Source organism: Amblyraja radiata, chromosome 26 (genome assembly GCF_010909765.2).
Source record: "Amblyraja radiata isolate CabotCenter1 chromosome 26, sAmbRad1.1.pri, whole genome shotgun sequence".
Classification (NCBI taxonomy): domain Eukaryota; kingdom Metazoa; phylum Chordata; class Chondrichthyes; order Rajiformes; family Rajidae; genus Amblyraja; species Amblyraja radiata.
The window spans coordinates 37,298,743-37,436,020 of NC_045981.1; the positions used below are offsets into that span (position 1 = coordinate 37,298,743).

General features: G+C 46.2%; 1 protein-coding gene across 1 annotated transcript; it reads left to right on the forward strand.

Annotated features, from left to right (window-relative positions):
* Positions 1–18,852: 18,852 nt before the first annotated feature.
* On the forward strand, positions 18,853–118,263 carry ube2o (ubiquitin conjugating enzyme E2 O). Its single transcript, XM_033044744.1, has 18 exons — positions 18,853–19,428; positions 35,402–35,464; positions 44,143–44,253; positions 46,149–46,246; positions 50,805–50,868; positions 53,066–53,209; positions 53,960–54,069; positions 63,945–64,095; positions 65,553–66,139; positions 89,474–89,628; positions 94,628–94,740; positions 101,859–101,990; positions 104,321–104,413; positions 110,083–110,749; positions 112,764–112,900; positions 113,192–113,395; positions 113,643–113,700; positions 116,936–118,263. The coding sequence occupies exons 1-18, from the start codon at positions 18,874–18,876 to the stop codon at positions 117,673–117,675; spliced, it is 4,182 nt and encodes a 1,393-aa protein (XP_032900635.1). The 5' UTR covers positions 18,853–18,873; the 3' UTR covers positions 117,676–118,263.
* The last annotated feature ends 19,015 nt before the right edge of the window (positions 118,264–137,278 follow it).

A 137,278-nucleotide genomic window follows, 5' to 3' on the forward strand; every position in this document is an offset into this window, starting at 1 on the left:
AGTGCGTTACTCCGGCACTGTGTGAGTGCGTTACTCCGGCACTGTGTGAGTGCGTTACTCCGGCACTGTGTGCGTTACTCCGGCACTGTGTGAGTGCGTTACTCCGGCACTGTGTGCGATACTCCGGCATTGTGTGAGTGCGTTACTCCGGCACTGTGTGTATGGGTTACTCCGGCACTGTGTGAGTTACTCCGGCACTGTGTGAGTGCGTTAATCTGGCACTGTGTGAATGCGTTACTCCGGCATTGTGTGAGTTACTCTGGCACTGTGTGAGTGCGTTACTCCGGCACTGTGTGAATGCGTTACTCCGGCACTGTGTGCATTACTCCGGCTCTGTGTGAATGCGTTACTCCGGGCACTGCGTGAGTTACTCCGGCACTGTGTGAATGCGTTACTCCATCACTGTGTGAGTGCGTTACTCCGGTACTGTGTGAATGCGTTACTCCGGCACTGTGTGTGTTACTCCGGCACTGTGTGAGTGCGTTACTCTGGCACTGTGTGAGTGCATTACCCCGGCACTGTGTGTGTGAGTTACTCCGGCACTGAATGAGTTACTCCGGCACTGTGTGTGTGAGTTACTCCGGCACTGTGTGAGTGAGTTACTCCGGCACTGTGTGAGTGCGTTACTCCGGCACTGTGTGAGTGCATTACACCGGCACTGTGTGTGTGAGTTACTCCGGCACTGAATGAGTTACTCCGGCACTGTGTGTGTGAGTTACTCTGGCACTGTGTGTGTGAGTTACTCTGGCACTGTGTGTGTGAGTTACTCCGGCACTGTGTGAGTGAGTTACTCCGGCACTGTGTGAGTGCGTTACTCCGGCACTGTGTGTGTGAGTTACACTGGCACTGTGTGTGTGAGTTACTCCGGCACTGTGTGAGTCCATTACACCGGCACTGTGTGTGTGAGTTACTCCGGCACTGAATGAGTTACTCCGGCACTGTGTGTGTGAGTTACTCCGGCACTGTGTGAGTGCGTTACATCGGCACTGTGAGTGTGAGTTACTCCGGCACTGTGTGTGTGAGTTACCCCGGCACTGTGTGTGTGAGTTACTCCGGCACTGTGTGAGTTACTCCGGCACTGTGTGTGTGAGTTATTCCGGCACTGTGTGTGTGAGTTATTCCGGCACTGTGTGTGTGAGTTACTCCGGCACTGTGTGAGTTACTCTGGCACTGTGTGTGTGAGTTACTCCGGCACTGTGTGAGTGAGTTACTCCAGCACTGGATGAGTTACTCCTGCACTGTGTGAGTGAGTTACTCTCCGGCACTGTGTGTGTGTGTGTTACTCTGGCACTGCGTGTGTGAGTTACTCCGGCACTGTGTGTGTGAGTTACTCCGGCACTGTGTGTGTGAGTTTCTCCAGCACTGTGTGAATGCGTTACTCTGGCACTGTGTCTGTGCGTTACTCTGGCACTGTGTGAGTGAGCTACTCCGGCACTGTGTGAGTGAGTTACTCTCCGGCACTGTGTGAGTGCGTTACTCCGGCACTGTGTGAATGCGTAACTCCGGCACTGTGTGAGTGAGTTACTCCGGCACTGTGTGTGTGAATTACTCCGGCACTGTGTGAGTTACTCCGGTTCTATGTGAGTTACCCTGGCACTGTGTGTGTGAGTTACTCCGGCACTGTGTGAGTTACTCCGGCACTGTGTGAGTTACTCTGGCACTGTGTGTGTGAGTTACTCCGGCACTGTGTGAGTGAGTTACTCCAGCACTGGATGAGTTACTCCTGCACTGTGTGAGTGAGTTACTCTCCGGCACTGTGTGAGTGCGTTACTCCGGCACTGTGTGAGTGCGTTACTCCGGCACTGTGTGAATGCGTTACTCCGGCACTGTGTGTGTGAGTTACTCTGGCACTGTGTGTGTGAGTTACTCTGGCACTGTGTGAGTGAGTTACTCCGGCACTGTGTGTGTGAGTTACTCCGGCATTGTGTGAGTGCGTTACACCGGCACTGTGTGAGTGAGTTACTCCGGCACTATGTGTGTCAGTTACTCCGGCACTGTGTGTGTGAATTACTCCGGCACTGTGTGAGTTACTCCGGCTCTATGTGAGTTACCCTGGCACTGTGTGCGTGAGTTACCCTGGCACTGTGTGCATGAGTTATTCCGGCACTGTGTGAGTTACTCCGGCACTGTGTGAGTTACTCCGGCACTGTATGAGTGTGTTACTCCGGCACTGCGTGAGTGAGTTACTCCGGCACTTTGTGAGTTACTCCGGCACTGTGTGAGTTACTTCGGCACTGTGTGTGTGAGTTACTCCGGCACTGTGTGAGTGTGTTACTCCGGCACTGTGTGAATGCGTTACTCCGGCACTGTGTGTGTGAGTTACTCTGGCACTGTGTGTGTGAGTTACTCCGGCACTGTGTGTGTGAGTTACTCCGGCATTGTGTGTGTGCGTCACTCCGGCAATGTGTGAGTCAGTTACTCCGGCACTGTGTGTGTGAGTTACTACGGCACTGTGTGAGTTACTCCTGCATTGTGTGTGTGAGTTACTCCGGCACTGTGTGTGTGTGTGTTACTCCGGCACTGTGTGTGTGAGTTACTCCGGCACTGTGTGTGTGAGTTACACCGGCACTGTGTGTGTGTGTTACTCCGGCACTGTGTGTGTGTGTGTGTGTGTTACTCCGGCACTGTGTGTGTGTGTTACTCCAGCACTGTGTGTGTGAGTTACTCCGGCACTGTGTGTGTGAGTTAATCCGGCACTGTGTGTGTGTGTGTTACTCCGGCACTGTGTGTGTGTTACTCCGGCGTTGTGTGTGTGTGTTACTCCGGCACTGTGTGTGTGAGTCACTCCGGCACTGTGTGTGTGAGTCACTCCGGCACTGTGTGTGTGAGTTACTCCAGCACTGTGTGAGTGCATTACACCGGCACTGTGTGTGTGAGTTACTCCGGCACTGAATGAGTTACTCTGGCACTGTGTGAGTGAGCTACTCCGGCACTGTGTGAGTGAGTTACTCTCCGGCACTGTGTGAGTGCGTTACTCCGGCACTGTGTGAATGCGTTACTCCGGCACTGTGTGAGTGAGTTACTCCGGCACTGTGTGTGTGAATTACTCCGGCACTGTGTGAGTTACTCCGGTTCTATGTGAGTTACCCTGGCACTGTGTGTGTGAGTTACTCCGGCACTGTGTGAGTTACTCCGGCACTGTGTGAGTTACTCTGGCACTGTGTGTGTGAGTTACTCCGGACTGTGTGAGTGAGTTACTCCAGCACTGGATGAGTTACTCCTGCACTGTGTGAGTGAGTTACTCTCCGGCACTGTGTGAGTGCGTTACTCCGGCACTGTGTGAATGCGTTACTCCGGCACTGTGTGTGTGAGTTACTCTGGCACTGTGTGTGTGAGTTACTCCGGCACTGTGTGAGTGAGTTACTCCGGCACTGTGTGTGTGAGTTACTCCGGCATTGTGTGAGTGCGTTACACCGGCACTGTGTGAGTGAGTTACTCCGGCACTATGTGTGTCAGTTACTCCGGCACTGTGTGTGTGAATTACTCCGGCACTTTGTGAGTTACTCCGGCTCTATGTGAGTTACCCTGGCACTGTGTGCGTGAGTTACCCTGGCACTGTGTGCGTGAGTTATTCCGGCACTGTGTGAGTTACTCCGGCACTGTGTGAGTTACTCCGGCACTGTGTGAGTGTGTTATTCCGGCACTGCGTGAGTGAGTTACTCCGGCACTTTGTGAGTTACTCCGGCACTGTGTGAGTTACTTCGGCACTGTGTGTGTGAGTTACTCCGGCACTGTGTGAGTGTGTTACTCCGGCACTGTGTGAATGCGTTACTCCGGCACTGTGTGTGTGAGTTACTCTGGCACTGTGTGTGTGAGTTACTCCGGCACTGTGTGTGTGTGTGTTACTCCGGCACTGTGTGTGTGAGTTACTCCGGCACTGTGTGTGTAAGTTACACCGGCACTGTGTGTGTGTGTTACTCCGGCACTGTGTGTGTGTGTGTGTGTGTTACTCCGGCACTGTGTGTGTGTGTTACTCCAGCACTGTGTGTGTGAGTTACTCCGGCACTGTGTGTGTGAGTTAATCCGGCACTGTGTGTGTGTGTGTTACTCCGGCACTGTGTGTGTGTTACTCCGGCATTGTGTGTGTGTGTTACTCCGGCACTGTGTGTGTGAGTCACTCCGGCACTGTGTGTGTGAGTCACTCCGGCACTGTGTGTGTGAGTTACTCCAGCACTGTGTGAGTGCATTACACCGGCACTGTGTGTGTGAGTTACTCCGGCACTGAATGAGTTACTCTGGCACTGTGTGTGTGAGTTACTCCGGCACTGTGTGATTGCTTTACACCGGCACTGTGTGATTGCGTTACACCGGCACTGTGAGTGTGAGTTACTCTGGCACTGTGTGTGTGAGTTACTCCGGCACTGTGTGTGTGAGTTACTCTGGCACTGTGTGTGTGAGTTACTCCGGCACTGTGTGAGTGAGTTACTCCGGCACTGTGTGAGTGCGTTACTCCGGCACTGTGTGTGTGAGTTACACTGGCACTGTGTGTGTGATTTACTCTGGCACTGTGTGAGTCCAATACACCGGCACTGTGTGTGTCAGTTACTCCGGCACTGAATGAGTAACTCCAGCACTGTGTGTGTGAGTTACTCCGGCACTGTGTGAGTGCGTTACATCGGCACTGTGAGTGTGAGTTACTCCGGCACTGTGTGTGTGAGTTACCCCGGCACTGTGTGTGTGAGTTACTCCGGCACTGTGTGAGTTACTCCGGCACTGTGTGTGTGAGTTATTCCGGCACTGTGTGTGTGTGTTACTCCGGCACTGTGTGAGTTACTCTGGCACTGTGTGTGTGAGTTACTCCGGCACTGTGTGAGTGAGTTACTCCAGCACTGGATGAGTTACTCCTGCACTGTGTGAGTGAGTTACTCTCCGGCACTGTGTGTGTGTGTTACTCTGGCACTGCATGTGTGAGTTACTCCGGCACTGTGTGTGTGAGTTACTCCGGCACTGTGTGTGTGAGTTTCTCCAGCACTGTGTGAATGCGTTACTCTGGCACTGTGTCTGTGCGTTACTCTGGCACTGTGTGAGTGAGCTACTCCGGCACTGTGTGAGTGAGTTACTCTCCGGCACTGTGTGAGTGCGTTACTCCGGCACTGTGTGAATGCGTTACTCCGGCACTGTGTGAGTGAGTTACTCCGGCACTGTGTGTGTGAATTACTCCGGCACTGTGTGAGTTACTCCGGTTCTATGTGAGTTACCCTGGCACTGTGTGTGTGAGTTACTCCGGCACTGTGTGAGTTACTCCGGCACTGTGTGAGTTACTCTGGCACTGTGTGTGTGAGTTACTCCGGCACTGTGTGAGTGAGTTACTCCAGCACTGGATGAGTTACTCCTGCACTGTGTGAGTGAGTTACTCTCCGGCACTGTGTGAGTGCGTTACTCCGGCACTGTGTGAATGCGTTACTCCGGCACTGTGTGTGTGAGTTACTCTGGCACTGTGTGTGTGAGTTACTCCGGCACTGTGTGAGTGAGTTACTCCGGCACTGTGTGTGTGAGTTACTCCGGCATTGTGTGAGTGCGTTACACCGGCACTGTGTGAGTGAGTTACTCCGGCACTATGTGTGTCAGTTACTCCGGCACTGTGTGTGTGAATTACTCCGGCACTTTGTGAGTTACTCCGGCTCTATGTGAGTTACCCTGGCACTGTGTGCGTGAGTTACCCTGGCACTGTGTGCGTGAGTTATTCCGGCACTGTGTGAGTTACTCCGGCACTGTGTGAGTTACTCCGGCACTGTGTGAGTGTGTTATTCCGGCACTGCGTGAGTGAGTTACTCCGGCACTTTGTGAGTTACTCCGGCACTGTGTGAGTTACTTCGGCACTGTGTGTGTGAGTTACTCCGGCACTGTGTGAGTGTGTTACTCCGGCACTGTGTGAATGCGTTACTCCGGCACTGTGTGTGTGAGTTACTCTGGCACTGTGTGTGTGAGTTACTCCGGCACTGTGTGTGTGAGTTACTCCGGCATTGTGTGTGTGCGTCACTCCGGCAATGTGTGAGTCAGTTACTCCGGCACTGTGTGTGTGAGTTACTCCGGCACTGTGTGAGTTACTCCTGCATTGTGTGTGTGAGTTACTCCGGCACTGTGTGTGTGTGTGTTACTCCGGCACTGTGTGTGTGAGTTACTCCGGCACTGTGTGTGTGAGTTACTCCGGCACTGTGTGTGTGAATTACTCCAGCACTGTGTGAGTGCATTACACCGGCACTGTGTGTGTGAGTTACTCCGGCACTGAATGAGTTACTCTGGCACTGTGTGTGTGAGTTACACCGGCACTGTGAGTGCGTTACTCCGGCACTGTGTGAATGCGTTACTCCGGCACTGTGTGTGTGAGTTACTCTGGCACTGTGTGTGTGAGTTACTCCGGCACTGTGTGTGTGAGTTACTCCGGCACTGTGTGTGTGAGTTACTCCGGCACTGTGTGAGTGCGTTACACCGGCACTGTGTGAGTGAGTTACTCCGGCACTATGTGTGTGAGTTACTCCGGCACTGTGTGTGTGAATTACTCCGGCACTGTGTGAGTTACTCCGGCTCTATGTGAGTTATCCTGGCACTGTGTGCGTGAGTTACCCTGGCACTGTGTGCGTGAGTTACTCCGGCACTGCGTGAGTTACTCCGGCACTGTGTGAGTTACTCCGGCACTGTGTGAGTTACTCCGGCACTGTGTGAGTGTGTTACTCCGGCACTGCGTGAATGAGTTACTCCGGCACTTTGTGAGTTACTCCGGCACTTTGTGAGTTACTCCGGCACTGTGTGAGTTACTTCGGCACTGTGTGTGTGAGTTACTCCGGCACTGTGTGAGTGTGTTACTCCGGCACTGTGTGAATGCGTTACTCCGGCACTGTGTGTGTGAGTTACTCTGGCACTGTGTGTGTGAGTTACTCCGGCACTGTGTGTGTGAGTTACTCCTGCATTGTGTGTGTGCGTCACTCCGGCAATGTGTGAGTCAGTTACTCCGGCACTGTGTGTGTGTGTGTTACTCCGGCACTGTGTGTGTGAGTTACTCCGGCACTGTGTGTGTGAGTTACACCGGCACTGTGTGTGTGTGTTACTCCGGCACTGTGTGTGTGTGTGTGTGTGTGTGTGTTACTCCGGCACTGTGTGTGTGTGTTACTCCAGCACTGTGTGTGTGAGTTACTCCGGCACTGTGTGTGTGAGTTAATCCGGCACTGTGTGTGTGTGTGTTACTCCGGCACTGTGTGTGTGTTACTCCGGCATTGTGTGTGTGTGTTACTCCGGCACTGTGTGTGTGAGTCACTCCGGCACTGTGTGTGTGAGTTACTCCAGCACTGTGTGAGTGCGTTACTCCGGCACTGTGTGTGTGAGTTACTCCGGCACTGAATGAGTTACTCTGGCACTGTGTGTGTGAGTTACTCTGGCATTGTGTGATTGCTTTACACCGGCACTGTGTGATTGCGTTACACCGGCACTGTGAGTGTGAGTTACTCTGGCACTGTGTGTGTGAGTTACCCCGGCACTGTGTGTGTGAGTTACTCTGGCACTGTGTGTGTGAGTTACTCCGGCACTGTGTGTGTGAGTTACTCTGGCACTGTGTGTGTGAGTTACTCCGGCACTGTGTGAGTGAGTTACTCCGGCACTGTGTGAGTGCGTTACTCCGGCACTGTGTGTGTGAGTTACACTGGCACTGTGTGTGTGAGTTACTCCGGCACTGTGTGAGTCCATTACACCGGCACTGTGTGTGTGAGTTACTCCGGCACTGAATGAGTAACTCCGGAACTGTGTGTGTGAGTTACTCCGGCACTGTGTGAGTGCGTTACATCGGCACTGTGAGTGTGAGTTACTCCGGCACTGTGTGTGTGAGTTACCCCGGCACTGTGTGTGTGAGTTACTCCGGCACTGTGTGAGTTACTCCGGCACTGTGTGTGTGAGTTATTCCGGCACTGTGTGTGTGAGTTACTCTGGCACTGTGTGTGTGTGTTACTCTGGCACTGCGTGTGTGAGTTACTCCGGCACTGTGTGTGTGAGTTACTCCGGCACTGTGTGTGTGAGTTACTCCGGCACTGTGTGTGTGAGTTTCTCCAGCACTGTGTGAATGCGTTACTCTGGCACTGTGTTTGTGCATTACTCTGGCATTGTGTGAGTGAGCTACTCCGGCACTGTGTGAATGCGTTACTCCGGCACTGTGTGAGTGAGTTACTCCGGCACTGTGTGTGTGAATTACTCCGGCACTGTGTGAGTTACTCCGGTTCTATGTGAGTTACCCTGGTTCTATGTGAGTTACCCTGGCACTGTGTGTGTGAGTTACTCCGGCACTGTGTGAGTTACTCTGGCACTGTGTGTGTGAGTTACTCCGGCACTGTGTGAGTGAGTTACTCCAGCACTGGATGAGTTACTCCTGCACTGTGTGAGTGAGTTACTCTCCGGCACTGTGTGAGTGCGTTACTCCGGCACTATGTGAGTGCGTTACTCCGGCACTGTGTGAATGCGTTACTCCGGCACTGTGTGAGTTACTCCGGCTCTATGTGAGTTACCCTGGCACTGTGTGCGTGAGTTACCCTGGCACTGTGTGCGTGAGTTACTCCGGCACTGTGTGAGTTACTCCGGCACTGTGTGAGTTACTCCGGCACTGTGTGAGTTACTCCGGCACTGTGTGAGTGTGTTACTCCGGCACTGCGTGAGTGAGTTACTCCGGCACTGTGTGTGTGAGTTACTCTGGCACTTTGTGAGTGCGTTACACCGGCACTGTGTGAGTGAGTTACTCCGGCACTATGTGTGTGAGTTACTCCGGCACTGTGTGTGTGAATTACTCCAGCACTGTGTGAGTTACTCCGGCTCTATGTGAATTACCCTGGCACTATGTGCGTGAGTTACCCTGGCACTGTGTGCGTGAGTTACTCCGGCACTGTGTGAGTTACTCCGGCACTGTGTGTGTGAGTTACTCCGGCACTGTGTGTGTGAGTTACTCCGGCACTGTGTGTGTGAGTTTCTCCAGCACTGTGTGAATGCGTTACTCTGGCACTGTGTTTGTGCATTACTCTGGCATTGTGTGAGTGAGCTACTCCGGCACTGTGTGAATGCGTTACTCCGGCACTGTGTGAGTGAGTTACTCCGGCACTGTGTGTGTGAATTACTCCGGCACTGTGTGAGTTACTCCGGTTCTATGTGAGTTACCCTGGTTCTATGTGAGTTACCCTGGCACTGTGTGTGTGAGTTACTCCGGCACTGTGTGAGTTACTCTGGCACTGTGTGTGTGAGTTACTCCGGCACTGTGTGAGTGAGTTACTCCAGCACTGGATGAGTTACTCCTGCACTGTGTGAGTGAGTTACTCTCCGGCACTGTGTGAGTGCGTTACTCCGGCACTATGTGAGTGCGTTACTCCGGCACTGTGTGAATGCGTTACTCCGGCACTGTGTGAGTTACTCCGGCTCTATGTGAGTTACCCTGGCACTGTGTGCGTGAGTTACCCTGGCACTGTGTGCGTGAGTTACTCCGGCACTGTGTGAGTTACTCCGGCACTGTGTGAGTTACTCCGGCACTGTGTGAGTTACTCCGGCACTGTGTGAGTGTGTTACTCCGGCACTGCGTGAGTGAGTTACTCCGGCACTGTGTGTGTGAGTTACTCTGGCACTTTGTGAGTGCGTTACACCGGCACTGTGTGAGTGAGTTACTCCGGCACTATGTGTGTGAGTTACTCCGGCACTGTGTGTGTGAATTACTCCAGCACTGTGTGAGTTACTCCGGCTCTATGTGAATTACCCTGGCACTATGTGCGTGAGTTACCCTGGCACTGTGTGCGTGAGTTACTCCGGCACTGTGTGAGTTACTCCGGCACTGTGTGAGTTACTCCGGCACTGTGTGAGTGTGTTACTCCGGCACTGCGTGAGTGAGTTACTCCGGCACTTTGTGAGTTACTCCGGCACTGTGTGAGTTACTTCGGCACTGTGTGTGTGAGTTACTCCGGCACTGTGTGAGTGTGTTACTCCGGCACTGTGTGAATGCGTTACTCCGGCACTGTGTGTGTGAGTTACTCTGGCACTGTGTGTGTGAGTTACTCCGGCACTGTGTGTGTGAGTTACTCCGGCATTGTGTATGTGCGTCACTCCGGCAATGTGTGAGTCAGTTACTCCGGCACTGTGTGTGTGAGTTACTCCGGCACTGTGTGAGTTACTCCTGCATTGTGTGTGTGAGTTACTCCGGCACTGTGTGTGTGTGTGTTACTCCGGCACTGTGTGTGTGAGTTACTCTGGCACTGTGTGTGTGAGTTACACCGGCACTGTGTGTGTGTGTTACTCCGGCACTGTGTGTGTGTGTGTGTGTTACTCCGGCACTGTGTGTGTGTGTTACTCCAGCACTGTGTGTGTGAGTTACTCCGGCACTGTGTGTATGAGTTAATCCGGCACTGTGTGTGTGTGTGTTACTCCGGCACTGTGTGTGTGTTACTCCGGCATTGTGTGTGTGTGTTACTCCGGCACTGTGTGTGTGTGTGTCACTCCGGCACTGTGTGTGTGAGTTACTCCAGCACTGTGTGAGTGCATTACACCGGCACTGTGTGTGTGAGTTACTCCGGCACTGAATGAGTTACTCTGGCACTGTGTGTGTGAGTTACACCGGCACTGTGAGTGCGTTACTCCGGCACTGTGTGAATGCGTTACTCCGGCACTGTGTGTGTGAGTTACTCTGGCACTGTGTGTGTGAGTTACTCCGGCACTGTGTGTGTGAGTTACTCCGGCACTGTGTGTGTGAGTTACTCCGGCACTGTGTGAGTGCGTTACACCGGCACTGTGTGAGTGAGTTACTCCGGCACTATGTGTGTGAGTTACTCCGGCACTGTGTGTGTGAATTACACCGGCACTGTGTGAGTTACTCCGGCTCTATGTGAGTTACCCTGGCACTGTGTGCTTGAGTTACCCTGGCACTGTGTGCGTGAGTTACTCCGGCACTGTGTGAGTTACTCCGGCACTGTGTGAGTTACTCCGGCACTGTGTGAGTGTGTTACTCCGGCACTGCGTGAGTGAGTTACTCCGGCACTTTGTGAGTTACTCCGGCACTGTGTCAGTTACTTCGGCACTGTGTGTGTGAGTTACTCCAGCACTGTGTGAGTGTGTTACTCGGCACTGTGTGAATGCGTTACTCCGGCACTGTGTGTGTGAGTTACTCTGGCACTGTGTGTGTGAGTTACTCCGGCACTGTGTGTGTGCGTTACTCCGGCATTGTGTGTGTGCGTCACTCCGGCAATGTGTGAGTCAGTTACTCCGGCACTGTGTGTGTGAGTTACTCCGGCATTGTGTGTGTGCGTCACTCCGGCAATGTGTGAGTCAGTTACTCCGGCACTGTGTGAGTTACTCCGGCACTGTGTGTGTGTGTGTGTTACTCCGGCACTGTGTGTGTGAGTTACTCCGGCACTGTGTGTGTGAGTTACACCGGCACTGTGTGTGTGTGTTACTCCGGCACTGTGTGTGTGTGTGTGTGTGTTACTCCGGCACTGTGTGTGTGTGTTACTCCAGCACTGTGTGTGTGAGTTACTCCGGCACTGTGTGTGTGAGTTAATCCGGCACTGTGTGTGTGTGTGTTACTCCGGCACTGTGTGTGTGTTACTCCGGCATTGTGTGTGTGTGTTACTCCGGCACTGTGTGTGTGAGTCACTCCGGCACTGTGTGTGTGAGTTACTCCAGCACTGTGTGAGTGCATTACACCGGCACTGTGTGTGTGAGTTACTCCGGCACGGAATGAGTTACTCTGGCACTGTGTGTGTGAGTTACTCCGGCACTGTGTGATTGCTTTACACCGGCACTGTGTGATTGCGTTACACCGGCACTGTGAGTGTGAGTTACTCTGGCACTGTGTGTGTGAGTTACTCCGGCACTGTGTGTGTGAGTTACTCTGGCACTGTGTGTGTGAGTTACTCCGGCACTGTGCGAGTGAGTTACTCCGGCACTGTGTGAGTGCGTTACTCCGGCACTGTGTGTGTGAGTTACACTGGCACTGTGTGTGTGAGTTACTCCGGCACTGTGTGAGTCCATTACACCGGCACTGTGTGTGTGAGTTACTCCGGCACTGAATGAGTTACTCCGGCACTGTGTGTGTGAGTTACTCCGGCACTGTGTGAGTGCGTTACATCGGCACTGTGAGTGTGAGTTACTCCGGCACTGTGTGTGTGAGTTACCCCGGCACTGTGTGTGTGAGTTACTCCGGCACTGTGTGAGTTACTCCGGCACTGTGTGTGTGAGTTATTCCGGCACTGTGTGTGTGAGTTACTCCGGCACTGTGTGAGTTACTCTGGCACTGTGTGTGTGAGTTACTCCGGCACTGTGTGAGTGAGTTACTCCAGCACTGGATGAGTTACTCCTGCACTGTGTGAGTGAGTTACTCTCCGGTACTGTGTGTGTGTGTTACTCTGGCACTGCGTGTGTGAGTTACTCCGGCACTGTGTGTGTGAGTTACTCCGGCACTGTGTGTGTGAGTTTCTCCAGCACTGTGTGAATGCGTTACTCTGGCACTGTGTCTGTGCGTTACTCTGGCACTGTGTGATTGAGCTACTCCGGCACTGTGTGAGTGAGTTACTCTCCGGCACTGTGTGAGTGCGTTACTCCGGCACTGTGTGAATGCGTTACTCCGGCACTGTGTGAGTGAGTTACTCCGGCACTGTGTGTGTGAATTACTCCGGCACTGTGTGAGTTACTCCGGTTCTATGTGAGTTACCCTGGCACTGTGTGTGTGAGTTACTCCGGCACTGTGTGAGTTACTCCGGCACTGTGTGCGTCACTCCGGCAATGTGTGAGTCAGTTACTCCGGCACTGTGTGTGTGAGTTACTCCTGCATTGTGTGTGTGAGTTACTCCGGCACTGTGTGTGTGTGTGTTACTCCGGCACTGTGTGTGTGAGTTACTCTGGCACTGTGTGTGTGAGTTACACCGGCACTGTGTGTGTGTGTTACTCCGGCACTGTGTGTGTGTGTGTGTGTTACTCCGGCACTGTGTGAGTTACTCCGGCTCTATGTGAGTTACCCTGGCACTGTGTGCCTGAGTTACCCTGGCACTGTGTGCGTGAGTTACTCCGGCACTGTGTGAGTTACTCCGGCACTGTGTGAGTTACTCCGGCACTGTGTAGGTGTGATACTCCGGCACTGCGTGAGTGAGTTACTCCGGCACTTTGTGAGTTACTCCGGCACTGTGTGAGTTACTTCGGCACTGTGTGTGTGAGTTACTCCGGCACTGTGTGAGTGTGTTACTCCGGCACTGTGTGAATGCGTTACTCCGGCACTATGTGTGTGAGTTACTCTGGCACTGTGTGTGTGAGTTACTCCGGCACTGTGTGTGTGAGTTACTCCGGCACTGTGTGTGTGAGTTACTCCGGCATTGTGTGTGTGCGTCACTCCGGCAATGTGTGAGTCAGTTACTCCGGCACTGTGTGTGTGAGTTACTCCGGCACTGTGTGAGTTACTCCTGCATTGTGTGTGTGAGTTACTCCGGCACTGTGTGTGTGTGTGTTACTCCGGCACTGTGTGTGTGAGTTACTCCGGCACTGTGTGTGTGAGTTACACCGGCACTGTGTGTGTGTGTTACTCCGGCACTGTGTGTGTGTGTGTGTGTTACTCCGGCACTGTGTGTGTGTGTTACTCCAGCACTGTGTGTGTGAGTTACTCCGGCACTGTGTGTGTGAGTTAATCCGGCACTGTGTGTGTGTGTGTTACTCCGGCACTGTGTGTGTGTTACTCCGGCACTGAATGAGTTACTCTGGCACTGTGTGTGTGAGTTACTCCGGCACTGTGTGATTGCTTTACACCGGCACTGTGTGATTGCGTTACACCGGCACTGTGAGTGTGAGTTACTCCGGCACTGTGTGTGTGAGTTACCCCGGCACTGTGTGTGTGAGTTACTCTGGCACTGAATGAGTTACTCCGGCACTGTGTGCATGAGTTACTCCGGCACTGAATGAGTTACTCGGCACTGTGTGTGTGAGTTACTCCGGCACTGTGTGTGTGCGTTACACCGGCACTGTATGTGTGAGTTACTCCGACACTGTGTGTGTGAGTTACTCCGGCACTCTGTGAATGCGTTACTCTGACACTGTGTGTGTGTGTTACTCTGGCACTGTGTGAGTGAGTTACTCCGGCACTGTGTGCGTCACTCCGGCAATGTGTGAGTGAGTTACTGTGGCACTGTGTGTGTTACTCCGGCAATGTATGTGTGTGTTACTTCGGCACTGTGTGTGTGAGTTACTCCGGCACTGTGTGTGTGTGTTACTCCGGCACTGTGTGTGTGTGTGTGTGTGTGTGTGTGTTACTCCGGCACTGTGTGTTTGTGTTACTCCGGCACTGTGTGTGTGTGTGTGTGTGTGATTCTCCGGCACTCTGTGTGTGTGTTACTCCGGCACTATGTGTGTGAGATACTCCGGCACTGTGTGTGTGTGTTACTCCGGCACAGTGTGTGTGTGTTACTCCTGCACTGTGTGTGTGTATTACTCTGGCACTGTGTGTGTGTGTGTGTTACTCCAGCACTGTGTGTGTTACTCCATCAATGTGTGTGTGTGTTATTCCGGCACTGTGTGTGTGTGTTACTCAGGCACTGTGTGAGTTACTCCGGCACTGTGTGAGTTACTCCGGCACTGTGTGAGTTACTCCGGCACTGTGTGAGTTACTCCGGCACTGTGTGAGTTACTCCGGCACTGTGTGAGTTACTCCGGCACTGTGTGGGTTACTCCGGCACTGTGTGAGTTACTCCGGCACTGTGTGAGTTACTCCGGCACTGTGTGAGTTACTCCGGCACTGTGTGTGTGAGTTACTCCGGCATGAGTTACCCGGTCGGGGCGGCCTGGCCCGAGGGAGGAGCGGCGGCCTGGCGCGAGGCTGAGACGGTGGCAGTACTCACGTGAGGGCGATCCGGCTCGGGGCTGGAACGATGCTCCGGGGGCTGGGACGGCAGTTCTGGTGGCGGTGGCCTGAGACCGGGGGTTCGGCCGCGGGCCAGCGGCTGCGTCAGCAGGTCTGGTGAGCGGCAGCTTCGACTACCCCGGGCCGCGGTGTTTGAGCCGCGAGGACAGGTTTTAACATCGCCCGGGGGGTATCGCCTCAGCGCAGAAGGAGAAGAGGAGGGAAGAGACTGCAGCCCTAAGACTTTTGCCTCCATCACAGTGAGGAGATGTTGGGTGGACTCACTGTGGTGGATGTTAATATGTGTTTATTGTTGTTTTTTATTGTATTGTATTATATGTATGACTGCTTAAATTTCATTCAGACTTCGGTCTGGATGACAATAAAAGGCTATTCTATTCTATTCTATTCTATTCTATTCTATTCTATTCTATTCTATTCTATTCTATTCTATTCTATTGTGTGTGTGTGTGTGTGTTCCTCAGGCACTGTGTGTGTGTGTTCCTCAGGCACTGTGTGTGTGAGTTACTCCAGCACATTGTGTGTGTGTTACTCCGGCACTGTGTGTGTGAGTTACTCCGGCACAGTGTGTGTGTGTTACTCCGGCACTGTGTGTGTGAGTTACTCCGGCACAGTGTGTGTGTGTTACTCCGGCACAGTGTGTGTGTGTGTGTGTGTGTGTTACTCCGGCATTGTGTGAGTTACTCCGGCACAGTGTGTGTGAGTTACTCCGGCACAGTGTGTGTGAGTTACTCCGGCACAGTGTGTGTGAGCTACTCCGGCACTGTGTGTGTGTGAGTTACTCCGGCACTGTGTGTGTGTGAGTTACTCCGGCACTGTGTGTGTGTGAGTTACTCCGGCATTGTGTGAGTTACTCCGGCACTGTGTGTGTGAGTTACTCCGGCACTGTGTGTGGGTGTGTTACTCCGGCACTGAGTGAGTTACTCCGGCACAGTGTGTGTGAGTTACTCCGGCACAGTGTGTGTGAGTTACTCCGGCACTGAGTGAGTTACTCCGGCACAGTGTGTGTGAGTTACTCCGGCACAGTGTGTGTGAGTTACTCCGGCACTGTGTGTGTGAGTTACTCCAGCACTGTGTGTGTGAGTTACACCGGCACTGTGTGTGTGTGTTACTCCGGCACTGTGTGTGTGTGTGTGCGTTACTCCGGCTCTGTGTGTGTGTGTTACTCCAACATTGTGTGTGTGAGTTACTCCGGCACTGTGTGTGTGAGTTACTCCAGCACATTGTGTGTGTGTTACTCCGGCACTGTGTGTGTGAGTTACTCTGGTACAGTGTGTGTGTGTTACTCCGGCACTGTGTGTGTGAGTTACTCCGGCACAGTGTGTGTGTGTTACTCCGGCACAGTGTGTGTGTGTGTGTGTGTGTGTGTTACTCCGGCATTGTGTGAGTTACTCCGGCACAGTGTGTGTGAGTTACTCCGGCACAGTGTGTGTGAGTTACTCCGGCACAGTGTGTGTGAGCTACTCCGGCACTGTGTGTGTGTGAGTTACTCCGGCACTGTGTGTGTGTGAGTTACTCCGGCACTGTGTGTGTGTGAGTTACTCCGGCATTGTGTGAGTTACTCCGGCACTGTGTGTGTGAGTTACTCCGGCACTGTGTGTGGGTGTGTTACTCCGGCACTGAGTGAGTTACTCCGGTACAGTGTGTGTGAGTTACTCCGGCACAGTGTGTGTGAGTTACTCCGGCACTGAGTGAGTTACTCCGGCACAGTGTGTGTGAGTTACTCCGGCACAGTGTGTGTGAGTTACTCCGGCACTGTGTGTGTGAGTTACTCCAGCACTGTGTGTGTGAGTTACACCGGCACTGTGTGTGTGTGTTACTCCGGCACTGTGTGTGTGTGTGTGCGTTACTCCGGCTCTGTGTGTGTGTGTTACTCCAACATTGTGTGTGTGAGTTACTCCGGCACTGTGTGTGTGAGTTAATCCAGCACTGTGTGTGTGCGTGTTACTCCGGCATTGTGTGTGTGTGTTACTCCAGCACTGTGTGTGTGAGTCACTCCGGCACTGTGTGTGTGAGTTACTCCAGCACTGTGTGAGTGCATTACACCGGCACTGTGTGTGTGAGTTACTCCGGCACTGAATGAGTTACTCTGGCACTGTGTGTGTGAGTTACTCCGGCACTGTGTGATTGCGTTACACCGGCACTGTGTGATTGCGTTACACCGGCACTGTGAGTGTGAGTTACTCCGGCACTGTGTGTGTGAGTTACCCCGGCACTGTGTGTGTGAGTTACTCTGGCACTGACTGAGTTACACCGGCATTGTGTGCGTGAGTTACTCCGGCACTGAATGAGTTACTCGGCACTGTGTGTGTGAGTTACTCTGGCACTGTGTGTGTGAGTTACTCCGGCACTGTGTGTGTGCGTTACACCGGGACTGTATGTGTGAGTTACTCCGACACTGTGTGTGTGAGTTACTCCGGCACTCTGTGAATGCGTTACTCTGACACTGTGTGTTACTCTGGCACTGTGTGAGTGAGTTACTCCAGCACTATGTGCGTCACTCCAGCAATGTGTGAGTGAGTTACTCTGGCACTGTGTGTGTTACTCCGGCAATGTGTGTGTGTGTTACTCCGGCACTGTGTGTATGAGTTACCCCGGCACTGTGTGTGTGAGTTACTCCGGCACTGTGTGTGTGTGTTACTCCGGCACTGTGTGTGTGTGTGTGTGTGTGTGTGTTACTCCGGCACTGTGTGTTTGTGTTACTCCGGCACTGTGTGTGTGTGTGTGTGTGAGTGTGTTTCTCTGGCACTCTGTGTGTGTGTTACTCCGGCACTATGTGTGTGAGATACTCCGGCACTGCGTGTGTGTGTTACTCCGGCACAGTGTGTGTGTGTTACTCCGGCACTGTGTGTGTGTATTACTCTGGCACTGTGTGTGTGTGTGTGTTACTCCGGCACTGTGTGTGTTACTCCATCAATGTGTGTGTGTGTTACTCCGGCACTGTGTGTGTGTGTGTTACTCCGGCACAGTGTGTGTGTGTTACTCCGGCACAGTGTGTGTGTGTGTTACTCCGGCACTGTGTGTGTGTGTTACTCCGGCACTGTGTGTGTGTGTTACTCCGGCACTGTGTGTGTGTGTTACTCCGGCACTGTGTGTGTGAGTTACTCCGGCACTGTGTGTGTGAGTTACTCCGGCACTGTGTGAGTTACTCCGGCACTGTGTGTGTGCGTTACTCCGGCACTGTGTGTGTGTGTTACTCCGGCACTGTGTGTGTGTGTTACTCCGGCATTGTGTGTGTGAGTTACTCCGGCACTGTGTGAGTTACTCCGGCACAGTGTGTGTGAGTTACTCCGGCACTGTGTGTGTGAGTTACTCCGGCACTGTGTGTGTGTGTTACTCCGGCACTGTGTGAGTTACTCCGGCACAGTGTGTGTGAGTTACTCCGGCACAGTGTGTGTGAGTTACTCCGGCACTGTGTGTGTGTGAGTTACTCCGGCACTGTGTGTGTGTGAGTTACTCCGGCACTGTGTGTGTGTGAGTTACTCCGGCACTGTGTGAGTTACTCCGGCAATGTGTGTGTGTGTGTGTGTTACTCCGGCACTGTGTGAGTTACTCCGGCACTGTGTGAGTTACTCCGGCACTGTGTGAGTTACTCCGGCACTGTGTGAGTTACTCCGGCACAGTGTGTGTGAGTTACTCCGGCACTGTGTGTGTGTGAGTTACTCCGGCACTGTGTGTGTGTGAGTTACTCCGGCACTGTGTGTGTGTGTGAGTTGCTCCGGCACTGTGTGTGTGTGTGAGTTACTCCGGCATTGTGTGTGTGTGAGTTACTCCGGCACCTGCAGGGAGAGGGAGGTATTTTGGTGTGAAGCGCGCACGCGCGACCGCGGCCGGGGGCGGGCCTATAATCAGGCCGAGCTCTCAGACATGACGTCACCACGTCAGCAATGACGACAAAACGTCGGCCATGACGTCCCCTCGGCAGTAAAGTGACCGGTTGTGAAGGACAGTGATTGGTCAACAATGACGCCGCCTGACGTCACTATACGTCTACGTAAGAGCGTAGCTCAGTGATCGGCGCCGTGGCGATGGAGGCGGACACAGAGCCGGGTGCTCCCGCTCACCTGGGCCCGGCACCAGCACCGGTCTCCGCTCTGCCTCCCGCTCAGCCTACCGCTCACCTGGGCCCGCCACCGGTCCCTTCTCTCCTGGCCCCGGCACCTTCTTCCCTGGCCCCGGCACCTTCTTCCCTGGCCCCGGCACCTTCTCCCCTGGCCCCTGCGGCGATGGAGGTGGACGCAAAGCCGGGCGCTCTCGCTTCCCTGGGCCCGTCCACAGCGCCCTCTCTCCCGGGCGCTCCCGCTCCCCCAGAGGCCCCGGTGCCACCATCATCGGCCGCGTCCCCCACGCAGTCCCCGGCCCTGGGCAGCCAGCGCCTCCTGTTTGTGGATGACCTGGTGTCGGGCACCTACAAGGGGGCTCTGCGGCACGGCATCGTGGGCCTGATTCATGGCGAGGTGAGCAGCGGCGAGAGCTCGGACACGGACGAGGAGGGAGGCGGCCGTGAGCGGCCTCTCAAGAAGGGCTACGTGCGGGTGCAGTGGTACCCGGAGGGCGGCAAGCAGGACGTGAAGGAATTGAAGGTGCGTGGTCGCGGGCAGGCAGGCCCGGGGTGAGCTGGCGTCAGATGCTCACCTCGGCGCGGGATGGCCGGGGGAGCGGTCGCAGGTGGGGCCCGGTCGGGCCTGGGCTTTGCGGCGGCCCAGCCCGGGACGTGTTGATGCAGAGGCTGAGGTGCGGACACCTGTCCCCGCAGCGAGCCGTCGTCATCTAACACTGTTCTGAAGCAGGCCGATTAGCTCGTCCAGTTAATGCAGCGGGGAGTTTGCACCGCGACAGACGTCTGCGATGTGAACCGAGTGGGAACAACGTTGCTGAATATGGGTGACAGATACCTCGACGTCTTATGCCTTGAAAGGGTCAGGTGCTTATCAATGGAGCTGTGTTACAGGCGCGGTGCCTTGAGAAGCACCATGTAGGATGTAGGTAATTGGGGGCAAACAAATGCTGGTATTGACAGCGAAAGTCCCCATCTTACTTGTTTAATTGTTTGATTATTGGGTATATCATGAAAAGGATATCTATACATACTAGAATCTACATTGGCCCTTTAGAATATTTTGTTAAATCTTTATATTTCTGAAGGCTTTGGGATGGTGTCATCTTGTCATGTGTGCTAATGCACTGTAGTGTTGGTACAAAAAGGTACGGTTACCTTTGACAACTGCGCTGTAGTGGGGTTTGGCTGTGGTAGAGCTTGCAGTATACCCTCATATGACAAACAAACTGTTTACTGGCATTAAGGTTGTTGCCACTGGCCATCAACATTTGGTGCTGTACGAATGGCATCTTCGACCCTCATTTACATGGAGGTGAATGGAACTTAATGCTAATCATTAATTTGCATCAAGCACTTCGCTGACACTGGCAGCCTCATTTCTGTGTAGTCATTAATAACGTACCTGGCTAACTTTTTAGTTTTGTAAGAATTTGATTGTTTAAGAACAAGAAATTACATGACCAAGCAAGTCCATTTAGCTCATCCTTGTTCTCCATGTTATTTTTCCATTGACAAGTCTCGGCATACACTCCCTTCTGGACATTAGACGAACCGTTGGGTTTTTGTGACCACTGAGAGGCAATGCTGTTTTATTGATTCCAGTTCATTGTCAGATTTCGAAAAAAAAACCTTCCCAATTCTCATTTGTAACACACATTTCACTGTATCTTGTGTTCCAGAAGGAACTGCAGATGCTGGAAGATCGAAGGTACACAAAATTTCTGGAGAAACTCAGCGGGTGCAGCAGCATCTGTGGAGCGAAGGAAATAGGCGACGTTTCGAGCCGAAACCCTTCTTCAGACTGTTTGGGTGTAACAATAGCTGATCTTTCTGGTATTTGTGCATTTTCTCTGCTCCTAATTTGACATCAGCAATTTGACATCAGTCTGAAGAAGGGTTTCGGCCCGAAACGTCGCCTATTTCCTTCGCTCCATAGATGCTGCTGCACCCACTGAGTTTCTCCAGCAATTTTGTGTACTTTCACTGTACCTTAACTGGTACATGTGACAATAAACTGACCTTGAAACCTTGAGTGCTCATCCTGAGATTTAGTCCATGACCTATCTATTTGCCTCTAGGCTTGTATATTGCTGATTAGATTGTTACTTTTGTTTAATTTTTACAAATAGTATTGCACCTTTCACTGAATTAAACTGCAATGCCAGCTGTTTGGGTGTAACAATAGCTGATCTTTCTGGTATTTGTGCATTTTCTCTGCTCCTAATTTGACATCAGCAAAATATTCTGGTGTATAAATGCTTTGGACAAAAATATCAGGGATTCCATATTTGGAGGTATGACATTAATCAAAATATTATGATTAATACGATTTCAATTATCATGGCAATTCTGATTAATGTCATTAACTCCATGAACAAAATTTGGAGAATATGAGGTATAAGAGAATATATATTTGATAGTTCATTTAAAATTGCTGGAGCAGATTGGGAAAGTAGTTAAACCAAGCGTGTAAGATCCTCGGCTACATAATTGGAGGCAGATAATGAAAGGAGAGAGCATCACGGTAAAACATTAAGCCACTAGATCAATGAAAATGTGAGTAACATGCAGATACAAGGAACTGCAGATGCTGGAATCTTGTTTAGAACACAGTGCTGGAATAACTCTGGGTTGGGCAGCATCCCTGGTCACAAATTGCTGGAGCAACTTCAGGTCCTCCAAAGATGTTGCCTGACCCACTGAGTTACACCAGCACTCTGTTCTACACGAGTAACATGTAATGTTCCAAATTTAGGAAAGGTGTAACGGATAGGACGAAGATGCAGATGAGGTTTGGTGAAATGGCTTGGGGGTGATGAACTTAGATAGCGCGTAGACTGGTGAAGCTGACGAGGCTGAGAAACTATCTGCAAAAGTATTTAAAATGAGGAAGCATACAGATTAGATATAAACTGTTATTGATGGATGAATTTAAAAACTAGGTGATGTAAAATGAATGATTCACAAAATAAGAAAATTGAGGATATTTTTTCTCAAAGTTGGGAATATATTTGTCATGTAGTAGGGAGGCAATTCAATTTTGTTCAGAATTGTACAAGCTAAGTCTCGAGGACTGTTTGCAGGTTTTTGTCCTGAGGCTCGATGAATAGTTTGGTTTTGTATAGAATAGTTTGGGGATAGTTTGGTTTTGTATAGAATCAGTTTGAGGTCTAGGCCGAATAGACACTCCATGCTGAAACCATGGTTCTGATTCCTGCATCATTGTCACTCTTCTATTGGTGTTGCTTATTGTTATAGTGAGCACTTGCATTTAACTGTCATTTTGGAAAGTGTTTCTGAAACCCACAACCTCCACTTTTCTTGAACATGTCATCTCAAGCCAATTACATGTCCAGTGTGATTTGCCATCTTGCATTCAGCTGGTCTTTCTCATGCCTCCCGTGCATCTTGGAATTGCTCAAAATATAGCAGTTTTTTTGCTATTCATAAGGTTTTCTGTTATATTCGTTTAGCAAATTTCTCATATCTGATTCGGAACCTTTCTACTTAAACATGGAAGCATACAAAGCATTATCTTCCTCTGATGCCAAGATAAATCATTGTACATATTTTTGCTCAGATATTTATAGAAACATAGAAAATAGGTGCAGGAGTAGGCCATTCGGCCCTTCGAGCCTGCACCGCCATTCAATATGATCATGGCTGATCATCCAACTCAGTATCCTGTACCTGCCTTCTCTCCATACCCCCTGATCCATTTAGCCACAAGGGCCACATCTAACTCCCTCTTAAATATAGCCAATGAACTGGCCTCAACTACCTTCTGTGGCAGAGAATTCCAGAGATTCACCACTCTGTGTGAGAAATGTTTTTCTCATCTCGGTCTTAAAAGACTTCCCCCTTATCCTTAAACTGTGACCCCTTGTTCTGGACTTCCCCAACATCGGGAACAATCTTCCTGCATCTAGCCTGGCCAACCCCTTAATAAATCTGTAAGTTTCTATAAGATCCCCCCTCAATCTTCTAAATTCTAGCGAGTACAAGCCGAGTCTATCCAGTCTTTCTTCATATGAAAGTCCTGCCATCCCAGGAATCAGTCTGGTGAACCTTCTCTGTACTCCCTCTATGGCAAGAATGTCTTTCCTCAGATTAGGAGACCAAAACTGTACACAATACTCCAGGTGTGGTCTCACCACGGCCCTGTACAACTGCAGTAGAACCTCCCTGCTCCTATACTCAAATCCTTTTGCTATGAATGCTAACATACCATTCGCTTTCTTCACTGCCTGCTGCACCTGCATGCCTTCTTTCAATGACTGGTGTACCATGACACCCAGGTCTCGTTGCATCTTCCCTTTTCCTAAACGCCACCATTCAGATAATAGTCTACTTTCCTGTTCTTGCCACCAAAGTGGATAACCTCATATTTATCCACATTATACTGCATCTGCCATGCATTTGTCCACTCACCCAACCTATCCAAGTCAACTTGCAGCCCCCTCGCATCCTCCTCACAGCTAACACTGCCCCCCAGCTTCGTGTCATTCGCAAACTTGGAGATGTTGCATTCAATTCCCTCGTCCAAATCATTAATATATATTGTAAATAGCTGGGGTCCCAGCATTGAGCCTTGCGGTACCCCATTAGTCACTGCCTGCCATTCTGAAAAGGACCCGTTTATAAAATGTATTTAGTTCATTTTTAATGCCAGGTGTTGCATCAGTTCTAGTTTAAATTTGTGTTTATTAATTTTATAATTTTGACTTGCTACTTGCCTGTACCCAGTGCTTTAGTTGTGCTGGTGCTTGGTGTGGAATACAGTAGCAGGGGTTAATACTCTAGTATTGTAAATTATTTGAATTTGGCAAGGGACAGAGCAATAACATTATTCTTTGTTTTGCTGCCCCTTTATCTTAAGTCTGCATTGCAGCATTCTAAATTAAAACTTGGATAAAGTTGATGCCATGACAGTGTGTATGTGATGTGGTGTTTACCCCCCCTCAGATTATAGTTTCTTGAGTAATGTAATTTTTTATTGTAATGTTGACAGCCTTATCTAAAGATTGTGAAATTGACCTCTGTTTTTGCTAGTTCTTGTTTAACCTGGTCCTGATTGCGGTTTAATTACACTCTGAAACACCTTGGTCATTCTGCTATTTGAAAGGCACTAAGTGATGCTAATCTGCCGAAACTGCAAATGTGCAAACAAAATGTTGTGATATACATTCTCTGTTCAATGCCATTTGAAAAGACAGATGTATACAGCAATTCGTTCTTCCCCCGCACAATTAAAGCATGGAATAATCTCCACCCAACTATAGTTACCCAACCAGATGCAACTAAATTTAAAGTAGCTCTTTCTTCCCAATAACCCTTTCTGGCTTAAGCCCTCCCTTCACCACCTCCAGTTTAAATTCCATTTGGAATATTTTAGAGGGCCAAATTTGATCAGCCATACACCATTTTGGAAAATATTCAAGTTCATAAAGTTTTTCAGTTCAACCAACAGTTCGGGCAATAGATGAAACTTCACCCTGGTGATGGTACGATGTTAACATTTTAATTACAATGCTAATCTCATTGGAAGCCTTCGATTGATAGAAGTGATTGTCTTTGCACCTGTTAAGGTTCCAAATGAAAAAATAACAGCTGAAGTTGAGTAGAATTGCAAATAGTGTATGGGGAAATGTCGATAAACTAATGCTTGTTGCATTAATCTCTGAAAGAACTATTGTCTTTAAATGTGACTAACAACATATTTTTAAAAATTCCACTATTTGCTCTTTCAATTATTTGGCCATGAAATAACCTTGTCAGTGTATTGACATTGTGAATGACATTCTGCTGAATTACTGACTGGTTTGAAGAATGTGTACCACCCTTTCACAATGAGTACTTGAAGACCCCCAGTCTATCAAACATTTGCCTTTCCAAACATTTGCCAATAAAAATGCTTTTAAAAATAATATCTTTCACAATTGTTTGGTAAACACATTAAACACTTATTCTCAATGTTATGAATAAGAAATTCTTAATGCCATTTTTAATAATAGATATAAAATATAAAATGAGGGGAATCGGCAGTGTGCTGGTGTTTCTTCTAATGCCGGATATTGTGTTGGAGTATGTTTTAATGTTGTGAGCATGAACCATGGATGCTTAATGTTGATGCAATCTCTTTAGATTCTATCTTCATTCCAGAGAATAGGAACTACGAGGAGAAAACGTCTTAGTTACCCCTCCCCATTGAATTATCTCTGCATTTTCTTATTTGCTAACTTCACATTCTATTTTTATGTCCTAGTTCCTAAATGCAAAACCTTTCAGTGAAATAGTTTTGTGGGTGGGTATAGTGCATGCATGCTGTATTTTGCCCTGCGCCGGTGACCCAGCCCTGCTGCATTGTGAAGTGCTGCTAAGCAGATGTGCTGCTATTGTGCAATGCAGGGCAGGGGGAGGAGCCGCGCTCACGCCAGCTGTCTAGATGCTGCGCTTACAGCTAGCACAAGCAAAGGGCTCTGACCTTTGTGACATTTTGACAAATCATTTGAACATTGAATTGCCAATTATTCCTGGTCTTCTGCTGCAGCAATGCTACATACAAGCATTCTGATGGATTGTGTAATAAGATCATTGATGGAATGTGACTCTCCATTACTAGATGACTAGGTGTAGTGCAAATGACGAATATTAAATACCGAAACGTGTTCCCATGTCTCCTGTGTGATCTTAGTGTTTCAGTGAAAGGGAAGACTATGTATTGGGATAACTGGGTTGTAGGGTTTGCATTAAGGGAGGAGAAAAAAGGAAGTACAGCTTTTTCATCAGTCAAATAACACAAGCAGGCCCTTCAGCCCAACATCCATGCTGAACAATGTAAACTAGTCAGATTTGGCTCATTTCCCTCTAAACCGTTACTAGTACTGATCCAAGTGTTTTAAATATTATTGCACCCTACCTGCCCTGGCAATTCATTCCATGTATAGTGTTGAATCTCCGCCCAGCTCGGCCCGTGGACTTCGGGAGCCGCAGACTCCGGTGGGAGGTGGCTGATTCAGAGGTCCAGGCCACTGAGGATGTTCTTCCGCCCGACGTCGGGGCTCCATCGTTCCCGGCGAGAGGACCTGAACATTGGGCTGCCTGTAGCGGCGACTGCAGGGGCTCGGGAGACCATGACCACGGGTGAACATCGGGGAACATCAGCGAGGAGGTTGACTGGACTTTGGTTCCTTCCCTCACAGTGGGGAACTTTGGTGCCGCTATGGGGATGTTTGTGTTGTGGACTATTGTGTTCAGTGTTTTTGTTTTTTTAATTCGTATGACTGTATGGGGAAATAGCATTTCGTTGTCGCTTACTTGAAGACAATGACAATAAAATGGAATCAAATCAAATCAAAATCAACACCTGCTGAGCGAAAAAGTTGCTGCTTGAGTTACTATTAAATCTTTCCCTTCTCACCTCAAACCTATATCCTTTGATACTTGATTGCCCTATCCTGGGTAAATGCCGGCATTTGCTCTAGCTATTCCCATCATGATTTCATACACCTCATTAAGATCACCCTTAATCCCCTGCACTCAAAGGAATAAAGTTTTAGCTATCCCAATCTCTGCCTGTAGCTCAGGCCTTCCAGTTCTGGTGCATGCTCTCAAATATTTTCTATACTCCTACATATTGTATAACTAACATAATGTCCCCTTCTTATACAGCTGATCAAGATCCTGCTGTAATTTTTGATTACCATCTTGAGTCTATGATACAACCTACTTTAGTATTATCTGCGAACTTGCTAATCACGCCTTGTCCATTCTCGTCTAAATCTCGATATAAACTACAAATGCCAATGGCCCAGCCACATCCATGAGGCATACCACTCGTCACAGGCCTCCAGTCTGAAAAAGCAATCTTCCGCCCACACCCTCTATTTCCTTTCATGAAGCCAATTCTGTATCCTCAATCCCCTCTAGTAACTTGCTTCCCGCAGATGTTAGGGTCACTGGTCTGTAGTTCCCAGGCCAATGTTTGTCTGTTAGTTGCCTTTTTTTCTTTGTTCTTGGTTATTTTGTTGGCAGATAGTTAGACAAATGGCTGAGGTGGAGATGGGTTTGTGTCTGACAAAATAGTTGTGAATTAAGCATTGAGTTTCTGGCTCGCATCTGTCTCCATCTCTGGCATTTGTCCAACAATCTGCCTATCAAAGACCCCCCTTGCCAGTGAATCTAATCTACATATCCAGATAATTTGTATATAATAAATATAAAGGTATCTACTCTGACCCAGGTGTTCATTGACAAGTTTCCAACCACAAACAACTCCTGGCACACTGGCACCTTCTCCCAAGCCAGTTGTGGATTTGGTGTGCTAATCCACCTGCTATCCCATGGCTCTAATCCTTGGGACCAGTCCCCCCCCCCCCCCCCCCCCACCATGCTGGGGGTGTTTAAAATAAGGTGGCAACGGTCTAATGCGAAAGATAGAACATTTAGAAATGTTCTGAAGTGTAATTTTTAACATTGTGAAGGAATCTGGAATGTGCTGTCTGGAGGTGTTGGAATTTGGTACTTGTCACATTGAAGCTTTAGATAAGTACTTGAATTGCCAAGGCACCAAAGGTGTCTTGCCGATTGGTGCTGGGTCCATTGCCATTTTTCATCTCCCAACAATTTGAACTAGAATGTACAACGCATGATTAGTAAGTCTGCAGATAATACAATAGGTGGTACAATGGGGATCTTGATCAGCTGAGCAAGTTGAATAAAGAATGACTAATGGAGTTTAATTTGGGAGGTGTTGCATCTTGACGTCAAACCACGGGAGATCCTTCACAGTGAACAACAGGCACTGGGTCATGCTGGCCTTGACTGATATGTTGCATCCCATTAATGTTGAAGAGATTTGGCTACTCTGGGTAGGATGAGATTCAAAGAGTGTAATGTAATGGTTGGTGTGAATAAATAATGATGAGATATGGGGAAACTGGACGAAATGTTGAATGTACAATAAAAATGCAATGTTGACAAATGTTTGGTTAACTGATTATGGTCAAAAAGTGCTTCTCTGTAGAACAGTAAAATCTAGAAATTTTCTATATAACGGCCATTTCAGTACATGGGGAAAATACCCCTCAGCAGATTAGAACATATGGCTGAACATAGTGTTGTGTAGACTGAAGTATTTAGTGATTTTACAGATTTCCTGAGCTAAATTATGGTTAGTTAATTGGTTAGGTGTTTCTTCTGTGGATTGAAGATTAATGGGAGAAAGTGCAGGTAGGATAAATAAATCCTGCTCCATTTCACTTGTTAGAGTCGTCTGTAACTCAAGTTCAATTTCAAAATAACAGGTAGAAGGGTTGAACTACAGCTGGAAGTGTATTTTGATAAGCCATCTCGTTTGCAGACCAGAACCTAGGAGGTAATCCAGGTGACACAATTTGGCGCCAATAAGGTTTAAATGAGCTGTCACCATTACTGCCATGAGACTCAGTTTAAAGGTAGAGGATGAAGACAAGTCCTTTGGCCTACTGCGCCCATGCTGTCAATCGACCAACTGTTCACATTTGTTCAATTTTATCCCACGGACTTATGCACTCCCAGCATATTGTGTCTACCTTATACTAGGTGTGTAGGAAGGAACTGCAGATCCTGGTTTAAACCAAAGATGGGCACAAAATGCTGGAGTAATTCAGCAGGTCAGACAGCATCTCTGGAAAAAGGAAAAGGTGATGTTTCGGGTTGAGACCCTTATTCAGACTGAGAAATACATACAAAGGGCAATTAACCCGTAAGTCTTTGGGATGTGGGCAGAAGCCGAAGCACCTAAAGGTAACGCGTGGTCGCAAGCAGAACGTGCAAGCTCCACACAGACAGCACCCGAGGTCAGGATTGTATCTGGGTCCCCGGCGCTGAGGTACCGTGCTGCCCATTAAAATATCTGAGTAGAAACACCATTGTTTACTTCCAGGGGGTGACTTCATTAAACTTGTGTAAATGATCTTTAAAATAGGACCAGGGTATCTGACCACTTGTTTAGTACAAGCAACAAAGATCAGATTTCTTCCCTGAAATGTATTGGATATGCTTGGTAGCTGTTTGCATATGAGAACTGGCAGCACTGTTCCTCTCTGCTGCTCTTTCTATTCTTCCTTATCTACTGAGAACTCTAGGTGTTAAGGGGCTGTCCCACTGCGGCGACCTAATTGGCGAGTTTAGAAGAGTTTGCCCTCGACTCATAGAAACATAGTAAATAGGTGCAGGAGTAGGCCATTCGGCCCTTCGAGCCTGCACCGCCATTCGATGTGATCATGGCTGATCATCCAACTCAGTATCCCATCCCTGCCTTCTCTCCATACCCCCTGATCCCTTTAGCCACAAGGGCCACATCTAACTCCCTTTTAAATATAGCCAATGAACTGGCCTCAACTACCTTCTGTGGCAGAGAATTCCACAGATTCACCACTCTCTGTGTAAAAAATGATTTTCTCATCTCGGTCCGAAAAGACTTCCATCTTGTCCTTAAACTGTGACCCCTAGATCTGGATTTCCCCAACATCGGGAATAATCTTCCTGCATCTAGCCTGTCCAACCCCTTAAGAATTTTGTAAGTTTCTATAAGATCCCCCCTCAATCTTCTGAATTCCAGCGTGTACAAGCCGAGTCTATCCAGTCTTTCTTCATATGGAAGTCCTGCCATCCCAGGAATCAGTCTGGTGAACCTTCTCTGTACTCCCTCTATGGCAAGAATGTCTTTCCTCAGATTAGGAGACCAAAACTGTACGCAATACTCCAGGTGTGGTCTCACCAAGACCCTGTACAACTGCAGTAGAACCTCCCTGCTCTTGTACTCAAATCCTTTTGCTATGAATGCTAACATACCATTTGCTTTCTTCACTGCCTGCTGCACCTGCATTCCTACTTTCAATGATTGGTGTACCATGACACCCAGGTCTCGTTGCATCTTCCCTTTTCCTAATCGGCCATCATTCAGACCATACTCGCAGCATGGTCGACACGAGGTCCTAGGAGGTCTTTGTAACTCTCCTTCGTGCTTGAGAGTAGTCTCTGCGTACTCGGGGCCTTAAGTAGGTCGCGGCGTATTTTTCAACATGCTGAAAAATGCCCGCGAGTTTAAAAAAAGGTCGCCATGCAAAAAATCAATATTTTTTTTTACTCGTAGGTTTAGTTGAAGTAGGTCGGCATGTTATTCGTAGGTAATCGAGGGTAGTCGAAGGTAGTCTTCAACATAGTCGAAGGAGGTCGTCTTCACTCTCCACTATTCGGTGTCCAATTTTCCCTAAGCTAGTCGAAGCTAGTCTTCAACATAGTCGAAGGAGGTCTTCAACATGACACTTTTTTAAACTCTCCTAAACTCTTCTAAACTCGCCAATTAGGTCGCCGCAGTGGGACAGCCCCTTTAGAGAGCCGATCTTGCTGGACCAGGATACTGTTTGAATGGAGAAGAGTGAAGGATCTGATCCTTCACACCTAAATGATGATAACCATTGCCCAATCATCAATGAACAATTTGCTTACAATATGATGGTGGAGGTGTCATTTATGTAGCAGTTGAATAGGAATGGGCCTAGAACACTGCTGAGAAGTTTCTGCACTCATGTCTTGGGCCTGAAATAATTGAGTCCAACTAGTGTAACTTTCTTCTTGCTAGGTGGGACTTTGTGGGAAATTCGGATTCAGTTTATTTAATTTCTACCAGAGTTCCATATGTAGTAAAATGCTGGCCTGCAATTTCCTGCATGTTCTTGCATATCTTGATTATATGACTGAGAAGAATTTCCTATCCCTTATGACCGTGTCTGTGTGCACAAGATCTGCTCGCTGACCTTCTACACTCTGCAGTTTAGCAATAGGACCCCTGGCAGTACAGTGTGGAGACCCACCCCTAAACATTTGTTATGCCTATTCCAGCTGCAAAGCCAGAAGGTTGGGTATTCCAGCTGTAAGGTTGTGGTTGATTCAGTTTAGAGGCTCCGTACATTAGAATCGAAGGCTCATAGAAACAATCCAATCAGCCAATGTCCAGGCCAGCCAATGTGCACCCACCTGCATTAAGCCCATTGCCATATACTTGGTCCATAGCCTGTGCTTCAGGGATTCAAATGCTCATCTAGACACTCAAACCGGGGAAAAAGATTCCCCTTGGATCCCCTCTAAATCTCTCCCCGCCCCCCCCCCCAAGCTTAAATCGATTACCTCTAATTTTATCTAGCTCTGATATGAGGAAAGGCTCTCTGCAGTCTACCCTAAATATATCCTTCATAATAACACATCCCAATCACCTAACTCTAACCCTAATGCCCCAGTGAAAACAGATCCAGCACCAACAGTTTCTCTTGACTGAAACACACTATCCCAAGCAACATTCTGAGTCTCCTCCACATCACCTTCAGCACTATCACATCTTTCTTTTTTTTTTTTTTTTTTTTTTTTTTTTTTAGAAGTACGGTAAATTACAATAACATACAACACATATATCTTAATACATTTTTTGTACCGCTTCATTTTTTTTTTTTTTTTAAAGCTTTAAGAAAAAGATAGAAGTAAGGAAAGTAAAGAAGGTGCGCAAGAGTTGTGAAGTGCAGAAGAGTGTTGGGAAAAGAAAGCCCCTTAGAAAAGAAGTTAGAGAAGGAAGTAAAGTAAGAAAGTAGACCCTAGAAAAGAAAGAAAAAGAAAGTAAGAGAAAGTAAGGACAATCGCTCTATTATAACATTAAACTCCGCAGAAAGACTACCAACCAAGTCTGTTTTTGTTGTTTTATCTCCCAATGCCAGGTCCTGATACCATTTATTTATTTATTTATTTTTAAAAAATTACTATTGCACCTCATGCTTGTAATAGGTCCATAAACGTAGACCACGTCTTTTGGAATTGGTTTGCTTTATCTGCTAAGAGGAATCTCATCTCTTCCAGATGTAATGTTTCAAACATATTTGATATCCACATTTTTATTGTTGGTGTGGGCGCATTTTTCCAGAATTTAAGTATGAGCTTTTTTCCCATTATTAGCCCGTAATTGAGTAAATTCTTCTGATACACATTTAATTCAGGGATATCTTCCGATATCCCAGAAATGATCCATTCTGGTTTTGGTACCAGTTTTATTTTAATTAATTTTGAAAAAATATCAAATATTCCATGCCAGAATTTTTGGATTTTTGTACAAAAAATAAAAGAATGCGCTATGGTAGCTTCTTGACACAGACATTTATCACAGATTGGTGAAACATTGGGAAAGATTTTATTTAATTTAGTTTTTGAATAGTATAGTCTATGTAATGTTTTGAATTGGATAAGCGTATGTCGTACATTGATCGAGCATTTATGCACCTGTAGTAAATGTTTATCCCAGCTCTCTTTTGAAATTTTTATAGCTAATTCTTGTTCCCAGTCTCTTCTAATTCCATCTGTTGTGGGTATTTCTATGTTTAAAATGATATTATATAAGTACGATATTAAGTTAGCTGATTCCGCCTTTGTCTTCATTGCTTCATCCAGTAAGTCGGAAGGCATATTATGATAGTCTTTTGTGTATTTTTTCAAATAATCACAAATTTGAAGATATTTAAAATATTGGTTATTTTTCAAATTATATTTCAGTTGTAGTTGTTGAAATGATAGTAATTTTCCCACTTCATACAGATCTTCGAGCGTTTTGATTCCCATTCTTTCCCAATGTATAAATGATTTGTCTATGATTGATGGTTTAAACGATGGGTTATTGGCTATTGGTATTGAGAGAGATAGGTTTCTTAATTTTAGATTCTGTTTTATTTGTTTCCATGTTCTAATTGTGCTATGTATATCAGGAGACACATCTAAGGTGCAGGTAGAGAGTAGATGACTGGCCACCAGGAAGGGGAATGGGTTCAGAAAGTGCAGGAATTACCTGCAGCCATTCCCCTGTAAAAGAAGTCTATCAGTTAGAAAACATCTGAGTGTAGGATGTGGTGAAGTAGAAAGCAACAACAGCCAGACCTGTGACAGGTTGGGCTCTAAGGCATTGCAGGAACAAGTGAAATCAGATAGGTTGCAGTGAAAGGGGACAGGCAGAGAGATTCTGTAGTCCCAAGTACCAGGATGTCTCAGCTCAGCTGCAGAACATTCTCATGGGAGCGTGCGCAACCAGAGGTTGTTGTGCACCTTGGTAGCAATGACAAATAGATCCTGTAGAGTAAACACATGAAGTTAGGAAAAAGGTTAATAAGCAGAACCTCACTAGTAGTATCTCTGGATTGCTTCAGGTACCACCTGCTAGCAAGGTCAGGAATAGACAGAAAGCCAGTTAAAGACATGGATGGGAAGCTGCTGCAGGGGGTAAGGATTCAGGTTCTTGGATCATTGGGGCCGGGGCGACCCATACAAGAGAAACAGGGTGTACCTGCACCAATAAACTGGGAGTATAATTTGAGAGGTCTACAGAGAATGGTTTAACATTGGTTGGCAGGGGATAGGGCCTCAAAGCAGACAGGATGCAGAGAAGAGGTTCAGACCAAATACTGTAGTCAAAGAGTACCCTAAATATATCCTTCATAATAACACATCCCAATCACCTAACTCTAACCCTAATGCCCCAGTGAAAACAGATCCAGCACCAACAGTTTCTCTTGACTGAAACACACTATCCCAAGCAACATTCTGAGTCTCCTCCACATCACCTTCAGCACTATCACATCTTTCCTATTGTGTGGTGACCCTAATGCAGTCCTCTAACTGAGGTATGTTTTACCATTTTAACTACTTCCCCATAAGTCTTGATTGAGGAAGGGTCTTGACATGAGACATCGACTGTCCATTTCTTTCCACAGACGCTGCCTGATGTGCCAAGTTCCTCAAGCACTTTGTAATTTCCTCCAGGATTGGACATGCAGAGTAAATGGTAGGGCCCTGGGGAGTGCTATAGAATAGAGACCGAGGGGTGTGGGTATATATTTCATGGAGGTAGCCACACAGGTGGACAGGGTGGTGAAGATGATGTTTACCACATTTGCCTTTATTAGTCAGAGTATTAAGTATGGGGTTTGGGACGTAATGCACAAGGTGTTGGTAAAGCCACATTTGGAGTACTATACAGTTCTGGTCGCTGTGCTGTAGAAAGGATGCCCTTAAAAGGATGCAAAAAGGATTTACAAGGATGTTATTGGGTCTAGAGGATTTGAGTTGCAGGCGAGGATGGTTTTCCATGGAATGCAAGAGGCTGAGGGGTGATCTTAGAGGCTTATCAAATGCTGAGGAGGCTAGTCTTTTCCCCAGGAAGGAGAATTCAAAACTAGAGCCCCTCGGGGAAAGAGCGAAGGGTAACTTTACCTACAGAGAGAGTGACTGGTATATGGATGACATGGAACAAGCTGTCAGAGGAGGTAGAGGCAGGTACAATGATGATATAGTTTATCCTGTCTGTAGACAGTCTGTGCGTACAGACAGATTCTGCGTTTTGAGTTGTCATTTTGAGTTATCTCGCTGCCAGTATTGAGTAATGTAATAAATACTTCTGTTGTACCTTGAAGATACTCAAGTTTTTGTGCAGACCTAGAAAACGAACACGAAAACCTCATATCCATGTGCTCAACTAAACACCTCTTAAACGCCACAGTTGTATCTGCTTGCACCACCCCTGGGTAGCACATTCCAAGCAAAAACAAACTTTCCATGCATATTTCCTTCTAACTTTTCCCCTGACCTTAAAGTTGTACCCTCTAGACTCTCCAGTCTTTGACATTTCCACCCTGGGGGGGAAATGGTTCTGGCTGAATGTTCTCTGTAGTCTTTCTAGCTGAGTGACATCCTTGTCAAAGGATGATCAAAACTGAACACAGTTCCATCTTCTGTACTCAATACTCTGATGGCCAATGTACCAAAAGTCACCTTTACCACACTTTGCTTGTGACACCACTTTCAGGAAACTGCGTTCCTAGATCCGTCTGCTTGTTCCCTTTCAATAAACTCTCTTGGCTCTGACTAATTTTTGATTGAATGTTTTGTTAACACTTCAATAAAATCCCTGGGAAGCCTTGATCCAAAGGTCACCTATCCATTTCCTCCAGAGATACTGCCTAACTTAACCATATAACAATTACAGCACGGAAACAGGCGATCTCGGCCCTTCTAGTCCATGCCGAACACTTACTTGCATTTTGCATTTTGTATCTATCTTTGGTATAAGCTAACACCTGCAATTCCTTTTTTATTATATTCCCTAATAACAATGTTAGACACGCAACTCTGTAGCACCCTGTTTACCCTCTTATTCCTAGAATGCTGGAGACCTTTTAAAACATTTGGAATATTACATTAAGGTATGCATAATGTATTTTGTTACATTTGCAGTACCTGTAGTCACTTTATCCATATGCTTTATTTTACTGCATTGCTGCAATATTGATTACTGTTGTCGTTGTATTTCATAGATGCTCCATAGTTTTGGCAAGTTTAAATACTTTTGGTCTCTGATTCCTGCAATGCCGTATGGATTGATCTTTACTGGTTTAGTGCAGCAAGTAATTTATAACTTTTCTTTCCAGCTGAAACTAGAAGACCGCTCACTAATGCCTCGTGACTTGGTGCGTCGTATGGGCCCAAATACTGTAAGTTTCTTCATGCAATTCACAATTTTTCTAATCACTTCCGCCTCCCATGTATTTTTCTTGTTTGGATCATTCGGTTTCCCCAATCATTCTTCCCTTCTCTGGTCATCAAGAATTTATGCAAATAGATGGGGATTTTGGTTAGTTACTGCAAAATATGCAGTTCTTTGCATCTGTATTTCAAGGGAGAGTTAGATTTAATTCTTGGGGCTAAAGGAATCAAGGGATATAGGGAAAAAGCAGGAACAGGGTACTGATTTTAGATGATCAGCCATGATCCTATTGAATGGCAGTGCTGGTTCGAAGGCCTGAATGGCCTACCCCATGTACTTATCTTTCTATATTTCTATATTAAGATTGGTTTTCTGCTTTTGAATGTATAGCAGAAATAATATCTGTAGTCAGCTAGCAAACCATATTTTCATATGTTCATATACTGCAGTCGCAAATTGTTCAATTGGAAATCCAAAATAACTTGAATTTGCCATGATCTGTGAATAGTAATTGTATATTTGGCCAATTGAGGGAGAATTCTGGTAATTGGCAGAAGGAAAGTCACCAGCATGTAGTAATAAAACAAAGTGCACAAATCAGTGGGATAGTTGTAGTACTAGGAAAACCAGGAAGGTAGAGAGTGACTTCCCGGACTCCATGATCATTGTTTTGTGGGACTTTAACAAAGCTAACCTCAGCCGTGACCGTCCAAAATACAGACTTCATGTTACCTGCCCCACCACAGGGGAGAGAACACTCGATCACTGTTATACGGCAATCAAGAACGCATATCGCTCTATTCCCCGGGCGGGTCTGGGTCTCTCTAATCATTGTCTAGTTCACCTTATTCCGACCAACAGGCAGAAACTAAAAGCTGCTAAGCCTGTGGTCAGAACAACGAAAAGGTGGACAAGCGAGCATTGAGAACCTACAATCCTGCTTTGACTGCACGGATTGGAATGTGTTCAGGGAAGCAACCACAAGCCTCAATGAATATACGGACACTGTATATGTCAGCTTTTGCGAGGACAGTTGCGTTTCGGACATCGTTCAACAACAACAAGCCCTTGTTCACTGCAGAACTCAGACAGCTCCGACGGTCTAAAGAGGAGGCTTACAGGAGCGGGGATGCAGACCTCTACAGGCAGGCCAAGTACAAGCTGAGAAGAGGAATCCGAGCTGCCAAGGAAAGGTATTCTGAGACGTTGAGGAGCAAGTTCTCAGCTAGTGACTCTTCTTCAGTTTGGAAGGGCTTGCAAGAAATTACCAGCTACAAGAGGAAATCCCCCCGCTCTTTGGACAATCGACAGCTGACCAACGACCCGAATGAGCTTTACTGCAGGTTTGGAAATCAGAAGCGTAACCCTGGTACCCCCCCCCCCCCCCCCCCCCGACCAACACAGCCAGACCCCAGTCTACAAAGAATGAACCCTGCACCCTCTCCTTCCCATTCACCACTTCACACCTACTTAAGGCAAGACTCCAGTATGAAAAGACTGGACCATTTCCCACCCCAACCAACACTTCACACCCACTCACAGCCTGACCTCAGTCTGCAAAGACTGGGCGATTCTACACCTACCCCCCTCCAATCACCACTTCATACCCAATCACCCACACCCTCTGTGCTGCACAACATCACTTATCCAATATCAACAATAAAAATAAAGGAGGTAGAGAGGCTTTTCAGAAGACAAAAAAGCCGGAAATCTCCAGGACCTGACAATGTTTCCCCCTCTTAAGCTCTGTGCCAAACTGCTGGCACCGGTCTTTACAGACATTTTCAACCAGTCCATGCAAACATGTACTGTCCCTGCCTGCTTCAAAGTCTCCAGATAGAGCTCTAGGGGCTAGTTGAGTCAAGGGATATGGGGAGAAGGCAGGCACGGGTTATTGATAGGGGACGATCAGCCATGATCACAATGAATGGTGGTGCTGGCTCGAAGGGTTGAATGGCCTCCTCCTGCATCTATTTTCTATGTTTCCACTATTGTCCCTGTACCCAAAAAGGCAAGGATTACTTGTCTTAATGACTACAGGCCTGTCGCACTGACCTCTGTAGTCATGAAGACACTCGAAAGGCTTGTGCTGGCCAAGCTGAAAAATATCACTGGATCCTATGCAGTTTGCATATCGGGCCAATAGATCTGTGGATGATGCAATCAACCTGGGCCTGCACTTCATCCTACAGCACCTAGACCGCCAGGGAACATGTGTGAGGATTCTGTTTGTTGATTTTAGCTCTGCATTCAACACCATTGTGCCAGAGCTACTACACTCCAAACTTTCCGAGTTGACTGTGCCTGAACCCCTCTGTCGGTGGATCACCAGCTTCCTGACAGACAGGAAGCAGCATGTGAGGCTGGGAAAGCACATCTCGGACCCGCAAACACTCAGCATAGGAGCACCGCAAGGCTGTGTACTCTCTCCTCTCCTACTCTCTCTACACCAACGACTGCACCTCCACAGACACCTCTGTCAAGCTTCTCAAGTTTGCGGACCGCACAACCCTGATTGGATGCACTATTGTAGGATGGGGAGGAATCGGCCTACAGACAGGAAGTGTCACAGCTGGTGTCCTGGTGCCATCGCAACAACCTGGAGCTCAATGCTCTTAAGACAGTGGAATTGATTGTAGACCTTAGGAGAACTGAACCTCCCCTCTCCCCACTCACCATCAACAACACCACAGTCACATCTGTGGAATCTTTTACGTTCCTGGGAACCATCATCTCCAAGGACCTTAAGTGGGGGACTACCATTGACTCCACAGTCAAAAAGGCACAACAGAGGATGTACTTCCTACTGCAGCTGAGCAAGTGCAATCTGCCACAGGCAATGATGGTCCAATTCTACACGGCCATCGTAGAGTCAGTTCTCACCTTCCCCATCATGGTCTGGTTTGGCTCAGCCACCAAGCACGACACCTGGAGGCTGCAGCGAATCATCCGATCAACAGAGAAGGTTATTGGCTGCAACCTTCCCTCCATTGATGAACTGTACACTGCAAGGGCCAGGAAGCGAGCGGATAAGATCATCTCTGACTCACCCTGGCCACAAACTCTTTGAATCGCTTCCCTCTGGAAGGCGACTCCGGACTGTCAAAGCTACCACAGCCAGACATAAAAACAGTTTTTATCCACGAGTAGTTGCTCTACTGAACAGCCAAAAATCTAGCCTCCATTTGGTATTTGGTATTTTGTTGGTTCACATACTTGATCAATTTTATCATTAATGTTTTATTATTATTAATGTTTAGTGTTTTCTGAGTCATTCGTAACTGTCACTGTATGTCATGCTTTTAGATGTGGGCGGAGCAGCAAGGCAAATTCCTTGTATGTGAATACTTGGCCAATAAACCTACTTCCTTACTTAGGATTGTCTTGGAGTAGAAACAAGGAACTGCAACTGCTGGTTTACAAAAAAAACAGTGCTGGAGTAACTTAGTGGGTCATGTAACACCTCTGGAGAACATGGATAGGCGTTTCAGGTCAGAATCATTCTTTAGCCCCTAGTGTGAAAGGCTCAGTGGAATTTTTAAAATTTAAAGGTATTTTACAGTACATCCAGGAAAGCTTTTACATTGTCTTATTCAAAATGCAGTACTGGACCCAATTGTGGGGAATGACCCTGGACAAGCAGTTGATGTCTGTGGCTGAGCATTGGGGTATAATGACCACAACTCTACCCTTGAAATGGAAATGGATTTGAGTGATCCAGCCATTGAAGTGACAAATTGGGAAACTGGTAGTAATATAAGGCAGGATTTGGCAAAAGTAGACTGGGGCAGTTACCTGTGAGTAAAAGGCTTAGTGCTAGAGTAACTCAGTGGGCAGGTGGCCTTTCTGGTCAGCACCGATCCACGTTCTCCAGCGATGCTGTCTGACTTGATTTACTCCAGCATTTTGTCTATTTTTGTAAACAGCATCTGCAATTCCTTGTTTCTCTAAAAAGAGCATAGTGCTGGAGTAATTCAGCAGGTCAGGCAGTATTTCTGGAGAACATGGGTAGGCAATGTTTTGCGTCAGGATCCTTCAGACTTGTTTCTCTACTTGTGCGTAAACCTACATTCAAGTGGGAATCTTTTATATTTAAAAAAAAAAAAAAAAAAAAAAAATTAATTAAAAAAAAACAAGTTTAGGGCCAACATATTCCATGAGGTCATAAGGAATAGGAGTAGAATTAGGCCATTCGGCCCATCAAGTCTACGCCGCCATTCAATCATGGCTGATCTATCTCCCCTCTAACCACATTCTCCTGCCTTCTCCCCATAATCTCTGACACCTGATGGACTCAAAGCTGGAGTAACTCAGTGAGACAGGCAGCATCTCTGGAGAGAAGGAATGGGTGATTGTACAGTTCGAGACCCTTCTTTGGACGACCTCTGACACCTGTACTAATCACAAATCTATCTCTGCCTTAAAAATATCCACTGATTTGGCCTCCATAGCCTTCTATGGCAAAGAATTCCACAGATTCACCACCCTCTGACTAAAGACATTTCTTCTTATCTCCTTCCTAAAAGAATGTTGTTTAATTATGAGGCTGACCTCTAGTCCTAGACTCTCCCACTAGTGGAATCATCCTCTCCATATCCATTCCTTCCAAACCTTTCACTATTCTGTATGTTTCAATGAGGTCCCCTCTCATTCTACTAATCTCCAGTGAGTACAGGCCCAGTGCTAACAAATGCTCATCATAGGTTAACCCACTCATTCCTGGGATCATTCTTGTAAACCTCCTCTGGACCCTCTCCAGAGCCAGCACACCCTTCCTCAGATAAGGTGCCCAGAATTACTCACAATATTCCAAATGTGGCCTGACCAGCGCCTTATAGAGCCTCAACATTACATCCATAAGTTTAACAACCCGTGAAATAAATGCTAGCATTGAGTTTGCTTTCTTTACTACTGATTCGACTAAAACCCCTGTCTCACAGTGCGAGTTGACACACGAGGTACCCAGAGTTAAAACTCGTGGTAATAACGTACGATTAACGTAGCTGTAATGTCGGAACTCGTGGACGCAACTTAGAGACTTGTGGCGCCAACGGCAGGTACTCGTGAAACTTGTCAACTCTTGAGGGGGAGACAGATGGCGGTGTCTTCATTCACTTGCGGCAGGTGCCTGTCACTGAAACAGGCAGGTGAGATTTCACATCCACCGTGTGTGTGTGTGTCTCTCTCCCTCTCTCCCTCTCTCCCTCTCACACATGCTGAGAGACACTGCCTCTGTGAGTGTACGTCTCTTTCTCCCCCTCTCCCACACAGTAAGACCGAGGTACTGTGCTCAGTCCATCTGTGTCTCCCACATACACAGTAAAACTGCTTTGTGTGCGTATATACACGTTTCCCCCCATTTCTCTCTTCTCCCCACCCCCCACCTCTCTCTTTCTCCCCCCACACACAATAAGTCCGATGTATTATGCTTAGTCTCTCTTCCCTCCCACACACACAGTTAGACCTAGGTCCTGTGCACTCTTTCTCTTCCCCCAGTCACCCCGAAGTACATCACACTGCCTCTGTGCCTCTCTCTCTCTGTCTCTCTCCCCCCTCTCTCCTTCCTACACAGTCAGAGGTCCACAGTGTCTCTGTGTCTCTCTCTCCCCCCCCCCCCCCCCACCACACACACACACACACACACACACACACACACACACTGCCCGTTGTGTGTGTGTATCTGCCTCTGTCTCTCTCTCTCCCACACACACAGTTAAAGGTACTCCACGCTGTGTGCGCGTGTGTCTGTCACAGACAGACACAGACAGACACAGACAGACAGACACAGACAGTCAGTCAGTTAGGGGAACTCCACACTGTGTGTGTGTGTGTGTGTGCGCGCCTCTGTCTTTCCCTATCACAGTCAGAGTGACGTACTCCCCTTGCAGTCTCTCTGCAGGCACTCCACAGCCAGGGTGCATCTGCCACCCTCAGGCTGCCCAGGCAGTCATACACTACTCCGGTGGCGGGTTCCATGCACAGCTGTTTAACCTGAACCCCCCCCCCCCCCCCCAGTTGATTGTCGCTCCCTTCAGTTTCCCAGAGGGTTGGGACGGGACTGGAGTTGGGAGGGAAAGGTGGCGTGGGTGCGGATGTGGACGGGTGGCTTGGTTGGCGGCGGCCGACGGTGTGCCAGAGCCGGCGTGCCCGCTGACTCCCACCCCCCCCCCCCCCCCCCCCCCCCCGGTCCAGGGGCTCCCTCCCAGAGCACTGGCACTGACCTGCTGGCATCGCCGACGTGAAGACAGTGCAAAGCCCCCGCGCCCGGTGCAATGGGCGGGGAGCTGGAGAGGGGAGAGAAGGGGTCACACACATGGCCGGGAAGCAGAGGGGTGTGGGTGGGGGTGGCGACAGACAGGGCCAACAATGAGATGGAGAAAGACAGAAACACTGACGTGCAAAGGAGACCTACAATAGTGCATGATCTCTCTCGCGTTATGGCAGGTGATTGTCGCCTGCCCGCTGTTTCTGACGCTAAAGCCTTGGGATCGTTGTCCTTCGTGTTGGCGTGGAGGGGGAGGGGGGTATTGTGCTGTTTGATCGCCCCCTGCTATCCCAGGGACAGGGAGACACAGCGGCTTTTGAGACTGGTGGGCAATCACTGCCAAAGTGTCTGCCCACACAGTCAGTACACCTTTCCTACACTTGTCTCCCGCACTAAGATCATCCCGCAGAGAATGATCCCAGCCTAGCCCAAGAACCATGTCACCCCAGACAGATTAATTACGCCCGCGCATCCCCTCCCCCCCCCCCCCCCCAACCTCTCTCCACCTCAACTCGCGCCTGGGCACCAAAGCAGCTCCTGCAACAATCTGATGTGCACATCCGTCCATATTCAAAGATTTCATCTCCCGTCTCCCCGCAGTGTGTAGACATGGCAGTAAATACAATTAAAATATATCAAACCTGTGTGTTTCAAACAAATCTTAAGTATAACTGCTCTGGCACTGGACGGTGTGCTTTTTCCCTTTGTAGGTCACATCAATAGATGCAGCCGCGCTGAATTCTATCTTTAAATCAAAGCCGCAGGATGGTGATGTCTTCTTAACACTGTTGCTTATTAAAACATAACACTGTTGCTTATTAAAACAGACCTTCATTCAGGATTGGCTCAAGAGTAACTCGGGAGACGAACTTGGAATATCGCAGAAATGACAAGTAAACGACAAACTTGTCATACCCGTGGGAACTCGGTTAAACTCTTGATCATACACTTGGGATCTCGTACACAACCACGAGTCTTTCACTCGGGGTACCTCGTGGTTCAGCTTGCACCGTGAGACAGGGCTTTTACAGATTAACTTTTTGGGAATTCTGCACCAGCACTCCCAAGTCTCTTTGCACCTCCAATTTCTGAATTCTCACCCCATTTAGAAAATAGTCTATGCCTTTATTCCTACTACCAAAATGCATGACTCAACACTTTGCTACATTATATTCCATCTGCCACCTTTCTGCCCACTCTCCCAACCTGTCCAAGTCCTTCTTCAGAGTCCCTGCTTTCTTTACACTACCTGCCATTCCACCTATTTTCATATCTTCTGCAAACTTTGCCACAAAGCCTTCAATCCCCTCGTCCAAATCATTAAAATACAACTTGATGATTAGCGGCCCCAGCACCGACCCTTGCGGAACTCCGCTAGTCTGGCAGCCAACCAGAAAAAGCCCCCATTATTGCCACTATGTCTTCTGTCATCCAGCCAACCAGCTATCTGCCCTTCGATACCGTGGGCTCTCATCTTCTTAAGCAGCCTAACGTGTGGCACCTTATCCAAGGGTTTCTGAAAATTTAAGTAAACAACATCTGCTGACTCTCCTTTGTCCTGTTATTTACTTCAACGAATTCCAGCAAATTTATCATGCAAGACATCCCTTCCCAAAGCTATGCTGACTTCAGCCTATTTTATCTTGAACTTCTAAGTACTCCGTAACCTCATCCTTTATAATGAACTCTAAGGACATGTACAGTAAATGGTAGACACAAAATGCTGGAGTAACTCAGCGGGTCAGGCAGCATCTGCAGTTCTTTCCTACAGTAAATGGTAGGTTGATAAAAAATGTTGACCTAGGAATACATGTACATAGTTCTCTGAAAGTAGCAACAGGGATAGATAAGGTGAAGAAAACATACAGTATCTTTATAAGCCAGCGCTCTAAATAGAAAATTTGGGATGTTATATTCCAAGTTTACAGAACACTTGCATGCAATTCAGGGTGGTTGTGATTGTGCTGGGGACAGCAGAGAAGATTTGGCAAAATGCTGCCCTGATTGAAGTACTTTATGTACAGGGTCAGATTGGATAGGTTGGCCCTGACAGGCTGTTTCCCATGAATAATTCCTAAACCTGAACCAGCTTTTTATGGCCCTTTCATTTGATGAGCTTTAGTTTTTGTAATAGCTTATTTAGGGGCGTTTTAACAAACCTCTTGGATTTTCAGAAGTATCACCAGTTACATGATCCTAAAAGAGCCTCGGATAATTTGTTTAAAGTATTCTGATTAGGTAAGTGCAATTTGCCTTTAACAAATCTGTACAGACTGTTTATTCATCTATAACAGTTAAATGACCATTAATCTTGTCCTTGTTTGTTGTTCCTGGAAGGTGTTTCACCATCGAGCTAAATCTGTCTAGTTATTCTTTGAGCAAATATGATTTTTTATGATTTCATTCGTGCTTTATTGTAGGATAATCAGTGTGGAACAGTGATTGATGTGAATATGGAATGTACATTGAAGATTCTGGGAACAAATTACATTCTCCACCCTGTCAACAGCAGAGATTTGCAGCATATTTGGGTATGTTTGTGAAGCTATGAAATTACTCTTGCCACAATAATGCTAACCTATTTATTATATTTTTAGAAATGAAGTTATTTCCTCCCATGGTAGACAAAAATGCTGGAGAAACTCAGCGGGTGAGGCAGCATCTATGGAGCGAAGGAATAGGTGAAGTTTCAGGTCGAATAAGGGTCTCGACCCGAAACGTCACCTATTCCTTCGACCATAGATGCTGCCTCGCCCACTGAGTTTCTCCAGCATTTTTGTCTACCTTCGATTTTTCCAGCATCTGCAGTTCTTTCTTAATCATTTCCTCCCATGTGCTTTTGAAGCTTTCTTGGATTATTGATGTTTCTGATGTGTCATAACAGCCTTTCATTATATCTGATAAGTCCTTGTGAGGCGGAATGTTAAATTGGTCTATTGCTGTTTTACGGGCAATTAGAATTTATATATGCAAAAGCAGGCCACTTGGTCAGATTATTGGAATCAATTCTGAGAGATGATATGTATTTTTATTGAAAAAGCGTAGATTAATTGGGGGTGGTTAATATAGATTTGTTAATGGAATTTTGTTTCTAAATAACTTGATTGAAGTATCAGTCACTTTTTTGAAATGTTTTTATTTGATTAAAATTGCTTAACTCTTTGTAGTCTATTTCCAAATTAAGGTAAATGTCACTTTTCTCTGGAATCTGGCAGTTTTTGGCTTCAGAACTGGTTTAGGTGGACCACTGGAGGTTACAACCAGCTGGAGGCAGGCACTTTTGTATAAAGTTATCAGAGTACAAAAAATATTTGCTGACGTTTAGCTGTTGCATTTATTTGTACAGGTGCACAACCTTTTATCCGAAAGCCTTGGGACCAGACACATTTCGGATATCGGACATTTTCGGGTTTCGGAATGGAAGATTTTTAGCGTAGATTAGGTAGGTAGCGCTGGCCGCTTGGAAAGTCTGGAGCGGCTGCCTCCTCCCGGGAGACCGCGGAATCATTGTAAATCATTGCTTAAATGTTAGTCAGTTAGTTTGGAGGGATTTTATGTGGTGGGGGTGAAGGGGGGAACTTTAATTCTTAGTCCCCTGCCTGGTCAGAGAGGCGGGGAGCGGGCAATGCCTTTCCGGGTCGCCGTGCAGTACTGTGCCGCGGCTCCCACATCACAGAGCTGGAGCTGCGGGTGTCCGGCCGCGCTGGATTTGGATTTGTAGTGCCGCGCAGCCAGGGGTAGAGTTCGCCGTGGTCGGAGCTACAACCGGCGCCGCCCGTGGCTGGACCACCGCAGCCCGGACAGCTGTGGGCCGCCGACTCCCAACATCGTGGAGCTGCGGTGGTCCGGCCACGGGCGGCGCCGGTTGTAGCTCCGACCACGGCGAACTCTACCCCTGGCTGCGCGGCGCTACAAATCCAAATCCAGCGCAGCCGGCCACAGCCCCAGCTCCACGATGTTGGGAGCCGCGGCACAGCGGTCCGGAGCTTACTGCACGGCGACCCGGTAAGGCATTGCCCGCTCCCCGCTTCTCCGACCAGGTAGGGGACGAAGAATTAAAGTTCCCCCCAAAAGCCCACCAAACTAACTGACTAACCTTTAAGCAATGATTTACAATGATTCCTACCCTCCCGCGCAATATACACTCACCCAATATACTCTCACCTTCTCTTTTATGAATGGGGATTTAGTTCCCCTTTGTTGGAGGACCGACCGGAGGTTCCACTGTCACCTCTGCGGGCCGCCCTCGGTGAACGTTTTCAAGGACCTTTCTTCAAGGACCGAAAAAATGTCCGCTATTCGGAGGTTTTCGTTATTTGGATCTTCGGATAAAAGGTTGTGCACCTGTACTTAAAATGTGGGTTTTAATGTCAAAGCAGATTACTCATTCAAAAATAACAAATTCATATCAAATGTTCTTTTCTAGCCATTTGTCTATGGCGACTATATAGCCTTTGATTGCTGGCTTGGGAAGGTTGACAACATCGTTGCCCAGTTGATCCTAAAACTATCAAATGGAGCCAGGTATTAATCTACAGCATTTGTTTGAAATGTAAGGTTTGTCTGGGTGTGTTAAATTGAACTATGCATAGGATATGCATAGGAAATTTCATGCCTGCAGTCATACATACAATAATAAACAACACTAAACACAAATTAACATCCACCACAGTGTATCCTCCAAGCACCTCCTCACTGTGGTAGAGGCAAAAATCTTAGGGCTGCAGTCTCTTCCCTCCTCTTCTCCCTCTGCGCTGAGGCGATTCCCCACCGGGCGATGGTACAAACAGTCCCGCGGGTCACCGAACCCCGCAAATGGGCCGGCTCAAACACCGCGGCCCGGGGTGGTCGAATCTGCCGCCCTCCAGTCCAGCGGACGCAGCCGCTGGCCCGCGGCTGAACCCAAGACTCTGGTCATAGCCGCCAGAACGCCGTCCCAGTCACCCGAGCACCGTTCCAGCCCCGAGCTGGATCGCCCTCACGTGAGTGCCGTTCCTCCCTCGAGCTGGGCCGCTCCGACGGGAGTGCCGTTCCTCCCTCGAGCTGGGCTGCTCCGACGGGAGTGCCGTTCCTCCCTCGAGCTGGGCCGCTCCGACGGGAGCGCCATTCCACCTCGGGCTGGGCCGCTCCGACGGGAGAGTCTCAGCCCCTCGCCAGCCCGCCCTCACGGGAGCGTCACAGCCCCTCACGGGAGCGCCGTTTCAGCCCCGAGCCGGGCCGCCCTCACGGGAGCGAGCCGAAGGTGAGTTCTGACTGGCTGCCTCTGGAGTCTCGAGGTCGCCAGCTCCGCCATTAGGCCTCAGCGCAGACGGAGGCAGTGAAGGGGGGGGATACGACAAAAAAGTCGCATTCCCCCCGAAGGGAGAGACAGCAAGTCCCGTTTCAACCCCCCACCCCACATAAACACAACCTAAAAACCAAAAACTTAACTAGACAAAACGAAAAAAAACAACACAACAAAGTAAAGACAAACGGTCTGCAGGCGAGCCGCAGCCGTTCACCAGCGCCGCCACTTCCGGACTGAAGGTCTGAATGACAATAAAGGAATTCAATTCAATGGCTTGCCCTGGATTAGATTTTATGATGGCCATAACAGTTGTGGTCAATTGTGCTTTTATGTGCAAACAACATCCGATTCAATCTTGGGTCTTTGAATTTTCAGCTCCACACGAGACAGGAGTAGAAGTATAGCAATTGGCCCTATCCCTTGGTCAGCAAATATTGCAATTGGCCCTATCCCTTTGGTAAGCACAAAGCCTGATGTGGTTCATGCTACTAATCTGTATTCAAGAACGTTCAATAGTAATATACTCGTATAGTCATCTGCTCTGACGGATTTCAATTTCACATTTGTTTTAATCTTGAGCCAGTTTTTAAAGATGAATTCTCAGATTATAAACACCAGTGACACAGCTGGCATTTACTCCTTGCCTAGATATAGAGATGGACTCTTGTCATCTTCCAAAATTGCAGTAATTCTAGAACTATTTCCACATTAGGGTTAGGTGGTTGCTGAACACCTCTGCTCAGTGCACCTAGACCTACATGATCTCTCAGTTACTAAACACTTTAACTCCCCTTCCCATACTGACCTTTCTGTCCTGTGCTGCCACCACTGTTAGAGTGAGGTCCAATGCAAATTGGAGAAACAGGATCTCGTATTTTGCTTGGGCAGCTTACAACCCAGTGGTCTGAGTGCAGGTAGATGAGACTAGGTGAGAGTAAGTGTTCGGCACGGGCTAGAAGGGCCGAGATGGCCTGTTTCCGTGCTGTAATTGTTATATGGTTATATGGTATGAATAGTGACGTTTCTAACTTCAAGTAACCCTTGCTCTCCCTCTCCATCCCTTTCCCATCCTAGATCTCCAACCCGCCAGACTGTCCTCCTGTTTAAACTACGTTGTGTGCTTCATCGTCACCTTCCCCTAACTAACAATGATCTATTCTACATTTTCCTTGATTTTTGTCCTCTTTGATCTCTTGTTTATCACACCTTGCCCGTCCATATTTCTTGTTTCCCTCTCCCCTGACTCTTAGACTGAAGAAGAGTCTTGACCCGAAACATCACACAATCCTTCTATCCAGAGATGCTTCCTGTCCCGCTGAGTTACTCCAGCATTGTGTGTCTTAACCAGCATCTGCAGTTCCTTCCTACACCGTAAATGCAATTCACACTGTTTTGCAAGTTAGAGAATAGGGGAACTGTAGGTCACATAACCTGATGTGGAAGATGCTGGAATATATGAAGAAAATAAGACCAGGCAGGGTCAACGTGGATTTACGACAGGGAAATCATTTTTTACACATCTTTATTTTGAGGATATATTGAGCAGATTAGGTGCGAGGGAACCAGTTCTACGCATTTGATTTTAAGGTGCCAAGTGTGATTATAAAACAAAATGTTGGTCGTAATATCGAGTGGTCTACAAGCATCATTTGAGGATTGATTAATGGTCTGAAAGCAGAAGGGATAAACAGATCTTGGTCAGATCAGTGTGTTGCTTTAGCTGTTTGTATGCTTGAGGGAAAATAAATGTAATGAAGTTGAATCTAAACATAGTGGGTTGATGATGTAGTGCCTTCAAGTGGAATATGTAACATAAAAGGGTCTGGCCGATGGGATATAGTCTGAGAATAATGTAAGCTCATCAACTGTTGGCGGCGAAATTGGAAAGTTGTTTTTTCCCCAATGGTGGAGATTGAAAGCTGGTGTTTTAAGGATCTGTGTGCTGTGTGCATAATCACTGAAGGCCAGCATATTAAAACATGTTGTTAAAACTCAGCAGGTTAGAAAGCATCTGGAGAAAAGAATGGTTAGCTTTTATTACTTTTCACCTTGATGCTGTTTAGTTTAGACTGGAAAGCAAATTGGATAGATTGGTTATCTGGAATGATTAAATGCAATGTTTGTTTGAAGGCTATGGCATTCGTGGTTTCAAGGCTTGGCTTTCCCAAGCTTGTATTTGGCTGCAAGACAGGAAGCAAAGAGTAGGAGTAAACGGGTCCTTTTCACAATGGCAGGCAGTGACTAGTGGGGTACCGCAAGGCTCAGTGCTGGGACCCCAGCTATTTACGATATATATTAATGATTTGGACGAGGGAATTGAATGCAACATCTCCAAGTTTGCGGATGACACGAAGCTGGGGGGCAGTGTTAGCTGTGTGGAGGATGCTAGGAGGCTGCAAAGTGACTTGGATAGGCTGGGTGAGTGGGCAAATGCATGGCAGATGCAGTATAATGTGGATAAATATGAGGTTATCCACTTTGGTGGCAAAAACAGGAAAGTAGACTATTATCTGAATGGTGGCCGATTTGGAAAGGGGGAGATGCAACGAGACCTGGGTGTCATGGTACACCAGTCATTAAAAATAGGCATGCAGGTGCAGCAGGCAGTGAAGAAGGCGAATGGTATGTTAGCATTCATAGCAAAAGGATTTGAGTATAGGAGCAGGGAAGTTCTACTGCAGTTGTACAGGGTCTTGGTGAGACCACACCTGGAGTATTGCGTACAGTTTTGGTCTCCTAATCTGAGGAAGGACATTCTTGCCAAAGAGGGAGTACAAAGAAGGTTCACCAGACTGATTCCTGGGATGTCAGGACTTTCATATGAAGAAAGACTGGATAGACTCGGTTTGTATTCGCTAGAATTTAGAAGATTGAGGGGGGATCTTATAGAAACTTACAAAATTCTTAAGGGGTTGGACAGGCTAGATGCAGGAAGATTGTTCCCGATGTTGGGGAAGACCAGAACAAGGGGTCACAGTTTAAGGATAAGGGGGAAATCTTTTAGGACCGAGATGAGGAAAACATTTTTCACACAGAGAGTGGTGAATCTCTGGAATTCTCTGCCACAGAAGGTAGTTGAGGCCAGTTCATTGGCTATATTTAAGAGGGAGTTGGATGTGGCCCTTGTGGCTAAAGGGATCAGGGGGTATGGAGAGAAGGCAGGTACGGGATACTGAGTTGGATGATCAGCCATGATCATATCGAATGGCGGTGCAGGCTCGAAGGGCCGAATGGCCTACTCCTGCACCTATTTTCTATATTTCTATGTTTCTTTGGTAGTGTGAATTAAGCTCAAAAACAAGAGTTAGAATGGGACTTAGACAAAAAGTTTTGGGTACAGGCAACTGGGCTCAGTTATCTGAAGTATTCCCCCGTGCCAGCATATACACTATGTATAACTTCATTCAGCTGGAAGTGGTTGCTTGTGTCCCTGGATTGTGGAAAATGTAAAACGATGGGTTGCATCTCACTGAATTGTATGTGGTGCAATGGGTCAACTGATCTTCATCTATCTGTTTCTAAGCTACCACTATGATATCAAAGTACACGCCATTTATTAAATCTGTAATTTCTGCTGGACTGCATCCCAGAAAGTGCAATTAGAACAAGAAACCAGGTCAATTGTTAAGGTTGAGAGAAATGAATATTGATGTGGGCACTGGATAAATCACCCTATTCTGATACTGTTGAGATCTTTGCATGCACTTGAAAAGGTAGACAACGTCTTTCATTAAAATGCATGGACAAATGCCAAATCTGTATGCTTGAATAAATGATGGTGTGTTCCTCCTGCAGGTGCTCAATGACTACGAGTGATGGCAGTAAGTTGGTTGATCTTTGTCCCCATGTCAGTGACTCGGTAAGTTTGTGGATACTGCTGAAATGAACAGTGAAAGTAATATCATTGCATTTCTTATCAACCACTAGTCAATTTGGTCCTGCAGCAAGTGAATATTGACCATGTGCTTATGTTAAAGTGAGAAACCCTACCCAGTCAAGGGTAGAAAAAGATGAGAAGGGATGGAGGAATCGCTGGCATGTAATAAGTGGATCCAGGCAAGGAGTCGATGATTGGCAAAGAGTCAGGTGGAGGAGAGATGGGTGGAATTGTTACCAAGGTCAGAGATGGAAAAGTCAATAGGGTACAATGGTAATTTCTGATCAAGCATTGGAGTGTAATAGCAGGGATAGGGATGTTGGATAGAATGAAGCAGTGGGGAAAAAAAGCAGAGTACCTAGAAAAAGGAGTGGTGGGAAATGAAGGGTAAACATTGGTTCAATGGTGCTTTCTTTGTCCCATGTACCCAGGTACAATCAAATTCATTTTTGTATACAGTTCAGTTCAAGTATCACCATGTATAAGCACTTGGATAAGCATCCTCGATACTGTAGTACACTATAGTTGCCAGTTTTCACTCCATTTTCATGTCCCAGTTTGTAAGTGCAGGGTACTTGACGTGACCATGTAGGCCTGTTGTTTTGGTGGTGTTGTGTAGTCAGGCCTGGCCAAGTGTAGCTGTGGTGTTCCCTGCTGCTAGCTCCACTGCTGCAGACGTGTCTGGTCCACGAGCTTGGCCTCTTGGCTGGTCTAGCTGAGTGCCAGGCTGTTGCAGGGCCTCCAGTGGCCCACTCCTACTGCCTCCAGTCTGCTTACTGGCCCTCAATCTGACTCCTTCCACTCTGGGCAGGTGAACTGGGCCTTCCGGGCAGGTCTCCGGTCCCTGTGTTTCCGTACCGCGGCCTGCGTCTCCGGTGCCTGCGTCTCCGGTCTGCGGCGTGTGTGCGTCTCCGGTCCGCGGCATGCGTCTCTGGTCTGCGGCGGGCGGGCTGGGCCTTCGGGCTGGTCGGTGGGCCGGGCCTGCCTGTGGGACTGGCCACGGCTTGCTGGGATACGTCTCGTTTTAGTGCAAGATTAAGTCAGTTCAAAGTTCTCAAGGGAGGTCAGGACCACACTCAAGCTGGTGAGAGGACATTTTAATTGTCTGGTAACAGCTGGGGAGAACTGAATCTGGAGGAATTATTTTTGAAACTTCTGTACTACTTGCCTGAAGGGAGAGGGGAAAAGGGGGAGTGACTGGGGTGAGACAGGTCCTTGATTATGCTGCTAGCCTTGCCGAGCAGCAGAAGTGTAGACGGAAGGGCGGGTGGCTGGGGAATTCAATGTTCATGTTGTTGGGTTGTACACTACCCAAGCATAGTGAGGTGCTGTTGTTCCAGTTTGCAGTCTAGTAGCCACACACTAGACAGGTGGTTATAGGAAGGGGAATGAAAATGGTGAACAAGAGTTTGTTCAAGTTTCCAGCATCTGCAGTCTCTTATCTGCGATTTATTAACTAGAGCTCTGCCATCAACACCATAATTCCCGCCAAACTCCTGAGTTTAGGACAGCAGCAACTTTTAATGCCCATGCCACCACACACGCAAAAAGCTGGATCCTTGACTTCCTGATCCACACTCTGCAATCAGGATGGGTAGGCAGAAGAAGATAATTGTCCACAGTGGTGCCTCACAGGGCTGTCTTCACAAGAACTTACTCCCTTTGCTTTCTCATTTGTGTGGCCAAATTCTGCTCTAACTATTTACAAATTTGCACAGTAATGGACTGGACTTCAAGTAACTGAGATATAATTTGGAAAGGAGATTGATTTGGTAACATGGTGTCACGACAATCTCTCCCTCAATGCCAGCAAAATGAGGAGCTGGCCAACTTCAGGAAGTGTGATGGAGTACACACCCTAGTCTGCATCAATGGTGCTTAAACAGAGATACCACATCCAATCAACCTATCTAGTATACCACTCACATCCGAGTGTGCGCAATCTTATAGTTTTGACTGCCAACTTAAATATACCTTTTCTGGATTAGAAAAGTTCTGAAAACCTACTTGCAATTTGAGTCTTATTCTTGAAGGCATTTTTGTTCATTTGTTCCTCACAATCTGCATTGAACAGGCTCCCATTTGCTTTCTCCTTCTATAGTGGTTTGGCGTAGTAATGCTAACAATTTCGACCAAAGGGACCAATCTAAATTATAGCCATCCATATCTTTGTTTGTAGGGCCAGTTCTTTGATGAATCCTATGGGTTTTATCCAGGACAGATGTTGTTTGGAGCAGCTAAAGTTTTCTCCAATGTGCAATGGTTGTCTGGTGTCCGACCAGTACTGAGCAAAAAGAGCAAGTTTAAAGCAGTTGTTGAAGAGGTAAGTTTTCTGTTGGAGGTACAGCGGGTGGGTTTCAGCAGAGGACCACAGCTGTTTATTTTCTCTTATGTATCGGGTAATGTTGGGAATACAGTGTGTTTTTGCCTGTGGGCCAGTTGTGCCCAACTTTAAGATTCCAGGCCAGGGGAGCAATTTCTCAAATGGTCATATAAAATAACACAAACTGTCAGAACAGTAATCGGTTTATCCGTGACATGCTGGTATTTTAACAGTTAAACTCTGTGATCCTGAGTAGCATAAACATGAGCTTTACATTGACTACTTCAGGGAAAGATTCAAATTGTAATGTTTATCCCATTCTGCATCAAAGCAAGAATTAAACATTTCTCCTGCTGACAAGGAATCATGTAAATGGCTTGCCCCCAAACAAACCTGCTTTGCATCTATGAGATGGAGCTGATGTTGGGGCAGTGCTGAATCTGCAGCAAAACTTTGGCAAACTATTATGGGCAGAGTAGCTGAAATTAATTGCACGAACAAGAAGCGGAATATTTTAGACCAGGTGAAACTACATGTGCAGGGAAGTTTAGGAGAGGATCGCTGCAGGTAAACAGCAACATGTGTATTAGACTTCTCTTAATTATACATTTGCTAGTGAGCTGCATATTCTAATGACTTTCTGGGTAAAATAATTCTCTAAGATTAGTTATCAGCGCTCGATTTGATTTTAAAAGCAGTTCAAAGTGACCAGAGGTGGCACCGTGACTTGAAGTATTATATCTGTTGCAGGTACAGGTGGTGGAACTTCGAGTTTCTTGGATCACAAAGAGCTTTTGTCTTGGGGGGAGTGAAAGCGTTTATCCACCATCTCCAGTTATTACACAGGATAATTTGCCCAGGTAGTGTGATCATTTAATTCTTTACATCTTTTCAATCTAACGTGCATGAGCGGTGTGTAGGAATTATTTTTTGTTACTTTTCCATGATTCAGCCAGACAAAGCAAACCCACGAGCAAAATATGATCCGAGAAAACTCGCAAGCAGGAATATTTTCTTGTATATACTCTGAAAACCTTAATACTATAAAATCCCCATGTTTAGTCACCCTCGGCTTTCTTCCTGAAGATAAGTGACCCAGTCTTGTTCTTTCCTGAAACATCCTCATATTTGTGATATCATCCTTGTAAATCTTCTCTGTCTCTGCTCCAATGCAGAAATATCATTTATGGTTGCCAAAACTGTATTTTGGTGTGGTCTAACAAAGCTTTTATACTGTTTAGCATAACCACCTCCTTTCCCTAGAGCTTTCAATGTTGTTGCTAACTATACTGATTTCTCCATGATCAATGTATTCTCCAAGACCACCTTGTTACCTTCAACCCATATGGAGTTGCACTTTCCAAGTAATGTGACCTCTTTATACTGCCTGTAAATTTGTGGTACCTCTTCTACTATGTTATATGTTCATTTGTGTCCCCCTGTGATTGGTGTCCCCAACACTCACCATCCAGGCTCCCCAGTTTGGGGTGTCTAGGCTCCCCAGTGTGGGGTGTCTAGGCTCCCCAGTTTGGGGTGTCTAGGCTCCCCAGTTTGGGGATGTCTAGGCTCCCCAGTTTGGCGTGTCTAGGCTCCCCAGTTTGATATCATACGCTGACATAGAAGTCTTGTATATGATTCCTGAGCTTCAATCATTACCATAATTGAACACTGAGGTTCCAGCACATATCTTTGGATTGTACATCACAACCCATAGCAAGTACAAAGAAGTTTTCATTTACCATCTCACTTTCTGCATTCCTGTCAGGATCCCCCTTTTCAGTTCTCCATACCTGCCATTTGCTTCACTTCTAACCCATTCAACCCTTCATTTATGGCTCTTAGTACTTGTCCTTGACTGCAAAACAACCCTGAGACATTGAACTAAAGCTATAACATGACTTTAATTAGTCAGACCAAAGAAACAATATAGCAAGATGCAGAGGTGCAAGACATGCCCACACTAACTGAAAGGAAAAGCTGATCATTAAATGAATAACTTTGCTTTCTGCCTGCATCAAAAAGCTATCTACCTGAACGTGCCTGATCATTTTATCACTTGTTGAACCACATGCTTTGACCCACATGCTTTGAAGGTAATGTCATCTCATCACTTTATTGTCAATTTAACTGCATAATAAGATATTAAGGAGAATAGAAGAAATTCTGTAATTTACAACCTTGTTTAAACTTTCCCATTGAATATTTATGTATTTTAAGTCCTAGACTGTCCAAAATCTTCTGATAGCTCAGGCCATTGGGTTCTGGCGACATCCTTGTAAATCGTTTCTGTGCTCTTTCCAACTTAATTGCCACCTTGCCAACCAAGGTGCTTTCTTGAGATTGGGTCATCAAACCAGCCGACAAGGGAGGTGCCGTGGTAGTCTGGCGCGCCGATCTCTACAAAGCTGAGGCCACGCGCCAACTCTCGGACACCTCCTCCTACTTACCCTTGGACCATGACCCCACTGACGAGCACCAGGCCACCATTTCTAGCACCATCACCGACTTCATCAATTCCCACGCCCTGCCCGACCAAGCTTCCAACCTCATCGTTCCCCAGCCCCGCACGGCCCGTTTTTACCTTCTCCCCAAAATCCACAAACCCGGTTCTCCCGGCAGACCCATTGTCTCCGCGTGTTCGTGCCCCACCGAACTCATCTCCACATACCTTGACTCCATCCTATCCCCCTTGGTCAAATCCCTCCCCACCTATGTTCTAGACACCTCAGACACTCTCCGCCGCCTCCACGCATTCCACTCTCTGGGCCCTCACCCCCTCATCTTCACCATGGATGTCCAGGTCACTCTACACCTCCATCCCCCACCAGGATGGCCTCGGAGCCCTCCGGTTCTTCCTCGACCAGAGGAGCAACCTATACCCAGCCACTGACACTCTCCTCCGCTTAGCGGAGTTGGTCCTCACCCTCAACAACTTTACATTTGACTCCTCCCATTTCCTCCAAACACAAGGCGTAGCTATGGGCACACGCATGGGCCCCAGCTACGCCTGCCTCTTTGTCGGGTACGTTGAACAATCCTTGTTCAATACGTACCCGGGCCCCATCCCCGACCTCTACCTCCGTTACATTGACGACTGCTTTGGGGCCACCTCCTGCACCTACACACAACTGACTGACTTCATCCACTTCACCACCAACTTCCATCCGGCACTCCAATACACCTGGACGATTTCCGACACTTCCCTACCATTCCTTGACCTCACCATCTCCATCGCAGGGGACAGACTCCTGACCGACATACATTACAAACCCACTGACTCACATGGCTATCTGGACTACACGTCTTCCCACCCTGCCCCCTGTAAAGACTCCATCCCCTACTCCCAATTCCTCCGCCTATGCCGCATCTGTTCCCAGGATGAGACATTCCACACCAGGGCATCGGAAATGTCCTCGTTCTTCAGGGAACGGGGATTCCCCTCCGCCACCATAGATGAGGCTCACACCAGGGTCTCATCCATACCCCGTAACACTGCTTTCTCTCCCCATCCCCGCACTCGCAACAAGGGCAGAGTCCCTCTGGTCCTCACCTTTCACCCTACTAGCCGCCAAATACAACACATAATCCTCCGCCATTTCCGCCACCTCCAACGTGACCCCACCACTCGCCACATCTTCCCATCTCCCCCCATGTCTGCCTTCCGCAAAGACCGCTCCCTCCGCAACTCCCTCGTCAATTCTTCCCTTCCCTCCCGCACCACCCCCTCCCCGGGCACTTTCCGTTGCAACCGCAAGAAATGCAACACCTGTCCCTTCACCTCCCCCCTCCACTCCATTCAAGGACCCAAGCAGTCGTTCCAGGTGCGACAAAGGTTCACCTGTATCTCCTCCAACCTCATCTACTGCATCCGCTGCTCTAGATGTCAGCTGATTTACATCGGGGAGACCAAGCGTAGGTTGGGCGATCGTTTCGCCGAACACCTAGGCTCAGTCCGCAATAACCTACCTGAACTCCCGGTGGCTCAGCACTTCAACTCCCCCTCCCATTCCCAATCCGACCTCTCTGTCCTGGGTCTCCTCCATTGCCAGAGTGAGCAACAGCGGAAATTGGAGGAACAGCACCTCATATTCCGGCTGGGGACCTTGCGTCCATATGGCATTAACATTGAATTCTCCCAATTTTGCTAGCCCTTGCTGTCTCGTCCCCTTCCTTAACCCTCTAGCTGTCTCCTCCCACCCTCCCATCCGCCCGCCCTCGGGCTCCTCCCCCTTTTCCTTCTTTCTCCCACCCCCCATCAGTCTGAAGAAGGGTTTCGGCCCGAAACGTCGCCTATTTCCTTCGCTCCATAGATGCTGCTGCACCCGCTGAGTTTCCCCAGCAATTTTGTGTACCTCCGCTTTCTTGAGATAATCTGGTTTACCTGTGTCCATTTGCCTCCAAACCTTTCCTACCAATTAATATGTTGAAATGTCTATTAAAAGATGTAATTGTTCCCTCTGCTACCACCCTCTGGAAAAGCTTGCTGCTTCAATCCCCATTTAAATCTTTCCCCTCACCTTAAGCCCTCTAATTTTAGACTCCTGTACCCTATGGAAAAAGACAATAACTATCCACCTTATCTATGCCCCCTTTCATAGATCATCCCTTGGCTTCCTTGGTGTCAGGGAAAACAGTTGTAGGCCTATCCAGCCTCCCAAAGTTTAAATCTTCTATTTGTGCCAACATCCTTGTGAATCTTTTCTGCAACATCTTTAGCTTAATCACATCCTACTAGTAGTGCAGCAATCAGAACTTGCCGCAATTTTCCAGTTGCCATCTCGCCATCTTGTATGGCTGTAACATGATGAGCCAACTCTTGAACTCAATGCGTGCAGGGAGTAAATTAATACACAGACGTTTGCCCCCAAAAATTTTTTTTTAATATAAAAAAAGGTGCCAATTAGGAAAAGCTTTTAACTCTTCCAGACCTAAGCATACTTTCCCTTGTATTTTTATTGTGACCATTGCTTTTGGAGAGAGGTTAATGTATTTTGCATGACCATTCCTTGAACATTGGTCATTTTGGTGAACTATTTCCTGTGGACAGTACCTCCAGGTACGTTGGGGCAGATGGTGACCTCCACACCATGTGGATGTTTTCTGTAAATACCTATTTGCTCTGAGTCAATGCCAGCCTTTCAACGTTAACATTGTCCACTTTGGAGCACAAGTACTTTTAATAACCAAAACATGACTGCAGGGAGAGGCTGGTTGTGTCGTTATTTGTTACAGGGTGGTCCTACTCGGTCAGACATAGATTTGCAAGGTATCTTAAAGGAAGCTATTAATAGCTAAAGGTATAACTTGGGTTTGGGGATAATTAAGATATTCACACAAAGGGTTTAAGGTTCAGTAACCTAATGGTAGAGAGGTGATATAAGCTTTGAAACCGAGATTTAAATTGTAATGCCAAGCAGATATTTAAAGATGGGCCAATGTTCAGTGCATTCAGAAAGTATTCAGACCCCTTCACTGTTTCCACATTTTGTTACGTTACAGCCTTATTCTAAGGGATTAAAATCATTTTTTTTTAAATCGTCAATCTACACACCATAATAAAAATGCAAAGCCATGTGTTTAGAAATTTTTGCAAAGTAATTAAAAAGAAATAGCTGAAATATCACATTTACATAAGCATTCAGACTGCAGTATAATGTGGATAAATGTGAGGTTATCCACTTTGGTGGCAAAAAACAGGAAAGTAGACTATTATCTGAATGGTGGCCGATTAGGAAAAGGGGAGATGCAACGAGACCTGGGTGTCATGGTACACCAGTCATTGAAAGTAGGCATGCAGGTGCAGCAGGCAGTGAAGAAAGCGAATGGTATGCTAGCATTCATAGCAAACGGATTTGCGTGTAGGAGCAGGGAGGTTCTACTGCAGTTGTACAGGGTCTTGGTGAGACCACACCTGAAGTATTGTGTACAGTTTCCTAATCTGAGGAAGGACATTCTTGCCCTAGAGGGAGTACAGAGATTGTTCACCTGACAGATTGTTCCTGATGTTGGGGAAGTCCAGAACAAGGGGTCACAGTTTAAGGATAAGGGGGAAATCTTTTAGGTCCGAGATGAGAAAAACATTTTTCACACAGAGTGGTGAATCTCTGGAATTCTCTGCCACAGAATGTAGTTGAGGCCAGTTCATTGGCTATATTTAAGAGGTGGTTAGATGTGGCCCATGTGGCTAAAGGGATCAGGGGGTATGGAGAGAAGGCAGGTACAGGATACTGAGTTGGATGATCACCCATGATCATATTGAATGGCGGTGCAGGCTCAAAGGGCCGATGGCCTACTCCTGCACATATTTTCTATGTTTCTATGTTCTATCATAAAGGCCTGATTGGTGGAGTGCTGCAGATATAGTTGTCCTTCTGGAAGGTTCTCCCATCTCCACAGAGGAACTCTGGAGCTCTGTCAGAGTGACCATCGGGTTCTTGGTCACCTCCCTGACCAAGGCCCTTCTCCCCCGATTGCTCAGTTTGGCCTGGCGGCCAGCTCTATGAAGAGTCCTGGTAGTTCCAAAGTTCTTCCATTTAAGAATGACGGAGGCCTCTGTGCTCTTCGGGACCTGCAATGCTGCAGAAATTGTTTTATACCCTTCCCCAGATATGTGACTCGACGCAATCCTGTCTCAGAGGTCTACGGACAATTCCTTCGTCTTCATGGCTTGGTTTTTGCTCTGACATGCACTGTCAACTGTGGGACCCTATATAGACAGGTGTGTGCCTTTCCAAATCATGTCCAAGCAATGTAATTTACCACTGGTGGACTCCAATCAAGTTGTAGAAACATCTCAAGGATAATCAATGGAAACGGGATCAATTTTGAGGGTCTGAATACTTATGTACATGTGATATTTCAGTTATTTCTTTATAATTACTTTGCATAAATTTATAAACACCTGTTTTTGCTTCTTCATTCTGGGGTATTGTGTGTAGAGTGATGATTTAAAAAAAATGAATTGAGACTATTTTAAAATAAGGCTGTAAGGTTACAAAATGTAGAAAAAGTGATGGTGTGAATGCACTAGGCCGGTGAGCTTTGATTGCAAATTTGTTCACGGCTGGTGGTATTTGGATGACTGCAAATATAAAGATATTGCTCTTAATTAATTCCTGAATTATCAGTAGGATCATTAACTAGTCACCTGGGATGTTTGGCAATATTGGGCAAGGCACAGCAGAGGGCTGAATAATAGAAACAAGGAACTGCAAATGTTGGTTTACAAAAAAAGTGTTGGAGTGACTCAGCGGGTCAGGCAGCATTTCTGGAGAACATGGATAGGTGACGTTTCAGAGTGCTGGAGTAACTCAGCGAGTCAGGCAGCATCTCTGGAGAACATGGATAAGTGACATTTCACAGAGTGCTGGAGTAACTCAGTGGGTCAGGCAGCATCTCTGGAGAACATGGATAAGTGACGTTTCGGATTAGGATGCTTCTGAAGAAAGCTGAAAGAGGGACAGGACTATGCTGATAGATAATAGGAGGAATGTGTAAGAAGGAACTGCAGACACTGGTTTAAACTGAAGATAGACACAAAGCTGGAGTAACTCAGCGGGACAGGCAGCATCTCTGGAGAGAAGTATGAATATTGATTTCTCTCACTTCAGGTAGCCCAGGCATTCCCTCTCTCTCCCTCTCTCTCTCTCTCTCTCTCCCTCTCTCCTCTCTCCCTCTCTCCCTCTCTCCCTCTCCCTCTCTCCCCCTCTCCCCCTCTCCCACTCTACCCCTCTCCCCCTCGCCCCCTCTCCCCCTCTCCCCCTCTCCCCCTCTCCCCCCTCCCATGTGTCCCCTCTCCCCCTCTCCCCCTCTCCCCCCCCCCCCCTCTCCCCCTCTCCCCCTCTCCCTCTCTCCCCCTTCCTCTCCCGCCCCCTCTCTCCCCCTCTCCCCCTCTCCCCCCCCCTCTCTCTCCCCCCCCTCCCCCCCCCCCCCCTACCTCTCCCCCCCCTACCCCCTCCCCTCTCCCCTCTCCCCCTCCCTCTCCCCCCTCTCCCCCCTCTCCCCCTCTCTCCCTCCCTCCTCCCTCTCTCCCTCCTCCCTCTCCTCCCTCCCTCCCTCCCTCCCTCCCTCCCTCCCTCCCGCCCTCCCTCCTCCTCCCTCCTCTCCCTCTCCCCTCTCTCCCTCCCTCCGCCCCCTCTCTCCCTCCCTCCGCCCCTCTCTCCCTCCCTCCGCCCCCTCTCTCCCTCCCTCCGCCCCCTCTCTCCTCCCTCCGCCCCCTCTCTCCCTCCCTCCGCCCCTCTCTCCCTCCTCCTCCCCTCTCTCCCTCCCTCCTCCCCCTCTCTCCCTCCCTCCTCCCCCCTCTCTCCTCCCTCCTCCCCCTCTCATCCCTCCCTCCTCCCCCTCTCTCCCTCCCTCCTCCCCCTCTCTCCTCCCTCCTCCCCCTCTCTCCCTCCCTCCTCCTCCCCTCTCTCCCTCCCTCCTCCCCCTCTCTCCCTCCCTCCTCCCCCCTCTCTCCTCCCTCCTCCCCCTCTCTCCCTCCCCTCCCCCTCTCTCCCTCCTCCTCCCCCTCTCTCCCTCCCTCCTCCCCCTCTCTCCCTCCCTCCTCCCCCTCTCTCCCTCCCTCCTCCCCCTCTCTCCCTCCCTCCTCCCCCTCTCTCCCTCCCTCCTCCCCCTCTCTCCCTCCCTCCTCCCCCTCTCTCCCTCTCCCCCTCCTCCCCACCTCTCTCCCTCCCTCCTCCCCCTCTCTCCCTCCCTCCTCCCCCTCTCTCCTCTCCTCCCTCCTCCCGCCTCTCCGGCTCCCTCCCTCCTCACCCTCTCTCCCTCCCTCCTCCCCTCTCTCCCTCCCTCCTCCCCCTCTCTCCCTCCCTCCTCCCGCCTCATCTCCCTCCCTCCTCCCCCCTCTCTCCCTCCCTCCTCCCCCTCTCTCCCTCCCTCCTCCCCCTCTCTCCCTCCCTCCTCTCATTTTCGGCCGATAAATCCCCAGGGCCAGATAGGCTGCATCCTAGAGTACTTAAGGAAGTAGCTCCAGAAATAGTGGATGCATTAGTGATAATTTTTCAAAACTCTTTAGATTCTGGAGTAGTTCCTGAGGATTGGAGGGTAGCTAATGTAACACCACTTTTTAAAAAGAGAGGGAGAGAGAAAACGGGGAATTACAGACCAGTTAGTCTAACGTCGGTAGCACATTTGGAAAGTGGTGAAATCATAGGGCAAAGTCAGCATGAATTTATGAAAGGTAAATCATACCTGACGAATCTTATAGAATTTTTCGAGGATGTAACTAGTAGTGGATAAGGGAGAACCAATGGATGTGTTATATCTGGACTTTCAGAGGGCTTTCAACAAGGTCCCACATAAGAGATTAGTATGCAAACTTAAAGCACACGGTATTGGGGGTTCAGTATTGATGTGGATAGAGAACTGGCTGGCAGACAGGAAGTAAAGAGTAGGAGTAAACGGGTCCTTTTCACAATGGCAGGCAGTGACTAGTGGGGTACCGCAAGGCTCAGTGCTGGGACCCCAGCTATTTACAATATATATTAATGATTTGGACGAGGGAATTGAATGCAACATCTCCAAGTTTGCGGATGACACGAAGCTGGGGGGCAGTGTTAGCTGTGAGGAGGATGCTAGGAGGCTGCAAGGTGACTTGGATAGGTTGGGTGAGTGGGCAAAGGCATGGCAGATGCACTATAATGTGGATAAATGTGAGGTTATCCACTTTGGTGGCAAGAACAGGAAAGTAGGCTATTATCTGAATGGTGGCCGATTAGGAAAAGGAGATGCAACGAGACCTGGGTGTCATGGTACACCAGTCATTGAAAGTAGGCATGCAGGTGCAGCAGGCAGTGAAGAAAGCGAATGGTATGTTAGCATTCATAGCAAAAATATTTGAGTATAGGAGCAGGGAGGTTCTACTGCAGTTGTACAGGGCCTTGGTGAGACCACACCTGGAGTATTGTGTGCAGTTTTGGTCTCCTAATCTGAGGAAAGACATTATTGCCATAGAGGGAGTATAGAGAAGGTTCACCAGACTGATTCCTGGGATGGCAGGACTTTCATATGAAGAAAGACTGGATAGACTTGGCTTGTACTCTCTAGAATTTAGAAGATTGAGGGGGGATCTTATAGAAACTTTCAAAATTCTTAAGGGGTTGGACAGGCTAGATGCAGGAAGATTGTTCCCGATGTTGGGGAAGCCCAGAACAAGGGGTCACAGTTTAAGGATAAGGGGGAAGTCTTTTAGGGCCGAGATGAGAAAAACATTTTTCACACGGAGAGTGGTGAATCTGTGGAACTCCCTGCCACAGAGGGTAGTCAAGGCCAGTTCATTGGCTATATTTAAGAGGGAGTTAGATGTGGCCCTTGTGGCTAAGGGGATCAGAGGGTATGGAGAGAAGGCAGGTACGGGATACTGAGTTGGATGATCAGCCATGATCATATTGAATGGCGGTGCAGGCTCGAAGGGCCGAATGGCCTACTCCTGCACCTAATTTCTATGTTTCTATGTTTCTATAAGCAGTGCCACCAGAGGGCAGTGCTGATCAACTGCTGAAGCCTGTGTGACCTGAGCATCAGAATGTGTTGTGTAGTTTGGCTCGGGCGGTCATGTCTTAAGTAACATTGATTCATTATATATGTATTTTGTTTTCAGTGTGACGGGTGTTTCCATTTGATATTGTCACTGATCCTATGGATATTCTGAATGCACTGTGACTGTCCTACCATTTCTTTACATCTAAAAATTTTACAATTTCTAAGCAAATGGACCCATTGATACCTTTTCTTTCTCTAGGGTGAAACGCTTGAACTGTTATGACCATGCTCGCATGGTCCTAGCAGAACGGGCAGTGTATGTGCTCCCAGGAGATCCTGAATGTACTACTATCTCTTCAGAAGGTCCAGAAGGAAATTCCATCATTGCTGTGAATTCTGTTGTCAGAAAGGTAACTTCAGTATGGCGATACTGTTCCTAAGGCAGGTAACTAATCAAGCATGGCTCCTTCTAAGGAGGGCATGGTAACCTTTGGCAAATGGACTTCATGGTTAAGTCTGAAGTACCGGTAGTACATTTTGATGGGAAGGGTAAGAATGCTGCTCAGTTCTACAATATAAATTTCTAAATGGCGCAGAAGAGGATCCAAGGGTTCAGATGCACAAATCACCAAAAGTAATGATGTGGCTATTTTAATCGGAGGTTATGCATATTAGAAAGTCAAACGTAAAAGGGAAGCAGGACTCCTTGGAGCACCAATGTACCGAGGTGAAAGTCCATAGCACCTTGAAAGGGGCAACACTAGTGGATAGGATGGTGAAGAAACGATAGGGCATGCTTAGCTTAATCAGTCGTATCATTGAGTCACGATTTGCCTCAAGGCTGTATAAAGCTTTGCTTAGACCATATTTCGAGTTTTCCATGCAGTTGGAGGGGAAACGCGAGAAAAATGAATACAAATCTAAGGGGCATAAACAGGGCAGATGGTCAGTGTTTTTCCTAAGGTGGAAATATCAAATAGTAGAAGGCATATGTTCAAGGTGAGAAGGGCAAATTTGAGACTTGCAAGGCAAATTTTTTTTTGTACAAAATGGTGGGTGTCTGGATCATGCTGCCTGGTAAGGTGACAATAGTAGCATTTGGACCACTTAGAATGACAAGTGAATGTGTAGGGGTTAGTGTAATATAAACTGTAGGCAGATGAGATAAGTTTAAATTGGCATCAGAGTTGGCATGGTTATTGTGGGCTTAAGAGCCTGTTCCTATGCTGTATTCTAAGTTCTAAACTTGTATTCACATTTTAATTAGATCACAGCGAGAATAAAGCTGTCTGCCTACATGTTAAAATGAGTGGAGAAATATTGGAGAAGGGACGATTTCTGTTTTGGTCCTTTCTTTAGAAGGAAGTTTAAGGAATTGGAAAACTTCTAATTTATGAAAGTCATAGAGTAGATATACAGACGATATGTCCACTTGCATGTGAAAATGGAATTATGTCCACTAACATATGAATCCAGTGTAGAATTTTAGAGAAACTTCTGAGAATGTGGTTGATTATTTCAGGGAGGTTAATTGCAGTGATTTGTTTAGGGTGAGAAAGTAATCAAAGGTTTTGATTGTGTAGAATGAAAAGGGGAGAGGTTCATGTAGAACATAATTACCATAAGACTAGTTCATTATTCTGTCCTGAAATCTCACTTTAATTTTTAGATATCATAGTTCATGAAATGGAAACCTAGCATTTTGTAGAAATCTTCCTTAATACGCAAGTGGACTGAGAAAGGAAACTTAATTTGTATTAGTGATGAGGGAATATCAGGAAGTATTTTAGGAATACCTGACACTGCTCTGTTTTTACATTGCAGCTGTAATAATGAACCTGCTTCAGCATACTCTTGTATCTTTTAGGTTAAAAGGCTCTTTGACAAAGAGATGGTGAAGAAAGTTCTGAATAATGTGGACTTCCAGGAAGTGGATCGTGTAGACAAGTTCACCGTTGCTTTGGGAGACGGCTCCGTCATGGTTACCTCATCTATTTCGGGACTCAGTGGTTCCAAACCAAGATTGGGTTGGGAGGGACCCACCCAGATAGCCATTGGAGTGAAAACACAGTCATTTAATGGGGTTGTACAGAAGGAATCACTTCTAAGCAATGGTCCTGTCCCCACTAATGGTAACTTGCAAAACCAGTTGGAAGAAAGAGTGAGAAGTGGGAACTGGAAAGATATTGGGCAGCCGGCAGTGATTCTGGAAGATGATTCATTGGGATGGAATCAGGCTACAAAGCTGCAGTTTACAGAACAGGATGCAGATGACGAAGGTGCTGATGACACTGATGAAACCAGCTCAATTTCTTCTTCTGCAAGTTCAACTGCATCATCGCAAAGTGGTGGACAAGGTCGCAAAAAAAGTATCCCACTTTCTATAAAAAACCTGAAAAAGAAGCACAAGAAGAAAAAAAACAAACCTTCCAGAGAGTTCAAACCAGGTGACAGGTAAGATGTTGACCCTGAATGTATTGCAATCAAATACTGATGTTTGCATGATGGAAAGCCACCTTGTTTGATTTTATAGCAATACATAATATTTCTCTTGATTGTGCTGTTACCTTTAGAAAGGAATGCAGAAGGGATTTACCAAAATGCCTCTGCATGAGGGACTGTTGTGGACGTACTAGAAAAGTTGCTTTGTATTCCTCAGTCCAGAGGTGGCTATGATAAAATTATTTTAAATCAAAGATATAAACAGTTGAAGAGCTGGGGAATGCTGAAGAACCAGGAGACGTGATTGGCAAAGAAAGCAATAGAAAATATATTTTGTTACACAGTTATGAGGGTCTGGTGAGAGCTGTAAGACTGGAGGTATATTCATAGAATCGTAGAAATGTACTATATGTAAACTGGCCTCTGGCCAACTTGGCTGTGCTGAATCTGACTTGACCTGATTCTGTGCTGTATAACTCCAACCTACGAACCCAAGTTATATATTCATTGGGAACATGGATTGATTAGGGATAGTCAGCATGGTTTTGTGCGTGGGAGATTGTGTTTCAAAAATGTGGTTTTTTTTGAGTAAGTAACCAAGGGGTTGAGAGCAGGGCCACAAACTTGGTCTTTATAGACTTCAATGAGGTCCTTAAGGTTTTGAAAGACAAACTTGGAAGGTCAAATTATATGGGATCTAGGGAGTTTCTGCTGACAGCCATATGCTAATTTAGGACCTTAACAGGGTATAGAATTGGCTTAATGGTTGGAAGAAAAAGGTGGTGGTAGAATATTTTTTCTTTGAGATTGGAGGCTTGTGATGAGTAGTGTGCCTCAGGGATTGGCGATGGCACTATGTGTCAACTATATCAATTATTTGGTTGCGAATGTACAAGACATGATTAGTAAGTTAGCTAAAGATAATGCAAATATTTCTGCAGGGACGTATGCAATTTCCTCCCAAGCTTCCCTGTGTGAGGATGCACTTGGTCCGGCCCTGGCGATGTATCCACCCCTAAAACTGCAAATACCGTCTCTTTGATAATTCGTATATTATTTAATACATATCACAATTCTTATGCCACAATTAAATATTCATTTGAGTTCTTTAGGTTTAGGTTTATTATCACTTGTCAGGGCTCTCGCTTAACTTTTTTCCCTGTTGCCAGCCGGGCAACCTCGGCAGCTTTTAAGGTTGCCAAATGACAGTTTAGGTGGTCATTTAAGACGGCTTGCATGACGTGTACGATAATGTGCTTGGACGAAGTGCGTAGTTACCAGTCGGAATTATGGTCAATGAAGCATTCACATATTATTTCTGCTTCAAATAAAGTCGCAAACTAAACATATTCATCAATCAAGACACTGTGGCGGCTCCCATGGATCGGGCCAACCCAATTATCAAACCTCTCGGCATGGGAATGGTTCAGTCCAGAGGCGGCCCTTAACCAGAGGGATTAAAGTTTGGGTGCCATCTTTCTCTCGTGGACTTCCCTGGTACCTGAAAGGACATATTAAACGGTACCTCCCGAAATTCCTGGCTCCTCGCTTTCATTTCGGGACCTACGCTCCACAACATGATATATACCACAACGACATGCAGCAAAATTACAATACAGTATCTCATCTCTTTTTACACGTTGCAATGAATGCAATTTCTATTATCTCTTTCCACTTCCAAACAAAAATATAGTTATTCAGCGTGTGATCAACCTCGGTGAGACCAAGCGCAGGCTTGGCGATTGCTCCGCACAACACCTCCACTCAGTTTGCAATAACCAACCTGATCTCCCGGTGGCTCAGCACTTCAACTCGCCCTCCCATTCCGAATCCGACCTTTCTGTCCTGGGCCTCCTCCATGGCCAGAGTGAGGCCCACCACAAATTGGAGGAACAGCACCTCATATTTTGCTTGGTATCTTCATTGGCCGTGGTTGTGCGCATGTGTCGACCTGCACATGCGCACTGCAACTGGTCGGCGTCGGTCGCTTTCTCCCTCCCTTTGCATAGTGGGAGATCTGGCTGCCATTGCTATTCAATCGCCGCGACCGCTGAAAACCCACGCAGAATCACTCGCTCGAACTGGAGTAACTCCCTGGAGTAACTCTTGCTTCTTGGTTACCTGGTCCTCCAAAAATATTCGAAATAGAATTTAAACAGAATTATCTGGGACACATGACAATAAAACTCTCTTGACTCTTGACTTGGACTTAAACAAAAAAGGGTTCTTGGGGGAAAAAAAGAGCTACCTTAAATTTAATTGCTTCTGGTTGGGTATCTATAGTAGGGTGAAGACTATTCCATGCTTTAATTGTGTGCCGGAACTCCATGGAGCAGCCAGCATCTCTGGATAGAAGGAATTGGGTGATGTTTCGGGTAGAGACCCTTCTTTAGATTTCCTCTGGTTTTAGTGTTTTAGTTTAATTTAAAGATACAGCGTGGAAACAGGCCCTTCGGCCCACAGAGTCCACACCGATCACCCGTACACTAGTTCTATCCCACACATTAGCGACGGAAGTCAAGAGTGTTTTATTCTCTCATGTCCCAATGAAATCCTTACTTGCAGCAGCACAACAGAATATGTAAACATAGTACTCTGTAAACAATGTTATAAACGAGAAAACAAAACAGTGTATATTTATATATGAATATATAACTATACACACACACACACACACACACACACACACACACACACACACACACACACACACACACACACACACACACAATTTCCCTCCTGGACTTAATAAAGTTCTATCGTATAGTATCGTGTGTGGAGGAAAGAACTGCAGATGCTGGTTTATACTGAAGATAGACACAAGAAGCTGGAGTAACTCAACAGGTCAGACAGAATCTCTGGACAAAAGGAAAATATTACGTTTTGGGTTGGGTCTGAAAAAGGTTCCTGCACACCTTTGGAATGTGGAAGGAAACAAGAGCACCTGGAGAAAACCCATGCGATCAAAGGGAAAAGGAGCAAACTCCATACAGACAGCACCCATATTCAGGATCAATTCCGCATCTCTGGCAATTTTAGGCAGCAACTTTATGGCCAATGTACTGCCCCTTAGTCTTGAACTGATTTAAAACAGACAGTAGCTGTAAAGGGGGACATAGCATCACTTAGAGATTTAAGACTGAAAATGGATAGTTTCTTTTTTTTAGTAACCAAAGTTATCAACGTATAATTTTTTGTGTGTTGGAAAATAAAATATAGTGGCACAGCTGGTGGACTTGCTGCCTCACACGCCAGGGATCTGTGTTCGATCCTGTCCTCGGGCACGGTCTGTGTTGAATTTGCACATTCTCCCTGCAAGCATGTAGGTTTCCTCACACATCCCAAAGATGCATTGGCTCTGTAGCTTAACTTGTCTCTGTAAAATTGCCCCTAATGTGTAGGGAGTGGGTGAGGAAAGTGGGATAACTGAACGTGTGAATGGGGATACAAAAATGCTAGAGAAACTCAGTGGGTGAGGCAGCATCTATGGAGCGAAGGAAATAGGCGACGTTTTGGGTCGAGACCCTTCAAACTGATGTGAGGGTGCAGGGGGTGAGAAGAAGAAAGGAAGAGGCGGAGACTGGGCTGAGGGAGAGCTGGGAAGCGGAGCAGAAAGCAGGGACTACCTGAAATTGGAGGTCAATTTTCATACCGCTGGGGTGTAAACTGCCCAAGCAAAATATGAGGTGCTGCTCCTCCAATTTACGGTGGGCCTCACTCTGGCCATGGAGGAGGCCCAGGACAGAAAAGTCTGATTCGGAATGGGAGGAGGAGTTGAAGTGCTGAGCCACCGGGAGATCAGGTTGGTTATTGCGAACCGAGCTGAGGTATTGGGCGAAGTGATCACCAGGCCTATGCCTGATCTCACCGATGTAGAGCAGCTGACACCTGGAGCAGCGGATGCAATAGATGAGGTTGGAGGAGGTGCAGGTGAACCTCTGCCGCACCTGGAAAAACGGCTAGGGTCCTTGAATGGGGTCAAGGGGGGGGAGGTAAAGTGACAAGTGTAGCATTTCCTGCGGTTGCAAGGGAAAGTGCCAGGAGAGGGGGTGGTTTGGGTGGGAAGGGACAAAATGACCAGGGAGTTACGGAAGGAGCGGTCTCTGCGGAAAGCCAACAGCGGAGGAGATGGGAAGATGTGGCCAGTGGTGGGATCCCGTTGGTAGACAAAGCTGGAGAAAACCAGTGGGTGAGGCAGCATCTCTGGAGCGAAGGAATAGGCGACGTTTCGGGTCGAGACCCTTCTTCAGACTGATGTTGGGGGGGGGGGGGAAAGAAAAAAAGAGGCGGAGACAGTAGACTTGGAATGGGAGGGGAAGGAGGGAGAAAGCAAGGACTACCTGAAATTGGAGAAGCCAATGTGCATACTGCTGGGGTGTATACTACCAAGCAAAATATGAGGTGCTGTTCCTCCAATTTGTGGTGGGCCTCACTCTGGCCATGGAGGAGGCCCAGGACAGAAAGGTCGGAATGGGAGGGGGAGTTGAGGTGCTGAGCCACAGGAGATCAGGTTGGTTATTGCGAACTGAGTGTAGGTGTTGTGCGAAGCGATTGCCAAGCCTGCACTTGGTCTCACTGAAGTTGATCATACGCTGAATAATCCAACCAGAATTTTGTTTGGATGTGGAAAGAAATAATAGAAATTGCATTAATTGCAATGTGTAAAAGGAGATGAGATACTGTATTGTAATTTTGCTGCATGTCATTGTGGTATATATCACGTCTTGATTGGTGAATATGTTTAGTTTGTGACTTTATTTGAAGCAGAAATAATACGTGAATGCTTCATTGACCATAATTCTGACTGGTAACTACGAACTTCGTCCAAGCACATTATCGCACGTGTCATACAAGCCGTCTTAAATGACCACCTAAACTGTCATTTGACAACTTAAAAAGCTGCCTAGGTTAACCGGCTGGCAACAGGGAAAAAAAGTTAAGCGAGAGCCCTGATATACTCAATAAATGAACAGATACATTGGAATAGGCTGTTATTTTTCAGAGTTTGGAGTTTGGTGGTGGTGGGTCCACCAGTTTAAATTCCATTTCGAATATTTTTGGAGGAACAGGAAACCAAGAAGCAAGAGTTACTCCAGGGAGTTACTCCAGCTCCAGGGAGTGATTCTGCATTTTTCAGCGGTCGCAGTGAGGCAGCGACCAGACAACAATGGCGGCCAGAACTCCCACAATGCAAAGGGAGGGAGAAAGTGGCCGACGCCGACCAGTTGCCGTGGCAGTGTGCATGTGCAGGGCCGCACATGCGCACAACCACGGCCGATGATGTGCTGGCCTTGGTAGTGCGCATGTATAAGGCGGCCGTGGAGAGAGAGAGAGAGAGAGAGAGGAAGAAAAAGAAGGCCCACTCAGAATTAAATGCTAGGCGTCCCGGCTGCTTGCCAAGCCGTCAAAATGGCATGGCTTTTAGGTTGCTCGGCGGGACTGTAAGTTGCCATTGGCACCCGGGCAACTGCTAATTTCGAGCCCTGCTTTTATTGTGGTACATTAAAAAGCTTTATTAGGCATGTTATCTAATCAAATACTATACACAAGTGTAATTAGATTAGATTAGATTAGATTCGTTTATTATTCGTAATAAAACTAAACTTAAATACAATAGGTAGAGAAGAGGGGAAGATAGAGTCTACAATGTAGCATGGCTCTCACTTAACTTTTTTTCTCTGTTTCCAGCTGGGCAACCTAGGCAGCTTTTTGGGTTGCCAAATGACAGTTTAGGTGGTAATTTAAGACGGCTTGCATGACATGTGTGATAATGTGCTCGGACGACGTGCGTAGTTACCAGTCGGAATTATGCTCAATAGACATTCACATATTTCTGCTTCAAAGTTACAAATTAAACATTCACCAATCAAACCATGATATATACCACAATGACATGCAGCAAAATTATAATACAGTATCTCAAATCTTTTTACACATTGCAATGAATGCAATTTCTATTATTTCTTTCCACTTCCAAACAAAAATGTGGTCGGATTATTCAGCGTAATGATCAACCTCGGTGAAACCAAGTGCAGGCTTGGCGATCGCTTTGCACAGCACCTCCACTCAGTTCGCAATGACCAACCTGATCTCCCGGTGGCTCAGCACTTCAACTCCCCCTCCCATTCCGAATCTGACTTTTCTGTCCTGGGCCTCCTCCATGGCCAGAGTGAGGCCCACCGCAAATTGGAGGAACAGCACCTCATATTTCGCTTGGGCAGTTTACACCCCAGCGGTATGAACATTGATCTCCAATTTCAGTTAGTCCTTGCTTTCTCCTCCCCTTCCCAGCTCTTCCTCAGCCCACTGTCTCCGCCTCTTCCTTTCTTCTTCCCGCCCCACCCCACCCTCACATCAGTTGTAAAAGTTCACTTAAAAAAAGTACAAATTCTTAAGACCATACAAAGCTTTAATTTACCGTCTGACGGGTGTGGACCTAGAGACCCAGAGGCAACAGTTTTACGTCTGAATCTCCAGCAGCACACACAAAGAAATACCAGAAAACTGGGGTTAATATTCGTTCAGCCACCTCCAAATATGGAGTTGTTTTTCACTCTTTGCCAAAGGCCAGTCATCCCAATGGCATCTGGCCCCTTCTTATCTGATTAACCTCTTCAACTTACATTAAAAAACTTGTAAGAGAGCTGTGAACTATTAAACTTGGGTAAGAAACAAAACCTTATGATTTTTTTTCAAATCCCATCATGCATTACAATTGGCTTTTTACAACAGGAAAGCTTAAATATTATAACAATCAATTAATAACTAACTCTTTCGTTCCTTTTTTTAAATCAGAATCTGATAACAATTATAGTCCAATTATATACTACTAAACATAGTAGAGGCTTCAGACATTTCAGTACATAGATTAATATGATGATCAGCAGTACAATAGATCCATAATGTATTATCACTCCCCATATTTTTCCAAAATGATAAATGACCACCATTCTCCACCTTTATTAAAGTTATGCATTTCCTCCCCTACCTCTGTAATCTTCTTTATTTCTGCAGTAATATGTGCTGCTAAATCTGTAATGTTAGAATATTCATCAGGGATGTAAGTGCAGCATTCGTGTCTGTAAGCTCTTTCATGCCTTGTGATTCATTTTGGCCAAAAATGTCACACAAAACAATTACATTCTCACGACACAAAATTTGCACATCAAAATAAATTCCACAATAAAATAAATTCCACAATAGACCTGCACATAACTCAGTATTTAGAACCACAAAAGTTAGCAATGCAAGAAAAGTATTTTACTTCAATACTCCAATCTGAAGAATCTGAGTGTGCCCCTCGGAATCCTCAGTAGAATCCTTATCAGTGAAAACATGCTGTAAAAACAGTCAAACTGCTGCTTCGAGGTGATCGATGTTAAAAAACCCCAAACAATTGCCATTTCTTAAAAGGACATACACAACTATTGTTTCAAACACAAAGCTCCTTAACCATTTATAACAAATAACACATTTGCACATTTGTCTCTTAAGTCACGATCCAAAAACACACATTCCACATAACTTCAAAGTGTAACACAGGTATCAGACTTCAAACCTGATTCGTTTTTATCGTAGCAACAAGAATTTAGAAAAAAGTCTATTTGCAGCAAGGGACCACATGCATTTCAGTTTCTTAAAGGGACACATACACATACACAAAATAATGTACAAAAGCAATTTACAAAAGCAGTTCATACTATTTTTACTTCAAAGACGTTTCTGTAATCTACTTTCCCTATTTCTGACAAAACCTTTTTTGCTCACCAGAAACGTGGTTACAAAAAAAATGTACAAAAAAGATTTTACAAGCCACTGTGTTTTATTAGCTCAGGCATTGCTCTGGGAGGACTGAGGTCTCAATTGTGGTTATAAAGTCTTTAAATTGTGAAAGCCTTCTTGTTGAAACGAGAAAATTACGTTGGAAATAAAACTCATTACAGCATTTTTTTCTGCTACCATAAATCTTCACAATGATAGGCAGCAGGGTGGGATGGTCCAATTCCCTGTCAGTCAGAATCCTGGACGCTGTGATTGGACATGATCCAGATCGTGATTAGTCAGATTTCCCATCACTCAGAGTCTGGCCACACCCACTGAGGTGGCGACCAATCAGACTCCCCTTTTTCAAAGTCTGGCTACACCCACTAAGGTCTTCAAATTCCACAGACAAAGACCCACATTCTTATTCTGGGCTCAGCAAAGCAAGGTTGCCTGCCGTTCTGCTGCTGTGCCAAAAGTTATTCAAATCTTGAAGGCAGGTTTGTTTTAGCTCTCAATGTTGAATTTAATACTGCTTCTCTTCTTTTGCTTCAGTCCTTGCTCCCTTCCTCTTCTTCATCTGCCTTTAGTCAGGAAATGCTTAATTCTGTCCGAATTTCCCGCCAATTTCCCTTATTTTGCTTTGTCAGGAAAAGGGATCCCTCCACCTTTTCTCATTACCTAACCGTTTGATCACCTCGGAACTTAATATTCTAAATTTCTTATTGTACTTGGAATTCAAATAACACATATGTTGGACGGGGGTTCCTCCTTCACCGTTATCCAGAGTATTCCCGATAGATAGAGAGAGAGAGAGAGAGAGAGAGAGAGAAAGCAGATTTCTCAATTCTTTAAAAAAAAAACACCGCCCCAAGTGTCTCAGCCAGGCTGACTCGAGACCCCAGTTTCTCAACTTTGCAGACATCTTAATCATTGAGAGAGAGAGAGAGAGAGAGAGAGAGAGACCTTGATATCTCAACCCGACAGATCCCCGAGTGTCTCAACCAAGCAACACCGCCCCTGTTTCTCAACCCGACAAACCACGGGTGTCTCAACAAGGCCGACGAGCCCTTTGTAGAGGGAGAGAGAGAGAGATAGAGAGAGAGAAAGCACAATTCCTTCTTAAAAATACATACACAAAATACATACGTAAAAATACATACACAATTCACAATTGGTCTTACCTTTTGTAGATGGTTTATGCATGCAACCAATAATATAGCTACCTCAATACCACTAACCACGCCTTAGTTACCAATTATAATAACGCCTTCTTCTCCTTCTGCGCAGTACAGTAGCAGACTGGAGACAGTGACTGCTGATGTGTGTTTAACCCTGTGTTCTCATTAAAGACTAGTGTAAAGTACATAGAAACATAGAAATTAGGTGCAGGAGTAGGCCATTCGGCCCTTCGAGCCTGCACCGCCATTCAATATGATCATGGCTGATCATCCTACTCAGTATCCCGTACCTGCCTTCTCTCCATACCCTCTGATCCCCTTAGCCACAAGGGCCACATCTAACTCCCTCTTAAATATAGCCAATGAACTGGCCTCGACTACCCTCTGTGGCAGGGAGTTCCAGAGATTCACCACTCTCTGTGTGAAAAAAGTTCTTCTCATCTCGGTTTTAAAGGATTTCCCCCTTATCCTTAAGCTGTGACCCCTTGTCCTGGACTTCCCCAACATCGGGAGCAATCTTCCTGCAAGTACAAGTACAAGTGTGTTTGATCTCACATTTACATGGTGTCAGTCGGAAAAGACTCGCATCTCCTGTTTCCCGGGTTTTATTTCTTTTTCTGAGTTTTATTTCTTCCTCTGAGTTTTGCTTTCACTGACCATGGCATCCTCGTGCCGAAAGCCCGCGCCCCTCATCTTCGATTCTGACATCGCAGAGCGCTGGGCTACCTTCGAGTTGGACTTCAGCCACTACATCAACATCGCACATCGGAACGAGCCCGATGCGGTCAAAGCCTCTCTGCTTCTCAACCTTGCCGGCCCCGATGCTATGAGGAGAGCAAGAACCTTCACCTACGACCCGCCGGTCTTGGGTCCCGATGATCAGGTACAGATACCTCTAGAGACTGCTGACGACCCGGTATGCCTGCTGCGCAAGTTCAGGGAGATTTGCGACCTGCCCTCGAACCATATTTCAGAGAGGGCGCGTTTTTTCACCAGAAAGCAGCTGCCGGAGGAACCTGTTGAATGTTTCATTGCTGACCTGCGATACCTAGCCGAAAGGTGCCGTTTCGGTGCAATGACAGACCAGCTTACCAGGGACATTTTAGTTACGAGGTTGCTCGACCAGAGGTTAAGATCGGAGCTCCTCAGGAAACCAGATCTGACTCTGAGCGAAGCCATGCACGCCTGCAGAATGGCTGAGGTCGTTGACCCGCAGGTCGGTCAGCGGGGGTCGGACACGAAATCGATCAATCTGACCGGGTTTAACAGACCGCGTCCTCGGATGGATAACACAAAATTTGTGCCACGGGCCAGCTACGGTCCCGGCGGGGTGCCCCCCAGTAAGTGCTCCAATTGTAACTACATGCATCAAAAGCAGTCGCCGTGCCCAGCTTACGGCAAATCCTGCATCTTCTGTAAGAAGTTAAATCATTTCTCTGCAGCTTGCCGCTCCCGTGGGAAAGTTCCACAGGCTTCTAGACCCAACTTAAACATGCTGAAGCAAATTGATAACCAGTATGGTTCCCAGTCCTCGCTAGACACGGCCCACGATTCTGATCCAATTAATTCTCACTCCTCCACGCACTTGGCCGACTACCCGATCCGACTGTCCTGGTTACTGTCAACAATTGCAGTTTCCATGCTAAGCTCGACACGGGTGCCAAGATCAACGTAATGTCAACAAGCCTGTTCAAGAAGATTAGAAACAATGAGCTCCTAATTGCACACCGGTCCACTCTGCATACTTACGGGGGCGAGGTGCTGAGACCGATGGGAAAGGCCTCCTTCAATTGCGTGCTGAAGAAAACATCGCGGGCCCTTACGTTTTATGTCTTGAACTCTGACTGTGTGACTCTGTTGGGCAACCAGGCATGCCAGGACCTGGGACTGGTGTCGTTCGACCGAACGGTCCACAAAGTGCTGATTTCGCTGGATCCGATATCGGAATACCCTGACCTGTTTAACGATGAGCTGGGCAAGCTGACCATCACCTACACAATTGCCATTGACCCAAAGGTGGCGGCCGTGGTCCGCGCACCGCATAGAGTGTCCCACGCCATGAAAGAGAAAGTTGAGTCGATATTGAACGACATGGTCGCCATGGGAGTGCTGGAGGCGGTCAGCGAGCCCACCGAGTGGGTCTCCACCATGGTTGCCACCCTGAAAAAGGACAGAAACGAAATACGGGTGTGCATCAACCCGAAGGATTTAAACCTCGCAATCAGGCGCCCCCACTACCCCATGAGGACCGTGGAGGACGTTGCAGCCCAAGTCGGACAGGCCACTGTCTTCTCAGTCCTCGACGCGAAGAGTTCCTTTTGGCAAATACCACTGGACAAGGGCTCCTCCGACCTGACGACGTTCTCGACACCGTTTGGCAGATTTAAGTTTCTGCGGATGCCATTCGGCATCAATTCTGCGAGCGAGGTGTTCCAGAGGGCGATGGAACAGTTGTTCTCCGGCCTGCCGTGCGCCATCATCGTGGATGACATCCTGGTTTATGGAAAGGACGTTGCTGAGCACGACATGAACCTCCGCCGCGTCCTGGATCGGGCTCGGCAAATCAACCTGAAGCTGAACTCTAAAAAGTGCAGGTTCCGGGTCTCGGAAGTCACGTACGTCGGGCATGTCTTCATTTCGGAAGGACTAAAGCCCGACTCATTGAAGGCTGCCGCAATCACCGAGATGCCGGCCCCCACCGACGTGCTCGGTCTGCAACGGTTCCTGGGTATGGTGAACTACCTAGGGAATTTATACCCAATCTCAGCGAGCTGAGCTCGTCCCTGCGGCAACTGACCAGAAAGGACACTTGGTCCTGGTTCCCGCAACACCAGCAGGCGTTCGACTGTCTGAAGTCCAAGTTGATCAGCACCCCGACACTAAGGTTTTTCGACCTACGGCGCCCGATCACTGTCACCTGCGACGCCTCCAGGTTCGGGCTCGGTGCGGCCTGCCTACAGTCCTCTGATGATGGATCGCTGTATCCTGTCTCGTACGCCTCCCGCACCATGACCGACACCGAACAACGGTATGCTCAGATCGAGAAAGAGCTGTTCGCGGTTGTGTTCGCCTGCTCTAAATTTAAGGACTTCCTTTTTGGCAGCCATTTTACGGTCGAGACTGACCACCAGCCGCTGGTGACCATTTTAAACAAGCCGATCCATGTCGCTCCTGCCAGGCTGCAGCGGATGATGTTGCAGCTACAGCGCTTTGACTTTAAACTGGTCTACAAGAAGGGCACGGAGATGCACGTTGCCGACACTCTCTCTCGCGCCCCACGGGCTTCCTGCGACCGCCACCCCTACGAACAAGAGGATCTACTTGTGCTCGGCGTTAACTTTGTCCCCACTAAGCAGCTCCAGTGCCTGGCCGAGCACACCACTGCGGATCCCGCTCTGCAACGACTTTCTTCCGTGATCAAACGTGGCTGGCCAAGCAAGCGCGCCAGTGCACCGGCTGAAGCTCAACCCTTCTTTCTGGTCCGCGACGAGCTGGTGATCCATCATAGTTAAGGGCCACAAGGTCATGGTCCCCTCCTCCCTGTATGACCAGTACTTCAACGTGGCCCACAGCGGGCACCCTGGGGCTGATGCGACGATGGAGCAATCGCGCCTGACAAACTCCGATTTTTACCTAGACCACCTGAACCTCAGAAATATCTCCAGAGACCCGACCATGGGTTCACCTGCCCAGCGCCTGATGTCCAGGACAACCAGGCCACCGATCCCGATTGCTCAACACAAGCTGCTGCCTCAAGTGTTGGAGCCTTTCTCCGTCCAGAGGCGCATACAGGAAAGACATGACGTCCAACGGCGATCCCACGACAGGTCGTGCAAACCACTTAAGCCTTTGCTGCCAGGACAGGTCGTTCGGCTGTAGACTGCCAGCGACTATTCCTGTCTCGCAACAGTGGTTGGCGTGGCCGAGTCTCCCCGCTCCTACCTGGTTGACTTTGAAGGAACTGTTTATCGCAGGAGCCGTCAGCATCTGCTTGCCGTGAACGAGCCGAGGCCGCCGCCCGAGGGTCCATACGCTCCGCCGCTGCTATTCCAGCCACCGACAACCGTCCCGGTTGCTGACCCCTGCATGCCCCTCACGTGCTGCGATCTCCGCGTGGGTCGCCCTGTGCCGACCGCGTTTCAACCCCTCCTGCATGTCGGTCCCCCCTACCGTTCTCGGTCTCCCCTGCGGCCTCACCGTCTCCAGCTTCCGCTGATTCCTCTGTTCCTTCCGGTGAAGGGGGGGGGGAAGGCATGGTCCGTACGCGCTCGGGTCGGGTTGTTAAGCCGCCTGTTCGTTACGGCGATTTTGTTTAATTTTGTTTAACTGTTGCCATGGTTCCGTGCCATGCTTGGTTTTCTAAGGGGAAGGATGTTGATGGTTTATGCATGCAACCAATAATATAGCTACCTCAATACTACTAACCACGCCTTAGTTACCAATTATAATAACGCCTTCTCCTTCTGCGCAGTACAGTAGCAGACTGGAGACAGTGACTGCTGATGTGTGTTTAACCCTGTGTTCTCATTAAAGACTAGTGTAAAGTACAAGTGTGTTTGATCACACATTTACACCTTTGTCTATCTCTAAGAACCTCAGCTGGGAACAGACCAACTTCTGACAAAGAAACGGGTGTTTCCAAGAGTGTCTAGGAGTCGGTTACAATGGACCGATAGAGCTCATATTTCTCCGTTTCCAGTCCTGGTAGCCTCTGCTCAGTCATCCGGTGTTGGTCCCAGTGAGGACCTGCGCGACTACGCCAATGTAAAAGTTCACTTAAAAAGATAGACAAAAGTACAAATTCTTAAGACCATACAAAGCTGTAATTTAACGTCTGACGCGTGTGGACCTAGAGACCCAGAGGCAACAGTTTTACGTCTGAATCTCCAGCAGCGCACACAAAGAAACACCAGAAAACCGGGTTAATATACGTTCAGCCACCTCCAAATATGGAGTTGTTTTTCACTCTTTGACAAAAGCCAGTCATCCCCATGGCATCCTCTGGCCCCTTCTTATCTGATTAACCTCTTCAACTTGCATAAAAAAACCTTGTAAGAGAGCTGTGAACTATTCAACGCGTAAGAAAAAAACCTTGTCATGATTTTTTTCAAATCCCATCATGCATTACAATTGGCATTTTACAACTGGAAAGCTTTTTACAACAGGAATGACAACAATCAATTAATAACTAACTCTTTCACAGTCTGAAGAAGGGTCTCGAACCGAAACGTCGCCTATTTCCTTCGCTCCATAGATGCTGTCTCACCCGCTGAGTTTCTCCAGCATTTTGGTCTACCCATTTACACAAGTTCAGTTATCCCACTTTCCTCACCCACTCCCTGCACATTAGGGGCAATTTTACAGAGACAAGTTAACCTACAAAACCAATGCGTCTTTGGTTTGTGGAAGGAAACCCACACGCTTGCAGGGAGAACGTGCAAATTCAACACAGACAGTGCCCGAGGACAGGATCAAACACAGATCTCAGGCGTGTGAGGCAGCAAGTCTACCAGCTGTGCCACTATACTTTGTTTTCCAACGCACAAAGTTATACGTTGATAACTTTGGTTACTTAAAAAAAAGAAACTATCCATTTTCAGTCTTAAATCTCTAAGTGACGCTATGTCCCCCTTTACAGTTACTGTATGTTTTAATTCAGTTCAAGATTATGGGGCAGTACATTAGACATAAAGTTGCTGGCGAAAAGTGCCAGAGACCCGGAATTGATCCTGAATATGGGTGCTGTCTGTATGGAGTTTGCTCCTTTTCCCTTTGATCGCAGACGATACTATACGATAGAACTTTATTAATCCCAGGGTATAATATATATATATATATATATACTAGATATAGATATATATGTGTGTATATATATATATACTAGATATAGATATAGATATACTAGATATAGATATATATGTGTGTATATATATATATACTAGATATAGATATAGATATACTAGATAGAGCTATAGATATACTAGATAGAGATATAGATATATATATATACTAGATCTAGATATAGATATAGATATATATATACACACACTGGGATTAATAAAGTTCTATCGTATAGTATCGTCTGCGATCAAAGGGAAAAGGAGCAGATCTAGATCTAGGTATAGATATAGATAACACATAACACAGAGACACACACAGACACAGACAGAGAGGGTCGTATATAAATATAAACTGTTGTTTTCTCGTATATAATATTGTTTTCAGAGTACTATGTTTATATATTCAGTTGTGCTGCTGCAAATAAGGATTTCATTGTTCTAGCTGGGATATGGGAGAATAAAACACTCTTGACTCTTGGCTTACGTCGCTAATGTGTGGGATCGAACTAGTGTACGGGTGATCGGTGGTCGGCGTGGACTCCGTGGGCCGAAGGACCTGTTTCCACGCTGTATCTTTAAATTAAACTAAAAACACTAAAACCAGAGGAAATCTAAAGAAGGGTCTCTACCCCAAATGTCACCCAATTTCTTATATCCAGAGATGCTGGCTGCTCCATGAAGTTCCCCCGCACAATTAAAGCATGGAATAGTCTTCACCCTATCATAGTTACCCAACCAGACGCAACTAAATTTAAGGTAGCTCTTTTTTCCCTTTTTGCTTAAGTCCCAGTCAAGAGTTTTATTGTCATGTCCCAGATAGGACAATGAAATTCTTGCTTGCTGCAAACAACAGAATATGTAAACATAATACAGAACATGAGTTAAAAGTTCAGTGTTTCTATATACCATAGACCATATATATATATTTACAATAAATAAACAGATAAAGTGCAATAGGCTGTTATTTTTCAGAGTTTGCAGTTTGATGGTGGAGGGTCCGCTCCAGCTTAAATTCCATTTGGAATATTTTTGGAGGACCGGGAAACAAAGAAGCAAGAGTTACTCCAGCTCCAGGGAGTGATTCTGCATTGGTTTTTAGCGGTCGCGGCGAGGCGGTAACCGGACAACAATGGCGGCCAGATCTCCCACAATGCAAAGGAAGGGAGAAAGTGCCCGGCAAAGATCCTATAGCGGAGCAAGATAGTCCACTTAACGAAAAAGCCGTAGTAGGGTCATGGGTAATCTTTAGCACCATTTCAGTAACCGGTTTCTGCCTCAGCTCTAGTATCTTTGCTTTGGTCATGGTGTCTTCATACACAAATCATCTTTTTGTTTCTCAGCTGCAAGTGATCATTTTTGATATTCCTGCCTAATCTCCCTTAACTTTGAACATACAAAATACAAGCCGGGCAAAATGGCACGGTTTTTAGGTTGCCTGGCGAGACTTTGTCGCCATTGGCACCCGGGCAATCATTAATTTCGAGCCCTGTATAGTTAGCATTGCAGTAGCAATGTTACAAAATTTTGAGATTTAAAAAATCAAGTCTGTAATTTATCCCATCAGATAAAGCATAAAAAGAAGTTTTATTTGTCACATCGAACATAAAGTGCAAGTGAAATGAAATTTGTCAGCAGCGGTACAATGATAAAGAACACACAATACACAATAAAAATTGAACACAAACATCCACCACAGCATTCATCACTGGTGGAAGGCACAACATTTGGCCAGTCCTCCTCCATTTCCCCCCCCCGTGGTCGGGTCCAGAGTCAGTCCAGGATCGGCTCTTCCCCACCGGAGACCGCGGCTTTAGGTTGGTGTAGGCCGGCGGTCGAAGATTTAAAGTCCCCGCCGCAGCCAGAAGCACCGCAGACTGCAGGACCGGTGGTGGAAGCTCCCCTCTAGGGGTGATGGTAAGTCCACGCCGGGTCCGCGTTAGAAGTTGGCCGCGGGCCGGCGGTGGAAGCTCCTTCTTCTCCCGGGTCCCCCATGAGGGATCCCGGGCTGCGGACGCCGCGCCAGCTGAAACTCTGCAGACCGCGGCTTCAGGCTGCCGCGGGCCACCAAAACAGAGCGCTCCCCTCCGGCGAGCCCCAGCGGGGGAGGCGACCTGGAAAAAGTTGCCTCCATGGAGGAGGCGACCAAAACGGTTTCTTCCTCACTCCCCCACACCACCCCCCACACAAGATACACAAAGAAACACAAAAAGCAAAAAAAGTTGGGGAAAAACGGACACGCTGCTGACAGGGCGCTGGCTTGCAGCGCCCCCACCGACCACTATTATATCTTCAGTATTAAATTCACTTTCATATCTTCAGTATTAAAAAGGTTATGGCCATTTTCATACTTGGAAATTAGCATATTGTTCCCTATTGCTTTTCCATTGACTTAACACGAAAGCTGTGATCAAGGACAGTCAAATGGCCATAACTTTATTAAAAATTAAGAGAACTGAAAGAAATTTTCAGTTATTATAGATTGAAGCATTCTGAAACAAATATTAAACAACCTTACTTGGGTGACCTGAAATTAAAGCATATAATTAGTTAGTTACCCAATTGTAGCTATTTCCAAAATTCAATTACTAGATCTAAACATCTATCCATTTCTTAAGAAAAGATGTACATTTTTAAATAGCCTAAATGTCCAAATAACATTCACACAAGAATTCACAATATAACATGATTTTAAAATCTCATTGTCATAAATTTATAGGCCAAATGGAAGGAATTTAAAGTTTAATTGCTGTAAATTAATGGCCATTTAAATCATCTTGCGAGTGGGATTTGGTGGAACGAGCTGGTTTGGAACGTTGCGGTTGCAGTGAATTTGAAGCCCATGTCGGCATGAAAAATACTGCCGGTTCGGATGGGCTCTAAGTCACCTTCTCGCAACTTAAAATTTTGATTAAAGGCATCTTAAGAAGTACTTTTTCATGTAAAAATAAACAGCCTACCTTGCCTTGTCCCCTACGTGAGATCCGTCCCGTTGTCGGCGTTCACGGCTTTAGAAGATGATTTTTTATTTACTCTAACAATTAAATTATCCAGCGCCAATTTTAATAAACTTAATAAAACGGCAGTCGAAGCGATTTTTCTATAACAACTAAACATCCTAACAGAGATAGATTTGAATAGGCTGCAGAAAAATCGCATTTTAAACCCGCCCCCCTCTCAAAGGCGCCAGAGTCGCGCCACAGGGGCAGCGGCAGAACTGCAGCGCCGCTGAAGGTAAGTTTTGTAACATACCTAATTGCAGTGCATCAGTCCCAGAGACAAAGCCCAATGTCTGCAATGGGGTAGAGGTGAATAGTCAGTACCCTATCTCTTGTGGCTCTACATTAAAAATGGTTATGTGGATCTTTAAGGAGACTTTTTTCCCCTACTCCCTCTCTTTTTGTTTATTTTGCCTGCCATGCCCTCCTTACCTGCGCTGATTGCCTTATTCCTACGCAGAGGGATTTGCTTCATCCCAACATTCTCTCAGTTTTTCCGCACCAGAGCCTCAACATCTCGTCCCTTTCCTGGCCCTGTAACCTACCAGTTTTGCCGTTCACGCTAACAGGAACATGCTCTGTAGTCTTGCTATCTTTCTTTTGAAAGGTTCCCACTTGCACACATCACCTTACCTGTAAACAGATTGTCCTAATTAATCACAGCATGTTTCTGCTTAATGTCTCAAATCAGCTTTGTCCCAATTTAGGATCTTAACTTGTGGACCAGTCTTATCATGCTCCATAACTGCCTTGAAACAAATAGAATGATGGTCAATGTCCCAATGTGCTGCGCCCATTGATGCTTCGGTCATTTGCCCCACCTCATTCTCTCCAAGGAGGACCAATATGGTATGGTGCCCCTCCTGTCAGACCCTCTTTCTTTTGATCAAGGAAACTTTCTGGGACACTTAACAAATTTCATCCTGACAAAACCCTATGGGAGTCCAGTCAATATTGTGGAATTTCAAATCTCTCACTAATCAATCAATATCAATCAATCAATCAATGTTTATTCTATGTCATTTGAACCTCAGTGAGGCTCAAACAAAACTCAGTTTCTACAGCCATACAAACAAAACAATTCCTACAAGACACACAAACAATTCAATTCACACAAACATCCATCACAGTGAATCTCCTCCTCACTGTGATGGAAGGCAAAGTCTTTTCTCTCCCCTGCACCATTTTTCTCCCGATGTTGAAGCCCCACGCGGGCGATGGTAAGTACCATGACCATTTAAGGCTGCGCCGGGCGATGTATGGCCCCGCTCCAGGTCTAAATGTCACAAAGTTGGAGCCCCCGGCGGGCGTAGGAGTGTCCCGCGGCAATTAAAGCCGCGCTGGGCGATGTACGGCCCCTCCCTGGATCGTTCCAACCCCGCGACACGGGCTGGAGAAGTTGCGTTGCGGGAGCTCCGAAAAGCTGAGACTAGTCTCTGAACCTTCCAACACAGAGCTGATGCTCTGGGGCGGGTCCAGAGAGGAGTAACTTTGATAGAACTCATGTCATTTATATAGGTATTAGACATTTCAGATACAGAGGGTATGACAAGCTAGTAACCAATCATCTGAGTCCTTCTGGTGATTTACAACATCAATCACATGATCCCTCTTCCCTGGCCTCTTTACAACCTTCGTTTGCCTGTGGTATAACTTTGCTTATTTTATTTCAACACAGCAAAACCCCAGTAGGCTCAATTATCAAAGACTACTCCTCAAAATATAAGATACATATGTAATACAATGATCACACAAGTCATACACACTTCTCTTACCAAGAAGAAAGATATTTCTATAAATCTAAAGGTCTAATGTTTACATTCTTACTAAGACAATACATTTCATAAATAGTTCCACTACAATTTTACAGTTTGAAATACTATTACCTATGTCTTTAAAATATTAAATATATAGGTTTGCTGAATTACAGTTTCTAAGTTCAAAACACGCATAAATCTCCCAACCTAAGCATACATGGGTCGTAAATCTGTCAACTTAATTAATAAGTGTTTGGTGCCAGGAAACAACTCAATTCTAATTTGTAGCCCTTTTCCTGCTATCTGGACGCTGGATTTCCAATCTCATGTACAAGGCAGAACACAAGGGAGATTTAGAACTCAAACCATTACATCAGAATTACATCTGCTTCTTCGACTTCCTATAAACATATCCATCAATCTAATTCTCTTCCTCGCCAATCATCCATCCCTTATCACAACCTCATTATAATTTAACACAGCCAAGGCTAACTACAGGGTCTATTATCTCTCAGCCTTGAATTCTGTCTCAAACTCAGCATAACCCTCAAAACTTAAGAATGTGCCATAGAGAAAGAACAGTGACCTCTGGCCTAAGAAGAGGCCCCTATTCAGCTATCCATTCTTCAACACAAAGCCATATCGAATACAATTTCCTCCAGTGTTATAATTGCCCCAAAGCAATAAACTAAGCTATGCAGGTTTAGGTTCAGTTCGCCATGTTTTGATTCATCTTTCCCTGTGTGTATGTTTCATTGTACTTTATTTCGTTAGGAAAACCTTAAGCTTTTCTTTTGCAAATTACCTAGCTTATATAAAAGTCACTATCCGAGCGGTTCTATTATATAATACTTCCTCAACACCTCCCTCTCTTACCTGTACCTCTTGCATCTATACTCTTGGACAATGAGTTGCCGGCCCTGCCTTTCTTGCAGACACGTCTCTGTTATGACTATAATATCCCAGTCCCGCGTCTATCCATGCTGAGATTGTCTGCCATAACATTGAAATAAATGCAGTTTAAACCACCAGTGGATCCTCTCTGCCACGTGCTTGTCTGCCATGACTGCTAATTTTACTCTTTGACTACAGTATTTGGTCTGAACCTCTTCTCTGCATCCTGTCTGCTTTGAGGCCCTATCCCCTGCCAACCAATGTTAAACCATTCTCTGTAGACCTCTCAAATTATACTCCCAGTTTATTGGTGCAGGTACACCCTGTTTCTCTTGTATGGGTCGCCCCGGCCCCAATGATCCAAGAACCTGAATCCTTACCCCCTGCAGCAGCTTCCCATCCATGTCTTTAACTGGCTTTCTGTCTATTCCTGACCTTGCTAGCAGGTGGTACCTGAAGCAATCCAGAGATACTACTAGTGAGGTTCTGCTTATTAACCTTTTTCCTAACTTCATGTGTTTACTCTACAGGATCTATTTGTCATTGCTACCAAGGTGCACAACAACCTCTGGTTGCGCACGCTCCCATGAGAATGTTCTGCAGCTGAGCTGAGACATCCTGGTACTTGGGACTACAGAATCTCTCTGCCTGTCCCCTTTCACTGCAACCTATCTGATTTCACTTGTTCCTGCAATGCCTTAGAGCCCAACCTGTCACAGGTCTGGCTGTTGTTGCTTTCTACTTCACCACATCCTACACTCAGATGTTTTCTAACTGATAGACTTCTTTTACAGGGGAATGGCTGCAGGTAATTCCTGCACTTTCTGAACCCATTCCCCTTCCTGGTGGCCAGTCATCTACTCTCTACCTGCACCTTAGATGTGTCTCCTGATATACATAGCACAATTAGAACATGGAAACAAATAAAACAGAATCTAAAATTAAGAAACCTATCTCTCTCAATACCAATAGCCAATAACCCATCGTTTAAACCATCAATCATAGACAAATCATTTATACATTGGGAAAGAATGGGAATCAAAACGCTCGAAGATCTGTATGAAGTGGGAAAATTACTATCATTTCAACAACTACAACTGAAATATAATTTGAAAAATAACCAATATTTTAAATATCTTCAAATTTGTGATTATTTGAAAAAATACACAAAAGACTATCATAATATGCCTTCCGACTTACTGGATGAAGCAATGAAGACAAAGGCGGAATCAGCTAACTTAATATCGTACTTATATAATATCATTTTAAACATAGAAATACCCACAACAGATGGAATTAGAAGAGACTGGGAACAAGAATTAGCTATAAAAATTTCAAAAGAGAGCTGGGATAAACATTTACTACAGGTGCATAAATGCTCGATCAATGTACGACATACGCTTATCCAATTCAAAACATTACATAGACTATACTATTCAAAAACTAAATTAAATAAAATCTTTCCTAATGTTTCACCAATCTGTGATAAATGTCTGTGTCAAGAAGCTACCATAGCGCACTCTTTTGTTTTTTGTACAAAAATCCAAAAATTCTGGCATGGAATATTTGATATTTTTTCAAAATTAATTAAAATAAAACTGGTACCAAAACCAGAATGGATCATTTTTGGGATATCGGAAGGTATCCCTGAATTAAACGTGTATCAGAAGAATTTACTCAATTACGGGCTAATAATGGGAAAAAAAGCTCATACTTAAATTCTGGAAAAATGCGCCCACACCAACAATAAAAATGTGGATATCAAATATGTTTGAAACATTACATCTGGAAGAGATGAGATTCCTCTTAGCAGATAAAGCAAACCAATTCCAAAAGACGTGGTCTACGTTTATGGACCTATTACAAGCATGAGGTGCAATAGTAATTTTAAAAATAAATAAATAAATAAATGGTATCAGGACCTGGCATTGGGAGATAAAACAACAAAAACAGACTTGGTTGGTAGTCTTTCTGCGGAGTTTAATGTTATAATAGAGCGATTGTCCTTACTTTCTTTTTCTTTCTTTTCTAGGGTCTACTTTCTTACTTTACTTCCTTCTCTAACTTCTTTTCTAAGGGGCTTTCTTTTCCCAACACTCTCCTGCACTTCACAACTCTTGCGCACCTTCTTTACTTTCCTTACTTCTATCTTTTTCTTAAAGCTTTAAAAAAAAAAAAAATGAAGCGGTACAAAAAATGTATTAAGATATATGTGTTGTGTGTTATTGTAATTTACCGTACTTCTAATAAAAATTAAAAAAAAAAAAAAAAAAAAAAAAGATGTGTCTCCTGGGTAATCCTGAGTTGCCCAAATGCTGCTCTAGTTACCCCATGTGGTCAGTCAGAAGCTGAAGGTACACATGATTCCCTCAATCCTCTCCAGTAACTTATCTACCACAGATATTAGTGGTCCATAGTTCCGGATTTTTCTGGAGCAGCCAAAATGTGAAGGAAAGATCTGCAGATGCTGGTTTAAATTGAAGGTTGACATAATGCTGGAGTAACTCAGCGGAACGAGCAGCATCAGTCTGAAGAAGGGTCTCGAACCGAAACGTCACCCATTCCTTCTCTCCAGAGATGCTGCTTGTCCCGCTGAGTTACCTGAGCATTTTGTGTCTACCTTCAACTGTATATCAGTATGGTGGCATGGTAGAGCCTCTGGGCTTGGAGTATTTACATTCCCGACACCTGTGGCAATTATCACGGCAGCTAAGCCATGAATTAGCCTTGCGGTTGTGGACTGAGCCAGAGTAGCCATGTCCTTTTGTGTGGTGCCTTGATTTGATTGTTGTGTGGTGCCTGTATGATTGTTTGCCCATCTGAGCTCTGTAACGTGCATCTGCCCACTCTGTAACTTTGAGAATGTTATTTCTAATTTTCATTCCTTCCTGAATTCTAATTTTAATTTCTTCCCTAGAATTGCTGTTGAGATTCTGAAAACCAGCACTAGTGTGGATGTGATGTGGCAAGATGGAACTGTGGAGAAAAGCCTTCGATCCAATGACTTGCTGCCAGTCCATCACGTGGATAACAATGAGTTCTGTCCTGGAGATTTTGTGTTGGATAAGCGTGGTGAGTATTTGGTGTTGTTCGAGCAGTAACAGGCCAGAAAATGCCATGAACGTCAAAGAACAAGCAATTTGGTTGAGGACATCGTTGGTTGTTTGTAGAGCACAACAGAGTAGAGACCAAAGCAGATTGGCACTGCAGTGCATCAAGAATAGATGACATCAGAAATTAGTAGCTGACAAAATTTAGGACTCTGTCATATTGTTCTGCAGTGATGCAATGGGGCGGACAAAACTGGGCAGGGTGTGGGTTGTGGGTGGGGGTAGTGGGTGGGGGTAATGGGTGGGGGTTGTGGGTGGGCGGAGTGGGGGTTTTGGGCTCAGTGGGGTGGGGGTTTTGGGTAATGGGTGGAGATTTGGGTAATGGGTGGGGGTTTTGGGCTCGGCGGGGTGGGGGTTTTGGGTGGGCAGATGATGAAAAATTGTATTGCAAAAAATAGTGATATGGTGGAAATGTGAAATATTCATATGTAGACTAGGATGGTTATAATATAAAAGACAGGAACATTTCTTGGTGATCAGGGGAATTTTTTTTGCCAGTACATGTGCATCCAAATGAGAGCCGCTTCAGTTCTGGACAGTGATGTGAGCCAAGTGTGTTAAATGTGCTTGGAGCAACATTTGTAGATCGGTAGGCTGATCAAAGGATTAAGATGCATGGGATTAACAGTGACGTGGTCATATGGCTGACGAGTAGAAGATAGTTATGGTGGATGGACGATAAGTGACTTGGATGTAGATGGGTTGGTTTTTTAGTTTGCAGTAAGATGTGGGGCACCTTTATTTGTAAAGGAAGGTGCCAAAGGAATATGAGCGATGGGAATGAAGCTGGGAAAATACTTTGCAGAACAAAAAAAGCAAAGGAATTTTGTATCTTTATGATTACTAAAGATACTATAAATAATCCATTAAAAAGGATAATGTGGGAAGCAAGCATGCAATAGCCAACAAAGTATTGGGCAAATCAATGGGGCTTTCAAATTATGGAAGATGACTAAAATGAGAAACCATAGGCTGCTTAGCCCAACAACTATTGCAGGACAATTGTTAGCATCACAAGCAATATTGTAACATTTGGGAAATCACCGGTCAGCGTGGATTCATGAAGGAGAGATAATGTGCAACAAGTATTTTGGTTTTATTGAGGAAATCTTAAGCACATTAAAAGCAGGGAACCAACTGGTTAATTTGAACGTTCAGATGGCATTTCACGTAGTTGCAGGATGAGCTCATGGCCTTGACCTAGTAAGTGAATTAGGTATTCCGACTGTGCATGCCATAGGTCTCGACAGCTGTGATGCTGCATGTATACAGACCTGCGTTTCATCCGTAGTCAGGATCGAACCTGGGTCTCCGGCACTGTTGAATAGCTACTGGACCGTCCCTGTTCCCTCCCGAGTGTCCCATCCCTGTCCTGGGGCGGCAGGAGATGTCCGGGGTGACCCTGGACTGACTGGACACCGGCCCGGAGCAGTGGTGGCCCCAGGCATACAGCCAGCGCGGAGAAGACGCGCTAACTACACTGCTCCGGGCCGGTGTCCTATCAGTCCGGGGCCGTCGGTTAACCCGGCAGGACAGGCAGAGTTGAGCTGGAGTTAGCGCTTCTTATCAGCACTGGCTGTAAGCCTGGGGCCGCCACTGCTCCGGGCTGGTGTCCCGTCAGTCCAGGGTCAACTCGGACATCTCCAGCTGCCCCTGGACAGGGATGGGGCACTCGGGAGAGGACGGGGATGGTCCAGTAGCAATTCAACAGTGCTTGCCGAGCCAACGACATGGGTTTGATCCTGACTATGGATGACACGCAGGTCTGTATACCATGCAGCAGCACAGCTGCCGAGAATGTTTATCTTGAGTGACCTTTGACAATTCCAATGATTCCTTGCGTTTTTCTGAATACCGAACTCAGTTATTGTCTGAGGATCTGATAATGGGCAGGAGGCAGTGATTCCGGATCAGGGCTCATTTCCTGTTGGCAACCTGTAACCACTGGTTTATAACCATATAACAATTACAGCACGAAAACAGGCCATCTCGGCCCTTCTAGTCTGTGCCGAACACTTATTCTCCCCTAGTCCCATCTACCTGCACTCAGACCATACCCCTCAATTGCTTTCCCGTCCATATACCTATCCAATTTATCTTTAAATGATAAAGTCAAACCTGCCTCCACCACTTCCACTGGAAGCTCATTCCACACAGCTACTACTCTCTGAGTAAAGAAGTTCCCCCTCATGATACCCCTAAACTTCAGTCCCTTAATTCTCAAATCATGTCCTCTTGTTTGAATCTTCCCTCCTCTCATGGACAAAGCTTATCCATGTCAACTCTGTCTATCCCTCTCATCATTTTAAAGACCTCTATCAAGTCCCCCCTTAACCTTCTGCGCTCCAAAGAATAAAGACCTAACTTGTTCAACCTTTCTCTGTAACTTAGTTGCTGACGCCCAGGCAACATTCTAGTAAATTTCCTCTGTACTCTCTCTATTTTGTTGACATCTTTTCTATAATTTGGCGACCAAAATTGTACACCATGCTCCAGAATTGGCCTCACCAATGCCTTGAAATATTTTAACATTACATCCCAACTTCTATACTCAATGCTCTGATTTATAAAGGCCAGCACACCAAAAGCTTTCTTTACCACCCTATCTACATGAGATTCCACCTTCAGGGAACAATGCAGTTATTTCTAGATCAACTGTTGTTCAACTGCATTCCTCAATTCGCAACCATTTACCATGTACGTCCTATTTTGATTTGTCCTGCCAAGATGTAGCACCTCACACCTATCAGCATTAAACTCCATCTGCCATCTTTCAGCCCACTCTTCCAAATGGCCTAAATCTCTCTAGAATTTGAAAATCTACTTCATTATCCACAACACCACCTATCTTAGTATCATCTGCATACTTACTAATCCAATTTACCACACCATCATCCAGATCATTGATGTATATGACAAACAGTGGACCCAACACAGATCCCTGAGGCACCACACTAGTCACCGGCCTCCAACTTGACAAACAGCCATCCACCATTACTCTCTGGCATCTCCCATTCAGCCACTGTTGAATCCATCTTGCTACTCCACCATTAATACCCAACAATTGAACCTTCTTAACCAACCTTCCATGTGGAACCTTGTGAAAGGCCTTACTGAAGTCCATATAGACATCATCCCTCATCAATTTCCCTAGTAACCTCTTCAAAAAATTCAAGAAGATTAGTCAAACATGACCTTCCAGGCACAAATCCATGTTGACTGTTCCTAATTAGACCCTGTTTATCTAGATGCTTATATATATTATCTCTAAGTATCCTTTCCATTAATTTGCCCACCACTGACGTCAAACTAACAGGTCTGTAATTGCCAGGTTTACTCTTAGAACCCTTTTTAAACAATGGAACAACATGCGCAGTACGCCAATCCTCCAGCACCATTCCCGTTTCTAATGACATTTGAAATATTTCTGTCATAGCCCCTGTTATTGCTACACCAACTTCCCTCAACGTCCTCGGAAATATCCTGTCAGGACCTGGAGACTTATCCACTTTTATATTTTTCAAAAGTGTCCGTACTTCCTCTTCTTTGAATCTCATAGTTTCCATAGCTACTCTACTTGTTTCCCTTACCTCACATAATTCAATATCCTTTTCCTTGGTGAATACCGAAGAAAATAAATTGTTCAATATCTCCCCCATCTCTTTTGGCTCTGCAGATAGCTATCCACTCTGACTCTCTAATGGACCAATTTTATCCCTCATTATCCTTTTGCTATTAATATAGCTGTAGAAACCCTTTGGATTTACTTTCACCTTACTTGCCAAAGCAACTCCATGCTGCCTATAAATATTGTAGATCTCTCTCTTTTTCCGAACCAAGTGTCCAATTTCCCTTGAAAACCATGGCTCTTTCCAATTATTACTATTTCCTTTCAACCGAACAGGGACATAAAGATTCTGCACTCTTAAAATTTCATCTTTAAATGTCCTCCATTTCTCTTCTACATCCTTCCCATAAAACAAAATGTCCCAATTCACTCCTTTTAAATCCTTTTGCATCTCCTCAAAGTTAGCCTTTCTCCAATCAAAAATCTTAACCCTTGGTCCAGTTCTGACCCTCTCCATAATTATATTGAAACTAATGGTATTGTGATCACTGGACCCGAAGTGCTCCCCAACACATACCTCCGCCTGACCTGTCTCATTTCCTAACAGGAGGTCCAGCACTGCCCCTTCTCTGGTAGGTACCTCTATGTATTGCTGCAAAAAACTATCCTGCACACATTTACTACAGGTTTAATCATTGCTGTAGCAGCAACTGTTCGTCAATGACGAATGCAGGATGAGAAAGTATGTATGGTAGCCAAATTTGCAAACAAAGATAAGTGGGAAAGCAATTAGCAAGGATAAACAATTGTTCTTGCAGCTGTGTTACTTTTGTAAAGATCTTGCCCCAAAAGAAGCTTGTGAAGAAATTAGATTAGCTGTTAATCTAGCAACAATCAACCGTCGTGACCCCTTGTACATCTCTGCTCTCTGCCAAGGAACCAGTTTGTGCTTCATGACATGAGGCTCTATAGATGCAGCATGTCAAACTATTACATTAATGGAAAGATGATAAAGTTTGTCTCCTGTGCCCCTGACCAAGGCTTAGTCATTTGTCAGTGGAGTATTCAAAATTCAGCCAAAAATTAAAAAATGTTAGAGTAACTCAGCAAGATAAGCAGCATCTCTGGAGAGAAGGAATGGGTGACGTTTTGGGTCGAGGCCCTTCAGACGGAGTCAGGGGAAAGGTGGAATGAGAGTTATGAACAGTACTTGAAATGAATGGGAGATACACAAAAATCAACATAATCAAGAAAAAGGTAAGGTGTGAAAATGCGAGATCAAAGCAGATGCAGGGGAAGGTGACAAGGAGGAATACAATCAGTAACATGAAGTAAAATTAGCTCTTTACTGCCTTGTGTGTTTGTTTTACAATAACTGATTATTTCCCATAAGCTCAAGATTCCCAGGAAGTTGGTGTGTATGGTGTTGTCCAATCTGTTGATCACATTGGCCGGACGTGCTCCGTAAAATGGTTCAGACCAAAGGCAAATGGTAGTGAGATTGAGGTGAGTCATTCCCAAAACAATTGGATTGAAACTGTACACTTTTTGCACATAGTGTTTTGGATAATGATTGGTTGTTAAAGGTCTTAATGTTGCAGTTTGAATTCTGGCTAAATTCTGAAACTGTAACTAAACCAATAGTGAAGATGTGTAAGAAGGAACCGCAGATGCTGTTTTAAACCGAAGATAGACACAAAAAGCTGGAGTAGCTCAGCGGGACAGGCAGCATCTCTGGAGAGAAGGAATGGGTGACGTTGTGGGTCGAGACCCTTCTTCAGACTGGTTAGGGATAAGGGAAACGAGAGATATAGACGGTGATGTGGAGAGATAAATATTGATTAGCAGGACTGGATGTTACAATCCCTAAGGTTCTTCACCACAACTGACACCCGGTATTCTTGGGGATGACCACTAGGTGATTTTGCTACCAATCAGACACATCTTCAGTTGTGTACCTCAATGTCACTGGCTGTTTCGCCCTTTTATCACAAGACACCCTCAGTCGAGGCAGGCCCACCACAGGGTGATCAGCCCCGGGTGTGTGTCTTATGGTTAGCCTCTAGATGGTCACGTGGCAGCCCAGACAGCATATTTTCTCTTCAGCCACAGCCAGTGACTGCTCCATTCTGCTTTTTTCCCTTCCATCTTCCTGTCTACCGCTGACTGTGGCTGGTTGGGCTCAGGACTCGTGTCCGTTGGTGGGACAGTACTTGGTTGAGCTTCGCCTGGGCTGCTAATACCCTGTGGACTCTGGTGGTTAACCTGCCATTGGGCTTCACTCGACTGATTTGGCCTACCTCTTAGAAGGTAATGGTCAATGCGAGGCCCCACACCAAGCTCTCCCAGGCACTTTTCCCTGCCCTGGTGGATCTTGAGACCCTTCTCTGATGTTATATTTTCCCAGCCACAGATGCAGCTTCGTAGCTTATGTCCTGTCGGGGCTGCTGCTCTGTCAATTGCTGTGCTAGTTGTCTTATTAATAGTCAATTCCTTCCGTTGCAATAAGGGTGGATCCAAAACGCTGATTAGCGATGGATCCTGCTGGTATGAGGAGCTAGCCCATGCCAGCCCCGGTGGGGTCTATTCCCTCCGGTCAGCAGTCTCTCCAGGCCGTCACTAGGTCTTTCCCTGGTTGTCAGCTGCCCTTTCGCAGCGGTCACTGGTTTGATCCAGATGTTTATATTGATTAGTGGGACTGGATGTTACAATCACTAAGGTTCTTCACCACAGCTGACACCCGGTATTCTTGAGGGTGACCACTAGGTGATTTTACTACCAATCAGACACATCTTCAGTTGTGTACCTCAACATCACTGGGTGTTTCAGCCTTTTATCACAAGACGCCCTCAGTCGAGGCAGGCCCACCGCAGGGTGATCAGCCCCGGGTGTGTGTCTTATGGTTAGCCTCTAGATGGTCACGTGGCAGCCCAGACAGCATATTTTCTCTTCAGCCACAGCCAGTGACTGCTCCATTCTGCTTTTTTCCCTTCCATCTTCCTCTCTACCGCTGACTGTGGCTGGTTGGGCTCTGGACTCGTGTCTGTTGGTGGGACAGTACTTGGTTGAGCTTCGCCTGGGGTGCTGATACCCTGTAGACCAATTGGTGCATGTGACAATAAATGTGAACTTGATGTAGAGATAAAGGACAATGAATGAAAGAAATGCAAAAAAGTAACAATGATAAAGGAAACAGGCCATTGTTAGCTGTTTGTAGGATGAAAATTAGAAGCTGGTGCGACTTGGGTGGGGGAGGTATAGAGAGAGAGGGAAATCAATATTCATACCACTGGGCTGTAAGCTGCCCAAGCAAAATATGAGATGCTGTTCCTCCAATTAGTGTTTAGCCTCACTCTGACAATGGAGGAGACCTAGGACAGAAAGGTTTGTGTAGGAATGGGAAGGAGAATTACTGTGTCCAGCAACCGGGAGATCAGGTTGGTTTACACGGGCTGAGCGAAGGTGATCCGCGAAACGATCGCCCAGTCTGCGTTGGCTCTTGCCCATGTATAAGAGTCCACATCTTGAGCAATGGATGCAGTAGATGAGGTTGGAGGAGGTGCAAGTGAACCTCTGCCCAACCTGAAAGGACTGTCGGGGTGGGGTCCCTGGACAGAGTCGAGGGAGGAGGTATAGCGACAGGTGTTGCATTTTCTGTGGTTGCAGGGGAAGGTACCTGGGGAGGGTGTGGTTTAGGTGGGAAGAGATGAGTTAACATAGAAACATAGAAAATAGGTGCAGGAGTAGGCCATTCGGCCCTTCAAGCCTGCACCGCCATTCAATATGATCATGGCTGATCATCCAACTCAGTATCCTGTACCTGCCTTCTCTCCATACCTCCTGATCCCTTTAGCCACGGGCCACATCTAACTCCCTCTTAAATATAGCCAATGAACTGGCCTCAACTACCTTCTGTGGCAGAGAATTCCAGAGATTCACCACTCTCTGTTTTCTCATCTCGGTCCTAAAAGATTTCCTCCTTATCCTTAAACTGTGACCCCTTGTTCTGGACTTCCCCAACATCGGGAACAATCTTCCTGCATCTAGCCTGTCCAACCCCAAGCCGAGTCTATCCAGTCTTTCTTCATATTAAAGTCCTGCCATCCCAGGAATCAGTCTGGTGAACCTTCGCTGTACTCCCTCTACGGGAAGAATGTCTTTCCTCAGTTTAGAAGACCAAAACTGTACGCAATACTCCAGGTGTGGTCTCACCAAGACCCTGTACAACTGCAGTAGAACCTCCCTGCTCCTATACTCAAATTATTTTGCTATGAATGCTAACATACCATTCGTTTTCATCACTGACTGCTGCACCTACATGCCTACTTTTAATGACTGGTGTACCATGACACCCAGGTCTCGCTGCATCTCCCCTTTTCCTAATCGGCCACCATTCAGATAATAAACCAGGGAGTTGCGGAGGGAACGGTCTCTGCGGAAGGCGGAAAGGGGTGGAGATGGGAAAATGTGGCTAGTGGTGGGATCCCATTGGAGGTGGCGGAAATTTTGGAGGATTATATGTTGTATGCGACGGCTAATGGGGTGGAAGGTAAGGACTGGGGCGACTGTCTCTGTTGCGACGAGGGGGAGGGGGGAATAAGGGCAGAGCTGCGGGGTACCGAGTAGACACGAGTGAGGGCCTCCTCTATGATTGGAGAGGGAACCCCCATTCCCTAAAGAACGAGTATTCTAGAAAGGATATTCTAGCATGGAACACCTCATCCTGGACACAGATACAGCGTAGACTGAGGAATTGGGAGTAGGGGATAGAGTCTTTGCAGGAAGCAGGGTGGGAAGAAGTGTAATCGAGATAGTTGGGGGAGTCGGTGGGTTATGATATAGATCTTGGCGGAAGTAAAAGGAAGAAAATTGACAACAAAAAGTATTTTCAGTTGAGTTATTTTGTTTCAGGCTGATAGGGTCCAGACTTTGTTGCTGATCAGATCTGTTTCTTTATCAGGAATGCCAAGGGAATACTGGGACAAAGTTTAGTCCCAGTATAATCACTCAGACATCCGTCAATTGTGGCAAGGCCTGTATACTATAACTAGCTACAAAGCCATGTCAGTTTCAGTTTAGTTTATTGTCACGTGCACAGTAAAAAACTTTTGTTGCGTGCTATCCAGTCAGCAAACAGAACAGAATAGAACAGAACCAGTATTTACATTTTAGAAAAAATAAATAAATAAAGACACAACACAACAGTAAATTAGTCCCTGGTGAGATAGGAGTTGACAGTCCTATTGGCCTGTGGGAAGAAACTCCGTCTCATCCTCTCTGTTTTCACAGCGTGACAGCGGAGGCGCTTGCCTGACCGTAGCAGCTGGAACAGTCCGTTGCTGGGGTGGTAGGGGTCACTCATTATGTTGCTGGCTCTGGATCTGCACCTCCTGGTGTGTAAGTCCTGCAGGGGGGTGAGTGTAGTTCCCATAGTGTGTTCGGCCGAATGCACTACTCTCTGCAGAGCCTTCCTGTCCTGGGCAGAGCTGTTCCCAAACCAGATTGAGATGTTGCGGGACAAGATGCTTTCCACAGCCCCAGAGTAGAAGCACTGAAGGATCCTCAGAGAGACTCTGAATTTCCTCAGCTGCCTGAGGTGGTAAAGGCGCTGCCTTGCCTTACTCACCAGTGCGGCAGTGTGTGTTGTCCATGTCAGATCCTCTGTGATGTGGACTCCCAGGTATTTAAAGCTGCTCACCCTATCCACAGGAGTCTCATTTATTTCCAGTGGCGTGTACGTCCTCGGTTGTTGAGCCCATCTAAAGTTCACAATCAACTCCTTAGTTTTAGTGACATTCAAGAGGAGGCTGTTGTCCTGACACCAGAGTGCCAGATCAGCCACCTCCTCCCGGTAGGCCTTTTCGCCGTTATCGGAGATCAGGCCCACCACCACAGTGTCATCAGCAAACTTGATGATGGAGTTGGAGCTGAACCTGGCCACACAGTCAAGGGAGGTTGGTTTGTGTAATTGTCTGGGCTGCGCCCACAATTCGCTCTAATATCTTGTGGTCTTGGATGGAGCTGTTCCCAAACCAAGCTGTGATGCATTCTGATAATGCTTTCTGTAATGCATCTGTAGAAGTTGGTGAGAGTTGTTGGGGACATGCCAAACTTCATAAGCCTTCTAAGGAAGTAGAAGCTTTGGCGTGTTTTCTTGGTCATTGCTTCAATATGGGTGGTCCAGGAGAAGTTGTAGGTGATATTGACTCCAAGGAATCTCTTCTTCGGCACCGTTTTAAACTGGGGAATGTGTACCGCTTCACTTCCTGAAGTGGATCACTATCTCCTATGTCTTCATCCTTGAGAACAACGTGGACCAACTAGCGGGAGTATTCACAAACATCATTAGTCTCCCCCTACTCTGTTCTGAGGTACCCACCTGATTCAAGAAGACCGCTATCATCACGGTGCCAAAGAAAAGCAAGATCTCATTCCTTAATGGCTACCGTCCAGTGACCTTGACATCCACCATTGTGAAGTACTTCAAGAGGCTGGTTAGGGCACGCATTAAATCCATCCCACCAAGCAACCTTGATCCACTGCTGTTCACCTACTGCCACATGTCGAAGGCTGATGCCATCTCCTTGGCCTTACACTCATCCCTGGAACACCTGGATGAAGGCACCTACATCAGACTCCTATTCATGGACGGTACACAAAAATGCTGGAGAAACTCAGTGGGTGCAGCAGCATCTATGGAGTGAAGGAAATAGGTAACGTTTTCGGGCTGAAACCCTTCTTCAGACTGATAGGGGGTGGCGGGGTGAAAGAAAGAAAAAGGAGGAGGAGGAGCCCGAGGGCTGGGGGATGGGAGGAGACAGCCCGAGGGCTGAGGAAGGGGAGGAGACAGCAAGGGCTAACAAAATTGGGAGAATTCGATGTTCATGCCCACAGGATGCAGACTCCCCAAGCGAAATATGAGGCACTGTTCCTCCAATTTCCGGTGTTGCTCACTCTGGCAATGGAGGAGACCCAGGACAGAGAGGTCGGACTGGGAATGGGAGGGGGAGTTGAAGAGCTGACCCACCGGGAGGTCAGGTAGGTTCTTGCGGACCGAGCGGAGGTGTTCGGCGAAGCGATCGCCCAACCTCCGCTTAGTCTTCACTTCAACTCCCCCTCCCTTCGAGCAGGGACGGTGGCTGCCCATCTTCAGTAGGTTCTCAGTGTCGAACCGAGGGGAGGGGGGTGGAGGTGGAGGGCTGCCGGCCAACCTGGCGGGTTAGGCAGAGCCGAGCTGGGGCCAGCGGATGCAGAGCCGGCTGCAAGTCCGGGGCCTCCCCGCCAGCCCAGGGCCACCCCGCACAGGGACAGGACACCGGGGAGGGGATGGGGACGGCCCAGCATCAACTCAACAGCACCCACAGCGACGGAGAGCCGGGCTTGACCACGGCCGTGGACGAAATGCAAGCCCGCACACAATTCAGCACCACTGTTGCCAAGACTGTTTTTCGCTTGTGACCTATGACCTGGGCATGCGCAGTTGGAATACCGAACTCGCTTATTTAAAAAGCAAAGCACTGCACACACCCTGGCATACATTTAGGGATGGTTGAAAGCTTCAAATTCATAGCAATAAATATCACCAGCACCGTGATCAGCCACATCGAAGTAATAGCCAAGAAAGTACACTAACGCCTCTACTTCCTAAGAAAACAGGAAATTCAGCATGTCCCCAACAACCTTCATTGACTTCTACAGATGTGCCGTAGAGAGCATTTTATTGGGACGCATCAGTGTGGTTTGGGAATGGCTCCATCCAAGACTGCAACAAATTGTAGAGCGTTGTGGACGTAGGCCAGACCATTATGCCAACCAACTCCCTTCCATCGACTCCATCTACGCTGTCTTGCAAAGCCCACCAATATAAAGACCAGTCTCGCACAGATCACTCCCCCTTCTCCCCTCTCCCATCAATCAAGAGGTAAAAAAGTTTGAAATGTCATACTCACAGTTTTGGGGAGAGTTTCTTCCAGGTGCTGTCAGGCAACTGAATCATCCTCTCACCAGCTAGTGTGGTTCTCACCTCCTATCTACCTCATTGGAGATCTTTGAATCATCTTTAATCGGACTTTATCTTGCACTAAATGTTGAACTGTTTATCCTTTATCTGTACACTGAAGACGGCTTGATTGTAATCATGCATAGTCTTTGGATATCACGCAACAAAAGCTTTTGTTTGTTCCTCGGTACACGTGACATACAAACCTAGCCTAAGTAGTTTGATTTATGATGGGAACCAAGGTGATAAAATATCAATATATTCCTGGACAAATATGTACAGTGGTCTTTACACTGCACAATGAATACTCTGAAATGTTGAGTTTTTCTCTGTTTATTTTGTACACTGTTTTAGCATGAAATACATAATTGTGCTCTAAGTTGATCATATATTCATTCTTGGCAGAATTCATTTGGACAGCAAACAGCAATAGAAATGAAGATAATACCAGGAACTAGAATCAAATTTCCCTTGCTTCCACTGGAATTGCCTTGATCTGCTGAAGGGTTTCCTGGCTTCTCACTACCCCAGATCTCCTGATTGAGTGTTCCGTGGTGTATTTTGTTGGTTTGCTGGCAACTCGTTTCAGATGGGTCATTCAAATAAAGCTACTTTATAATTCTAGGAGCTGGGCCAGGAGGAAGATATTAGTGTTTATGACATTGCTGACCATCCAGATTTCCACTTCCGCATTACTGACATTGTGATCCGTATTGGAAATGTTGAAGAAGGCCGAGCTGCTCTGAAGGTTGATGAGGTAATTCTGAAGCTTCTTCCTTTGTACAGAATAGAACTTGGATGTGTTCAGTAGTGGTATATGTTTATAGTTTGAGCCTGTTCTGTTTGTATTGTAGTTTGGGTGCTGAAGGTAACTTTAACACCTGGGCCTTGTCTACTTGCCGCATGTCAGTATTGAGAGAATTGTATTTCATTGGCATTTCACATTTTAGAAGCTCCATGTTGAAATTTGGATGAGCAAATCACCTGAGCTGGTGACTGCCCTATTTGAAAATATCCATCAGGCCATCCCAGCTTTTGTTCCAGTGTCATGTTCTTCAATTTCCTGAACACCTACAAATTTGAAGTGGAGTGGTCCACTCAGCCCATGAGACTTCCCGCCAAAGAATGACCATGACTGATCTGATATTGACTTTGACTCTGCATTCATATCTACTTGCAGAAACCATTAATTTCTTAGCCAAAGCATCCATCAACCTCTGCCTTAAATATTTCACAACTTTGCTTCTACTCCTTTTGAGGAAGTGAGTTCTAAATACACTCCTTATAACACATTGAGAGAAATAATCCTTGTGCCATCTGTCTTAAGTGGATGACCCCAGTTTTTAAATAGATGAATGTATAAAAGGAGACAGTGCTGGAGTAACTCAACATATCAAGCAATATCTCTGGAGAACACAGATAAGTGATGTTTCAGGTCGAGAACTTTCTGAAATTCAGAAGGATTTTAACGGCCAGTCGATCCACGGGCTGCAAGGTTGCAGCCATGCAGAGAATGACAAGGAGCCGGAGAAGGACAGTGGAAGTACTGGCAGTGTCATACTGCTGTGGTGATTCAGATTGAATGTAACCTTTATGGTCGCATTGCTGCCATCCCATTTCAACACAGATCACTCACCTAGTGTACCTGCACTTGTTGTGTTTATATCCTGACCAAGAGAAAATCTAGAATTACTGAAGAAGACAACGAAATGCCCAATGGAGTGAATTGTTAAATGAATCAATATAGAGTTGTGCCCATACATGGGGTTTCCTTCACAAGTCTGTCACTTACCTCTTTCCCTGCTCCATGACATAGTCCAGACTGTCTTGTTGCTGTAATTGATTTCTCATTTAGACACTCTTTAGCAGCACTCTCAAACCTGCCCAGCATATGGGGTCCCTGGAGATCCATTGCAACCTGCCCCTCTACAGATCATCTTTGTCCAGAAACCTGCACCAGGTCTTATGCCATGCATTCATCTGTCTGACCTTGTTCCTACTGTCACAAGCACATGGCTCTTGGAATAAACCAGAGATTACTACTCGAGGTCTTAACCTTTATCCTAACTTCCTATATTCACTCTACAGGACCGCATCCCTTTTTATACATACTTCATTTGCGCTAATGTACACACCAACTTCTGTCTGTTCACCCTCCCCCTTGGTAATTTTCTGCAGCTGTTCAGTGAATTCTTCACCCCGGGGAGGCAACAAGAAATCCTGGGGTAGACACAAAGCGCTGGGGTAACTCAGCGGGCCAGGCAGCATCTCTGGAGAGAAGGAATGGGTGGTGTTTTTTGGGTCGAGACACTTCTTCTTTCCTATCCAAGACATCCTGGGGTCCTATTTGTGACCAGAGTATTAAGACCTATCACTGTCTGGCTTCAACCTTTCCCATTGTGCGTCAACCAGTTCTTGCGCCTTCCATCTGTTTACTGCTGTTGATCCTCCCTGAACAATCACCCTCCACTCAATATCCAAATGCCTTGTGTGTTTTGAAGGGAATGGCCACAATTCCTGCATTCTGTACTCTGTATAACCATCCTTTGGTCATCCATCTACATTCTGCCTGCACCTTGGGTGTGACCATCTCACTAAAAGCCCTATGATGCTCTCAACATCCTGGCGATTGCATCCAGTTCCTTCATGCATTCAGTCAAGAGCTACAGCTGGGCATTTCTCAAGTGTAGTCACCTCTTGCAGTAGTATCATACCTCACCCAAACTGCCATTCTGAGTGAGCTCAAACCAGAGGAAAGTTTAACAAGACCTTGCCTTATCTTACCTTTGTCCTCTGTTCACTATCCTTGCCAAAGCCTCAAGCCCAAACCTTACACTTCAGTCTCAAGCTCAGCACTCCCAAAATGGTCTTCCTGATTGTTAATGAAATTCATGGTCCATTTTCCTAATGTTGGTTTAGAAAAGAAACAAGATAATGGGACAATTTATTGCCTGGAATGAATTCAGAATTCTGGTTTTGAGAAATGCTTCTGCATTCGACTAATATCTTTTGCTTTTTTGGAAATTGTATTATTAATTTAAATAGGAGGATCTGTATACTTTGAGTGAGCAATTCTCTTCCTTTCAGGAACCATCTGTTGGTCAAGTATCTCGAGTTGATGTCAGTGGGAAGGTTGAAGTAGTCTGGGCAGATAACTCCAAATCTAGTATACTACCTCAGGTAAGAAGCCCAACGGTCAAAATATTGCCAAAACCAAATAGTGTTACCTCCAACGATGAAGTTAAACGGAGGCATCCTGCTGCCAGTTGAAGATATTTAATAAGAATTAATCAGAAGTGTGTATACAACAATTGACGGGTTCAAAGCTTTTTGTCTCTAAGATTCTCCTAAATCTGAGTTCTCCCCAAAAGGAATTGTTTTTTCTCTGTACTCTGAACTGGGAAGAGATCCTCGGGTAATCACAAATGATTTTGCATCCATCTCCTTTGAAGTCCAAATTTTATTAGATTGTATTTTGATTGAATCTAGTCACTGATATTTGCAGAAATAATTGGCCTAATTAAATTAGATGCAGTTTGATAGTAGAGAGAGGAGTCAAAATCTATAGGCATAACTACAGAACAATTTGATTAAATTGTTAATTAAATAAGTCTGGAATGAAAAACCGGTGTCGGAAATGATCAAGAAAACGACCAAATTCAGAACCCAGCTGGTTTGCTGATTTACTGCAAATTGGTGAATCTGCTGAACTTGATTAGGCCTATAGGTGACTGCAGACCCAAATGTGTACCAAGTAACTAGAACCTTCCACACCATGAGCCATAGTTGTACAGCACAGAAACAGTCCCAGTGGCACACCACATCCATGTTGATTTTGTTGATCATCTACACTAATTCCATTTGCTTGCATTAGTCCATATTCTTCCGTGGGTTGCCTATGTAAATATCTCAAATGTAGTGCTTGTAGTTGATTCAACTACCTCCAGCCGCAATGCATTCCATATGTCAACTAGTGTGTGTTGTGAAAGTACTTTCTCCTTAAATCCCCTTAAGCTCTATCTTGCCATAAACCTATGCCCTGTTTTTGTTTCCCATTCCATGGGAAAAAGATTCTATCTGCCCTCTGCCTCAAATTTTTAATCAGATTGCCTCCTAGCTATGGAAAGCCCACCCAATCCAATCTCTTCCCATAACTAAAACCAATCCACACATGACCGGGTGACGTTGCATCTTGCATAGAACAGTAGCTCAGCAGGTCAGGCAGCATCTCTGGAGGACACAGGTGATTTAGTTTAGTTTAGAGATACAGCGCGGAAACAGGCCCTTCGGCCCACCAGGTCCACGCCGACCAGCGATCACTGCACATTAACACTATCCTCCATCCATTAGGGACAATTTTTACATTTACCAAGCCAATTAACCTACAAACCTGTTCGCCTTTGGCGTCTGGGAAGAAACCGAAGATCTCTGAGAAAACCCACGCAGATCACGGGGAGAACGTACAAACTCCGTACAGACAGCACCCATAGTCAGTATCGAACCCGGGTGTCCGGCGCTGCATTCGCTGTAAGGCAGCAACTCTACCGCAGCGCCACCGTGATATTTTGGGTCTGGAACTTTCAGAGCCTGGTAAATCTCCTCTGAATTCTGTAATAGGACTACATAATTCCAGTGGTGTGGTAACCAGAACTGCACACAACACTCCAAGTCAGTTCTAACTAGTGTCTTGTAAACTTGCAAATAACACGCCAAGTTTTGTATTCTATGCCCTCACCAATGAAGACACTCATGGTATCTTCCTCCTTTATAACCATATAATAATTACAGCACGGAAACAGGCCATCTCGGCCCTTCTAGTCGGTGCCCAACACTTATTCTCCCCTAGTCCCATCTACCTGCACTCAGACCATAACCCTCCATTTCTTTCCCATCCATATACCTATCCAATTTATTTTTAAATGATAAAATCGAACCTGCCTCCACCACTTCCACTGGAAGCTCATTCCACACAGCTACCACTCTGAGTAAAGAAGTTCCCCCTCATGTTACCCCTAAACTTCTGTCCCTTAATTCTCAAATCATGTCCTCTTGTTTGAATCGTCCCTACTCTCAATGGAAAAAGCTTATCCACGTCAACTCTGTCTATCCCTCTCATCATTTTAAAGACCTCCATCAAGTCCCCCCTTAACCTTCTGCGCTCCAAAGAATAAAGACCTAACTTGTTTAACCTTTCTCTGTAACTTAGTTGCTGACGCCCAGGCAACATTCTAGTAAACCTCCTCTGTACTCTCTCTATTTTGTTGACATCTTTCCTATAATTTGGCGACCAAAATTGTACACCATACTCCAGAATTGGCCTCACCAATGCCTTGTACAATTTTAACATTACATCCCAACTTCTATAATCAATGCTCTGATTTATGAAGGCCAGCACACCAAAAGCTTTTTTTAACCACACTATCTACATGAGATTCCACCTCAGGGAACTATGCACAGTTATTCCTAGATCCCTCTGTTCAACTGCATTTCTCAATTCGCTACCATTTACCATGTACGTCCTATTTTGATTTGTCCTGCCAAGATGTAGCACCTCACACTTATCAGCATTAAACTCCATCTGCCATCTTTCAGCCCACTCTTCCAAATGGCCTAAATCTCTCTAGACTTTGAAAATCTACTTCATTATCCACAACACCACCTATCTTAGTATCATCTGCATATTTACTAATTCAATTTACCACACCATCATCCAGATCATTGATGTATATGACAAACAACAGTGGACCTAACACAGATCCCTGAGGCACCCCACTAGTCACCGGCCTCCAACCTGACAAACAGCCATCCACCATTACTCTCTGGCATCTCCCATTCAGCCACTGTTGAATCCATCTTACTATTCCACCATTAATACCCAACAATTGAACCTTCTTAACCAACCTTCCATGTGGAACCTTGTCAAAGGCCTTACTTTGGCCAAAGTCCATATAGACAACATCCACCGCTTTACCCTCATCAATTTCCCTAGTAACCTCTTCAAAAAATTCAAGAAGATTAGTCAAACATGACCTTCCAGGCACAAAACCATGTTGACTGTTCCTAATCAGACCCTGTTTATCCAGATGCTTATATATATTATCTCCAAGTATCCTTTCCATTAATTTGCCCACCACTGACGTCAAACTAACAGGTCTATAATTGCCAGGTTTACTCTTAGAACCCTTTTTAAACAATGGAACATGCGCAATACGCCAATCCTCCAGCACCATTCCCATTTCTAATGACATTTGAAATATTTCTGTCATAGCCCCTGCTATTTCTACACTAACTTCCCTCAATGTCCTAGGGAATATCCTGTCAGGACCTGGAGACTTATCCACTTTTATATTTTTCTAAAGTGTCAATACTTCCTCTTCATGAATCTCATAGTTTCCATAGCTACTCTACTTGTTTCCCTTACCTCACATAATTCAATATACTCCTTGGTGAATACCGAAGAAAATAAATCGTTCAATATCTCCCCCATCTCTTTTGGCTCTGCAGATAGCTGTCCATTCTGACTCTCTAATGGACCAATTTTGTCCCTCGTTATCCTTTTGCTATTAATATGGCTGTAGAAACCCTTTGGATTTACTTTCACCTTGCTTGCCAAAGCAACCTCATATCTTCTTTTAGCTTTTCTAATTTATTTCTTAAGATTCTTTTAACATTCTTTATACTCAAGCACCTCATTTACTGCATGCTGCCTATAATTATTGTAGATCTCTTTCTTTTTCCGAACCAAGTGTCCAATTTCCCTTGAAAACCATGGCTCTTTCCAATTATTACTATTTCCTTTCAACCGAACAAGGACATAAAGATTCTGTACTTAAAATGTCACCTTTAAATGTTCTCCATTTCTCTACTACATTCTTCCCATAAAACAAAATGTCCCAATTCACTCCTTTTAAATCCTTTCGCACCTACTCAAAGTTAGCCTTTCTCCAATCAAAAATCTCAACCCTTGGTCCAGTTCTGACCTTCTCCATAATTATATTGAAACTAATGGTATTGTGATCACTGGACCCGAAGTGCTCCCCAACACATACCTCCGCCACCTGACCTGTCTCATTTCCTAACAGGAGGTCCAACTCTGGTAGGTACTTCTATGTATTGCTGCAAAAAACTATCCTGCACACATTTTACAAACTCCAAACCATCCGGTCCTTTTACAGAATATGTTTCCCAGTCTATGTGTGGAAAATTGAAATGTCCCACAATCACTACCTTGTGCTTACTACTAATAACTGCTATTTCCTTACATATTTGCTCTTCCAATTCTCGCTCCCCATTAGGCAGTCTATAATACACCCCTATAAGTGTTGCTACACCTTTCCCATTTCTTAGTTCCACCCAAATAGCCTCCCTAGACGAGCCCTCTAATCTATCCTGCCAAAGCACTGCTGTAATATCTTCCCTGACAAGCAATGCAACACCTCCACCTCTTGCCCCTCCAATTCTATCACACCTGAAGCAACGAAATCCTGGAATATTTAGTTTCCAATCACAGCCCTCCTGCAACCATGTTTCACTAATCGCCACATCATACTTCCAGGTGTCAATCCAGGCTCTAAACTCATCCACCTTTCTAACAATGCTCTTAGCATTAAAATATACACATTTAAGAAACCCACCACCTCTTATTCTCTGTTTATTATCTTTTTCTTCTTTCTCCCCTACATGTTGGGTCTGAGTGCTTCCCTTCTCTGCCTCCTGCCTCACACACTGTCTACTAGCTTTCTCTATTTGAGTCCCTCCCCCCAGTCGTTCTAGTTTAAAGTCTCCCCAGTAGCCTTTGCAAATCTCCCCGCCAGGATATTGATCCCCCTCGGGTTCAAGTGCAACCCGTCCTTTTTGTACAGGTCACACCTTCCCCAAAAGAGGTCCCAATGATCCAGAAACTTGAATCTCTGCCCTCTGCACCAGTCGTTCAACCACGCATTTATCCTCCACTCTCACTGTCGTGTGGCACAGGCAGTAATCCTGAGATTGTTACTTTTTTGGTCCTTCTCCTTAACTCTCCTCCTAACTCCCTAAATTTTCCTTTCAGGACCTCTTCTCTTTTTCTACCTATGTCATTGGTACCTATATGTACCACAACCTCAGGCTCCTCTACCTCCCATTTCAGGATATCTTGGACACATTCAGACACATCCCAGACCCTGGCACCAGGGAGGCAAACTACCATCCGGGTCTCCTGATTGCGTCCACAGAATCGCCTATCTGCCCCCCCTAACTATAGAGTCCCCTATTACTATTGAGTACCTTAGGTCTAGGTTTATTATTGCCATTTATAGGGAGGTACAGTAAAAAGCTTTGCATGCTATCCAAATTGCTCAGAAATAGCCTGCTCTATTGTACAAGAGTTTGAACTATACAAAGGGGAAGATACAGCGCCCTACCTATGTTGCCACTTTTAGGAAACTGAACCCCGTGATGCCTCTTCAACAAACATTCTTTAGCATGCTGCCATTTGGTGTATATGTCTTACCTCTGACTTCACAATGACTCATCTTTATTTGTTCAGATTAAATTCAATCAGCTATCTACATTCTACCATAACCTTAGACAACTTTGCTATCCACTACACTGACCTCCAAGTCAATATTCTTTAATGTCACCTCATCCAATACCATCTGCATCCACATACAACTTTTGGCAGGTTGGGGGGTGAGGGTGTGTGGGTGGATTACAGAAAGACTAGGCTTGTTGCGGAATTGTTTCTATTGCAGTTTGCAACTTATTCTAACCTAAATTATGTAATGTTTAAGTTTACATAATTTATTATGTAATGTTTAATTTTATAATTAATCGTTGCATTTTAGTAACAATTTGCTTTTTTTGGCCAGCATTTGTATAATGTCGAGTCTGACATTGAAGAATCGGACTTGGACTCTCTGGATGGCACCTCCACTGGGGAAACATCGGATGAGTGGGAAGATGAGAGTGACAGCTGGGAAACAGACGATGGGATGACTGAGGATGAGAATACAAAAGGCAGTGAGGCACTTGAAGTTGGAATAGAGGTGGCAGCACAATTGGACGAAAGCAAGAGCGAGATGGACCAAGTGCAGGGAGCTGGTGCAGTTGCAAGTAGTTCAAATTTGGATAAAATTGCAAAGGATGGTTCTCCCAAAGGCTTTCATGAGATAAAGGAAGCCATCAAAATTTTGGAAAGCTTAAAGAATATGACAGTAGAGCAATTATTGACTGGCTCTGCCACCTCCCCAACAATGGAGCCAGAAAAACAAACTAAGGAGAAGAAGTTTCGAGATGATATCAAGAAGTTGCAAGAAACTCTTCAGAAGACGCTGGACAATGTAGCCATAGTGGAGGAAGAGAAGATGGAAGCTGTTGTGGAAACTGAGAGCAAGGAAGAAAAGGTAGATGTGCAAGTCCCCGTTAAGTCTGAGTGGTCCAATGATACACCTGTGCTTTGTCAGCAGAGCAGCAAGCCTGGAGTTACATTCACCAGCGCAAAGGGTGAAGTCTTCTCTGTACTTGAATCAGTACCAGGTAAGAATTGCAGGACTTTTGCCTTACTCCAAATAAATCTGTCTGACAATCTGTGGAAGTTGAAATGGTGAGCTTTGACAGTTGGGTGAAGGCAGCTAGACCAGTAATTGTAGCTCCATTAGAGCATATAGAATGTAGAAAAGTAAGGCACTAAAACAAGCCCTACAGCCCACCATGTGCCAAACGAGATATCAAAGTAAACTTATGTCATCTTTCTGCACGTGATCCATTCCTTGCGTATTCACATGCCTATCTAAAAGCTTAAATGCCACTATCACATCTGATTCCATCGCCTTCCCTGGCAGCAAGTTTCAGATACCTACCACTTGGTAATTAAAACTTGCCCCCGCATCTCCCTTAAACTTTCTACCTCTCACTTTAAAGCTATTCCCTTTAGTGTATGACATTTCCATCCTGGGAAAAAAGGTTTTGACTGTATAACATATCTATATGTGTCATGATTTTATCAACTTCATCAGATTTTCCTCAACTTCTGATGCTCCACAGAAAACAGTCCAAATTTGTCCAACTCCTCCTTGTACCTAATACCTTTTAATTCAGACGGTAATTTAACATCTAAAGCCTCCACATCCCTGTGACAGAGCAACTGCACATAATATTCCAAATGCTCCATTGAAGAGTGCTGTTGTTTTAAGAACTAGACCTCACGGTAGTCCTTTGCTGTGAACTGCCTTTTCTTTACACAGGAATACAAAGTTGAATCATTAATAAATATATATTAATGATTTAGATGAAGAGATTGCAAATAACATTAGCAAATTTGCAGATGACACAAAGCTGGGTGGCAGTGTGAACTGTGAGGAGGATGCTATGAGAATGCAGGGTGACTTGGACAGGTTGAGTGAGTGGGCAGATGCAGTTTAATGTGGATAAATGTGAGGTTACCACTTTGGTAGCAAAAACAGGAAGGCAGATTATTATCTAAATGGTGTTAAGTTGGGAAAAGGGGGAGTACAATGGGATCTGGGGGTCCTTGTTCATCTGTCACTGAAAGTAAGCATGCAGGTACAGCAGGCAGTGAAGAAAGCGAATGGTATGTTGGCCTTCATAACAAGAGGAGTTGAGTATAGGAGCAAAGAGGGCCTTCTGCAGTTGTACAAGGCCCTAGTGAGACTACACTTGGAGTATTGTGTGCAGTTTTGGACTCCAAATTTGAGGACGGACATTCTTGCTATTGAGGGAGTGCAGCGTGGGTTCACAAGGTTAATTCCCGGGATGGCGGGACTGTCATAAGCTGAGAGAATGGAGCGGCTGTGCTTGTATACTCTGGAATTTAGAAGGATGAGAGGGGTTCTTATTGAAACATATGATTATTAAGGGTTTGGACATGTTAGAGGCAGGAAACATGTTCCCGATGTTGGGGGAGTCCAGAACCAGGGGCCACAGTTTAAGTAGGGGTAAGTCATTTAGAATGTAGATGAGGAAACATTTTTTCACACTGTGTTGTGAGTCTGTGGAATTCTCTGCCTCAGAGGGCGGTGGAGGCCGGTTCTCTGGATACTTTCAAGAGACAGCTAGATAGGGTTCTTAAAAATAGCGGAGTCAGGGGATATGGGGAGAAGGCAGGGGTACTGAGCATTGATGATCAACCATGATCACATTGAATGGCGGTGCTGGCTCAAAGGGCCGAATTGTCCATTGTATCCTTTTTAACACTGGTTCTCTGTTTGGAAGGAGTAGTGTTCATTGACTATTGACTATTTTCATGTTAATGTCACTCAAACTTGAAGGATTAAACTATGAATAGTTAAATGACATTAATTGGTTTGTTATTAATGAGCTTAGAGTATAGACTGCTGATCTTATTCTGATGTTCAGTATTCTGATAGTATAAACCTTGTACGGTCGGGTGTGCAATTAAAATTTAAAGCCAGGTTTAAGGTTTGTCAGGAAGTATTATTTCATGTAGAAAGTAGTATGTTGATGCTTTTTAAAAAAAATCATAAGCATTTGGCATTAATAAAATGTGTAAACTAATTCTTTGTTCACTTAGAGAGCCATGCATTCAAAAAAATGGAATTCCAGCCAGCAGATTCAAAGAAGTTCTTCAGCACAGTGAGAAAAGAGATGGCATTGCTTGCGACTGCACTTCCTGATGGCATTATGGTCAAAACATTTGAGGACAGAATGGCAAGTTGAACCAACCTGCTAAATAGTGTCATTATTTTTTATAAATTTACAATGACAATACTGTCAACGATAGATTTCATTTGCTATTTGTTTCAGTTTCCGATTGCTGTAAATGATAGAATGATAAGCCAATTAGCATTGTGGGAATGAGGTGGAGGTAGTGCCACTTATTCAGTCTTCCCCCACACATTCAATAGCGAGTCGCCTCTTTGTCCAGTAGATGTCAGCGTAGCTGCCTGACCCACCAAGTTACTCCAGCATGTTGTCTATCTTTCACTTTTCTTTCCATAGGATCTGTTCTCGGCTCTGATCAAAGGCCCAACACGGACTCCATATGATGATGGGCTGTTTCTCTTTGATATCCAGCTTCCCAATGTTTATCCTACGGTTCCTCCACTTTTCCGCTATATTTCTCAGTGCAGTGGACGCCTCAACCCCAACTTGTACGATAATGGCAAAGTCTGTGTGAGTCTCCTGGGCACGTGGATTGGCAAGGTACGCAGCCCGTAGAATTGAGCCATTATTTGCCCACTGCATTGGGTGTGATTTAGTTGATTAATCACGATTGGCAGAAATAGTGCAAACGGAAAGACAAAAGGAGCGGACCTTTGTCCTTAGACCTAATGCTGTTTCCCTGTTGATCTTGATGTGTATACATGGATTTGTTTCCACTTGCTATTTTATTGAGGAATCACTTTTAGTGGGTTCTCTCCGACCATTTAATTCTTTCATTTTGATTCAGGGAACAGAGAGGTGGACAACTAAATCCAGCCTTCTCCAGGTGCTCATATCGATTCAAGGTTAGTGCTGAGAAAGATTTGCTGGTTCTATGTGGTTTTACTTGTATGAATGCAGCAGGTTCTGAGGTCATGGTTGGAGACATCATGAAAACGGGCCCTTCGGCCCAACTTGCTCACACCCACCAAGATGCCCCACCTACATTGGTCCTGTCTGCATTTGGCCCATATCTCTCTATACCTGCCTAAATGTTTCTTAAACTTTCCCATAGTACCTGCTTCAACTATCTCCCTTGGCAACTTGTTCCATACACCCACCACTCTTTGTGCAATTAAAAGTTACTGCTCGGATTCCCATTAAATCTATCCTCCCTCACCTTAAACCTATGTCCTCTGGTTCTTGATTCCCCTATTCTGGGCAAGAGACTCTGTTTACCTGATCTATTCCTCATGATTTTGTGCACCTCTAAGATCGCCCCGCATCCTTCTGCACTCCAAGGAATAGAGTCCTAGCCTGCTCAACCTCTCCCTATAGCTCAGGCCCTTGAGTAAAACTTCTCTGCACCTATTGCTTGACATCTTTCCTATAATTTGGTGCCCAAAATATAGTGAACACAATTTGGTGTACACAATATTCTAGATGTAGATAACTGCAACATGACCCCCAACTTCATTACAAAACTCAAAACTATCCCACTAAACTTTCCCTATCCTTATAGCTCTCCACACGCCGGTTAAATGTTATTGTCTACATCAATGACGTCTCCCAGCACTTCTTTCAACATAGCCACTACCCTGTGTAAAAAGAAAAGGTTGCCCCTTGCGTTCCCCTCAATCCTATCCCTGTTGATTCAGACACTGCAATCTTTAGTGAAAAACAATCTGCTGGACAACTCATTGGTCCAGGCAGCCTGAGTGGGGAAAAGGACAGATGTTTTTTGGGCTCAAGACTCCTCAAATGATGGAGTAGACTGGAGGTTGCTGGTAGAGAGATGAGGGAAATGGGCAGGGCAAGAACTGGCAGGTGATGGATAGATTTTGGTGAGGAGGGATTGATTTTTGCATGATTTTGGTGGGAGAGTGAGATGGGTGGTGATGGTAACCAAAGGTAGACACAAAGCTAGAGTAACTCAGCGCGACAGGCAGCATCTCTGGAGAGAAGGAATGTGTGACGTTTCAGGTCGAGACCCTTCTTCAGACTGGTTAGGGATAAGGGAAACGAGAGATATAGACAATATAGTCCATCGGGTGGCGACACCGCAGTGGCTGCCTCCCCAGCAGCTCATAGTCCTTTCACCCTTTATGTTATTTTTACTGTGTCTAAATGTATGTTTCAATGTTCCTTGGTATGTCTTATGTGGTGGGGGGAAATAGGGGGAAACAGTTTTTCAGTCACTTGCGTGGATGGAGGTGTGTCTTTTCTCAGTGTCGCATCACCGCTCCCCCCCCCCCCCCCCCCCCCCCCCGCGGCCTACCAACTGGATTGGCGCGGCCTTTCCTACCGGAGCCGGATCAGTGGTTCAGCAATGGGCACAGCGATTAATTACCATTGCGGAGCGGGACAATCCCTTGTTGGGGATCGCCAGTGTTGGAGCTCTGGAGTTTTGGGCCTGCTGACTTTAACACCGTGGTGCTGTGGTTTGCGGAGCTTCAAGCCGCGAGCGTGACACTGACTAGATTAGATTAGATTAGATTATTCCTTTAATAATCCTTTTCAGGAAATTACAGTGCAACGACAGCTTCAAGACAAACACAACACCACGCTTTCATACATAACAAGTTAAAATACGTTAAAATACAAGTTAAAATATAATTAATTTAAAAAAAGTGCAGTTATTTATGCTCATTATAAAGTCTTATAGCAGCTGGTAAACAGGACTTCCTGTATCTCTCCGTTTTGCACATTGGTGCAATCAGCCTCTGGCTGAAGATGCTGCTCTTGATCACCTTCAGGGCATGGAGTGGGTGGGTGGGGTTTGTCATTATGGAACCTAGTTTCTTTAGAGTTCTGGCCTCTGCCACCTGCTGGACCGTTCGTTGCTCAGCCCCGACCACTGAGCCGGCCTTCCTAATTAGTTTGTCCAATCTGTTTTTATCCGCTATACGGGCGCCATCTCCCCAACAGGCCACAGCAAAGAACAGAGCACTGGCCACCACTGAATGGTAGACACTACACAGTAGGGGTTGGCAGATATTAAAAGACCTCAGCCTCCTTAAAAAATACAGTCGGCTTTGTCCCCTCCTGTACACCGACTATAACATCGTGGAGGCCTGGGATCTTTTGCCGAGGATCGCTGGTGTTGGAGCTCCGTCCAGCTCGGCCTGTGGACTTCGAAAGCCGCGGTCTCCGGTAATAAGCGGCCGATTCGGAAACTCCAAGCCGCAGAGTGTATTCCGACGTCGGAGTTTCGATCATCTCGGCGAGAGGGCCAGTACATCGGGCCGTCCGTAGCGGCGACTGCGGAGGGTTCAAAGGCCCCGACCACGGGTGAACAAAGAGGAAGATGACTGAACTTTGTTGTCTTCCATCACAGTGAGAAATATTGATTCCGCTGTGGTGGATGTTGATGATAAACTCTATTGTGTTCTTTTATTCGTTTAGCTGTATGGTAACTCAAATTTCATTGTACCAATTGGTGCATGTGACAACAAATGTGAACTTGAACTTGATGTAGAGAAAGAACAATGAATGATAGATATGCAAAAAAGTAATGATGATAAAGGAAACAGGCCATTGTTAGCTGTTTGTTGGGTGAAAACGAGAAGCTGGTGCGACTTGTGTGGGAGAGGGATAGACAGGGAGGAAATGCTGGGGCTACCTGAAGTTAAATAAATCGATACACCACTGGGCTGTAAGCTGCCCAAGCGAAATATGAGATGCTGTTCCTCCAATTTACATTTAGCCTCATTCTGACAATGGAGGAGACCTAGGACAGCAAGGTCTGTGTGGGAAGGGGAATTAGTGTTTAGCAACCAGGAACCAAGGCTAGAGGAAGATGACAAAGGTGCAGATGGTAGAATCTGATAAGGAAGATGTCCCCAGCTTTAGTAGTTGCCATCGTAGTTGTGCAACATTTCATGGAGGCATCAAATATGTATTAAATAACGAAAGTGAAAGCTGCATGTTTCTGCAGGTGAGGTTGGTCCAACAGAAGTCAACCGGAATTCTTCAGTTCTGTTAAATACTTGTGAAAGGAATTATTGGCGTCCTTAATCCAGCGTCATCTTGTGAAGTATATAACTATATTGCAAGTATTTCCATTACAACTTGATCAATGATTGATTTTCTGATTTGCAGGACTGATCCTGGTGAATGAACCATACTATAACGAGGCTGGCTTTGACAGTGATCGTGGCCTTCAAGAGGGCTATGAAAATAGTCGCTGTTACAACGAGATGGCTCTGATAAAACTGGTGCAATCTATGACGCAGCTCATTCAGAAACCTGTCGAAATATTTGAACAGGAAACAAAAGAGCATTTTTATACCAACGGCTGGCGTCTTTTGAACAGAATGGAATCTTGGTTGGAAATCAATGAAATGATCCAAAGAAGCAGTGAAGTTAGTGCTGAAGATGTGTCTGTTCATAGCTGCCCATCCGATGTGGGGGATGGGCAGATGGAACATCTCTCTCCATCTGCTGCTTCACAGATGCTTACAGAATCTGTTCAGGTCACCAAGGAGCCCAGTATGGAGAATTCTCAAGTTCATGTTAGTGGTGTAGAGCAGAGGTTGTTGGCAGAAGCTGATTCAGAGGAGAGTGTATGTCTGGAGATGGATTCTACTGATCAATTGCAGGCTACAGCTGAGACTTCCCTAACATCAGAACAGAAGGCTTCGTCCCAAGCTATTGTCAAGCCAAAAAGGCGGCGAAAGAGTTATCGTAGCTTTCTCCCTGAGAAGCGAGGTTACCCTGACATAGGTTTCCCTCTGTTTCCCCTCTCCAAGGGGTTTGTGAAAAGCATCTGTGGCTGCCTACAGCGATACAAGGTAACCTTAATACAATCTGGAATTCCAGAGAGGAGAGAAGAAAGATGAGCACTGCATCTACACCACAGGTTTACAAAGTTTTCTAGACTTTTGATAATTGTGTAATAAAAGCAAAAGGATAGTGAGCAAATCAAGGCTGCTCGCATTTTGTATCTGGAGTGGAGTAGAATGAATGTGCGTTACTTCAGGGAGCAAAGCCCGAGCGAGCCTGAGCATTTTAATGCATGATACACTTGGTAAATTGCATCCCTGCTGAAAAATGGCTGCACAAAGAGACCATAAGATGTAAAAAACTGATAAATGTTTCTCCCAATAACATTAAAGTGGAGTTTATAGCTTGATGTATACAGTATTTAATCCAGATGTAAATGTCTACACATGTGGACTTGTATTAAGTTCAGAATGCTTGATTGCTTCCTATTTATGTAGAAATTGTGAGAGTGCGTGCTTTATTTTTAAAAATTTATTTTTGGTTGCCTTACACTAGTGTAAAATAAGACTTTACAATTAAATTGGCCTTAAGATGTCACCGAATATGGGTTTCCACATTTATTTTCTCACTGTTTACTGATTGTTGCAACATTGGCGTAACGTGATGAATAAAGAGATCACTTGCATGATGCAACATTTAGACAAGCGACTTGACAATTGACTAGTCCTTCCTGTTTCCTTTTGGGTTGAAAATCTGCAATGGTTGAGTTGCAGTTAGAAGTTGAATTAAAAGTGTGCTTTGTTGCATATAATTATTATTTGGAGTGGTAAATATTCTCTGCAGGTGAGACATGAATGTCATTTTTGTTCATATGACTACACAACTGAATGAATGTGCATTCTCATGCAGACACGTGCCGTCAGGGGAGGCAAGTAGGCACTGCCTACCCTGACTAAAATTATAAAATGATAATTATTAAATATAAATAGTAAAGGCACGGGAGAATTATGCCTATCTAAGAGATCGATCTCTTAGGTAGCCATAATTTCCGTTGCCTTTCATGCGCAGTACATGTAATACGTGAAAGTGTGTGCAGCTCATGTGCCGTCGATGCTGCTTCAAGGCTTCACGATAAGGGGAGCTGAAGGCAGCTGAGATTCCGCCTTTGCACCGTGGATTGCGTACTGCGCAGGCGCAGCACAAGTTTTTTGGCGGGTTTTTCAAACATGGATTGTCATTATCTTAAGAGTATCTTGAGAAACAAAGAGAAGAATGAAGTTTGTGTACAAATAATGTGGTAAGTAGATTTCTTTGAGCTATATGTTTTTAAATACCGCATTTCCCGGCAATGAAGACGCTATTTTGTTTAACCCAAAAATAAGGCACAAAAATTTACATGCGTCTTCGATAGCCAAGTCTATCCCTCATTGCTAGCAGCTGTTGGGAAGCGGCTGTAAAAGGACAGCGCCGGTGGGGGTGGAAAAGAGTTCCTTTCACAGCGTGTGGGGAGTCCGGCCAGGGGTAAAGTTGCAGGAGGGCAGGAGCGTTGAGAAGGAGAGGGTCGGGGATCATGCCAGCAACCAGCTCAAGAGCAGGTCAGCGGGCGATGGATAACAGGACAGCAGGCGGTGGAGCTTACTCCATGTGTCAGTGCGAATAACCTCAATTGGTCCCTCAATTGCTCTTAAGCTCACAACTGATTCAACGTCCCGGTGTGCTCCCGTTTTTCCCGTCTGCCGTCACCGTATACCCCCCCCCCCACCCATTCAGTAATTCAGAATGAAGGAGATTTGGAAGCCTTGGGCAAATTGAATTGTTACTCTTTTTATTTCTTATTTTTTTGAGCGTGAGAAATTCTATGTCCCACCAGCCTTCTTTCAAAATTTAGCAACTCAAAATGGGGGTGCGTCTTCATTGACAGGAAATACAGTTCTTTATTAAGAGATATGGCTTTTGAAGACTTTATAAAAGTCGACTGACTGCTAACGGAGAGGAGAACAATCTGCGCATGCGCGACTTCAGATTTTTTAAAAGCCGATTGCCTGCCTACCCTGAGTAATTACTCAAGGCATGTGCCTGTCTCATGTGATAGGCTTGGAGTGATTAACCAATTGCTGCAACTGTATTGCGAATGTATTGAAGGCAGTTTGCACTCTGGTCCCGACATGAAACGTTATTATCTAATGGTGGCCGACTAGGAAAAGGGGAGATGCAGCGAGACCTGGGTGTCATGGTACACCAGTCATTGAAAGTGAGCATGCAGGTGCAGCAGGCAGTGAAGAAAGCAAATGGTATGTTAGCTTTCATAGCAAAAGGATTTGAGTACAGGAGCAGGGAGGTTCTACTGCAGTTGTACAGGGTCTTGGTGAGACCACACCTGGAGTATTGCGTACAGTTTTGGTCTCCAAATCTGAGGAAGGACATTATTGCCATAGAGGGAGTGCAGAGAAGGTTCACCAGACTGATTCCTGGGATGTCAGGACTGTCTTATGAAGAAAGACTGGATAGACTTGGTTTATACTCTCTAGAATTTAGGAGATTGAGAGGGGATCTTATAGAAACTTACAAAATTCTTAAGGGGTTGGACAGGCTAGATGCAGGAAGATTGCTCCCGATGTTGGGGAAGTCCAGGACAAGGGGTCACAGCTTAAGGATAAGGGGGAAATCCTTTAAAACCGAGATGAGAATAACTTTTTTCACACAGAGAGTGGTGAATCTCTGGAACTCCCTGCCACAGAGGGTAGTCGAGGCCAGTTCATTGGCTATATTTAAGAGGGAGTTAGATGTGGCCCTTGTGGCTAAGGGGATCAGAGGGTATGGAGAGAAGGCAGGTACGGGATACTGAGTTGGATGATCAGCCATGATCATATTGAATGGCGGTGCAGGCTCGAAGGGCCGAATGGCCTACTCCTGCACCTAATTTCTATGTTTCTATGTTACCCATTCCTTCCCTCCAGAGATGCTGCCTGTCCCGCTGTTACTCCAGCACTTTGTGTCTACCTGCAACAAAAAGGTTGCAGATGCTGGAATCTGAGGGAGGTGGTGAGTGAAATGTAGAACCAGAGGGAGGGATGCTGGGTGGCAGGGGACAGTGGGGTAGGGGGAAGGAAATTGGGGAGCACAATAGAAAATGATGGGTGATTGGGTAGAGGAGGGGAAAGGACTGGTTGAGAGGGCAGGACTGAAAAGTTGTGCTTGGGGAGGGGTAGGAGAAACTTGGTGGATAATGAGGGGTTTATCTGAAATTGGAGAATTCAATGTTATGCCACTGGGCTGTCAGCTACCCAAAACATTTGCCTAGTGTTTGCTTGTTTTTGCCAATGTGGAGGAAGCCACCAAATGCATAGATGAGGTTGGAGGAGGTGTGTAAACCTCTGTCTCATCTGGAAGGTCTGTTGGGTCCCTGGATGGAGGTGAAGGTGGGGGTAGGGACAACTCTTGTTGCTTCTGCAGATGCATGGGAAAGTGTGTGGGGAGGAGGAAGGATGAGTGAACCATGGGTCACAGAGAGAATGGACTGGAAAAAGTAGAGGTAAATGGTGTGTTTTTCTCCTTTGGTCATTTGCTAACACTAAATTAGATGAATATTAATATCAGACATCAATGAAGTTTCAAATTAAAGTCTAAAGCTTTACCAAAGTTCATGTACCCCACATCTACCAGACTGTCTTCATCAATTTTCTTAAAACCTCAAAACTAACTTGATCAAGATTTGTACAAGATCTGTCTGAAGAAGGGTTTCGGCCCGAAACGTCACCTATTTCCTTCGCTCCATAGATGCTGCTGCACCCGCTGAGTTCCTCCAGCAATTTTGTGTACCTTTGTACAAGATCAGTTTACAACCCAATGTATTAATATATATGCTCCATGGGTAACCTCTAACCCCCCCCTGCCCATGCCCCATCCCGACTCGTACCTCTACCCACCCCCCACGCCCCCCTCATCAGTCTGAAGAAGAGTCCCAACCCAAAATGCCACCGATCCATTTTGCAGCGTTACTGACTGACCTGCTGGTATGGGTCTTGACCCGAAACATCGACCATTCCTTCTCTCCAGACATGCCGCCTGAGTTACTCCAGCATTTTGTGGCATGGATAGAAAATTGGTTGACTAACAGGGAACAGTATGACATAAATTGTTTGCATGGTAGCATGTATACTGTCTTATCAGCCCTCCACAACCACCACATCCTTTAGTGTGGCAACTGGCAATTGATGCTTCTCGGACTGGAGGCCTGTGACTAGTGTGCCTCAGGGTTCGGTACTGGGCCTGTTACAGTTTGTCATCTACATCAATTATTTGGATGAGAACATACAGGGCAAGATTAGCAAGTTTGCTGATGATACAAAAGTGGGTGGTTTTGCAGATAGTGAAGATGCTTGTGAAAAATTGTAGCAGGATCTTGATCGAATGGCCAGGTGGGCTGAGGAATGGTTGATGGAATTTAATACAGAGAAATGTGAGGTGTTGCATTTTGGAAAGTCTTACAAGGGCAGGATTGGTAGGGCTCTGGAGAGTGTTGTAGAGCAGAGAATCTAGGAGTACAGGTGCATGGTTCCTTGAAGGTTGAGTCACAAGTAGATAAGGTGGTTTAAAAAGGCTTTTGGTACATTGGCCTTCATCAGCCAGAGTATTGAGTATAGAAGTTGGGAGGTCACGTTGCAGTTGTATAAGACATTGGTGAGACCACATTTAGAGTATTGTGTTCAGTTCTTGGCACCATAATATAGGAAAGATGTCAAGCTGGAAAGGGTACAGAGAAGATTTACCTCCTGGGATAAATAAAGCTATATCGTATCGTATTTACGAGGATGTTGCCAGGACTATGTGGGTATAAGCTATAAGGAGAGGTTGAGTAGGCTGGGACTATTCGCTGGAGCGCAGGAGAATAAGGGGTGATTTTATCAAAGTGTATAAAATCATGGGAGGAATAGATTGGGTAGATGCACAGTCTCTTGCCCAGAGTAGGTGAATCGAGGACATAGGTTTAAGGTGAAGGGGAAATGATTTAATAGTAATCTGAGGAATAACTTTTTCACACAAAGGGTGGTGGATGTATGGAACAAGCTGCCGGAGGAGGTAGTTGAGGCTGGGAACTATCCCAACGTTTAAACAGACAGGTACATGGATAGGACTGGTTTGGAGGGATATGGACCAAACGCAGGCAGGTGTGACTAATGTAACTGAAACATGTTGGCTGGTGTGAGCAAGTTGGACAGAAGGGCCTTTTCCCACAATATCACTCTATGACTGAATAGGTGAGACTAGTGTAGCTGAGACATGTTGGCTGGTGTGGGCAAGTTGGGTCGAAGGGCCTGTATCCACAGCAAAGATCCTATAGCGAGCAAGATAGCCCACTCGACGACAAAGACATAGTAGGGTCATGGGCAGATTCATGGGTAATCTCCGGCCCCATGTCCGTAACCGGCTTCTGTTTCAGCTCTCGTACCTTCGCTTTCATATTGCTGTTATTTTACCAAATAACGAGTTGTGAACAGTGTGATCAATTGAATTACAGAGTGCAAATTTAATACAAACATCAACTCAAACACAGCACATGAGCCATTTAAAAAGAAATTTTAAAAAAACATTAAAAAAGAAAATTAACAGAATTTGCTACCAAAGTGGATAACCTCACATTTATCCGCATTAAACATCATCTGCAATGCATCTGCCCACTCCCCCAACCTGTCCAGGTCACCCTGCATTCTCATAGCATCCTCCTCACAGTTCACACTGCCACCCACCTTTGTGTCATCTGCAAATTTGCTAATGTTACTTTGAATCCCTTCATCCAAATCATTGATGTATATTGTAAATAGCTGCGGTCCCTGCACTGAAACTTGCGGTACCCCACTAGTCACTGCCTGTCATTCTGAAATTGACCCGTTAATCCCTACTCTTTGTTTCCGGTCTGCCAACCACTTCTCTATCTATGTCAGCACTCTACCCCCAATACCATGTGGCCTAAATTTGCCCACTAATCTCTTATGTGGGACTTTATCAAATGCTTTCTGAAAGTCCAGGTACACTACATCCACTGGCTCTCCCTTGTCCATTTTCCGAGTTACATCTTCAAAAAATTCCAGATTAGTCAAGCATGATTTCCCCTTTGTAAATCCATGCTGACTCGCACCGATCCTGTTACTGCTATCCAAATGTGCAGCTATCTCATCTTTTATAATTGACTCCAGCATCTTCCCCACCAGGCTAACTGGTCTATAATTCCCTGTTTTCTCTCTCCCGCCTTTCTTAAAAAGTGGGATAACATTAGTGGGAGGGGACATCCGCCGCTGTTTCAGTGGTCCAGGCCTGGGTGTGGGTGGGTGTGGGGGGGTGTGGGTGCGGGTGCGGGTGCGGGTGGGTGTGTGGGTGGGTGTGCGGGTGTGGGGATGGGTGTGGGTGCATGTGGGTGTGCGGGTGTGGGTGGATGTGGGCGGGTGTGGGTGCGGGTGTAGGTGTGGGCGGGTGGGTGTGAATTTGGTTGTGGGTGGGGGTGGGTGTGGGCGGGTGGGTGTGGGCGGGTGTGGGTGGGTGTGGGTGTGGGCGGGTGTGGGCGGGTGGGTGTGGGCAGGTGTGGGTTTGGGTGGGTGTGGGCGGGTGGGTGTGGGTGGGTGGGGGTGGGTGGGTGTGGGGGGGGGGGGTGGATGTGGGTGTGGGCAGGGGTGGGCGGGTGGGTGTGGGCAGGGGTGTGGGTGGGTGGGTGTGGGTGGCTGTTGGCGGGTGTGGGTGGGTGGGTGTGGGTGGGTGGGTGTGGGTGGGTGGGTGTGGGCGTGGGTGGGTGGGTGTGAGTGGGTGTGGGCGGGAGCGGGTGTGCGAGGCGGTGAGTGAGTGGGTGTGTGTGTTGGTGTGTGTGAGTGTGTGTGTATGTGTGAGTGAGTATGTGTGATGGTGTGTGGGTGGGTGTATGTGAGTGAGCGTGTGTCTGAGTGTTAGTGGGAGGATGAATTTTGTAAATGCACAGTTAAAACCATTGGTGGGTGTGGGCGGGTGTGGGTGGGCGTGGGCGGGCAGGAGTGGTTGTGCGAGGGTGTGTGAGTGGGTGTGTGTGTTGGTGTGTGTGTGTGTGTGGGTGTGTGTGATGGTGTTGGGTGGGAGTATGTGAGTGAGCGTGTGTGTAGACGCAGGGTGTGGGTGTGTGTAGACGCAGGGCATTTAGCAAACTCAAAACTGATTATGAATTATTTAAGATCTACAATGTCTCAGGAACATCTTGTGGATTTGGCCAGGCTAAGTATTGAATCAAACATTGCTAGAACAATACATTTTCATGCTGTGATTTGAAAATTTTCACAAAAAAATACCAGGAATGCTCTTTATTTAAAGTAAATACTAAGCCTATCTACCTTCTTTTACTTTCTACTAATAATGATGTCTTCTGATGATCTGATCTGCATTGAAATATAAAAGGTTGTTTCAATGTGTATTCTTTCTCCTCATCTGTATTGTAGCATAAACAAAGATGTTTAAAACAAATGTGCTTTCTTCTTTCTGATCCTTTTATATTATTTATATTTATTGATATGTATCATGGAGGGAGTATTGGAGCATAAGGCCTTAAATGCAGAAAATCAACAGGGCGCTCCATTCCACCCCTCTCTCATCTTCCATACCCCTTTTTGCCTTACAGCTCATGACATAAAACCGTAGTGGATTTCTACGGATGACTAATAGAGAAGGGAAGGGGGCCCGAAATAAACTTTGTAGCCACTGATAAAATTCCTCTGAGGCCCAGCGTATACACACATGAACTGTGTGAGTTGTGATCCATGTCTTCCAAGATGCACACGTACAGTGAAGCATTTCTCAAATTCTGTCTCACAAGTATTGTTCAAAAATTCGTGGTCAAGCCGCAATGTGTTTTCTGTGCCAAGGTTTTAAGCCACGAGCGCATGAAGCCCAGCAAATTGAAGATCCATTTGGAGTCTTGTCACAGCAACCTGGCGGGGAAGGGCGGGGACTATTTCAAACGTAAAGAAGTCCCACTCAAGGGTTCCCGCATCCACAGTCAAAAAGGCACAACAGAGGATGTACTTCCTGCAGCAGCTGAGGAAGCACAATCTGCCACAGGAAATGATGGTCCAATTCTACACGGCCATCATAGAATCTGTCCTCACCTTCTCCATCATAGTCTGGTTTAGCTCAGCCCCCCTCCCTCCCTCCACTGGCCTTTGGTCCACAGAGCGACTGCTGACCGCCTGCTATGGCGGGTGGCCTCCAGCAGCTGGCGCCAGCGAATCGCCCCCCCCCCCCACCACCGTGGAGCACCACTGCCACCTGGTTGCCGCTGCGTCTATTGTCAAAGACACAAAGTGCTGGAGTAACTCTGGGTCAGGCAATCAATAATCAATCAATCAGATTTATTCATCACATACACAATAAAGTGCAGTGAAATGAATTTGCCAGCAGCGGTACAATCAAAGAAGAACACACAATACACAATAAATATTGAACAAATATCCCTTCACTGTGGTGAAAGGCACAAAGTACCGTCATTCTTCATCCATTGTTCTCCGGTCGGGGCCACAAACCTCCGCAGTCGCCGCTGTGGGCGGCCAGATGTACAGGCCATCTCGTCTGGAAGGTAAGTCCCGAATCGCTGCTTCCCTAACGGAGACCGCGGCTTCAGGCGAACGTAGGCCGCAGGCCGGCGGTCGGAGCTATTCTCATCCGGAGATCGCCGGCGAGGGATCCCAGGCTCTGGACGCTGCACCCGTGGCTAGAAGCTCCACAGACCACGGCATCAGGCTGACTAGTCCACGGACCAGTAATCGGGAAAAGTCCCCGCTGCGCCCGCTGCTGAACTCAGCGGGTCAGGCAGCATCTCTGGAGAACGTGGACAGGTATAAAGTGCTGGAGTAACTCAGCAGGTCATGGAAACATAGAAATATAGAAAATAGGTGCAGGAGTAGGTCATTCGGCCCTTCGAGCCTGCACCGCCATTCAATATGATCATGGCTGATCATCCAACTCAGTATCCTGTACCTGCCTTCTCTCCATACCCCCTGATCCCTTTAGCCACAAGGGCCACATCTAACTCCCTCTTAAATATAGCCAATGAACTGGCCTCAACTACCTTCTGTGGCAGAGAATTCCAGAGATTCACCATTCGCTGTGTGAAAAATGTTTTTCTCATCTCGGTCCTAAAAGATTTCCCCCTTATCCTTAAACTGTGACCCCTTGTTCTGGACTTCCCCAACATCGGGAACAATCTTCCTGCATCTAGCCTGTCAAACCCCTTAAGAATTTTGTACGTCTCTATAAGATCCCCCCTCAATCTTCTAAATTCTAGCGAGGCAGCATCTCTGGAGAACGTGGATAGGTGACGTTTCACAGAGTGCTGGAGTAACTCAGCGGGTCAGGCAGCATCTCTGTGGAGAACGTGGATAGGTACAAAGAGCTGGAGTAACTCAGCGGGTCAGGCAGCATCTCTGTGGAGAACGTGGATAGGTACAAAGTGCTGGAGTAACTCAGCGGGTCAGGCAACATCTCTGTGGAGAACGTGGATAGGTACAAAGTGCTGGAGTAACTCAGCAGGCCAGGCAACATCTCTCTGGAGAACGTGGATAGGTACAAAGTGCTGGAGTAACTCAGCGGGCCAGGCAACATCTCTCTGGAGAACGTGGATAGGTACAAAGTGCTGGAGTAACTCAGCGGGCCAGGCAGCATCTCTGTAGGTAAACCACCCTCTCCAGCTGTTTCTGGAGTTTATTGTCATCAGGACCAGTATCGTGAGTCTGCGGAAGATTACCTAGACGTGGCTGCAGGAGGATCGGGCCTGGGAAATTAATATTCAGGGTTATACATCCTATAGAAAGGATATGCATGTGGGCAGAGGAGAGGAGGGGGGGGGGGGGGGGGGGATAGCTCTGCTGGTGAGGGATGGAATTCAGTCCCTTGCGAGGGAGAACATAGGGACTGACGAGGTAGAGTCACTGTGGATTGAGGAATTGCGAAGGCAAAAAGACACTAATTGGATGTAGGGTGTAAGTTGCAGCAGGAGTTAAAACTGGCATGTAACAAAGGTAATGCCACTGTGGTGATGGAGGATTTCAATATGCAGGTCGACTGGGAAAATCAGGTTGGTTCAGGGCCCCAAGAAAGAGAGTTTGTTGAATGCCTCCGAGATGGATTCTTAGAGCAGCTTGTAATGGAGCCGACCAGAGAAAAGGCAATTCTGGATTTAGTGTTGTCCAATGAACCAGATTTGATAAGAGAACTCGAGGTAAAGGAACCGCTTGGAGGTAGTGATCATAATATGATTAGTTTTAATCTGCAATTTGAGAAGGAGAAGGTTATATCGGAAGTGGCCGTGATGCAGTTGAACAAAGGGGACTATCAAGGCATGAGAGGGGAGCTGGAAAGGGATACTAGCAGGAATGATGGTGGAACAGCAATGGCAGGAAATTCTGGGCATAATCCGGAAGACGCAGGATCATTTCATTCCAAAAAGGAAGAAAGATTCTAAGGGGAGTAGGAGGCAACCGTGGCTAACAAGAGGAGTTTGTGATAGAATAAAACTAAAAGAAAAGATGTATAACACAGCAAAGAGTAGCCGTAAGCCAGAGGATTGGGAAACTTTCATAGGACAGAAGGAAACAAAACGGGCAATACGGGCTGAAAAGATGAAGTACGAAGGGGAAGCTGGCCAGGAATATAAAGAAGGACAGTAAAAGCTTATTTAGGTATGTTAAGGGAGAAAGAATAGCGAAGTCAAATGTGGGTGAAATTATTCTGGGGAACAAGGAAATGGCAGAAGAGGTACAGGTACTTCGGATCTGTCTTCACTAAGGAAGACACAAACAATCTCCCAGATGTACTGAGGGACCAAGGATCTAAGGGGGTAGAGGAACTGAAAGAAATTGTCTTTAGGCGAGAAATAGTATTGGGTAGGCTAATGGGACTGAAGGATGATAAATCCCCTGGGCCTGATGGTTTGCATCCCAGGGTCCTCAGGGAGGTGGCTCTAGAAATAGTGGATGCATTGGTGATCATTTTCCAATGTTCAATAAATTCAAGATCAGTTCCTGTGGATTGGAGGATAGCTAATGTTATCCCACTTTTCAAGAAAGGAGCGAGAGAGAAAACAGGGAATTACAGACCAGTTAGCGTGACTTTGGTGGTGGGGAAGTTGCTGGAGTCAATTATTAAAGAGGTAATAATGGGGCTTTTGGATGGCAGTAAAAGGATTAGTCCAAGTCAGCATGGATTTATGAAAGGGAAATCATGCTTGACTAATCTTCTGGAATTGTTTGAGGATGTGACAATTAAATGGATGAAGGGGTGCCAGTGGATGTAGTGTATCTAGAGTTTCAGAAAGCCTTTGATAAGGTCCCACACTGGAGACTGGTGACTAAAATTAGAGCACATGGTATTGGGGGTAGGCTGTTGACATGGATAGAAAATTGGTTGGCAGACAGGAAGCAAAGAGTAAGAGTGAACGGGTCCTTTTCAGAATGGCAGGCAGTGGCGAGTGGAGTACCACAAGGCTCGGTGTTGGGGCCACAACTGTTTACCATATATATTAATGATTTGGAAGAGGGAATTAGGAGCAACACTAGCAAGTTGGGTGGCGGTGTGAACTGTGATGAGGATGTTAGGAGGTTGCAGGGTGACCTGGACAGGTTGAGTGGGTGGGCAGATGTGTGGCAGATGCAGTATAATATAGATAAATGTGAGGTTATCCACTTTGGCGGCAAAAGCAAGGGGGCAGATTATTATCTCAATGGGGTTAGGTTAGGTAAGGGGGAGGTACAGAGTTACCTGGGTGTCCTTGTACACCGGTCACTGAAAGTTGGCTGACAGGTACAGCAGGCAGTGAAGAAAGCTAATGGAAGGTAGGCAAAAATGCTGGAGAAACTCAGCGGGTGCAGCAGCATCTATGGTGCGAAGGAAATAGGCAACGTTTCGGGCCGAAACCCTTCAACCCTTCTTCGGGGTGGGGGGGGGGGGGGGGGGGGGGGGGTGGGGAGAAGAAAGGAGAAAGGACAAGGAGGAGCCTGAGAGCTGAGGGAGAGCTGAGAAGGGGAGGAGACAGCAAGGGCTACCGGAAATTGGAGAAGTCAATGTTCATGCCGCTAGGGTGCAGATTGCCCAGCGGAATACGAGGAGCTGTTCCTCCAATTTCCGGTGGTGCTCACTCTGGCCATGGAGGAGACCCAGGACAGAAAGGTTGGATTCGGAATGGGAGGGGGAGTTGAAGTGCTGAGCCACAGGGAGATCAGGTTGGTTAATGTGACCGAGCGGAGGTGTTCGGCGAAGCGATCGCCAAGCCTACGCTTGGTCTAACCGATGTAGATCAGCTGACATCTAGAGCAGCGGATGCAATAGATGAGGTTGGAGGAAATGCAGGTGAACCTCTGTCGCACCTGGAACGACTGCTTGGGTCCTTGAATGGAGTCGAGGGGGGAGGTAAATCGACAAGTGTAGCATCTCTTGCGGTTGCAAGGGAAAAGTGCCCGTGGAGGGGGTAGTATGGAGGGAAGGGAAGAATTGACTAGGGAGTTACGGAGAGAGCGGTCTTTGTGGAAGGCAGACGGGGGGAGATGGGAAGATGTGGTGAGTGGGAGGTGGCGAAAATGTTGGAGGATTATTTGTTGTATTTGACGGCTAGTGGGGTGAAAGGTGTGGACTAGGGGGACTCTGCCATTGTTACGAGTGGTGGGATGGGGAGTGAGAGCAGTGTTACGGTGTATTGAAGAGACCCTGGTGAGAGCCTCAGCTATAGTAGGGGAGGGGAACCCCCGTTCCCTGAAGAATGAGGACATTTCCGATGCCCTGATGTGGAACGCATCATCCTGGGAGCAGATGCGGCGTAGACGGAGGAATTGGGAATAGGGGATGGAGTCCTTACAGGAAGAAGGGTGGGAAGAAGTGTAGTCCAGATAGCCATGGGAGTCAGTGGGTTTATAGTGGATGTCGGTCAGAAGTCTATCACCTGCGATGGAGATAGTGAGGTCAAGAAATGATAGGGAAGTGTCGGAAATGGTCCAGGTGTATTTGAGTGCGGATGGAAGTTAGTGGTGAAATGGATGAAGTCAGTGAGTTGTGTGTGGGTGCAGGAGGTGGCACCAATGCAGTCGTCAATGTAGCGGAGGTAGAGGTCGGGGATGGGGCCCTGGTACGTATTGAACAAGGATTGTTCGGCGTACCCGACAAAGAGGCAGGCGTAGCTGGGGCCCATGCGTGTGCCCATAGCTACGCCTTGTGTTCGGAGGAAATGGGAGGAGCCGAACGTGAAGTTATTGAGGGTGAGGACCAACTCCGCTAGGCGGAGGAGGGTGTCAGTGGCTGGGTATTAGATTAGATTAGATTAGATTAGATTATTTAATGACCACACAGTCAAGCTGGTGGAATTCAGGTTCAGTACAGGATGTTACAAGGTAGGCTGATTCCCATCAAACATAACATAAAACACAACATCATACAATATACAGTTCATGCATGGGGAGGATATGTGCTGTTATCATAGTGTGTTCATATTGTTATAGGTTGCTTCTCTGGTCGAGGAAGAACCGGAGGGCTTTGAGGCCATCCTGGTGGGGGATGGAGGTGTAGAGTGACTGGACGTCAATGGTGAAGATGAGGGGATGGGGACCTAGAGAGTGGAATGCGCGGACACGACGGAGAGTGTCTGAGGTGTCTTGAACATAGGTCAGGAGGGATTTAACCAGGGGGGATAGGATAGGTTGGAGTCGAGTTATGTGGAGATGAATTCGGTAGGGCACGAACAGGCAGAGACAATGTGTCTACCGGGACAGTCTCATTTGTGGATTTTGGGGAGAAGGTAAAATCGGGCCGTGCGGGGCTGGGGAACGATGAGGTTGGAGGCTCGGTCGGGCAGGGCGTGGATGAAGTCAGTGATGGTTCTAGAGATGGTGGCCTGGTGCTCGTCAGTGGGGTAATGGTCCAAGGATAAGTAGGAGGAGGTGTCCAAGAGTTGGCGCATGGCCTCAGCTTTGTAGAGATCGACGCGCCAGACTACCACGGCACCTCCCTTGACGGCGGGTTCGGTCATCCAGTCTGGGTTGTTGCAGAGTGAGTGGATGGCTGTACGTTCATGGGGGGGGGGGGGGGGGGGGGGAGAGATTGGAGTGAGACAAGGGAGTGGAGAAGTTGAGGCGGTTGATGTCCCGCTGGCAGTTTTGAATAAACATAGAAAATAGGTGCAGGAGTAGGCCATTTGGCCCTTCGAGCCTGCACCGCCATTCAATATGATCATGGCTGATCATCCAACTCAGTATCCTGTACCTGCCTTCTCTCCATACCCCCTGATACCTTTAGCCACAAGGGTCACATCTATCTCCCCCTTAAATATAGCCAATGAACTGGCCTCAACTACCTTCTGTGGCAGAGAATTCCGGAGATTCACCACTCTGTGTGAAAAATGTTTTTCTCATCTCGGTCCTAAATGATTTCCCCCTTATCCTTAAACTGTGACCCCTTGTTCTGGACTTCCCCAACATCGGGAACAATCTTCCTGCATCGAGCCTGTCCAACCCCTTAAGAATTTTGTAAGTTTTTATAAGATCCCCCCTCAATCTTCTAAATTCTAGCGAGTACAAGCCGAGTCTATCCAGTCTTTCTTCATATGAAAGTCCTGACATCCCAGGAATCAGTCTGGTGAACCTTCTCTGTACTCGGGTTAATGCACAGTCTTTCTCCCCCAGGGAAGTGGAATCAAGAGCCAGAGAACATAGACCGTAGAACAATACAGCACAGCACAACAACAGGTTCTTTAGCCCACAATGTCAGTGTAGAACACTGCATTCCCTGAATATCCATATGCATATCCAAAATCTCTTAAATGCCACTATCTTATCTGCCTTAAGCCCCTGTCCCATTGTACGAGTTCACCCAAGAGTTCTCCTGAGTTCTCCCCTGATTCGAGCTCGTGTAATGTACGTAGTGGGTACGTAGGAGCTCGTGGATGTCACGTAGCGGCTCTTAACGCTAACGGCAGTTACTCGTGAAACGTGGAAACTCGTGAAGATTTTTTAAAAGTGTGAAAAATGTCCCCGAATAAAAATGTATTCTTGTTTGAAAAATGTGTTACTTTTTACTCGTAGTTATAACGTGAGTTTAACGGTGGACACTCGTATATACTCGTGGGTACTCGTAACTCGGCAGCTGGACAGAGAAAAAAAGGATTATGTCAACATCAGCACATGACCTGGGTCTGTCCAGGGCGTTTCCCTCATTGCTGGAGAAACATTTGTAGAAGAAGCTCGTCTCGAGATGGCACCCAAAAAACCCAATTGAAGGACAGAGCAAAGCCATACAAAAAACCTGCCATGAAGGCTTTGCACACACAGGAGAGGAGAGGCAGGAGGAGATGCCACAGGAGGAGGCAGCACTGCATGAGGGCAGGAGAACAGGGAGGTTAATATGTGCAGACCACCTCCCTGGCAGCTGTGTCTGACAATGCCTCAGACTCGGAGGCCCCATTGAGTAAGGGTGGTTGGAGAAAGGTAAATCCCTTTTCCTTCAACAGGCAGCAAGAGGGAGACATTGTAGAGTGGTATCAGGCAAATGATATCCTCTATGATAAACCCAGAGAGGATTATCGAAATAAGGCGAAGAAGCGGCTTTGTTGGAGGAAAAGGCAAAGGACAAAAGGCAGTGGAGGCTGGCAGACAGGAAGCAAAGAGTAGGAGTAAACTGGTCCTTTTCAGAATGGCAGGCAGTGACTAGGTAGTGACTAGGCAGGCAGAATGGCATGCATATTCAACCTCCGTACTGTACTGGGGGAGAGGAGAGTGAAGGGGGGAGGGGGGGAGTCACATGCAAGTCCTGTACTTTTGCTCCAGGACGTTGGGATAGTCCCAGCCTCAACAACCTCCTCCGGCAGCTTGTTCCATACACCCACCACCCTCTGTGTGGAAAAGTTACCCCTCAGATTCCAATTAAATCTTTTCCCCTTCAGCTTGAACCCGTGTCCTCTGGTCCTCAATTCCCCTACTCTGGACAAGAGACTCTGCCCGATCTATTCCTCTCATGATTTTATCCATCTCTATAAGATCATCCCTCATCCCCCTGCGCTCCATGGAATAGAGACCCAGCCTACTCAACCTCTCCCTGTAGCTCACACCCTCTAGTCCTGGCAACATCCTCGTGAATCTTCTCTGAACCCTTTCCAGCGTGACAAGATAATTCCTTAAAAAGATATTCAGTTTAGTTCAGAGATACAGCAGACCCTTCGGCCCACCGAGTCCGTGCCGACCAGCGATCACTCGTTTAGACCAGTTTTCTCATCTACTCATTTACAGATCCAACCCTCCAGACCGGCACGTGTTTTCAGGGGTTTACAGGGGGGTTTAGATGTGTTTACAGGGGTGTAGGGTAATTTAGATGGGTTTACATGGGTTTACAGGAGTTTAATTGTATTTACAGGGATTTTAGAGGGAGTGTAGTGGTTTACAGACGTTTAGATGCGTTTAGACGGGTTTAGTGGGGTTTACAGGGGTTTACATGGGTTTAGAGGTGTTTGCGTGGGCTTAGAGGGGTTGAAAGGGTTTACAGGGGTTAGAGTGGTTTAGAGAGGTTGGCAAGGTTTAGAAGGTTTACAGTGGTTTAGAGCAGTTTAGGGTGGGTTTCGGGGCTTTAGACGAGTTTCGAGCGGTTTAGAGTGGTTTACATGTGTTTTAAAGAGGGTTGGAGGGGTTTACATGTGTTTACATGGTTTGTTGAGGCGTTTACAGGGGTCTACAGAGGTGTACAGGTGTTTACATGGGATAACAGAAGTTTAGAGGCGTTTGCGGGGGTGTGGATGAGTTTACAGGTGTTTACAGGGGTTTAGAGGAGTTTGGGTTGGCAAGGTTTAGAGGGAGTTACCGTGGTTTAGAGGGATTTAGCGTGGTTTTCAGAACTTTAGACGGGTTTAGAGCGGTTTAGAGTGGTTTATACGGGTGTAAAGTGGGTTGGAGGGGTTTACATGCGGTTACAGGGGGTTAGAGGGGTTTACAGAGGTTTACACGTGTTTACAGGGGTTTACATGTGTTTAGAGGGGATTACAGTGGTTTAGAGGGGTTCGAGGGGTTTAGATGGGGTTAGTGGGGTTTATATGGGTTTAGAGGGGTTTAGAGGGGAGGAGAGAGTGTTCGGATCGTTTCGAGGGGTTTTGAGGATTTTAGAGGGGGTTAGAGAATGTTAGGTTTAGAGGGCTGGAGGAGCTTAGAGGGGTTTAGAGGGCTTTAGAGGGTTTTAGAGGGGATACAGCGGTTTAGAGGGGCTTAGATAGTATCCAGATGTTTAGAGCGGTTAACGGGGCTTTAGCGGGGTTTACAGATTTTTAGAGTGCTTAGAGTTGTTTGGAGGGGGTTAGAGGGGTTTGAATTAGTTTATAGGGTGTTAGAGGGGTAGAGGGATTTAGAGGGGTTGGAGGGGTTTAGAGGTGTTTAGAGGTGCTTAGAGGTGCTTATGGGGGTTTAGCGTGGTTTAAAGGGGTCGTGAGTGGTTTAGAGGGTTAGGAAGGGTTTGGTGCTTACAGGGCTTTTGAGGGGTTTAGAGGTGTTTAGAGTGGTGTAGACAGTTTTAGAGGTTTAGAAGGGTTTAGAGGTGTTTAAGTGGGTTTTGGAGGGTTTACAGAGGATTCGAGCGCTAAAGTGGTTTAAACGTGTTTAGAGGGCTTTAGATGGGTTTAACCATATAACAATTAACAATTACAGCACGGAAACAGGCCATCTCGGCCCTACAAGTCCGTGCCGAAAGAGAGCGGTTAAGAAGAATTTAGAGGTGTAAAGAGGGGTTTCGATGTGGGAAGAGGAGGTTAGAGGGGTTTAGAGGGGGGGGGGTCAGAGAGGGTTAGAGGGCTATAGAGATGTTTGGAGCGGTTAAGAGGGGTTTAGAGGGGGTAAGAGCGGTTTAGAAGTGTGTAGAGGGGGTCAGAGGGGTTTAGATTGGTTTGTAATGGTTTAGAGGGGTTTAGAGGGCAGTGAAGGAGTTTAGAGGGGGGCCAGAGGGGGTTAGCGTGGTTTAAAGGGGGTTTGATGGGTTTAGATGGGGTTAGAGGTGTTTAGAGAGGTTTAAATAGGCTTAGACTTACCGCAACTGCTGTACCTACTTCAATTAATTCCGATATATATCCCAAAAACTTTTTTCAAAAAAGTCGACTCCATTGTTACAAGTTTTGTCTGGGATTGTAAGAATCATAGAATAAGTAAAAAACATTTATGTAAATCAAAGATAAATGGAGGTCTGGCTTTGCCAAATTTCTTATTTTATTTTTGGGCAGTCCATATTAAAAACATGAATTTCTGGCTGGAAGAAATGGATCAACAACCAGATTGGCTAATGATGGAAAAGGAAGACTGTCTACCTTTTGAAATTGGACCGATCATATTTGCCTCCACAAAAAAACCTATAAAGAAAACCCCATAATACATAGTGGAATACGAATTTGGAAACAAATAAAAAAAGATTTAAAATTGAATAATATACCACTCTGCCTTCCCATTGTAAATAATCCTTTATTCAAATCATCCTTTATGGACAAAGGTTTCACACAATGGAAAAATCATGGAATCAAAAATATAGGACATCTTTATGGGAAAGGTACTTTTCTTTCATTTCAAGAGTTACAACAGAATTATGGACTGCACTCAAATAATTTCTTCAGATATCTACAAATTAGAGATTATGTTAAATCTAATACACAAGATTACAGGAATAGGGAATCAGAAATTCTTGATGAATGTCTGAACAAGCATCCTAATACTGAAAAACTAATAGCTTATATTTATAACACCCTACTAAATAACGAGGTACCACCGACCGAACCATATAGATACAAATGGGAAAATGAAATAGGTCATCCTATCACGAAAGATATGTGGGACGAAAGTTTACAACAAATACATCAATGTTCATTAAATGCCAGACATACTTTAATACAATTCAAGGTCTTACATAGACTACACTTCTCTAAAATAAAACTAAATAGAATCTTCCCACAAATCTCTCCTATTTGTGATAAATGTCTACATTTAGAGGCTAATTTAACACATACGTTTGCAAACTGTATAAAACTTAAACATTTCTGGACAGATATTTTTGAAATAACTTCAGAAGTTATTAATACAAAACTGGACCCAGACAAAATTAATAATATTTGGAATATCAGAACAAAGCTTAACACTCACAACAAACCAAAGAAACTTCCTCAATTACAGTATAATAACCGGAAAAAAATTAATATTAAAATTTTGGAAAGGCCCTACAACCCCCACAATTAAAATGTGGATTACGGAAATGTCGGAGACCCTATACTTAGAAAGAATTAGACTTGTCTTAATGGACAAACAAGATCTTTTCCATAAAATTTGGGCTCCATTCATTAACTATCTGAAGGGATAGATTGGCACAGCACGAGGACCCGGCTGAAACTTGAACTCAGGAATAGATGAAAAGCTATACTTTATAACCTACGAACCTATCTCCATTGATGTATTACAGGTAACCCATTCCACCTCCCTTGTTTTTCTGTTGTGTTTTTTTTTTTTTTGCTTTCTTTTTTATTTGTAACTTTCTACCCTCTCTTTTTCTCGCTTTCTATAAAAAATAAAAATACTAGAAGCAGAAGTAATTGATAATGGAAAATTTTAATAATGTATGACTGATGTATATGAAAAGTTTTTTTTTACTATAATATGTAACTACATTTTATAATATGTCTACTTCTAATAAATTAAAAAAAAAAAAAAAAAAAAAAAATCTTTCAAA

Coding starts and splice junctions, on each gene's coding strand:
- ube2o (XM_033044744.1), top strand. CDS start 18,874: ATGGAGGCGGACACAGAGCCGGGTGCTCCCGCTCACCTGGGCCCGGCA. Junction 46,247..50,804: donor AAACTATCAAATGGAGCCAG/GTATTAATCTAC, acceptor TTCCTCCTGCAG/GTGCTCAATGACTACGAGTG. Junction 54,070..63,944: donor ACACAGGATAATTTGCCCAG/GTAGTGTGATCA, acceptor TTCTTTCTCTAG/GGTGAAACGCTTGAACTGTT.